General features: G+C 38.7%; 2 protein-coding genes and 1 long non-coding RNA gene across 7 annotated transcripts; 2 read left to right on the forward strand and 1 right to left on the reverse strand.

Moving 5' to 3' along the window:
- The first annotated feature begins 9,520 nt into the window (after positions 1 to 9,520).
- On the forward strand, positions 9,521 to 25,458 carry ALDH7A1 (aldehyde dehydrogenase 7 family member A1). The gene is given in 20 exon segments (XM_040091003.2): positions 9,521 to 9,699; positions 9,815 to 9,868; positions 10,768 to 10,833; positions 12,480 to 12,565; positions 14,069 to 14,130; positions 14,869 to 14,949; positions 14,952 to 14,990; positions 15,611 to 15,743; positions 16,358 to 16,402; positions 16,735 to 16,812; positions 17,677 to 17,774; positions 18,782 to 18,823; positions 20,389 to 20,483; positions 21,317 to 21,401; positions 21,673 to 21,779; positions 22,437 to 22,553; positions 22,999 to 23,096; positions 23,258 to 23,331; positions 24,079 to 24,154; positions 24,962 to 25,458. Coding segments are annotated over 20 exon segments (1,599 nt in total). The 5' UTR covers positions 9,521 to 9,591; the 3' UTR covers positions 25,017 to 25,458.
- A 14,793-nt stretch (positions 25,459 to 40,251) lies between these two features.
- GRAMD2B (GRAM domain containing 2B) lies at positions 40,252 to 82,727 on the reverse strand. Of its 5 annotated transcripts, none has more exons than XM_040090614.2 (14): positions 82,603 to 82,727; positions 57,500 to 57,622; positions 55,507 to 55,588; positions 55,126 to 55,192; positions 54,037 to 54,140; positions 50,499 to 50,594; positions 49,731 to 49,802; positions 49,528 to 49,608; positions 48,777 to 48,888; positions 47,057 to 47,167; positions 46,768 to 46,855; positions 46,163 to 46,264; positions 44,524 to 44,617; positions 40,252 to 41,445 (listed from the first exon to the last, which is right to left on the reverse strand). In XM_040090614.2, the coding sequence occupies exons 1-14, from the start codon at positions 82,725 to 82,727 to the stop codon at positions 41,404 to 41,406; spliced, it is 1,299 nt and encodes a 432-aa protein (XP_039946548.1). In that variant the 3' UTR covers positions 40,252 to 41,403. The 5 variants fall into 5 exon arrangements, with proteins under 5 accessions (XP_039946548.1, XP_039946543.1, XP_039946542.1 ...); XM_040090609.2 differs by lacking the exon at positions 82,603 to 82,727 and adding an exon at positions 70,986 to 71,115 and having other exon boundaries at positions 40,252 to 41,439; XM_040090608.2 differs by lacking the exon at positions 82,603 to 82,727 and adding an exon at positions 70,986 to 71,115.
- Positions 79,566 to 99,518, forward strand: LOC120765592 (uncharacterized). Its single transcript, XR_005704477.1, has 4 exons — positions 79,566 to 79,774; positions 82,634 to 82,753; positions 82,911 to 82,952; positions 98,225 to 99,518. It is a non-coding gene; the product is annotated as an uncharacterized LOC120765592 (long non-coding RNA).
- The last annotated feature ends 31,084 nt before the right edge of the window (positions 99,519 to 130,602 follow it).

Raw genomic sequence — 130,602 nt, forward strand, 5'->3', positions numbered from 1 at the left:
TAAGTTTGAGCCTGCTTTGCGTATTCTCCTAATCTTTCTCACACAAAAGGAGAATAAACTCTAAGACCACTACACTAAATTTGGCAACCAAAATTTAGTGAACGTGAAACCACTACAGTGCTACATTTGTCCATCTCTATATATGTGGGTTTGGTAGCTGTCTCCCTCCAAAACAAGACTGCCCTCCCCATGTGCCTTGTTCAAGTAATATGAATTGGAAAGTTTCAGGTTTTGCAGAGTGTTTTTAACTGCAAGTAACCATCACACGTGGATGTGTTGAGACTTAAGGCTCCAAATTAATTTCTGTATGAATACACTGTTCTTTTATTCAGTTGGGTATGCAACGCAGAATAGAACAGCAAGTGTTCTTAACCGTAAGCAAGCCAGAGCTAATGAGAAGGTATTTTTCTTGACAAAATTTGACCTGTTGAGGGTACATTCTGTGAAAAGCAATCGTTCCACACTTGCAGCTATTCTGCTTAAACCATCCAAGAACCACAAAACTGCAGTTGGTGTAGCGATGAGCCCAACATGAGAGCCCTCTTGAGAGGCAAGATATGTTTATATAGGCTCAAGAAACTATGATTTTTTGATCACCTCATCTTTCTGGCTGAGCAGTTTAATGTCTGCGCAGGCTTAAGTATATGGGAACTTTCTTCAAGAGACATCTTTATCAACTGATGGAACCAGTGAACTTAAGAACAGGTCACTGAAAAATAACAGAGGGGTTTGTTTTCATGTGTAAAGATTGGTACTTCCTGCAAAAATAGACTGAAGGATCCCAAAATTATTATAATTACAATTTCTTGCTGCTGTAGTAGATTTTACCTAATCCCCAGAAAATCTTTAATAATTTAGCAAAACACTACAAATAAGTTAGAGAATTCTAAACAACTACCTGCTTCTGAAGCACGTGTTCCCTGTTTCCCTTTGAAACCTCAGGCTTCTCTTAGTTCAATCCTTGAGCTATGCAGATATATAAGTTAATGTAAAGTAAACAGAGTTAATGTTCACTATATTCATGAAGACCTTGCTGTGATTTTTGCTACCTTTTTGGAAAGTCCTGGGATCTTTTTCAAATTGTATTTTTTAAGATTTGGGGGAGTAACCTCAGAAGATTTTTTTTTCAAGTTTCTATAATGAATCACATGTACTGCCCTGGGGCATGAGGCTGTTGAGAACACTGAGGATTTTGGGCTACGTTTACTAGAGCTACTTTGGTTCAGCCTTGTATCACCATCTTCTAGGCGTGATGCCATCTAAGCATCCACCAGGTCAGTTTTTTGATAGAGGTGGTAGGAAAAAGAAAACTTTTCATTCCTGTATTGAGATCAATTTTTAAAAATCACAGAGCTCAAAGACTCACCAGAGCTCAAACCTGTCTCCATACAATTTACAGTGGAAAACGGGAATAAATACACAGGCTGCAAAGCTTTATGTAGAGGACATTGGTTTCTGTTTGACAGAAACTGAATGTAGTTCAAAGTCAATGGCTGAACAACATAGCCTCCTTTTCAGCTCTTGATACAATTCAAATTACTTTCATTTCTAGGGACAAATTAATTTGTGAAAATCATTTTACTTTTTTTTTTATTTTCACATTTTCAAATCAGAGTTTTAATAATTCAGTAGCATTTATGCAGAGTGTAACTCATCCCTTTCACAGAATCACAGGATACACTGAGTTGGAGAGGACACACAGGCATCATCAGAATCCAGCTCCTGACCCTGCAAATCACCAGCCCCAAGAGTCATACCATGTGCCCAAGAGCAACGCCCAAATACTTCTTGAACTCTGTCAGGCTGGTGCTGTGACTACTTCCCTGGGGGTCCTGTTCCAATGCCCAACCAACATGTAGTTGGAGAGCCGCCTTTTGATATCCAACCTAAACCTCCCCTGACAAAACTTCAGACCACTCCCTTTTGTCCTGTCACTGTCACCACAGAGAAGAGATCAGTGTCTGCTACTCCCCTCCCCCTCACAGGGAAGTTGTACCTGCAGTGAGGTCTCCCCCCAGTCTCCTCTTCCCCAGGCTGAACAGACCCTGTGACCTCAGCCACTCCTCACACGGATTCCCCTGAAGGCCCTTCAGCATCCTCATGGCCCTCCTTTGGACACTCTCTAACAGCTCAATGTCTTCTTTGTATTGTGGCACCCAAAACTGCCCCCAGCACCCAAGGTGAGGCTGCCCCAGGTCAGAGCAGAGCGGGACAATCCCCGCCCTTGCCTAGCTGACCATGCTGTGCCTGATGCCTCCCAGGACATGGGGGCCCCTCTGGCTGGCAGGGCACTGAAGGCTCATTTTCACCTTGCCAGGACACCCACATCTGTTTCCTGCACTCATTTCTGCTTTCCAGCCTCTCCCTTCCCCATCTGTCTGTACATCCACGGTTACCCCATCCCTGGTACAGAATCCAGCACTTGCCCTTGCAGAACTTCATGTGGTTGGTGTTTCTCATTTGTCAAGGTCTCTGCAGGTCCTCCCCACCTCAAGAGTGTGTACAGTTCCTCCCAGTTTTGTATCATTTGCGAATTGCTTGGTATCCTGGCCAGTCCTCTGTCCAAACCATTTATGAAGACGTGGAAGAGCCGAGGGCTCAGCATGGAGCCCTGTGGAACCCCCTAGGTGTCACCAGTCTGATGTCACCTCATTCACTGTAATCCTTTGTGCCCGACCCCTGAGCCAGTTGTTCATCCATTACATGATGTATTTATCCAGCTGTGGGCTAGACATTTTGTCCATAATGATATCCTGGGGTGACTTGTGATGACTGTATCCCCAGCTCTCTGTTCTGTTTTGCTGGATATTAAGTTCTGCACCTTTAGGACTCGTTCCAAGAGCAAAGGGGGGAGAAGAAGTGCACAGTTTGTTTTCAGAAACTGCACTTGCTCCTGTACATCCTTCTCACGGACTGTGTTGTCTGCAGCACTGACAGCATGAGAGAGCTCTCCTTTGCTTTTAGTTAGTCTTTTTTAGCTAGCTGAGGCAGAGAAGTCCCCAGACTGTGGTTTTTCTCTTTCTTGGAACTGATCAGCTTGCTCTGGACTGCAAACCCAGAAGAACACTGGTAGCTCACACCTGTGTGCCACCAGGGACATGGTGCAGGAGGGACTGGTAAGAGACTGAGCGAGCCGAGCTACCTCACAACAGGGACTTTCTGAATTTGCCATCTCTTCAGAACAGAGAGAGGTTCCATTGTTTAATATTATTAATTTTCCCACATTTGTGAATACTTTGCTGTCAAACTTTTTTTTTCCACTTTTCTTGAAGGAAATTTATGTCTCTGAAACTCAGGGGTGGGTGGGGGGAGAAGAGCCCTGTTGAATTTGCTTTCTAGAGGGACCCTTTCAGAGGTTTCCTCCCAAATTTGCCCTTAACCAGGAGAGATGCTCAAAGGGACAGTATTGAAAGCTTTACTGAAATCCAGAAAGATTACAACCACTGGCTTCCCTTGATTAGCTAGGTGGATTATCTTGTTGTAGAAGGGACTCAAGTTTGACAAGTAGGATTTTCCCCTCATGTGACGAGTGATTGCATGCACCAGGTTCCCATTGGTTCAATCACTCTGGATTCCCAAGACGGCTCAAAAATCCTCCAAGAAAGATTTTGCAATGACATTAGCTAGCCCTTTAGGAATTCTTGGATGAATCCCATGAGGCCCCATAGATTTGTAAGTGGAGCTGAAGCAGCTTCATGAAAAGATGAAGCATTATCTTGATAATTTCCTCTGAAAATATACCTGGGTCTTCAAGGCAGCATGCCAAGTTTCCATGATTTGGATGCCCTAGATCCAGCCTCAACAATTTCAAACCCAAATTTTCAGGCCTGCAGAATTCCTGGAAGCCCACAGCTTCTCGCAGCTGCTGTCTCCAGCAGGAATGCTAGGAGCCAAATGGGCTCAGGGTATCACTCTTGCAGCCCTCCAAATCTCACCTGCATAGAAAGCCAGAAAAGTTTGGTTTGGCTGACTGTCCCAAAGCCAGATGCCTCCCTCTTCAGATCCAGAGTAAAACTACAAGATGGATTTTTACCAGGCTGGAAAAAGAAGCGAAACATCTGTCATGCATTTAGACATTTCTTTTCAGAAACTCCTTTTAGAGTTTGGAGAAAATCAACAGAGCACATTTCAAAAGAGACATTTTGTTGCATGAAATAATTGAAACTTTCTGATCAGATTAATTATAAGGAATAAAAGGTGTGGGAACATATAAACTGAAACAAATCTGATTGTGAAAGCATATGCTCTATTCTATTTCAAATATTAGTAACAATAAAGCAAACTTCTAGCACAACACAGAGTAAAGGGCAGAAGGGAATTTTAGAAGTGGTTTTCAAATTAAACTTACACAAGCACGATATAGGTTTTGTCAAATACAGCAATGCACTAAACTGAAACTCACATTCTGTATATATTTTTATCTTGAAGACCTGTTAATGGGAAGAAATGGTAGAAGTCAAGAGCTGAAGTGCTAGAAGGCAGTTACCTTAAAGCCAGCTATGAATGTTTCACAGCTGAGATTTTGCTTGTGTGCCATTTTCTTTCCAAGTTTGAGAAGATTTGTACTCTATCATGTTCCTGCAGAATTTCTTATTTGAGTTTTAGACTGCAGCCTGAAAATTACTACTTAGAACCTGAACACCTTCTTAGAGACACATAGTATTTCTCAGACCGAAATGACAGAAAAAGATGTGTAAAAAAAAAAAAAAAAAAAAAAAAGGCTGGATCTTGAAAGTCTTATTTACTTTTGTAGTCTTTATTTGCTTTTAAAACCTAAATCCTTTCCAAGCTTGAAGAAATCTGGAATTTGACCAAGCAGAGAGCAGCTGGAAAGATAAGAGAAAAAGTAGCAATAAAATAAATAAACTAAATGGGTATTTCTCAACAAAGGAAAGAGAAAACACTTGAAGAAAAACAAATCAGAACATTTATTAAATAATTTCTACATATGATGACCGTTTTTCTAACATTTTGCTATTTCCATGAATCCAGAAAAAATACAAACATCATGGGGACACAACATAAAGTAGTGATAAAATTTATTTGTTTGCTCATGTCTCTCTCTAGAAAGTCTTCCTGCAGAGCAAGTTGAGTTGCTACAAGTTTTCCTATAACATTTGTGTCTGTGAACAGCTGCAGAAACAAGGATGGTCTAGATGAATCTAAAAAACACTAGGGGAGTTAACAGTCAAAATAATCAGTGACAGGGAGAGCATATTTTGATGAGAATTCGTGAGAGAGAAAAAGGACCAAGGGATATGCACACTGTGTGGAGGGAAACATCACCAGAGCACTGAGCAGAGTGGGAGTTGGTGGTGGGAGATTTCACTTTCTGCAGATGCTGAGGTCAGTAGCTTATGGCTGGGACACTCTCTGTGTAAAAGCAAGACCTAGAAAATTTTGAAAAATTCTTGGAAAAAATAAGAAATGGGAGAGAGAGGTTTAAGAGTTGAATTTATGCCAGTTTGTGTTTATGTGACTGCCACACCTCTTCTGCATGAACTGACTGAGGCTACAATATGTCAGGATCTGGGACTGGAACCAGATCATGTTTGCTCAGTGGTGTACTGAGGGAGGATCCTTATGCTTGCACTGATGTGCCCATCCACTCTTCTAGGAGGTGTCTACAGGTTTGCTACCAGTCTTTGGAATGCAAAACAGAAGATTACTTCTAGTGCATAGCTTTGGTGACTGAATGGTTAAGCGTGGTGAATTAATATGTTTGCTCCCTCAACACTGCAAGTAACACTCCAAAAGACATTTCATGGCAGATATTGACAGGCTTTTAGCACAGCCAAAGGCCAAGCTATTGAAAGAATCTCAATCATAATATCAATAATACCCATCTAGAGGAAGACCTGGGCTTAATACGCCAAATATAGCATGTATTTCACTGTCTTCAACTGTGTGTTAGTAGATAAGGAACTATAAATATCTACAGGAGAGGTGGATTAGAAAATACAAACAAAACCAAACAAATAACAGCAAAACAAAACAGAATTAACTATTTAGAAGGAGCAAAGAATAAAAACTGCCAAAAAATCATATAAGCTGACCTGGATGTTTTGCATCTCAGCTTCTTTCTATATCTCACTATATTTGCTGATTTCTATACATACTGTCTGCTGCTTTTATTTTACTGTTCTTCACATGCTGCTGTCACATACTGACAGACTGAGACTGTCAGGCCATGGCTCACAGAACACTTTTCCCAGTGCATTTACTCTCCAGTTGCTTTGGGAAATGATGGTGCTCTTGTTCACAGACAGCCCGCTGTGACCCATTCTACCTTAGAGCTTCCCTCCAGCCTTCTCAAGGATATTTTCTCACCTGATACAAAGAGTTTTATAATGCTCTGGACCCATAGTGCTTAATTTGGGCAGGTCTTACTCAGACTTCATTAGGATGATGTGAAAAAAAGAGCTCAAATCTGCCTTTGAATCTTAAAGAAGTCTCCTCTTTTTTCTCTTTCTTTCAATCTCTCTTTCACTCTGCTGTCATAAGAAAGGAGCTGAGTATCAAACGGACATCAATGTGATTAGGTTTGATCTCTTTTATTGCTCTAAAAAGCCAATATTTATGTGATTAGAGGCTAAAGCAGGCACTGCTAAATGGTAGCTGATTGGTTAAAAACTTATATTCTGACACTATAAAGGACTGTCCATTGGTCCGTGTCTCTTGGCTGCATGGTCAGTTTTTTTTCTGTCTTGTGATCAGCATTTCTCTTCAGCATCCATGAGAAAGGACAGCAAGTTGTAACATGCCTTCCAGTATCCGTGAGAAAGCATCCATGAGAAAGACCTGTAAATTGTTACATTTGCTACTTTCTTGATAATTCACACAGTGCAAAAGCAGCATAAGAACAATACAAGGCCTTATACCATACCCTGATAGCAAGGATTGTTCAAACCTCCTATCACAAGATTGTAGCCTCGCTCTTCTAAAAATTCCTCTACACAGCAGGAAAGAAAAAAAAGCTTGGGCCCCCCCACTAATGCTGATTGCAGGTCTAAGCAAAACTTCACTGCAGTGGATGGTTAATAACAATGTGACTTGAACGGTTAGTCCTGCACCATGATCACTGGCTACTTGCAGACAAGCTGGCCCCAGGTCCCCCTAGAAACGACCTCTGCACCGCTTATGACAGTGATATTGTCATCTGCTTGGACGCTCTAGAGCAAAAAATATGAGCAGAGCCAAGTCAGGCACAGTGCCAGGGTTTCAGAATTTCTCTGTGGCTCAAGCAGTAGCTACTGCACCAATAGCTGTGTACAGTTGTTGCTAGAGGAACTGCCTGCTTATGGTGATGAGAAGAGACTGTGGAACTGAAACTCAGTTCCCAAGCCTCAGCTCCTGCCCTGAACATTTGAGAGTCCCACTTTTTTTGCTAGAATACAAGGTATGGGTTGCAGCTATGTGGTTATGAAACAACTGTTTGACCATGTAAAGATATATAAGGCTAAAAAAGGTGAAGGTCTGCAGAAAGAAAACATTGCTACCTTTTTGATACAAGTTTTATAATATCCAAATATATTTTCCAAGGAAAAGAGACAATTTGACCATGCACACAGCAAAGCCAAAGGTAAAACCAGCTCTTGAACCTCACCAAGGCTATTTTTTTACTGCTAATCTGTTTACATCATCCAAAAATTTTTTTCATTTGACAAAATTTTTTGAACAACCATTTCTTAAGCAGCAAATTATTATTTATAGTTAGTGTAATTCACATTAAGGAAAAGTGTGTATCTGTGGAAAACAAAAAAATAAATAATGGCATTCTTGAGACCAGTGGCAATTCTCTTCTATCCTGTACGTATGTGCTGAGACATTTAGATCTTAGTATCAGGGTTTTTTCATCATTGGTTTGGTCATTCAGAAAATATTGCATTCCTGAAAACAAACAATATTTCATTATCACAGTGAGTCATCTAAATTTCCAAAGCCACTGTAGTGTAACTACAGTAAAAAAATCACTTTCAATTTTGCAAGGTGAGTGCGTGTCACGTAAGTGCATTAGTCCTTGTGCTGGCTTGAAAGCAAAACCAGCGAGAGACTCCAAGTCAGAAAAAACAATTTAACAGGAAGAAAGACGAAGAAGGGGGAAAAAAAAAAAAAAAAGTAAAGTAAAATAAAATAAAAGCAATAGTAAAAAGATCACTGACAGAGTTCAGAATACAACCTGATACCCTGTGGTGGTGTGGCAGCAGTCCCGATGAAGTGGTCTTGTTGAAGCAGTGATAACATAAGAAGGGTCTGGTGGCTCTTATCCCCTGGGAATCCAGTGGGTAAGGCTGCCTGTGCTGTCCCAAATCCCAGATTATATCCAGGTGGGAATGCTTGGCTCCTCCCCCTGGGTGGAGCATCTCACAATGGGCTGTTATCATTCTATGAGTCTTGCAATGGGTCCCTGATTGCCCATTAAACAGAGATAGCTCCTGGAGGGAGTTATCTATGAGTCATGCAGCAGGGCATTGATGGGCCATTAACAGAAGATGGTCTGGAGGGAGGGGGCAAGGGAAACACTGCCCAACCTAGTTTCAACAGCTCATGGAGATGGTGATAGAATACATACTTTGGGCACATTTTACATTGTAACCTAGGACAGTCCTGCATATGAGAAAGAAAAATGTAACTTCACAAACACTGGGATGTAAATAAAGTGGCTGGCTCAGAAGCCAGACATTGAGATTTTTAAATGAGATCCAAGCATGTTATTGGAGAATGGAAAGAATTGTGCACATTCCTATGTGTTACTATTTGTTGCATAAGAATTGCTACGTGTTTTTTCCCTTGTTTTGATTCCTCCTGCTCTTGTTTCTGCAGCAGTTAGAAATATCTGACTTGGGAACTCCTCTGCCACTGCAGCTCTTGAAGAACATGTGGAATCACACAGAATCACAGAATGGATCGCGTTGGAAGGGAGCACAGTGGGTCATCTGGTCCAGCCAGACTGAGTGGGGTCATCCCAGGGCACATGGCACAGATTTGCATCCAGATGGTTGTTGAGTATCTCCAGTGAGGGAGACTCCACACTCTGTCTGGGCAATCTGTTCCAGTGTTTAGTCACCCGCACAGTAAATTCTTCCTGACGTTCAAGTGGAACGTGTCGTTCACGTGGAACGTGTCGTTCACCGGTTTCCACCTGTTGCCTCTCGTCGTGTTGCTTGGCACCTCTGACCAGAGCCCGGCTCTGTCCTCTTGCCACCCTCCATTCAGGTATTCATAAACAATGATGAGGTCCCATCTCAGTCGCCCCTCCTCGAAAAGAAGCAGAGCGGCGTGATTTCGGGCACCGCACGGGCTGGGCTGGCCTGGGCCGGGCTGCCAGTGCGGGGCGGGGGAGGCCCGATCAGGGGCCCCGGCGAGGCGGGGTCAGGGGGGCCCGGTCAGGGGCCCGGCCATACCAGGCGCGGCGGCGGCGGGGCGGGGCAGGGGGCGAGGGCACGGCGCCGCCAATGGCCGCGGCGGGCGGGGCGCGGCCGCCATTGCCCCGTCCCCTCGAGCCGGCCGCCGCGGGCTATGCTGGGGCTCCGCCGCGCCTTCGCCGCGCTGCTGCCGCTGCCGAGGGCAGGGTCGCCGCCGGCCGCCGCCATGTCCACGCTGCTGATCAGCCAGGAGCGCTACGCGTGGCTGCGGGAGCTGGGGCTGCAGGAGGAGAACCCGGGCGTGTACAACGGGCGCTGGGGCGGCCGCGGGCAGGTGCGGGAGGCGCGGGGGCAGGGGGAGCGGGGGGGCGGGCGGCGGGGCCTCGGGGGTCGCGCCCCTGGCGCCGGGTGAAGGGGCCCCGCCGCTCACCGCTCCCGTCCTGCTCTAGGTGGTGACCACGTACTGCCCCGCCAACAACGAGCCCATCGCCAGCGTCCGGCAGGTGAGCGCGGCCGGGGGCAGCACCGGCGCAGCGGGGACGGGGCGGGAGGAGCTCCGCGGGCCCTGTCACCGGTGCGAGGCGTCCTGGGGCGTTGGTTTGGGCGCTGCCCCGCCCGCGACCCGCGTGGCGAATGGGCACGGAGCTCGCGATTCCAGTTCAGGGTCCAGGGGATGTTGTGTCTAGGGCTGCCGCTGGAGCTGGTCGCAGTCAGGGCCTACTGCTGGCAATATGCCTGCGGCTTTCCTGGGAAGAAAAACAGTCTGCCTTCTTTTATTATTTTTACTTCTTGTCTCTAGTCCTCCGCCTTGCACTTTTGCAAGCATTGTTGGGAAGCGAGGGTTCTCCCCTTCCCTTTTTGTTTGTTCTTAGGGGAGTTGCAGAACAGGGACAGATTGTTCCTATTTACTAGGGATGTGTGATCTGGGAGGAAGTAGGAAGGAGAGCAGCGTGACATTCAAATAGTAAATTTGTGAAACTTTTTACTGTAAGAATAGCACTGTTGTGTTGACCTACTCCTTTTGTGTGTTAGGACTCAACTAACCCTTGATGCCCAGTGAGTAAGACATATTTATATATATGGATATATAGAAACATATATAAGACCGTTATTCAATCTGCAGCTTCCTCTAACACTCAAATGAAAATTTCTCCTCCTAGGGTGGTTTTGTTTTGTTTTGTTTTGTTTTGTTTGTTTTGTTTGGGGGGAGGGGTCTCCTCATTTAGTTCAGACAACTTGTCATATTGGGACCAGATTTTGTCAGGATACAAGCATCCTGTAAAAGTGTTACCCTGTTGTGCAAGTGCTCTATAAAAATGACTTGAGTCGGATAGAGAAGCTTTTTTGCAGCATTTCTTTTTGGCATTTGATTTTCCTAAATTTGATGTGCTTCTTTATGTAGGGTAATTTGGAGGATTATGAAGAAACAGTAAAGAAGGCTAAAGAGGCATGGAAGGTCTGGGCTGATGTAAGTTAATGGTGACTTCTCTTTTATTGCAGAGCTCTGGCAGAGACAGGGTGTTAAATTGCCCCATAAGGTGGAGGCGTAAACACGTGTTCGTACTGTGTGTGGTGCATTAAAGCAAAAATCTGCCATGGAGACCTCAAGAGACAAACCCAGATAGCCTGTGTGTGATACCGTTGGGGTACAAAGATGAGAACATTGACTTGTGGGATATGTTTATTTTGAAAACCCTGGCAGATTTACCAAGGCTTGTGCCTGTGAGCTGTTGCCAAGAGGTCTGGTGAAGTTCAGGCTTGTAGCAAGTAAACTATCCCTCTGCATGTTTCACTTCCTGTCACCCCCTGCTTTCTTGTGGGAGAAATCTGTGGAGTATTTTCATGTACTGATCTTCCGCTGATCATCTTGTTCTCATGGTGTGAGGAAGACTGCTGGTTATAAACATGGGGTGTTTTTGTTCACCCACTGTCTTGGTAGTTCACAGAACAACTGTGTTGTTCAAAATATTAGTGTTACGTTGTATATAATAGCTAAGCTATTTTTCCTTAACAAGCTATAAATCCTCATGCAGCTGTACCAGCTGTGTCCAGCCAGCACCCATTCTGTTGATGGCTGTGCCAGGCTTGGATTTTACAGCTACCTGTTGTTCTTTGGTGGAACCTGAAACCTGGATATCAAAAGGTTATGTGCACTCTGTGTTTTAGCTGACAAAGTAGTTTACCTTCTCTGAAGACCACAAAGTTTAGGATGAGCAAAACAGCTTTGTCAGCTTCCTCAGGATATGTTAGTACATGTTCTTTTGTTAGAATTTGTGAGTATAATGTTGTTGACTCATAACATATTTGGAAATAATCTGAAAGCAATCCAACAGATGAAGAATCAACACATCAAATGTTTCTTGAAGACTTTTTCTCGAAGCTATTTGTTATTAATTTTTAAATTTTGTTGTTCCTATGAGCTTTCTTGAAAGATATTGCCTGTAAAGAGGTATGCTTGCATGGTTTATGCATTTCCCCTCAGTCTCCTTTTACAAAGAACTGTTGTTTTAAACCTGTAAATCCTGTTGCATATGGTTTGCAAATTGATCTTGGCTATTGATTATTATTTACCATATTGATACCACATAAAAATATATTAAGAGTTAGTGTAATATTAATATTACATGGTGTAAATTAATACTTTCATGATTGAGGTTTCTGTGTGTCTTAATTTCTGCTATCAAAGTAAAATGTCATACTGAAAGAATGAAAGTGTGGTATTAAGTGCGCTTCAAGGCTCAGAAGCCAGTAAGTGTACTTTTATGAAAAATGCTTGTTTCCTGATGTGCAGCTGATTGTTTGGTTGCATTGTGGGTAATGTAGTTGAACAGAAGTAGCAGAATTAACAGTTTGAATGCTTTTGGCAATATTCAGTGGAACTGAAGTTTTGAACAGACAAAATGTTTCCAGTATTAGTCTCTGAGGCAGGAAACAGTTTCTTGTAAAGCAGTACACATGATAAAAATGAACGAGTAACGGTGTCTTGGGAAGATAAACTAAAAAGCACAGCAATCAGTGATTGTTTACCACAAGGACCGAAAACTAGCAGTATATATATAGCAGGAGTTACAGATTTTCAGTCTCACACAGATTCTTCTGTTTTGTTTTGACTAGATCCCTGCACCTAAACGTGGAGAAATAGTGCGACAGATTGGTGATGCCCTGAGACAAAAAATCAAAGTTTTAGGAAGCTTGGTAAGGTATTTTCAGAAGTAGCTTACACTTTTTTTGGGGGGGGGAGAGTGGGGAATTTGGATGGGGAGTGTGTCAAAACTTTTTTTTTTTGGGTAATACTAACAGTTTTCTCTGCAATACTAACCTTAGTAATTGTTAAATAATTGTTGTTACTTCTGTTAGCTTGCCTAATTAAGTTTTAATTTTAAAAAGAAGAAGAAGAAAGAAGTATTACAGCATAGAAAGATCATGAAGCTGTGTCAGCTGAGAGTTTGGCTTGTTAAGAAAAGGTTCTTCACCCAGAGGGTGGCTGGGCACTGAACAGGCTCCTTAGGGAAGTGGTCACAGCACCAACCCTGGCAGAGTTCAAGAGGTGTTTGGGCAATGCTGTCAGGCACATGGTGTGATTCCTGGGGATAGTGCTGACCCAGGAGCTGGACTTGATGATTCCTGTGGGTCCCTTTGAGCTCAGGATATTCTGTAATTCTGTGAAAGGACAATTTATAATAGGGAAAGAAAATTTGTTATGGGCCTCTCTGGGATGAGTGGTACAACTGTTGCCCTGTTATTTTCCCTCCTGCCTGTCTGATAGGACACTTCCTAATATTAAAAGTATCCTGAAAAAGACCTTCTAATACAGAGATTTTAACCTTGAGCTCCTTCTGGTGATCTGCAGGATTTTGCCAAGTGACATGTGAAAATAATGAGGCTTCAAAAGTTGGGATAGTCTTAATGAGATGATCTTGCAGTGCTGTGCAGGTTATAAAGGCTGAAGGACCACTCCTCTAAAACTCTTGCTAGTTGCTAGGGGAAACAAGGAGACAAGTGGGGAACTTCCACTTTCTTTCTACAGGCCTTGCCTGTCTGTGCTGCTGTTCAGAAACAGCTGCCAGTGAATAACTCCATGTGTAGTCAAGTCCATATTGTTAAGCTTCAAAACTTAGTTCTGCTGTTTCGCTTGATGTTATCTCCTCAGCACAGTTTCTGTGGTGGAACTGGAGTGCTAGTGTACTCCTGTATTCAAAAACAGTAGAGCTTCCCTGATGAATGTGGACAGACAGAAGTTTGTTCTATTCCTTGACCAAAACTCATGTCTTCTTGCCAAATTTTCTTAGTTTTCCCAAACAGATAATATGTCTGTTCAGCTCTGCTAGCATTGGGGATGAATTTCAGGGTGAAAGATGTGCAGTAGGTAATCAGGTTTTAAGACTTTGTCTGGCTTTAGGATATGTAAAAAGGAACCGTATAGGAAGTCATCATTCTCATATGCTGTAGGAAGTTTCCAGCCTTGCCTTGCTGTGCCCTGGTGAAATAGCCAGGTGTTTCTACTGTACTTACAGACCCACTGCTGTGTTTCTTAGTAAATATGTCTGATGCCACTCCGTTTTTGGTCACAGATAGGGGCTGTCTCTTCTGTCTTGAGATGACCACAGGAATCATAGAAATACATTTAGTCCTCTTTATATTAATTTTCACATGGAGAGAAAAATACCATGGAAATCCTTTGAACCCGATTCCTCGTTTAACAGCCTTTTTAAAGTACAGTCACAAAAAGTGGTAGATGATATCCACATGAAGATCACACCTAGCTGTCAGAGCATGACTACAAAACTGAGTGGAGATAAGTAGGTGACTTCTCATTTCCCGAATTTTCAAATTTTCTCACTTTTGGATGATGATATCTCCAAATACCAGCCTATTCTCACTGGTATATTTCAACTGAGTAAGTCTAGCATATTTTATAGAGAAGGATGTAGTTTAAGATCCAACTTCAGAAAAAAAAATTGATAAATTGACTCTTAACATCCCAGTTACTAAAATACTAAACATGTATAAGCGTTTTCCGCAGTGTCTGTAAATGGAACCTCTCAAATTTGCTTTGAGATATTGTAAAATGAGTAGTTTGCTTATGAAAAATGTAAGTGGCTGTTTTCTTTTGCTGAAGCAGAGTAATCCCTCCTTTCCAACTTGTTCCTTGCCTGGCACACAATGTAGGCAAGCCTGCTAGTGTAAATCCAAGGTTCTGTTGATCTAAATATATGAGCTCCCTAGTGTTGGATGCTCCTTTCAGTATTTTTTTTCTTATTTTTCCTCCATTAACTTACTTTTCTAATTTCTTCCTTTTGCATTGGGATATGACCTTTGTCCAGTTGTCTTGTGAGTTGTTTCTTTAAGTTCTGAATATCTGGGGATGCTTCTAATGAAGAAGTGTGTGTTAATATCTTACTTGGTGAGTAGGGTACTTCTGAGAGGTACATTAGAGGGAGACAAAATATTGGGGTCCAAGGAAATTTTGTAAAAAAGTTTGTCTTACTCTGAATTTTTTCAGGTCTCTTTGGAAATGGAAAGATTTTTGTCGAGGGTGTTGGGGAAGTGCAGGAGTATGTTGATGTCTGTGACTATGCTGTTGGTTGTCCCGAATGATTGGTGGACCTATTTTGCCTTCAGAAAGTAGTCTGTGTTATTTTTTTGTTTGGCTGTTGTTTTGGTTGTTTGTTTTGTTGTTTGTTGTTTGTTTTTCCTTTAAAGAAGTGAAGATATAGCAGTGTAACTTAAATATACTGTCTTGCAGTGCAGCAAAATCTCTGTTCTATGTGTTATTTTAGGGAGCTTAGGAATAAATGTGGTGGGCAGTAGTACCAGATGTTGAAGAATGTAAGGAAGTGACAGATAAGTAGGCCAGTCCATCCATTTCCTCTGTTCTTTGAAGCATTAGGTTCTCTATGATTTCTTAATTGATAAAAGGTGGTAGAGGAAAGTATGAAAAATGTTTGAAAGTGTAATTAAAAAGAAGACAATCAACTCTTTGTCAGTTCTTGATCTGACAACACAAAGTTTTATTATTTAAGCTATTTAGTTAACATAATGATGACTTGTTAGCTTTTTGCACAGTCTAGCTAGCCTTGATCCAGGTAGGCTGCAGAGCACAAATAATACAGCTCTTTGCAAGCTAGTGCTATGGTAGACTGAAGAATGATGCTAGGTTTCTTGCTTACGTTATTTTCCCATTTTAAAAAAACCACAAACATGAAATGGATGAAAACTGCATTATGTTGTGGCTTTCCTTTCAGGACCTGGCCATGCCCTTATAGAGCAATGGAATCCTGTTGGGCTAGTAGGAGTCATCACAGCCTTCAACTTCCCCGTGGCAGTTTATGGGTGGAACAGCGCAATTGCAATGATCTGTGGAAATGTTTGCCTCTGGTAAGACCCAGCTCTCCGCTTGGCTAACAGTATTTTTAAATTAGAAAGCTATTAACTCAGGCATGAAATTGCTATTTAGTGTCAGGTGTTTCTGGATATTTGATTCTATCTAATGTAGGCCTGAATTCTCTTTATTTTTAGGTCTGTTTGTAGTCAGCTTTGTAGTCAGCTTTTTTTGAGGTACTGTGGTACAGATGCCTCCAGGATTTAACCAAATGGCCTGTGAATAAAGAACCCAGGGTGAGGGCTTGCAACAGTGGTAGTTAGTATATTCAGAGTTGGTACAGCTAAGATTAAAAATCTAAGTAAGTAGCTTTACTTTCTCTCCTATCTCCTGCTTTGCTTTTATCTACCTCCTTCACTCTAAAGTCTGCCCTAGCCTCTGTTCACATGTGTTTTGGTAGAAGTTCTGAATGCTCACCTGCAGAAGGAAATGCTGGAGTTCCTATCTTAATTTGTACCTGAAAACCAGCCTAATCAAAGCATGCTTTAGATCAGAGACCCTAAAATTTATTTGAGTTATTTGCTTATTTGAGTTATTTCTTATTCTTAAAGAATTGAAAAGATAGGAAGATAATGTTTTTTTGTGGTTTTGGTTTTTTTTTCCTTTCTAGGAAGGGTGCTCCTACAACATCTCTTGTTAGTGTTGCTGTTACAAAGTGAGTTCTGGTTTCTTTGATCTTAATCTCAATAAAAAGGAGAACTTCTCCAAAGAATACATTTCATAGTGATACTTCCTTTAGGTTTACTGTTACTTTATATTAGCATTTTAAATACTTATTGTGCATTACCAATAACACTTGTTTTAAAATGCTAAATAAAAGTAGGCCCCTTAAAATAGGTAATTAGTAAGTCTTGTAGATCTAGTATTAACTCCTGAGAAAAATTACCTCAAACCACTACTACCCCAAAACCCCCACACAGTTGTAACGGTTCATTCTCTGTTTGCACCTGTCAGAAATCTGTAACATTTTTCAATCTTTGATTCCAGGATAGTTGCCAAAGTCTTGGAGGATAACAAGTTGCCTGGAGCAATCTGCTCTCTGGTTTGTGGTGGAGCTGACATTGGGTAGGTAACATTTCTTGTGTTTTGTGAATCTTTATAAAAGGTATAAACTATTCTTTGAGGTTCTTCGTGTTAAGTTATTCTAGTCTTTAGGAGTTCCCAGTACCTGCATATATTGCCATGATTTTTATCAGCTGCTCCGAAATTCTAGCCCTGCACTAAATACAATACATATGTCTACATGGGGATGTGAGATCAGCTGCAAAGAACTTGTTGGATATTTAATGAAGAGACATGGCTAAGTTTATATTCCACTTCTGCATATGCTTAAACCCAAAGAATACAGCTAATAGTCCCCTGACCATGTTCTTGAGAGTTTTCAATGTACGTTACATCAACCTTTGGGATTAATTGTGGAGGAGAATAATTCACTTTTTCCATGCTCATGCAGGACTCTACTTGCTCATAGATGTATACCTGTGCTTGGAAACTGTACAATCCAAATCACTTTGTTTGATTTTTACAATGAGGAAATCCCCAGTACAAATGTATATTCAAATACATCTTTTGAGTATTTTAAGAGAAGACAAAACATACGGCAAGCATTGAAAAAGCTCCATAGATTTGCATATTTTCTTATGGATCATAACAGTTGGACCTGATCTCACAATACACTTTAGACTGAATTTCAGTGTTACTACAGATGATGCTTTTTTTGCCTGAAAAGGTGGATGGAAACAGCCTTGTTCCTATTTCCTGGCTAGGAAGAAGCTTTCCTGCCGTTAGCTCAGTCACCTGATATTTCAAAGAAGTGTCTCTGGCTCTAAAGATCTTCCTGGTTGAAGCTGATGTATGTGGAAGGTGTAAGCTGCTTTTCTGTCTGCATGTCTTCTGTTGAACACAGTGCTTTTGTGTCCCATTGTGCAGGACAGCAATGGCAAAAGATGAGAGGATGGACCTCTTGTCCTTCACTGGCAGCACAAAAGTGGGCAAGCAAGTAGCACTTACCGTTCAGGAGAGATTTGGTGAGTGTGTGAGTTCTTCTCTATTTCTTTCCATATTTAGTGAAGGCAGTGGTGCCCTATAAGATTTTAAAATAAGTTTGTTTCAGCTGTGTTACCTCTTTTTCTTTTTAGGCTTGGATAAATGGGGGTAGATACATATGGCGTTTTTCAGTTATTTCTATTACAATTCAGACTTTTTTTTTTCCAGATTATCTGCAAATCCGCAGTCCTGCAATAAATTTGGGGAGAGATGTAGTGGTGTCCATTAATATTTAATTGTATGAAGATTGTTAGGGTGAACAACCAGGGCTTGTGATCTTTTGTGAATATGACTAGAATACATAAATACGTTCCCCTTCACCTTTTACGCCTGATAAATATGGTAGAAAACAGATTATTTTTGAGGTACTGTTTTTGTTGCAAATATTTAAAAGCATAGAGGCAAGAGTCTCAGCTGCTAGATTCTAACTTCTTTGTTTAAACAGCACTTTGCAAGCATTTTTTTGTTTTGTTTTATATATTTGAAGTTCATACAAGTGTAAAAAAAGCCCCCTGGAAAGCAGAACAGATAGTAAATATTCACCCCGATGTAGGTTGTGATTTTTTTTCTCAGACTGTAGATAAACAGTTGCCAGGGAAATTAATGAGCTTAGTTAAATTTCGTGTGCATTTTGATCTTTGTAGGACCTTATTCTTTATCTATGTCATACTATTTTGCTGCAAATTTTTCCTGTTTTCATCTTTTTCTTTCCAGAGCTATTTTTTGCTTATCTTTTTAAACTTCTTTGTGCCGTAACTGCTGTGTAGGTATCGTCACAACGTGTAATAGATGTCGTGTTTGGTGTAATTTTCTTTTCTAGCTTTGGCTAGAGTGATTAGTTGACTGTGTTCTCTAAAATGTTTTGTTTATCCATAAAAACATGTCCATATGTTTCATGAAGCTTAGCTGTAGTTGGAGGTGACCTCACTGACTGTGGTGCAGTGAATCCACGTGTGCATGACCTAACTTATTTTGTGTTTTCCATTAGGCCGAAGCTTGCTGGAATTGGGAGGAAACAATGCCATTATCGGTAATATGCACTGAAGAAATTTAGTCCCATAGATAATATTTGGAAGTATGCAAATATTCATAGCTAATTGGGCCTTTTTTCCTGTTTCTTTTGTTTGTTTGTTTTTTCCATGCACACCTGGGGAAAAAGGTACTCTCTGAACTTTTAAAAGTACATATAGTTCATATAGAATAATAGAATGTTGTGGGACTCTTCTGTCTTTGGTATTGTGGAGGGAACAGATAAAAACTGGGACTCCAAGGTCTTTTAAGTAATCAGTGTTGAAGAGAACAGAATGAGAGAACAGTAAACTTCAATGATGGGTTATGGACAGTGCTAAACTAGATAAGTTTTATTTTAAAATAGTTTTAGGTGTAGAATCATTAAGGTTGGAAAAGATCTTTAAGATTGGCTTCAACTCTTAACCCAACACCAGCATATTCGCCACTATACCATGTCCCCAAGTGCCACATCCTCATACTTTCTGAATACTTTTATGGATAGTGACCCCACCATTTCTGTGGGAAGCCAGTTCGAATACCTGACTGCACTTTTATATGTAATCTCATCTCTCTTAAGATACTTAAGATACTTGAAATTTGAAGGTATTTATTTCTGTAGCACATTTTTCAGGTTTAAGTACCTTAGGATATGATCCAGGTCCTAGATAAACAACATAAATACCATAAAGCTGGGCAACATGGCGGAAAGAATGTATAACTCAATAAATACCTAAATTGCTGTTCCTTGATGCTGTTGCCTTTTGTTTCACCTTTCTCATGTTCTGGACAAATGTACTTATTTACATAAAAATACTGTTTTGAAGTACAAACATGATGCTATATCATCTACTCTTTTGAAAATCACATTTGAGCAGGTCCTTTTTTTTTCCTATGGTACTTTGTAGCTAGTAGTATAAATCTGTTTAATGCTTTGAAAATGGTTTATTTTTTATGCTAAAGTCCTGCTTTTTCTGTTACTGACTTTGAATGATCATGTAATCACTGTTTGGTTGGACTTTGTCCCAAACTTAATAATAGTTTTGGATGCTGAAGAGACTTTTTTGGGACTGGTTAAGCTGAGTGATATTTTGGGGATCCTTTGAGCTTTATAAAACATCTCAATATCTCCTAGCCAGGTGAATCTGCTCATTGTACATTTTATATTACTGTACACCTGTGTGTTTTAGCTATGTTTTTTGCAAGGCCACCTGGATACAATTTACGATTGCTACTTTATGCTGATAAACTTCTCAGTGCGAGACAGATAAGGTGAAGAAATGGCAAAAAATTGCTTGTAGTTTCTTGAATTAAAAGGAAGCTGGAATTATTTGCAAACTTTATTGCAAAAGACTCTCTTCAGTAATTTAAACCTATAATAATGCCCAATTGCATGTGCCTAATTCCAGTTGCGGAGAAATAGTAGGAGTTTCAAGGTGTTTCTTTGTACCTTACCATGCTGTGCTAGTGCAACTGTTCCTAATGATTCTTGACCAGCCTGTCAGTTTCTAATATTGTTTAGCATCTGAAGCCTTGTGAACTGCCTGTTTACTTCAGTGACATTCTCATGTTTTAATTCTTTTTAAGTGTTTGAAGATGCAGATCTGAACCTAGTCATCCCATCTGCTCTGTTTGCTGCTGTGGGAACAGCAGGTCAGAGGTGCACAACTGCTAGAAGGCTGGTGAGTAAATTAGTATTGTCTGGTTTGGATAGCTCTGAATTCTAACTTCATTCCAAACTGGCTGAGAAAATGCCTAACAATTCCTAATATCGTGAAGAGCAAGAAATAATACTTGAAACATATTTTATTTTGTCAAAAAGAAATATGGTGGGACAATAAGAATATGGTTTCATTCTAGTGTAATTCTAGCTCTAAACAGTTTCTTTGTATGTATTTCTAAATGTGCTGTAAGTCAGGAAAATAGTACTTGGCAAAGTTCCGTATTTCTGTTTTCATTGCCAGAACGTTGCTTGTGACTGCTACAAACTCCGGTGCAGTGTTTATATTGAAGCAAAGCAAGGGGTTGTGTGTTACCTACTTCATTATTAATTCTTAGCTAATCATTTTCAACAAGTGCTACAGTTTCAGTCAGTGTCTGTATAGTCTTGTCAGCGTTGGGTTGATTCAGTAAATATTAGGCAAAATGGATGTATGTTAATTGATTTGGGTGTATTGGATGGGCAGTGATTCTTCAAACTGTAGCAGTAAAATTTCTTGGGTGTTTGTTCTAGAACACTAAACTGAAATGTTTACAGAACACATCGCTAACACTGATCTGAGATGGGGTAAAATTAAAACAGATTTTTGTTTCTTAGCTCGTTTTAAATCTTTTTGATGTTTTACATCTTCATTTTCTCGTGTTGGTGCCTTGGCCTCCATTGTTTTTTAATTTTGCGATTTGCTGAATATGAACACTATTTCCAGTCTTCATTCAGTCCCCTTGAAAGTGTGGTAGTACTTCAGGAATAGTTACATAGACTGTGCTGTCTTACAACTTTCTTTCCACATTTTAGTTTCTCCATGAAAGCATCCATGATGGGGTGGTGGCAAAGCTTGCCAAGGCCTATGCCCAGGTCCGCATCGGTGATCCATGGGATTGTAAGTAGCTATTTCCAACTCATGGGTTTAGGAAACAAGTTGCTGTTGGTTTCTTTTTGTTTAAATTCTGAAGCGATTATAGATCCAGAATATCTTTAGCAGTTTACTGGGGGTGGAAATAGCTGGTTTCATTTAGAATACAAACTCTGAAAGGAAGATGAAGAATCTGACTAATACTGCTCATTCTGGACAGATCTTGAGATGTCGTGATAAGACTATTTGCAAACATACATAGTTTTGATGAAATTATGCTTCTGAATCTTTTTTTTAGCTGACACTCTGTATGGGCCACTTCATACCAAAGAAGCAGTGAAAATGTTCCTTGATGCAGTAGAACAAGCAAAACAACAAGGTGGCTCTGTGGTCTGTGGCGGAAAGGTGACTTAACTTTTATTTTCCCTGCTACAGTTCATGCCCTAGGAAAAAACCACAGTAACATGATGGCTTAGGCCAAGCTTATACCTCAGCTTGTCCTGTCAGCCACTACAGGATGTTAGTTTAGTCAGATTGAGAACGTTTGAATTTCAATGCTGTCTTCAGGGTAAAGGCAATTCTACTTGGAAGCTACTCTTACACCATGAAAATAAAAACAGTAATGTAAATGGTGAATGTCGAACATGTAACAAAGGAAAATTGTAATTCTGTCCCTCACAATATCTAACTTGAGGAAATACTGGAGATTCAAGACAACCAGTTGTACATCATCATACAGTGTGTTTTTCATTCTTGTCTTTCTGGAAATTCTTGTCTTTCATTGGCAACTTCTTTATACCTTTAAAATTCAAAGTAGCATAAAAGTAGGAGAAAGGAAATTTCAGCTGCCAGACTTTACAATTTGATTACATCCTTAGTGGACATAAGTTATGCTTCTATATTTTAAATACTTTAATGAGTAAAATTTTAGTTACTCAGACTATCTGGCCTTCCATTTCTGATTTCTCAACTGTAGTAGTCAGACAATGAAGGATTCCTTTCCTACACTAATACTAAGCTCGGTGCTGATTGGAACTTGATTATTTTTTATTTATTTTGAAGGTTATAAATCGCCCTGGAAACTATGTTGAACCAACCATTGTGACTGGCCTTCCTCATGACGCGCCCATTGTCCACACTGAGACATTTGCCCCCATATTGTATGTGCTGAAATTTAAGGTAAAATAACAGTAGGGAAAGAGGTGTCAAGGATGATAACAGTAGAGTCACGTGAGATCTCAGATGTGTGTCGTATCCATGCAATTGTCCCAGCACTTCACGAAGTGGAAGCTCTTGCTCCTCCCTGTGAGATAGCCACTGTTCTTCTCACTGTGTGGCTGAATTTTATGTGAAGGGCACTGAAATTGCAGTGACAATCTGTACAGAAATAGATTTCTATTGCTAGTGTTAATTGTTGATACTGTTCATATCTGTTCAAAAGCAGACTGTGTTTTGTGCAGGAGTAGAGGTGTTGCTGATGTGGTACACGTGTATTTATTTGCCAGTGCCATTCTGTACATTTGCATTATGGCTGTAGTATGTTGGGCTTTTTCTCACAGAGCTTCCTTGTAACTGCTTTGCTTTGGATAGTCATGGCTTAACCATTGACACATGCTTCTTCTAGGAGGAAGAGGAGGTTTTTGCCTGGAATAACGAAGTAAAACAAGGTCTTTCCAGCAGTATCTTTACCAAGGATTTGGGAAGGATTTTTCGCTGGCTTGGGTATAATTTAAATTATTTTTATATTCTCCTGAGGCACATAAGATCAGTCTTTCATGTCTTTTATAAACCTATGCATAATGCTAGTTGAGCATTTTACAGCCCTCATTTTAGGGAGGGAGCCTTTCCTGATCCTAAGGGGGAATTGTGCCTTATCTTTGTAGGCCAAAGGGATCTGACTGTGGCATTGTGAATGTTAACATCCCAACCAGCGGAGCTGAGATTGGAGGTGCTTTTGGTATGTTACTTGTGCTTCTTCAAGGTTTTAATCAGTCCATTTAAATGACTTAATGTGGAGAAATCAATGAAGTTAATTTTGTATCATACTGCTTTAGCAGAAAACAGATGGTAGTGGTAGTTAGCTTTAAACTTCTAAAAATACCTGTATTTGTTTTTTAAAAATTCCATGTGTTATTTCCTTTTCCTCCCCTCCATCAAAGGAATGTAACTCAGAGATATATTTTGGAGGTGTTTAAAAATGTAGCCAGGTGGAAAACTGTGTAAAAGTTTTAATTAAAACAATCTTGAGCAATTTTGTGTATATTGGCAAGTTTATATAAAATGTAAGGTCTGTGGTATTTTTTGTGAGAAAATATTTTAATAAAACTTTTGCCTTTATTTCTCATTTTTGTATATACTTAAGGAAGTGAGGGGCTGGAAGAAGTACTGACCTTACCACTTAAACAGTGCAAGAACCAGCACATTCTTTTACTCTTGTTTTGTGTTAAGACAAAATGTTTTTAAAACAAGGTCCTCTGGTGCTACCACAATGCGACTTTGAACACCAGGCAGATATTTTTTTGCATCAAGCATGAGGAGAGAGCTAGCTGTGTGTGTTTTATGGGGTGGTAATTTAGTTCAGATGTAGGACAAAGGAAAGGAATAGTTTTTCCCATATATTTTTATAAAAATGTCTTACTTCCTGGAATTAGTCCAGATTCCCAGGTCCAGAAATAGGTTTAAATTTATAATGTTTTTGCTACAGGCGGTGAAAAGCACACTGGTGGGGGAAGAGAATCTGGAAGTGATTCATGGAAACTTTATATGAGACGGTCTACTTGGTAAGACAGAGCAAATAGATTTAAGATACTTTTAAGATGAACTTCCAAATGTTCAAAACATACAAATGTTTGACTACAAGGCTACTGTCTTTGCTGAATGTGAGATAACCATCTGTAAGTGTAATTGCCTTTTCTTCACATTCATAGTAGAAGTTTTGAAAGGTTTTTATAGAGACATTTTCTTATTTTCCAAAGGGAAGAAAAAAAAATAGAAAAAAAAAAGAAAAAAAAAAAAAAAAGGTGGTTTTGGGGTTCCCACCACCCTTTCCCAATTTGGATTGACTTTAAACTCATCTGAAAAATTGCTGAAACTTGTCAGGAAATTGTTGCAACCAGAGTGAGGGCACCACTATTGCCTCTGGTAGGTGATTCAGCTATATGTTGGTTATCTGTCCACAAATCTGACAGCCCATAGTGGATGACCATTAGTATCCTCTGCTGACTTCCATAGCCTTTACCTGTGCTATCTTATCTTTACTTTCCATGCAAGGACTTGTGAACATGAGAAATCCCATCTTGATTTTTCTGTCTGGACGTTCTCCTAGTAAGAGAATAAATAGCTAAAGAGAAGATTCTCCATAAAGGAAGAGATAATGGAAAATGTGGTCCTTTCCTGTACATGGTTACTGTATTGAAAACTGGAGTAAAAATTAGTTCATAATTTGAAGTATGCAAACTGCTTTAGAGAAGTCTTTTGTTTAGATGTGACAGGAATCAGAAGCTTGTACATAGGACTGCTTGTACATAGGACTGTGTAATCTATCTCAGTGATTAAGTCTGGCCTCTAAATTCTTGTTTCTCTTTCAGTACAATCAACTACAGCAAAGATTTGCCATTGGCTCAAGGAATCAAGTTTCAGTAACAACCTTATGAATGGCTGTACTACAAACCGTCCCAGCATTTCAGAATCAAGCAGCTCCTAAGCATCATGGGGATAAAAATTAATTATATGAAACCAATTCTGTCAGAAAATCAGCTACTCTTAATTTGCTTCACTTTTTATGTATGTATTTACTAATTTAGTCTTCAAATGAGAAGTCTGTGCCTTTTGGGAAGAAGGGAGGGTGACTAAAACTAACCGCCTTGGGTTCAGGTGGCCTGGATAACCTGTTGCCTTAACACTGTATTTCAGTACGAACACTGCCTCTGTCCCCTCCCCACTTTCTGCTGGTATTTCCAGCTGTGACATCTGTGTTTCAAACTGTGCCAAGTTTCCTGCACGCAGCTGGTGCTGTGGGGGATATTTGGGCTGCAGTAGAGGGCTTATATTTCAATGAGTAAATAAAGGTACATTTTGTGAAATATCTTGGGCTTCTCATTTGTTTTATTCACTGGTTTTGAGCAGGAATATTCAGTGGACTATCCATTTTCACACACTGAGCTGCTAGCTGGAAGAAGAATCATTGGGCTGAAAGCACTGCTTTAGTTTTCCTGTCCCTCCTTCAGAAAGGAGACTTTCAGCACACATTGGGAGATAGAGGTCTACTGTATTGTCTTGGAATCTCCTTTTAACACTTGAAGGGGCTACAGCCAATTCAGTTTGTCACAGCTCTTGTGATATCTACAACCAAACGGGCTGGAGATGAGAAGAAGATGCAGTCAGGAAATACTTTTCTAGGTGTCATGGATTGGCACAGTTTAGGTTTTAGTCAGGAAGGAATGTGTTTTTTCCCTGTCAGGACCTCGGAATTGTTTTAGAAAAGACAGGGACCTAACAGGAGGCTAGTTTGGGATATTGGCATCTGTTTTGACCACTGAGAATGTTAAATGTGACTTTGGGCAGTACCCATATAAACCCTGGCTTCCGGCAGTCAGCCCTTTTCCTCCTGGCCAGCTGAACAGGTGACACCGAGCTGGGGCCTGCCGCTCCCCCCAGCCCGCTGTGGAGGAGGAGCTGGCCCCGAGGCCTGGCTGGGCTCCAGCTGCTCCTGGCAGGGGAGGAGAGGGTACAGCTCAACAGCAACTATTTTTTCAAGTTCCCCGCATCCCCCGGAGCAGGGAGGGATCTCTGCCGGGCCCCTGATAACAGCTGTGGGCCCAGTTGGGCAGAGGCTGGCCCCCCACGCCTGCCACCTCCAGTGATTCCAGACAGAGAAAGAAGAGATGGAGGAAACCCGGGCTGAGCTGAGGCGAAGTAGGGGAGAGACTGCAGCCCAGGGCAGAAATCACATGGCCACTGCAGGCCTGGGCAGATTTAACCCTTTCCTGGCAACATAAAGCTTCCAAGGCCTAACTCTTCCCTGAGAGAGAGGAGAAAGACTGAGTGAATATAGAGAAGAAACAGCATGAAGACAGTGGAGCGAGAGTGAAAGGACTATTGGGACAAGGGATTGAGGAGTTTGCCATTCCGTTTTAGGCTGGACTTAATCTTACTGAGCCATAGAAATGAACTCTATATTTAGATTATCCCTTTAAATCATGGGAAAGATATGCATTTGGGGAGATGATTGTTTAGATTTGTGTGTGGATTTGAGCAAAGGTGTTTGTGATGGACTAAGTGATATTAATCCCATAAGATGCTTGAACAGAGATAGAGTTGAGAAGCTCTCTGTGCCACTGAAGAAGTGAGACGATATCTCTGTGCCTTGAGATGAAGAATCCTTTGCCTTTGAAGTTATTCGTCTTTAAAAGGTGACAACCCAGTATGCAAAAGTCTAAAACCCATGGCCCATAAGCAGCTTGGGAACCTGCTAATGGAAGGGGTCACAAAAGCAGGTTTCCCTGTGTGGCTGTTTTTGTGACAGTTAAAAAACCCACACGAGAACTGTTCTAGGTCGTCAGTGGGATCCATGACTCTAAAGAGAGAATCTTCTCCTAAACAATTGTTGAAAGACTGTATTCAAATGGTGAAATTGACTGAAAGTCACAGGTTTTGTCTCTTTATGTTTCTTTGGGGGAAAGTTAACAGTTTGTAGGGGGAGGGAAGAGTGTTTTGAAGTTTCATTCTGTTTTGTTTTAGGTTTCTTTTTTTAACTTTTCCATTCTTTTAGTGTGTGTTAATAAAACTATTTGTTTATTTTTAAGGTTAAGCCTGCTTTGCTTTCTCCTGACCTTCTCCTACAAAAAAGAGAATAAACACTAAAGTCACTACACTAAATTTGGCAACCAGAATTTATTGAACATGAAACCACTACATTAGTTGGTGTTTCCATCTGGGAATTGAATTAAAACCATTACAATAGGGAAAAGCATATAGTTTACGCATGTTTCACCTCAAGTGGGAGTATCCTCTCCTCTAGTGCTTTGTATCTGGCCATTTCATTAAAGAACGTTGTATGTTAGCACATGAATGAACTGACAGATAAGATAATAGACAGATAATCTCTAGCAGATAGGGCAAAGAAACAATTCAATTCCCAAATTTAATTATTCAGCAAATAGCACCAGTTTATAGAAATTGTACTCTTTAATGCTATTCTGTGGCACTGAATGTTACTATGAAACCCTTAACAATGAAAAAATAGTTAAAGAATTCTCTTTTCTTGCTGTTTATCAGGTTTTGGATAGCCTCGCATCACATCTGTTTGTTCTTGAAGACAGAAGCTCTTTTTAGGGTAAAATATTCTTTTAGGGTAAAATACTCTTTTAGGGTAAAATAATCTCACAAGTCCAGTTGTTTAATTTACAGGAATAAGGTTGATTTTGCCATCTGGCTTTAGATACGGGAATGTAGCTCATGAACTGAACAAAACTGGTATGGTGAGTCTGATGTATGACTGGTTTTCAAATCCATATCTGAAAACTATTATGAATGGAGTAAACGCATAAATGTGATCAAGAGGTGACTGTATAGCAAACATGCTGAACTTTTGAAGGTTAACTTGACACCTTGATACATAATTCCTTCTTTGATACAAGCTTTTGTAAGGGTAGCCTTACAGGATACTCAGCGTGAAGTACTTGTGTAGCTGTTTCTGTGTGTTATGGGTAAGTGGGTTAGATCCATGTTATGTAGGCAGAGAATGAGCTCTCTGTAAGTAGGTTACAAATTCAGCCTCACTTCTGCTAAGTATGGGAATTCTAAAGATCTGTTACATGCACTGTCGCTGGATTGCTAGTGTGGCATCAGAGCAGTTACTTATAGTGCTGCTTCTTTTTCCAGATAGTCTTGAATTCTTACATGTGGTGATGAACAATCCTACTAGAATTGACTTGCTGAATGGCTTCCTATGAAGTGGCTCTGGGAAGAGTGTCTTTTAAAGACTGCTGCAGATTGTAATATATTTTGGCAAGCATTTGGGTACCTTGGAGTCATTATGGTTATGATGAAGTATTAAACTAAGGAGGATTAAAGATACTATAAGCACTGGGTTTCTCAATTTCTGCTTTAATTTGGAAAGCACACTCAGGAGATGGTAAACTGCATTAACTGTCATTGGATTATCTCACTGAAGGAAAGCAATTTTGAGAATTCATAAAGTATGTCTTTGAGCTACTGGTATGTGCACCATAATGGACTTGCAGTTTTAATACAAATTCTATCAGCGTCTTCCACTGTTGCATAAACTTAATTACCACTGAGTGTGTAACATCAGTGAATAACAAGTGTTAAATGACACGTGATCAATAATTAATTTGTTAGCACAGTATTGCTTACTGTGAAATTACCTTGATGGGAACAGTCTTACAAGTAACTTTCTTTCTTTTTGCCTGAAGAAAAAATGAAAATACTACAAATATCTTTGCTGATAAACAGAGAAATTGCTTTTTAAATGAAATGTGAGAATGGGAGATGTAGGCTGCTTCTCTTCTATCCTATTGTATCCAATCACAGCTTCTTGCAGAGGTGATGATTTTTTTTGGAACCAACTACTTGCCAGTAGTAGGTCTCAGCTTGAGATTTTGCAAGAAGTGGTTCTGCAGTGCTGAATTTAAAGCAACTTGAAAAGTGTTCACCATTTTCTTTCAGCAGTAATACACCAGCCCATTCATGTTGTATCACGCTCTTTTCATGTGGTGGTTTCATCATTGTTTGTGTTGTTGCTGGATGAGTTCAAAACCACATGGCTGCCACAACTTTTAATTTGTGTCATCTATGTTTCTGTATGAGAAATTGTGTATAGGTGCCGCATTCAAGACTCATTAGATGTACTAACCCATTCATGTCTCTGCACTGATTTCACTAGTAACTATGTGAGAAAGTGTAAATTACAGGAGACTTCTGTGCCTGGATTGTATTTAGAATCGCTGTCTACTTTGGTCCTGCACTATGGTGTTGGTCATGAATTGCACAAGTGGTCATGAATTGCACTCTTATTTCCCTAGTGGAAGAAAACAACAACAACAACTACAAAAATATATATATATAGGGGTAAAATGATTTAATTACACAGAATCAAATTCTTGAGTAAAAATTGTAAGGATTTGTAAGGATTGTTTTTTAGTGTCTTCTCTTTTGTATTCCTTAATCAGCAAGCTTTGCTGTCATGTGGTACATGCTTGGTGTTTGAAAACTGATGGATTAATTGCATGCAGTGTGCAAATGTCTGTTGCCGCTGAAGTGCTGCTTGAAGTGAGAAGCTCACATTTTGAACATGGTTGGCCTATGGATAGTTGGTAGAAAGGCAAATACTGGTTAGCAGTCTTTCATTTCTGTTAAATTATTTGCACTGACTTTCCATACAGTTCATTACTTTCCTCCAAATAATAGGAAAATGCATGTGCATTTTGGACAGGGCTTCCCACAGCAGAGTATAGCAGAGCCTTTTGAAAAACCCTTGTGTTCCTCCCGGTGTCGCTGTCGGTCAGGCTAAAGCCTGCTCAAGGGCAGCCTTTGCATTTGCTAGCCAGCTGTGTAGAACACAGACCTCTTTGTCTGAACGTTTTTTTATGTTCCAGTACATCTGGGACTGCTGCCTCTGAGCTAGTAATTAAATACACTCGATTCTGCAAAAATTTCAGTTGATTCGTGCAGTTGTTAGATAAAACATTAACTCCAAAAGCCAAAGGTTAAAAATAAGTGTTTCAGTCAGAAAGAACAAATGGTTTAATGCTTACTTTACCCAGTATGCTGCTGTTCTCTGGCATTATAGCTCTTTTCCTGTAGCATGATTTCAAGGTGAACTTACGAGGAACAGACAGCTCAAGTTAGATCTCTGAATTTCAGAGGGAGACACATCCTTTCATTACTAAAGTCTGGAAAGCTGGCAGCATGTGGCAACTGTGTTTCATGCTTCCCTGACACTCTCCTTACAGGTGTCCCAAGCCTCCTTAGCTGTGATAGTGAAGTTAACATCACCTGCTTGCTTATTGAGCAGAGTGTTACAGAGGTAACGAATGGACAGTGTGCAAGTTTAAAAATGGGAGATTCAGGAGGAACAGGATAAATATAAGCTCTCTTGCTTGTAAGGATTTTTAGTTAATCCACATACTGTTACTAACTGATTATTGTCTCCCATCTTCTGTGGATTTTATAAGGCTACTCATTCACTGGCTTGATTTAGACTGACCTATAATATAAACTGCTCAGTCCAATGTGGCAGCTGTACTAGAAACGTCTAAAATGTGTATCACATACCTATTCTTTGAGTTGTATTTTGTCTAACTACATTTTTTTACCACAATTGTTGGTATTTTAATTAACACATTTATCACAAGAAGTGTGCAGGATTCCTGTAGAATCCCTGAATATAAACCTCCTAGCTCCTGTGTGACTGTATTCACTACAACTGTATGTGCTCATGATTATGTGTTGGAGAGATGGGGGCTATCTCTTTGCCACATTCCTCTTTGTGGTATTTCTTTAGAGAGACGACCGCCGATGACAAAAGGCAAGAGCCTGCTCTTTGTCCGGGGAGGGGGGTGGGACAGGGATTATAGCGTTATTTGGTCCAGAGCTATTTTAGCTCCTTTGCCCATCCCGGGGCTTTTTCCCCGGGGAGGACGGGCCCAGAGGCAGGGACAGGCCACTGCTCAATCAGGGATAAGGTGGGAGCGGAACAGAGCTGGGTTACATTCCAGTGTGATGGATGGGCATGGCAGAGCAGGGACAAACCTCGTGATACAGTTTCCAAGGGGAACAGGGGAGAAAACATTACAAATCCAATATAAAAATGAACACAATATAAACAAAATTAACACACTGTAACATCTCTTCTCAGTTTGACCTAGAGAGCAGTTGATTTATGGTCTTGGTTTAAAGTAGAACAAATAGCAGAATAAGGTTATGGCCATGTTTCATGAAACAGTGTAAGTAGAACTATTCTCTGAAGCTTCGCTGTTGTAGTAAATCCTTGTAGGTTAAAAACACAATATGAGGACTTTGGTTTGGCTTAACCAACACTGACTGCTGTGATTCTGTTTTGCCTACTTGTTTTCTTCCCGTATTTTTTAGTTAGCTGTGTTACTGATTTATTTATTTTTTCTCCTGCCAATTTAGTGCTGAAGTGACTCCCTGCAAAGTCTGAAAAGCACCTTAGTTTTGCTAAATGTTAGAAATTAGATAATGTGTTAGAAGACACCAACCCATTGCTGGCTGCAGAAAATGAAAGGGCCTTTAAAGTGAGGATGGGGAATTCAAAATCACCAGAAAAGATAATGAGATGCTGATGATGGGAAAGCCAACATGAAAGGCACAACCAGGATTGTAGACAGATAAGACCTAGTACCAGGGTTTTAACTACTGGATGTTGTATTTGGAATGCTGGGGAAGGTCAGACTATTGCAAGTGGGAGGTGGGGCAGAGTGCACAAAATAGGATAGATTGAAAGACCGTGGTTTAGGATATATGAAAGGATAAGATGCAGAGAAAGGACAAGCTGTAGTTTAGGCCAACATGTAAGTTTGCATTTATGGCAGATGAGACATAGATAGATATATTCACTAAGGTACAGTATCAAATATACCCACATCTGGGTACACCTCAAATCTCCAAACCTGTTCAGAGTTCATTGATTGGAGCATGAAGCTAATTGGCTGTCAAAACTATCTCTTGTGATTAAGGAAAAAACACCACCAAGAGCACAAAGGAAGGCATCTCATAACAGAAGAAACATTGTTTTGATGGTTGTGTTCCTCTTAATGTGTTCTTTGCTGTAAAAATTGTCCCAACGTCATGAAGCAAGTTTTGTGGAAAAAAAAGCCTCAAGCGAAAACACCACACCAGTCTCTTTGTTCTGTGTTTTTTAAAAATCATCTCTGATGTTGCAAACTGTGCATTTCAAATCTCTGTGAGATTTATGTCAGCCATTGTTTGTCTAAGTACTCTGGCTTCCATGCTGATCATATAATTTTCTCTTCCGGTTGTTCACTGCCCTCTTCTTTATGAACAAATACTGAAAGTTCACAGAAAGGGTAACTCTTCCTTGTACTTAGCCTGTGTTATTCCTGTGTTAGCCATGCTGTGTTATTCCTGTGGGAAAGAGTAAATTTGAATAATACCATGCACAATTCTTGAGTTTTCCACACCACAAATTTCCTAAGTAAATGAGAAGTTTTTAATTCCTCAGTCTTAGCTTTTTTTTTTTTTTTTTTTTTTTTTTTTTTTTTTTTTTTTTTTTTTTTTTTTTTTTGAAACTGGGATGAGACACTGGTATTTTGGAGTCTACAGAATACGCAAAAGATGAATTATTTGCTTGGTTTTCAATGCCTTTCAGCTACTCAGAAAACATAATTTGAATTCTGTATTTAAATTGCTAAGAAAACTTCTTCTGAAATGTGGGTTAAAATGTGGAAATCATGGTCTTTCATTATTTGCCTGCCAGAAATTGGACCAAGTTGTGTTGTTGAAATATAGCAGATATTATCCAAGTCAATACAATAATTTTTCCACTAAATACCTCTAGACTGACATAATAGTCTCTATAGCATCTTCACTTTCTCACTATTAAAAAAAAAAAAAAAAATCTGCTTCATCATTCTTTAGCTTCTCATTCCTTGGTACTTAGGGATTTGTCAACTTTTGTTACAGTTCAGTAAATCATAAGAGCAGAGCCAAAAATATTTGTGCTCTTGCTTTTTCAGAATTTGTACTGTTTCTGTTTGTATAATACTATCATTACTCTAGATATATATTTGGTGGGGATAGAGAATCTGGATCTACCAGGCCACTTAACTAAGACTCAAGATACTAATTTTTGCTCTCTTTCACCCAGGCAAGATTAATACAGTGAGTGTAGCCAACACACAAAAATCTGGTTCTTCCCAGACTGTTCTGATAATTTCCTTCACAGCTCTTTCTTGGGAGAGTGGGTGCAAAAAGCTGTATTTTCCTTCAGTATGCTTTCCTGCTGTCCTACTCATCCAAGAAAAAAGCTGTCTGTGCTTTCCTGTTGCCCTTCCTGCCCCGCTGTGGAAGCCTACACCCAGCTGGGGTGCCCTCCCAATTTCTCATCAGCAGGGCTGACTGCCAGGGATCAGAAGTACCAAATAAAGGCCTCACACTGCATGAGCCACAAATGTGATGGCTTGACTGCAGCATATCCTGACTGCCAGGTGAGAGCAATCCAGGAGTATCTTGGGCTGAGCGAGGTCTGCTCCAGTCTACAAGATTTCCAGAGGAATTATTATTGCTCCACAGCCAAAGAGTGCAGTGACAGATTTCAATATGAAGAGAGTTTTTGTACACAGACGTGTTCAGAGCATTACAAAGTAAGATTTTGGCTTGTGCATTGAGTCAGAGGCTGAACAGGATCTTGGTTAAACTGCTGCCTCATCCTGCTGTTTCCCCTCTGAAACAATTCTCTGTGGCACACCAAAAAGTCTGTATCAGTTGCTGTCCTGAAGCATTTGTCAGCCTGATTTAGTAAGTTTTCTTTGAGCTAGGACGGGGAATCTAACAAAACCTAGATGTAACTGTTTTCTTTTTGTCCAGGTATGTGTGTGATGGTTCTATCCAACCTTGGCTAAATGTAGGAAAGTGCTGCTAAAAGGGAAATAGATACCTAAAGCAGATGTTTCACATCTACCCATAAGATATGAATGTGTTATTACCCCAGACTCTTATCATTTCCAGTTCCACATTCCTGCACTAAACTGATTACTCGGGTGCTCTAATCTATTTAGCAAAGCTGATGCAGCAAAGGTGAAGCAACATACCTTTGCAATGTGGACTTTGCATAAAATAACTCCAGCTGATTTTCCTGGAAGAAAATAAGGGACACTGCACCACGGGTGTACTGGTAGGGATAGTAGCAGCAGCACATGACCAGGAAGGTAGTGATGGTAGGGTGACAGTAATACTGGTCTTGAAGGAAAGCAGCTGCTGGCAGGTTGGACAAGAGTCACAGCTGGCTTCACTTAAGTGCTTAATGGCAGAGGGGATGGACATGTACATGAAACTGAAGTGACTCAGGCAGATGAATGACCAAAACCTTAAGGATCAGGCAGTGCTGATTTCTTTACATTAATTTTTAATCTCAGGACAAGTACCAGAGTTGTGTAGAAGCCTAACTTACTGCTGCTGATAGGTCTGGTCTGTTGTCTGTGCCCGTGGCTCACTGGAGAAGCACAGAGGTACAGGACAGGTGTGCAGAGAACTTGCCTAAGAATATTCTTGCAGTTTCCAATATTGCTTCACTTTACATGAAATACAATTACGTAAACAATAAACGGAAAAAGTTGTAATGTCAGCAAAACTCCTAAAGCATTATTTTAGGCATTGCTCAACATGCCTGCATTTGATACTGGGCTCTTTTACAGATTCTTATTCATATCTCTGACGGAAGATTAACTGGTTTTGGATGGGGTTACTATTTAGAAGATCAGCTTTTGGATCCAGGCTACATCTGGTAGAACAAGATGGAAAATGGAGGCAGAGGGTGGTGTAGAAATTGCTTCACTGCTGTAGATTCCAGGATGGTGTGGATGAATGTAGACGAGAGATCTCTGAAGTTGGGTTTTAGAAGATGAGGTTTATTGTAAGGGATATGAGGCCTTGCTCTGAGCTGCCAGACTGCAGCTCGTGGCAAGGCCTAGGGAGGTGGAGGAAGGGAGAGGTAGGGAGAGGAAATTCCAAGAGAGGAAAGTCCTCGGGAAAGGGTGCAAGCAAAGAGAGAGCGTCCAGCCCCCCTGGGACCCCTTATCAGGGGTCTTCAAGGTGGACTGGAACAAGACTTGGGCCAATGGGGTTACAGATACCTGATACTTCAGGGGAGGGGTACAGGTGTGGGATGAACCATACATTGGGGGTGAGACAGAACATTCCATTTGACTTCTGGGTCTGGCTGCAGGTGACCTTCAGCTGGTCACATAACTGTTTTCCCAGACATCCAGTATCTAATACATCTCAAACATCAAAACTTACTTTCAATTCTATCTCACTTACAGGTTTCTCATTCTCAGAATATAGGCAATCATATTTATAGGGTTTTTTGGCTTCATCCTCCCCAACAGGTGGTCTATAAGCAGAAGGAGGGAGTGGCTAAATACTAGAGCTCTTAGTATCAGCTACAAGCAGTCTCATATCCTTAGACCTAAACCTAACATAAATGTTACATTTTCTAAGTTCACTTAGACCCTAACCCACAAACCATTTTTGTGGTAGCATTTACTGTGATGGTCAAAGAGTGTGCAGAATCAGAAATCCATGCAGAGACTCGGAAGAGCAGTGTTCATACAATCAAGAACTTTGTCTGTCACACAGCATTCTTCCTTACAGCCATTACTATTAATCAGAGTCTCTAGAAGTGTGACCATTTTCAAGTCAGCTAATACAGATTATATCACTTTATTCACGTGTGCTGTCAGCGGCATCACTTAAAACATTTTCTGGGAAAAACATAGAAGGATATCTGTTCATGTGAATTTCATAAGCCAGTGCTGAAGCATTTATGATTCATCTGTGAGAGAAGGCTTGTGGTTCATTACATACGTTGTGGAAACAGCTGTTAGTGCAAGCTGACTTTCTTCCCACCTTACCCTTGCTCTGGAATGAGCCCATGTGTGCACATTGCCATGATAGCAAGTATTGGAAGAATTCAGAGCTGTTTTTTGCCCGGCATGCCAGATCCAGCATGTAAGGTTATAATTAAGTTACTCATTGTCTTTTCTTCTTGGAGGGAACCTTTATCCATCTACCTATAGATAGTGCGAAGAGCTGATTTTTAATTTTGTACTTGACAGCACATTGGAATGATTTTCCTTTAATCTCCCGCTAAGCACTGCTAAAATACCTAGTCAGTGGAAAATTACCTTATCAATACCATTAAGTGAGAACAGGAGTTGAAGCAGTCTTTATTGTACAGTCCAAACTACCAAAGACTATCAAATCCTTGTTACGAAGCTTAATGTAGAATGTCACACGTCCAGAACACGATGCAGATACTATATCATCGTGACATGAGCTTGCTTATTTAAAGACAGGGAAAGGTATCTTTTCAAATTTAAGAACACAAGGAACATTTAAGCAGTTTTCAAATGAACTTAGTGTGGAAACTGGAAAGATAAGAAGGTCACATAGACAGTAAGATACATGAGCAGAAGCTCTACTCACAGTGGACCAATTTAAAGAAACAATCAGGAGGAAGAGCTATCCAGACTGAACTCACAGAGGCTGGCAGCTAGTGTGAGCCTAGTCAGTATGAAATGTATATGGAGGGCAATCTTTTCTCTTTTCTAGGGCAACTCTCTTCAATAACTAATTTCCAAATGTTTTGGCACAGGTGTTTACTTAGTGAACAGACATCCATCTCAGGGTGGACTTTTTGGCACAAATACTACCTATTGTGGGGAAAAAAGAAAGATAAAGTGATTCAAGCAAAGCATTGGTAACTTCAGTAGGGGATAGCTGGAATATTCTTGTCCATTTTGTCCATGAAACACAGCCTTAGGAAAGGCTTTACTGACATACCTTGAATTCCTGCTCAAAACGCGCTTGCTAAGGTGCTGCATGCTGACCCCTTGTTTGAAAATTTGAACAGATGTGAAACTAGGTGCAGGAGAAAAAAACTGCTTCTGATTATCATATTAACCCTGCTAATACCCTCTCATAGCACACTTCTAATCGGTTCCTTCTTGGGATCATCCCTTTTGAGAGGACTACCAACAGCAGCTGTAGTCAAGGTCCTATGGACACCAGATCTAAGCCTTGTCACCCAAACAATTCGAGATTTAATTCAAGATGTGTAGGCATAGTCTCGCTGGCCAGTTTGACTAAACAGAAACTTGAGGGTCACCAGGTGCCATCAGGAAAAAGACCAGAAGGTCTGAAATAACAACGGTATAAGTGAAATGCCTATATTTTCGACAGGAATAGTGACAGGCATCATAACATTCCATGAAGCTCAGGGAATAAACTCTCCCAAGTGCTGTGGATTTACTGCAGATTGTACATTGTTTTATTGTTCGTATTTGACTGTCTTTTTTTGTTAAAATGGCTTGTGATAAACAAGGAGCAACTTTAGACACAATTAAATGAATTTTACTGACATACATTTTTTTGTGGCTGTTCAGTGAACAACAGGATATTATGAGACTCTACATTCATAAATTGATATTACACTGATTTTAAAACCCAAGAAAGCAAAAACCCCATCCCTTTTGTAAAGTCTCATTACATGCGATCATATTTAGCAGAATGCTCCACTGGGTTCAAACCATAAACCCAGAAGTGTCAAACGAGATGAGTCAATTTTCCCTCTTGAGCAAATCTGCCTGTCAGACTCAGTCTCACCAGGCAAACTGAAAAGCAGGTGTTGGTAAAATCCTTTCAAATGACATTTTTCCTCTGCTGTTTATAGAATCATACATACAGGCACTGAACACAAGAACTGTTTGCTCTGTGTAACTGCTTAATTTTCTGTTTAAATAACCAGCTTTTTCTGATCATTACTACACATCACACCTGCTCAGTTGCAGCTGAACCACCTGAGCAATATTCTGCAAAGGCCTGGATAACACCAACCTGGAGATTTCTTTATCATTTGTCAACTGACTATGAGGTGGAAACATGAAAATGAAAATGCAGGTGTAGCAGGAAGCAGAAATCATTACCACACACCTGTACGAAGGTTCGTATGAAAGCAGTTTGCAGTATTAAATTCAGATATATACTCAGACAAAAACACATACAAAACTGCTTGTTTTCCTGAAAATGCTAAAAGGAGCTACTATCTTTGATGTTGAGAGAGAGGATTTGAGCAGATGCTTCCTGCCTAGAGTGCCAGCTGCACCCTTCACACCACCAGTACCATAAACTTATCTTGACAGAAAACTAATTCAACAACCCCTCAATCCAAACAGCCAGCACAAATCCCCATTACTTTATTCACTAACTACAACTAGAGAAAACAGAAGTCATATGCCCCTCTTGCCTTCCACCTACATCTTCCCAGAACCTGACATTACTAACTACTAGGTCCTGCATGGCTGGTAGAACTCAGCTGTTTTCCTAGCCTTTATGCTGTGAGGGACAACAGATAGACAAAACTGGGTGGGGGGGAAAAAAAAAAGAAAAAAAAAAACCAAAAACCCCACCCCAAAAACAACAACAACAACAACAAAACCCACAAAAACCCCCCACCCCCACAACCAACAACAAGAAGAAATTTTTAAATTGGCTTTTAAAAGCAGATTTCCATGCAGCCTATGCAGCAAATGATGAATGATTGTTACTAAGGGTGTGTGCTAAGAATTTGTGCACATTTCTGACTTCCCTAAGGCCACACATCTTTCCCACCTACTTCTGCAAACTTGAGCTTTTGCTGAAAGGCAAAACCCCTTCTCATAGCCTTTGTATGCACAACCTGCCAGAGATACTGGAAGTCTTCCAGCTCTTTAACAGGGTCCCAGCCATAGGGAAAAGCAGCTTTTCCTTGCTTATCCCTGCTGCTAGTACTTCCCTCCCAAACATGACTGGAGCAAAGCCCCCCCTCTCCAGTTGCAATCTTGAATCACAGGATTTAAATCACTCAGTTTTAAGCTTTCTCCACATGGGGCCTTGCAGTGCTCCCGTTGAAGTACCTCAGTACTGCACACTTCCCACCTGTGCCCTGATACTGGAAGACTGTGACATCCTTGAGACATCCTCCTCCTCCCTCTAGGAAAAGGGGGACTGAGGGTAGCACCTGAGAGGCAGGGAAGAGGTCACAATGAACTGTGCCAGTGCCTCACATGGTTGCTGCGTCACAAGCCAATCCTTTCCAACGAGTGTCATTTACTTCCCTGTGTTGGAGGAACACTGTTACACCTTTGTCCAGACTCGCCTCCCCAGCATGCTGCTGCAGCAGGCTAAAGGGCACACATCCACCTCTGCTCATTCCTTCCAGTAATTATTTTGTTCTGTATGGCTACTGATAAGGGCTTAGCCTGCCTGATTTACTTAAGGCACATATCAAATATTATCTCTCTCCCTGTTCTCCTGTATAAAGGCACAGACTTGACAATGTAAGGTAAATAAAAGGCTAACTCAGTTCAGCTGCTGGATATAACCAAGTTTTTTTGTAGTTCCTTGGATAAAAGTGACTCATGGCATCAATTTTTCAACCACAGAGCTAGAGACTGCTGATGCACAATTAAAGGGAGGGAAGAAGAGAAGGCAGAGGATGAGGTGATAGTCCAGAACATTACATAAGCTGTGCAACTGGGGAAGAAAGTAGGGAAAAGAATGGGAAAAACAAACAAACAAACAAACAAACAAAAAACCAAAACAAAAAAACAACCAAAAGTTATTTCAGCTGTTGTCTAGTAAAACTGAGTTTTCCTATACATAGTGAGGAAGCAAAGGAAGAGACTTTAATAGGGAGAACAGTCAAATCTCACAATTTTTTTACATACTGTGTTCAGGTGGAATCTTGAGCCAGACAGGCACGTTAGAGCACACAGGGCCGTCTAAGCTGCCTCAGCATTCCAATACTCATCCAATATCCTCCAAGGAGGAAACCTGAGAAACCTGGGGAACTTGAGAAAACTATTACGATGTCCTCAAAACTTTGGGGGCCAAATTTGCTCTTATTGTTGTCATGGAGATCCAGAAAGAAGTCACACACAATGGAGACAGAGGAAGGACTGCAGCAGGATGCAGCTCCTAACCCCTTGTGTTGGGTGCTGGGTTTTGCACAAACTTTCTACTGCGAGGTATAAGCCTCATGAGTATCACATTCAACCAAAACTGATGGATGGACTTGGGTTCATCCAAATTATAGTATTGAGTCACTTGTTTTAAAAAAGTTTATTTAAACAAAGCAGGTACATTTCACAGAAATGGTTATAAAATGCATAGCATATTATGAACAATACTGTTACTTCACAGATAGTAGTTATTATCCTAAATATTGCTTTTTAAAAACTAATGAGCCTGCTTGGTGAATGAGAAAGCTAAAATCCCCATCTTAGGCACTCTGGAAAAAAAACAGTATGTGATATAACAAAGCAGGTGTCCACTTTTTCATTCACTCTTCTGATTGTATTGCTGCACAATTAATTTGCCAGTTCTCATTACATGGAAATATCCAGTCCCCAGAGTCACATACCAAGACTAGATTTCCATTTACTGGACTACAAATTGCACTTGCTCAGCCAACCAAAACCCCATGCAACTGCAAGTAAAGCTGACTGAGGATCTTCACACTGATTAACTTTAAGGACAGAGACCATATGAATGGACAGAAAACTAGCAGTTTTTCTAAGCTGTTCAGGTGTGTCACACCCATATTGCTATTCATAAGCAATTTGATTGTAAATTGGCAAGTCCATACAGATTTCAAGCTTGACTTCAATGGAACCTGAATGCCCAGTAAAAACAGATCTTACCCTCAGTGGTGATACAGCGTCGCATACCCAAACAGAGGTGTCTTGTTTTCTGATCTTCGGGATGTCAGGGTGTAGAGAAGGAAGTAAAAATGAAGAGCACAGCACCAACCCATAATCATAGCTAAAACAGATATCTGTTCATTCACACAACACTTCAGTACCTGAATCATGACTGATGTTCTTCACATTTATATTTGTATGACAATAGGCATAAAGTAAATGTTGAGGTAAAAGGATACGCACCAGGTTTTCACTGGTGTAAGCAACTCTAAAATCAAGCAAGCTATAAAATCCACTAATTCACACACAATAGAGAAAGAAAAATCCCCACATTTTTAAAACGTAGATACATATAGATCAAACCATATATGTTTTCAAAATATATAGATACATTCTGAAGAATCAACTGATTTTCTGCATGATGACATGAGCTTTACAGTAGTTTAAACTTGGCTTGGACTGAAAATAAAGAATTAACTTGAACTCTGGCCAGCAGAGCTCCTTTGGAACAGTTTGTCAATACAGAAGAATGAGGTCTGAAGCAGTCCAAGAACACTGATGTTTCATTCACCATCTTCAAGTAGCTTTTGTAAGTTGTTCTGTATCTTAGAAAAAGAGGGGGAAAGAGTTGGGAGGCAAGAAGTGTTACACTGCAATTTAAATAAAAAAAAAATCAAGACATACTCTTCAATATACTTTGTGCATATTAATTCTGTCACACCTCTTCATTATCATTATTCATAATGATACTCCTGTTAAATGCTTCCCTTATAATAAGTGTAATATAAGTACATCAAATGGAACACCAAGACAATTAACTAGCAGGACATCTAAGTTTTCTATGACGAACATCCCCCGAAATTTTCTCCTTTGATTGTCTCCTCCGTTAGTCATAAGAAAATAAGATGGAAATAAGAATCAAAGCTAGAAGCAATGGGACAAGAAACTGAATTATTTTCACCTTGATCAAAATCCAGTAAAAGCCTCAAACTTCCAAGTCACAGCTCTGTGGCTAAATGGATAATTCAAATAGTTTTGGAAGAGCAGACATGACCCATTTACCAAATATAGTGAATTGATTGTGAGTTACCTTCTTTTTGCTGCAATGAAAATAATGTCAGCCAGTTGCATCCTTGAGAATAACTTGAACAGACCTACTTTTACTTAGCCTATTTTTCCACTTTTCATCTCCTTGTCCTTAAAAGCAGAGAGGAGGGAACAGAGTGGGTCACACCACCAGACACATATGTTCTCAATATTTCAGTATCTTAGTAACTCAATGGCAGTGGTTACAGATTTTGTTACAGCTACCTTCACACTTTAATTTGAGGAGCCATTGTACTTCCTGTTCAAGGATACCACTTTTTAGTCCTACCTCATGATTTCTATCTCAGATAGAAACCTTTCTCAAGAAGGGCATTTTGAGGAAAGGGAAACAGTAAAAAGCACCTAATTTTATAAGAGTTCTTTACACGTCAACAGGAATTTCCTTTTAGCTTGGGTAAGTTAGTGTAAGGGCATGAGTAATATCAGGCCACATTTTCCCTCACACAATTTAATGCTTTTATCCTTTGATAGACACAGTGCGTTTTAACAAGCTGCTAAATATAATTAAAAGCCAAATTAGCAGAATTTTGCTAAACAGTGGTAGTTCCTTGGCTCCAAGTATGAAGGAGAACTTGTAAAAATCACAAGGTCACACTGAAAAAGTCATTGCAACACATTCATGCACTAACCATTTTTTAACTGCAGAGTAATTTTTAGTTTTTAATCTAGATAATTCCAGTGCTCCAGTTTACAGTGCTGTGGTCACAGGGAAAGTAAGAGGAGACATGACAAGTTATACTAGAAACTGTAGGCTACCTTTGCTGCTGCAGCCAGTTACCAGCACTTTTCACTAAGGCATATGAAAATGTTAAGCAGCTGCAGTAACTTTTTTCAGAGAACAAAAGACTATTAGATTTCTAACCATCTAGAACCTGCTCATCTAGATTAGAACAGGATGTGACAATATGCAGCTACAGGCAATGCCAATTTAGCTTGTATGCAGAGCACTCCATCTCCCTGAATATTTGGTAGATAAAGGTAAGTCTTTAAGGCTCTAGTCCTGTTGACACTAAACAAAGAAAGCAAGACATTAAAGAAAAAAAAACCCCAAAACACCAAAAAACCAAAAAAAAGCACACCACTTAAGACTAATTCAGGACAGAAGGTCACTTCTCTGCGAACAACTGAATGATCTAACTATCCAGCTGTCTATTACTGCCTCCAAGCAGAGACTGTATAAGGGAGTGGGATAGTGCCTAGCTTTGCTGCAAGGGGCTGGCTGGCTTCCCACTGAAATGAGGCCTCCTATAAACCAACTTGCCAGCCTGTCCCAGACAGCCAGAAAACAGTAACCTCTCAAATGACCTAATTTGGCTGAAGATTGTGTCTGGTAACCATCTGGTAAGCATTTCCCCCTTCTATTCAGAGTTATTGGCCAGAAAATATAGAGGGGTTAAGCCAGCATTACTCTAGATTTCCACAGCCAAGAGGGTAAAGACGTGGAGAAAGAACCCTCTTTTTGGCAGTATTTCTAAAACCTATGCCACACATATAAACAGTGATATTATATAGTCTTAGCTTCATGCTTGCGGGGAAAAAAGGTGTTGAAAGACTTTGGCACAGACTCGGTTTTAGAAACAGAGGCAAAAACATCCCATGTGACTTAACCACATGGGAATTCCAGTAACTTTTGGTTTTTTTCCACTAGTGCTTTTGTCATGCTTGGCCTGTGTATGTGTACCCAACACAACATTTCACCCATCTGTATTTGTGGGTGCATTTGTCAAGATTTGGGGGCAGGTGGGGGCGAGGTCTGCAGGGGCAGCAGCTGTGGGCCAGGACCAAGGGCTGCCCTGTGCTGGACATAGCCATTCCAGCAGTATCCAGTGGACCCATGCAGGGCACAGCCGAGCCCCAGCCATGAGAGCAGTGGAGCCTCTGGTAAAGTGTTTTAGAAAGGGGAAAAACACCGAATAAGAATTAAGGTCTACACACCCACTCCTTTCACACAGGTTTCCAATTTAAGTCACCAAATTAAGCCACCAAATACATTTAGCTTTCCAGTTAGAGAATGGTAAAAAGCAAGGGTGAGGTATAGGGAAATGCAGAATTGGTGCAGCAGTATTTGTGTTACTGAAGTAAAACAAGCAGATTCCAGCAACTTTGTGTGAGGAAGCTGACTACAAATGTAAGCAAGGACCATTTTCTTAATTAAAAACTCCAACAAAAGCCCAAAACAGAAAAATTAATCAAATACCAATAAAGGTTAAGTTCAAAATTCTTAGCCCTGATGGATTTAAAAAAGAACAAAACAAAACAACAACAACAAAAACACCCAAAAAAACCCCCAAAAAGGCTGAGATCACTACATAATGCAATAATTACCCCTGAAGTGTCTGCCTCACGGATACTTTTCCTGGTTATAAGCATCAGCTCAAGGCAAAGCTTTTACAAATACCAACGTTTATACTAGGGTTAATTTACAGTCCAAAAACTAGTCCTTTGTCTAGGAGAACATGCCACTTTTTGGTATCCAATCTGAAGGTAACTCAACACTTTTCAAGATAAAAAATGGTAGAAATACAGCAAAAACCTGATTGGTCTATCAGCATGTGCATTATATCATATGCTGTTACCTTTTCCAATTTTCTGAGGTTAGCAGTTAACTCATCACAAAGGGCATCAGCATTAATTTGCAGGTGAGATCCCAAATCTTGGTTCACTTGACGTCTGTCAAACAGAATGAAAAAGTAAGTGTGTCAGACTCAGAAAAAGAGGAAAACAGAACTGGATACACATGCAGATGGCAACAGAATGGCAAAATTGTAAACTGTATTTGTTTATAGAAAAAAAGTGCTAAGTAGCTTCTAAATACATTTTTTATATGATCTCATTCTCCAGAAGTTTTGATGGAACACTTTATAGCTATTTCCACTGAAAAGTTCTGTAAGTTCCACATCCTGTGACTTGGAAGAAATCAGAAAGCCCAAGCCCTTGACACTGCAGAACTGCAGTACAGGTTTTCCTTCCTGTCTCTTGTACTGTTTGGGGTCAGAGCAACAGAAACAGGACTTTCTTGTGTTAGTGTTTCGGAAGAGGGACACAGTATCCTGCTAATAAAAATATGCCAGAAGTGAGAAAAAGACTTTTGACTGCCTACTATGTGAGGCAGGTTTATCCCACTTCTTGCATTATAAAATGGTAAAATATAAATGCAAGGCTGCATAGATAGAGCACCATTTCCTTCCTATACCTTTTTTTATGAAGAACCTGACTCAGTCTTCTGACACATGCATACAAGCCCTACTGCTTTCCAGAGATGACAGGTGAGACCAGTTGGATCATAAACAGTATAGCTGTTGTTTGATATGACCACAAGTGCAATGTCAGAGTGACCTGTTTTGTCATGGATGGGTAACCAAAGAAAGCAGAATTTAAAAGCACACTTAAATAAGAGATTGCTAAATTTGAACCACTTTGCAAATAGTTCTACTGTGCCTGAGTCAGATCTGTCCCGAATTTTATTTTTCCCCCTTGCTTTTTCATGTGCTTCTCCAGCTGTCAGCATTTCCACTCATGTTACATGTGGCTGCAGGTTTCGCACTGAGTTTACAAATGACTTTTGAAGCCATATTTTTCAGAGCAGCTCAGAGAAAAATCTGTTATAGGAAGGTGAGAAGAGCTAATGCAGAATTGAATGCTCAATAAACTGATAAGTATACTCAGGAGTATCCAGTTAAACTTTCTTCTGTCCTAAGGCAAGAGCAGAAAGTCAATACAACTTAGAAAGGTAAACTACTGTGGAAAATAGACATACCTCTGAACCGCCTCTCCATTTAACGTTTGCGTATTTTCTATCTATGCAACACGGAGTCAAAAAAAATCCAAAGAAACAAAAAAATTAACTTCAGGGGCAGATGGCAGCAATGAATCTAGCTATAGAAAGCAGTAATTTATGGAACTATGGTCCCTTTCCCTATTTCCTCTTCAAATACACAGACAACTGTCCCTTGGTGTGTTTGGATTTTGTTTTGGTTCTGTGGTGTAGGGTTTTTCATTTCAGAAAGACAGGATGTCAGTTTCTAAATGGTATATAGACAGCACAAAGCTTTATACAAGCAAGACAGATGCCTTAGCTCAAAGAGTATGAAGTATGTTTCTAACATACTAATCAAATTACACTAAGACTGAAGATAGAGGTTACATCTTTTTCATGGAATCATTGCTATGGAAAAAGATTTTATATCCCCAATATTTTTCCAGAGTTTATCTTACTCCTTAATATGTGAATCAAAGGCTGTCATGGACATAAGGCGTTCCTCCAGGACACTGATTTTATATCTCATGTAGAAGGTAGAAAGTATTAAAACACAAACACTGTAAGAGAGAAAAATAAAGTATATCAGTTAAGAAAACTTCAGCAGTACATGATAAATCTGTTGTTAAAAGCCATTTAAATTGTTACTTGTACATGTTCAGTAATAAGGATATTGTTCTTAGAAACATTTCAGGAATACCATCAATGGTATTCAGACAGTTATGAAAATCTCAGACCTGAGTATGTGTTTGCTGAGTGACATGAAAAAGGAACCTCTGCAAGTACTTAAACACTTCTAACATTTTCAGAATCAAAAGACCCTCTGCTTTTAAAAGTAAATGACCAGTTAAGCACCTGTCCCAGCAGGCTTCTACAGATATATGTATATACATATATATGTATGCATGTATATACACATTTCTGGAAAGTGTAAAGGCCGCAATTTCCAATAATTTCCTTTTTTAAAGTAAATCTTAGATTATATAAATCATGCTTACATTATATCAATCATGTGAACATAAGAAAACCCTAGTTTTTGACAATCTTGTTATTGCTAACTTACAGAATTGCATAAAATACAAGTACATGGTTCAGAGACAAGAGCTTCTGGGACTTCACTTTGTGGAGGAACCTAAAGGCCTCAGAATGACCTGCAAGGAAAAGAACCGAGTCTTACTTTGAGCAGAGCAGAATATAAGCACTGTTTTGAAAAACACAACAGATAATGCAAACAGAGGGAGAAAAAGAAGGAGTTTTTTCGTATTATGTGAACTGATATAATTAAGCAAATTTATTCCAAGTTATTCCAGCTGAAGATATGTCCTTGATTGCTTACCATTTCGAGGACTTACCATTTTGGGCTTTTCCATCAGGCCCACGTTTACTATGTGCATCTGAACGAACAGACTTGGCCTCAGGCTTGGAAACTTTCAAGTGAGTCTCTGCTTCAACAACGTGATAATCTGTCAAAAGAAAGACCTTTAATAGAGGTGAAATATGAAGTCAAAGGAAATCATTGATAGTTTATGTTGGTCAAGAAATAGAGGAAGAGGAGCATTTCAAAAGCTTCATTTCTGTACTTTTGGGTAAAAAGCAGCAGTTGGTTTAGTATACTTGAAACAGTTTACATACTAATTCCACATCAACAAAATAAAAAGAAGCACCTGGATTGAAAGAAGATTATGTGTGCTGCATTTATATTCCAGACTTTTTAAAAGATGGCAAACCATTAAAATGTTGAAAGCTACTACTGAATTTCCAGGTAGAAGATTACAGTCACAAAAGTAATGAAAAATGCCTGGATTTGCTAGAGTAATGATTCCAAATTACTTTAATAGCAACATCAAATGGGAATAGTGCATTGTTACTTTAAAAAGGACAATACAACTCCCTTCCTGTCTTCAGAAATGACAATGGTATCTTGAAAGAAATGGGACAGAAAAATCTAATCACACTCAGTTTTATGCTCCACTTGCTTACCCTGGACTTGCTCTAATGATGCACAAGAAACAACCATGAGTGACAGATGTGCTACCTTTCACCCCTGCTTTCAATTCCTTTTTCTAGGATGGTTCTCTGCCTGGATATTGGTTTTCTCTTGTGGAAAAAGAAAATGGAATGGTTTGAAGTAGTTACTAGCCATCAGGAAGTAAGATAGCAAGTTAAAACATTATTCAGAAGCACTTCTGTGGCATGTGATGACAACACAATGAACAACACCACACAATTAAAGACATATGCACAGTAAATATCAAATACCAATGAAAGCAAATAACTCCAAATCATCCTGCTGAACAAAAGACACAGAGTAAAAAGGAGAGTTAAAAAAAAAATAACATGACAGAAAACTGCTATTAAAAATGACAGTATCTTTCAGCAGTTTCTTCTAAAATTATAGTCAAGATGGAACCCAAGAACTGACAGTATAACCACACATTAATATCTTAATATATATTAATTGTCCAAGAGAATATTCTAGGTTTTCATAATAACATTCAGCATAAGCTACACAAAACAAGTATTGCTGTACTCATGAGGTATGAAGTATGAGTTATGAAGTGAGTTTCAATCAGAATGGCTGCTAGATGAAGAACTTGAGACAAGTGATCTCAAAGAATGTGGTAAAGAAAGAACAACTTTGGGCAGTACTTTCAAGTATCTTAACAGCTGCAAAGAATATAATGAGTGTTTAAAAAACCTCACAAAAACACATGTCAAAAATAACCCTGATGACCAAAATCCACTATGGTATAAAATGTTACTTGTATACATCAGAAGTTATACTGTGACTTGAACTACTTTAGAATGGGTTTTGATTGTTTTTCTTTTGTGTTTTAAAGCATGAACAGCTTCTACATTATATCTCTGCTCACATGGCTAGGTTAGTTCGGATTGCAGAGGGCTAGTAACAGAAAAATATGTACTAGGGCCTTGAGGAAGACCTCAAAATCCACGTAATTCTCCAGGATCATGGAGAATCTAGATTCCACATCAGAAGGGGATACAGAAACAAAACAGAGATGAACTAAGGAGTCCATTCTCCTTCTCTTCGGGCTCCATGATACCACTCACCCTGGAAGCATTCCAGCTCTGGTGTCTGTGAGCCAGTGCTGCTGGACTCTTCCATCTCTTGTCTTCGCTGCTGCACTATTCCATCCAGATCAGAATAATCTTCGTTAAAATCCTGATGGGGAGAATGAATCACATAAAAGGCTCAGCCCTGTTCTAAATCTAAACAATATAATTTCCTTTAGAATCTGAAACAAAGATCAAAGCTTCAGAACAGTTTAACCAGGAACAATCTGATATCAAGATGCTGAGATTAAAAAATAAGCTCCATAATATCACCAGAATTCAAGCTTCATCTCCTGCCTTGTCTGTAAGAAAGACCGTTAACTTAGACAAGCTGTGAAGTCCAGGACAAGCCCTAAAAGACTTAGACTCTGGTCATCACACGTGGCTTCACAGCTCTTTCAGATGAGTGAACTATTTTACAGAGGAAGGTTTGCTACTAGAAACACTTCAAAAACTGTTCATGGCAGACTTTATGTCAGTAGATTGAAATCTGACTGCTAAACAGAGATATGAAGAACGTGCAGACCTTGAATAAATCCAAAGCCTACGCATGTATATAAACTGCACGTCACCAGATAATTATGCTAATTATGCTAATTATTCCAACTGTTTTCTAGCGTTAAAGACTCATGGAAATTTTAGAAACAGATGTCATGATTTCCTTCAGTTTCCTTTCTTCAGGCATTATAAATAGTACTTGCAATGAAAGACGTCGTGCAACAAAAGAACAAACTTCTAAGCCATTTACCAGGGGCAGAGTTCTAGGGCGATCAGCCCTGAAACTGCTTTCTGCAGAAGAGGGATTTGGACTGTTGCCCATGCTTGTATCCTGAAAAAAAAGCAGCACCGTTAACAAGGAACACAGGCAGAAAGTACCTGGTATTTCACAGCAGGATAGCAGTAATAATGAACACAAAGCTACATACCACCTTCACTGCCACGAGTACTTACATCAAGATGTCTACAGATAGATTTTAATAGCTTGTAGGTGGTATCTCTGGAGAGTAGTGAGACAAACATGTACTGCAAAACAAAACTTCCATGACTGTTTGCAAAAGACATACAGTCTTCCTTTTAACTAAATAAAACTTGACAGGTGATTTTGCTGATCAAGTAACAATTTTCAAGAACTTTAGTACAGCAGGAAAAACCTGTGGTCCTTCTAGGCTTATAACTTGAGGTTTCTCATATGAACACAGAACAGGCACAAAGAAGTTACCATGTTCTGCTGCAGGAACAAGAGCATAATCCAGATCTGTTCTTTCTCTTAAAAATAGTTTTCATGCTATGTTTTACCTACCCCTTAAAAAAACTCAAAACAAACAAAACCCCAAGTTTGCTTTTATGCATTGTCTCCTGCACCCACAAAATACTTGTGCAATGAAAAGGCATTGTTTCTGAAGCTGCTCATAGGATAACCACATTTCCTACTGACTGATGCAATTACAATTCCTGAATATCACTATAAGCAATATTTTTTGTGTGTCTAAGGTATGACTCATTAGGTAAGAGATATAAGTAAATGGAAGAACACTGACAGAGCTGCCAACAAAGCAGGTAACCCTCTGTGCATGCACCTCCTGACTCAGCTGTTTCAGTTCCTCTGGTGCTATGAATTCTTGGAAAACAGGGAATAAAAGATTACAGAGAACAGGTGGCAAACAGCTTCTGTTTTTTTATTTTCTCACGGAAACACCAGTGTCCTCTACCAGTACTTACCCTATCTGTCACTGTTGCTATGATCAGAGCATTTGGCACAAGAAGGGCAGTTTTGGTTTTCTTCAGAAGTGTCACAGACAGCACAGGTATACTAATCTGAAACAAGATCAATGTAACAATCAAATCCCAATACTTGCATACAAATCTGCATCATGCTCTCTCCTGAGGGGCCAGCCCAGCTACTGGGATAAGCCAGACCTTAACATTTTCCGTTTAAAGATGTCTCCACTGCATCTCTGATTAGTATTATTTAATATGAAATAAGAAATAGCAATAACCTGAAACCATACCTAACTACTTTTACTTCTGCTTTTATAAAATGCTAATCCAGGCTTTTGTTTGTGTCTTCCTTTCCTGATCCCTTCTGGCCCTCCCAAGACTACAGGCTTTGGGCACTGCAGATCAGCAAAACGAACAAATCTTAAAGCTATTCTTCTTTGTCTAGAAACCAAATATTTCAGAACATATCAGACAAGACAAGCTTATTGAACAATGAACATGGAAGTGTTCTCACCACTTACAGATTTGCAACAAGCAGGTAAGTAAACAGCTTGTCCTTCAGCGAGGTTGGGAGACCCAATACTGACACACCTGTTGACTTCAACTGATTCCTGTGTGTGCCAGGAGGTACACAAGTCTATATTTACTTTGAAAAGTTCTCAATTTTCCTTCCTGCTTTGTGTTTACATCCAACACCATTAGCTTAATGTCTGCTAAATTTCAGAGTATTTCACTTCAGATATTCTGCATGGGGCCTTCCTGTGAATCCCAATTTACAAAGGTAAAAAAACCTGGTTGGAGACAGTGAGTTGAAAAGCCTAGAGGTTTAGTGAGTTAGGCAAATACAATAATCCTGGATATGTATATAATAATCATGGATAATAACATCCATGATTAAGAAACAGATCATGCTAAAAATACCTTTGGCACAGGCTCTCAACTACCTGAGAAATTTGGAAGCAAGGTTAAAAATTAACTATAAATTTTTCAGTAAGCGATCACAGGACTGAATTAAAACTTGTAATTGGAGGAAGATGAAGTTACTCTGTGCAGTTTCTTGTTAAATTTTGTTCAGAACAGTAACACAAAATCATGAACTGAAAAATTACACCAGGTTAAAACCAAAAAAATCTTTGTGTACAACTGTTTGGTTGCAAGACTACCAAATACAGTTTGAAGAGAAATCCTGCCACAAGCTACAAGAAAGCAGCTTACAATTTTTCTAGTTGGTTCAGTTCACAATTCACCTTAAGGAACTTTAAATTAGAGATGTTAAGGCATTCTACAGTGTGTAGTTTGATGGATAGTATTACTGTAATCAAAACTAACATGTCCATTCAGCACTTGCTTACTGTGCTGTTCCCACAGCATTAGATTGAAAAGGTGGAATCACTATTTGATAACAACTACTTTTATCTGGAACAATAATTATTTCAGGATAAAAAGCTTACCTGCAGGCAACATAGAAAGTAATTTAAAAGGGTAAAACGATATCTAAATCCAAGGAAGACTCAAGGCCAACATACATAGCCAAATTAGAGCTACAAGGAAATGCCTTTCAATGCCTGTTCAATCCTGCAGAAGCAATCTTTTACTTTTGAATGTACACAGTGTCTTTACTGCATAATCAAAATCCTGCATTGCATAGCTGTTCCTTGCATGAAATACAGCTGAATTGCATATTTGTTCCTTGCATTTTACTTTTTTCAATTAAAAAAAAAAAAAAAAAAAAGGCAGGTAGAATTCTTGTCAAAATTAACTGGAATGTGCCTGTCTGCTGTTTCTCACAATAAAACACTTCATCCCTAAGCTTAAATTGTTTTACAAGTCTTAAGCAATAGAAGCTCTGCATCTTGAAAACTCTGTCAGTGTATCTGACTGCTAAGAATGTTCCTCTTCCTGTCCAGCTTGATTTCCTTTTTCCCCTCCCATGACATCATTTTTCACTGTATCCCAGATTTTGCAGCTTTTTTCTGGATTGTATTCCTAAAAGCTGAACAAAGATGTAAATAAATGATAAGGACTATCCCTTTTCTCTTAATTTTCCTCACAATGTTTTCCAAAAATAAGACTCAGAACTGAATAATTTCCAATATTGCTATAATTACAATTACAGTGTTTATTCTACCCTATCTTATAAAATATTTTAATTTTTCAGTATATATGTAAGTATCTATGTATTCCTAAATTTAAAACCCTGTTGACAAAGATGATTTCCTAGAACAATCACCGTCATTCTGCAACTTTTTTTCCAGGTCTTTCTTCTTAGTAAAATTCTACCATATTCTTGTATACATTTAGCTTAGTTGACATTAGAAAGGTGTTCCACAGTTTGAACTAGTTACATTTGCTCATGGTGATCGGAATATTGCTAGTACAGCAGCTTAAATTTTAATACACTGCCAAAATAGCTGTTACTAATATTGAATAACAGTATTCAACCAGTTGTTTTTTCCTTTGTGCCACACAGCTTTTGCCAACATATACACCATCCACATTAATGTACTGTCTATGACTAATAGAATCCATTAACTAGAAATCAACAATAGTCCTGGGCCAAGTGGTGAAACACAACAGATCACTATGGACAATGTGCTATCAATAATTTGAAGCATTCTTTAAACCTATTACACTTTATAAAAAGCCCTTTAACAACAGATGGTATTCCATCAAAATAGCTGACTGCAAAGAAATGAGATAATCTTAACCCCTAAACTGATTTCGGCATTCAATTCACTGGATCTAAACAGGAGCTTTGCTCAAGGATGCACCTGAAAGGAAGAAGTCAAAGGAATCCCTGAAGCAAACTGATCCGTTTCCCCAGAAGAGGTCAAAACTAAAGCAGTTTGTGTAAACAAAGTGCACTTCAAAAGTCTTTGTTTTTTTCTGTATGCATATCATTCACCACAGGGGTATTAACCTTTATGTGGATCACCAAGAAAAACTAATTTATGATCTTCCCAACAGTTCACATCTTGTATCTGATCTGCATACTGGGCTCACAAGTGAAAACCTTGCCAACTTGTTTTTCTTATCCTGTTCTCTGCTTATGCAAAATAACGAATTTTTCAGAGAGCTTTGCTACTGAAGTCAGAAGCCAGTTTTAGTTCTTCCTCTTTAACTGCCTTAAATATGCTTGATCCTCCTCTCCAGTGCCCCAACTATTGTCTTGGAGCCCTTAATACCTTTCAGCCTTCATTCCTCCAGCTCCTTCTCCTGCTCTTTGAAGTGCTTACCCCAAGAGAAACATTTTTGCCATTTGTATCACATGGGTTTGACAAAGCCCTCACTGCTGCTTGTCAGATTCTTTCATCATCTGTTTCTTTCAGACATGAAGTCCTTAAACAAGAGATTCAATCTCCATTAATAATAGTGCTTAGTTCTAGACTGCATTTCAAACAAGACTTACAAACAGTGATGGTTTTCAATAAAACTTGGAACCACTACTATTCTAGCCTTGCACAATAAATTGAACTTCTGGTAATGAACAAATCATTAAGAACAGCATTACCATTCTATACATAAAAAATTTACTAACCTTGGTGTCCTTACCAAAAACCTTAGAATGGAAGCAAATCCAGTTTTCAGAAAGGAATAACTTTCCTTGGTACAGAATTTCTTTCTGCAGAGCACAGGTAAAGCCTGAAACAAATAGATATTCTATAATCTTGAAGCTATCCACAACTCAAGCCAAGCCAATTTGGCATCCGTTTTGTTCTTTTTACAAAGCTATGATATGTTTAGGTTTATACCTCTTGATTAATGTTGTCAAACCTCAAAATTTTCAGTAAGTTTAACTAATACTGACAAGCACAGATGTCAAAGGCCATACTTTAAACTCAAAGTATTTGAAGGACAATAACTGAAATGAATAAAATTAATAGTACCATGCAACTGGCCTCCAAAGGTCAAAAATATTTTCTGAGACAATACAATCTAGCTTTCTATAAACTTTTTACTAACTTCTAGGTAATGGTATTACTTAAATGTGAAGAGTTTAATGAAAGGTTTTATCTTTAAACTTCCAGCTCCATGGCTGTTGTCTAAATTAGATGTCCAATAGAGATACAACATATGTAAAGTAATACTGCTTTAACTTCACAGACATTAAGCAAAGCATTTCTCACTCATAAACCACCTTCTCGGCACTACTTTCAAGAAACATTTGCTATACATGTCTGTGTAGAATTCCCTTCTTATAGGTACTACAGATAATAGTACAACATTTCAACATTTAAACATTGCTTTTCTTACTAATGTTTTTAAATATTAAAACATCATCAAAAGCAAAAACTCAAGTTAACCACTTGACCAATGCTGTCTCAAGTTCTCACTTTATTAAGAAAGATTCAGGACCAAAAAATACAGCCTTAGGATACTCTTCTGGATTGGCAAAGTGGGCTACAATTTCCAAATATACCAAACAAGCAGAGATTTAAATCTTCCAAGATTACAATACAATGCCCATTGCACTTAAGAGCTACAGGATCAAGGCCCTGTAGCTCTAAGCAGCTGCAGTTAAAAGTTTTTAAAATTTAGATAGTTCCTCTTGTACATCACCACATTTGTTGGGTAGCAACATTATCTAGGACCCATAGCCACAAACAACATGGGGATTAATACTTACTTTGTTTCAGTGGCTCATCAATGGGAACATCTAGAAACAGCTTATGAAAGTGTGTGTTTGCCTTCAGCTGAAAAACAAAAAGCCCCACAACAAAAATACAAACACTCTATTAGACAGTCTGACAACCAAGTGACCTGCTCCACTTCTGTCCTCCACACACCTTCTCATTCTGCCCACTTGTTTTACAAGAAATCCTCATTTTTTTCTGTGTGGCTATTAACCCTATACTGTGCTTTACCCAGACCCTAACACACTGATGAAAAAGGAACTTGTGTCCTTATATAACAATGAACTATAGTGTTGCTAAACAAAAGCCTTGTCATGGTAGTTATGTGTTTACTTTTATTCTACATAAGCAAACAAGTAGAATCTCTGCCTTACCTGATTTGAGGCACGTTTTTTCCTTTCAATCTTGGAGTCACTCTTGATTGTAAGGACTGGACTATCTGTGCTACTCTTGGTCCTGAAGATTTAAAGCATTTAATGTAAGCCTGGCCTTTGGTCCTGGTAAATTACCAACAGGAGGTGCTTTTCCATGGAACATATTAATCCTTTAGATAACTTATCTAATTCATCAAGAATTATGCAGAGATAAAGAGGAGTGTATCTTTTCTTAAACTGTGTCAGTCTGCTGACTATGACAGTATGATGAAGGTCTCCTTTTAATTTAGAAGGGCTATTCTAAATAACTGACTAGTTGGTAAGGAAATAGAAAAAGTTCAAAACACCTTTACAGCTCAATGAATTATCACATTGCTTAGCTTCACCTTCATTTCTGGGCAACATGTTAAATAGTAATACTAAGCAAGCACATTCCTTACTAATGCAAGACAAAATGATATAAAACTTAGTAGCTGAGGTGGAAGGCAGTGTACAGAAAGCTATGAACCTGTAACACAAGCTGCGAGCTCATTTGAGAAGAACAACAAAGAATAGGTGCACAAGTCAGAGGATGGTTATGAACTGTGTGGTGTAGTGTAATGAAATCACTAAGACAATCAGCAATCCTACAGGAAATTAAATGGAATTCTGAGTGCCAGTTGCATACAAATCCTCAAACAACTCAAAAAAAAAAAAAATTACAGATCAAATTCTCTGTTCTCTGTGGATTGCTGGAAAAATCAGTTTTGCCTGTTTTACACAGAAGGAATCAACGGCATGGATTTTTCAGGAAAACAGAGAAGTGGAATAACCGTGTCATAAATCAGAAACAGAACACTCTCTGAGAGCTATGCAGCACAGAATAAATGCATATTAACATACTATAAAAATCAGGTAGCTCTTTTTCAGAGGCCCTCATATGCAAATTGAACAGCAGAAGAAAAAAGCGTATTACAGGACTCATACCAATGGCCTGAAAAACATATTGTGCTAAAGATACAGTGGGGAAATAAAGGTGCTACAAAAGTTTCTATTACTGCACTGTATGAGTGAGAAGAAGAGAAACCCTGAGTGTTACGGAGGCACAGCTGGAAAGCGATTGTATAGCAATCTGACTTGGCAGAGAAACTGGCTGCATATCTCAGGAGGTCTCTCATAGAAGAAAACTCTAAAATATGTGAGTACATGTATCTGTGTGCTTATGTAAAGTACAGGCCAAACTGAAACAAATAGTAAGCCTGACAAAAGTAGTCAATTACAGCATATGAGAGGTAAGACTGTAATGTTTGGGAAAAAAGAAGTGATAACGTATTCCTTCATATACCTTTTCCTCAAAGATGCTTCATGAAATTAAGTGATTTTTTTAAAATATTTGCCTTGTGACCAAGACAACAGTGTCAGGCTGACCACTGACTTTTGCACTGACTGTTCAGTTGACAAAGGGAAAGGGATGCAAAAGTTCAAGCCATCCATGTGAGAATTTAGTTTCTTTTAGAAGTACTTAAAATGTATTCCAGTTCTCCAACAAAAGAAGAATGAGTGTCTTTGTGGGGACATTACAAAAATCTGATGCAATACATGGCACAGAGTCCAAAATTAAAACTTATGTCATAGTTTTACAGCAGACAATCAATATTCTAGCATGAAAGTGTTCTAGAAACGAGGCAGGACTAAAACTGCAGCTCAGTTTCACTGCCTGTCAAATTGATTATAAAAGGAACGTGACTAGCAGCGGCACCAAACAGTGCAACTTATTATTCCCTAGAACAGGAGAACTAAGCCAGCTCAGAGTCTAAATTCTATTGTGACTGCTTGCAGTGGGCAACAGAGCAACCAAGGAAGGTGACTGGATTCCAATTCTCTTGCATAGCATGCAAGCTAACCCTCAGTTAGGATATCTGATAAATATTGCTACCCAGTCTAGCTTTGGAACTGGGTTGCAACCATTCTGATCATCTTACTAGAAGAAAACTGACAGTGTTTCTGACATTACCTAGCAACATCAACTTTTTTCCGGTCATCAAAACACTCCATTTCATTGGTAGGGGTCTGCAGTGACAAAGTGGGTGATTTCCCAGCCTTTCTTTTTTCATCAGTTCCATTTTCTCCATCTGAACTGCAGGAGGGAAAACAAACAAACAAACAAACAAACAAAGTGTGTATTACAGGATTCACAGTAATGTTGAATGCCACTGTAACGTTGACAATACAGCACATATTAAAGAACAAAATTGTAACATATATTTTTGTTGAGATTCTGAAAACAATCTTTGTCTACTGACTTGACAGTACTATACATTTGAGCTCCAGTACTGGAATTTCAGCAATGAAGAGCAGAAAACTGAAATACCACCATGGATATTTCAGTACTCATAAAACTTGTAGTTCTAGCTTCTATTCTGAAGAGAATGTCTAGTTTAGGAAAAATGCATTCCATGTTCAGTACTCATACAACTAATTGTAATGAATTTGATTGGCAAGCCAGGAGAAAAACATCTTGCATGACAGCACTCATTGCTTAGCAGATTATTTGTGGCTAAATACTGCAAGAGGAAGATGGGTCCTCCTCTGCCTCTCACTTCCCTCTTCTGTGAGAGTCCACATGCAGAATTTTCACAATAAAGTTTCTCCTTAAGTACAAAAAGCATTTTTATTTTATTTTACAAAAGCAGCACTGCCACCACAGTGCATTGTCTTTTCACAGCATGTGCCACTGCTTCAGAAATGTTTGTTATGGACCCAGACTCTGAAGGCTAAGCAATGTGTCATTAGAGCCTCCCCCTGGCTTCCCTTTCTATAATTTTCTGACAAAATGACAACTCAGAAAACTCTGAGAAAAAAGAGCTCTTATTAATAATAGGGTGTGAAGAATGATGGTACTTTAAAATGACATGACAAATACACACACATACTTGCCTGCATGAACCTGAAGCCTCAGAAAAACTATAGGGTGCTCTTAGGATTAAAAAAGAAAACCAAACCATGTCACCCATTAATTTAATGCCATGCCTAAATGACCCCATTTACAGAAGCTTTCCATTATAATGTTTAATATCTGCAATTTTACGGAGATACAACAGCCATCATGTGACACTGTCTTTACTATGAAGAGGTTTTTTTCTTACTAACACAAAAGTTTTGCTAACAGAGGTCCTCAAACTAATTTAATCTTCTTTTAGGAAGGGCACAAAAAGATATTTTCCTTTTACTACAGTCTGATGAGTAAGATCAGAAGATATGCCTCACGACACCTTAGCTCAGGTCTAATGAGCTGTTATCCTACCTCACAGCTATATGTCACAGTTTATGTCACAGGACAAATGCCAGGATTCTCAAGGCATCTTAAACTTACATAGGGCAGCTATTTCCATATCTAAGCCTTCCTCAGCACCCTTAGCACTCCCCACCACAGGGGCACTGAAATCCTACTCCCTAAGTCTCACTTTATTAGTGCTGTAATCCTTTCAATTATACACGAAGCCAATAAGGAAAAAACCCCTATTATTTCCCCATGACTTCACTCTTGGATCAGCTCCCCCTTGACCACACATCATCAGCTTTTATTTTTCGTTGACATAAATAACAATTAAATAGGCAATTCATGAGATTCAAGTGGAACCCAATCTGCCTGAAAACCCAAATAAGCAGCTTTATGCTGTTTGAGATTTTAAACAGAGAAACAAACTACCAACTCAAGGTGCTCCCTGCAAACACAGGGGAGTATGTATTCCAAAAGTCTGCAAATCCTGAAGACGTCTTATTCCCAGCCTTGATATATTTCTATTACTCAAATCCTTGGGCTTCAAGATTGGCCAGAGAACACCAGAAATGACTGGGATAAGGGACAGGGTGAAACAAAATTGCCCGGTTCAAAAAAAGCAGCGAGGTATGGAAACTCCCAAGTGAACAGGACTACATAACACAGCATTGTTTTTAAGATTTAAGATTGCTTGACCCTGAAGCCTGACTAGTGTCCATCATTGCTTTAGTCACCCTGCAATTCTCACATGGCAATACTACCAACTGATCAAGGAGGCCTGTCTCATGCCTCAATGGTACAAATATCTTAAAAAAACCTGTAACACAGGTTCTACCGCTCACTTACACCTGTCAACATGGTTAGACGCTTTGCTACTTTTTTTTTACTTAAAATTCATACTCCTTTTCTCTCATTCATTCTGTCTTCCCACTAAATCCTACTACACCTGAATCTCTAGTGTCTGAACCCATTCCATCTAGCTTCTTTCAGATGGTGGAGAGCTCAGGGGTCCCAATATGCTAATCCTGCTGACAGCTGTGTGTAGGAACACTGAGCAAACTTGTGCCAGCCTGCTCACCTCTCCGGGATGCCTTCTGCAGCTGAGAACAGCAGCACAGCCCTGAGGAGACTCACCCATGTAACACATGACACTGATAGTAGCAATAGGGTGTATTCCTAGTAGCTGATAAAGTTTCACCATGTCTGTCCTTCACCCTATGTCCTTATGCCTCCTTCACGTAATGAAAAACTGAAAACAGATGGGTTTGTCCTAATATTTCTGATAATTATAGCTCCACACAGCAACTAAGACACTAGTAGGTGTTTTCTATATATCAGAACCTTCCCTTCCCTTCCCTTCCCTTCCCTTCCCTTCCCTTCCCTTCCCTTCCCTTCCCTTCCCTTCCCTTCCCGTCCCGCACCTTCCCGCACCTTCCCGCACCTTCCCGCACCTTCCCGCACCTTCCCTTCCCGCACCTTCCCTTCCCGCACCTTCCCTTCCCGCACCTTCCCTTCCCGCACCTTCCCGCACCTTCCCTCCATCAAGTCACAAGTAAATTAAAGCACTCCTCACATTCTCTTGAGGGAGTCAGTACTCATAAATGCTTTGTAAAAAGAGCACAAAAGTCAGGAACAACAACAACAAAATAGATTAAGAGCACTTTAAAAATGAGTGATTCTCACTACAACTATTCAGAGTAGATGCACATAAAAGAACTTTGCAAACGTCAGGAGCAAAGCAAAAGAACTTTGTGACATTCGGACCATTGAAACGAAAACAAAAAAAATCTCATGTATTTGTTACTACCAACAAGCTTATTAAAATAATAGCAAAAGAAAAGAAATTGTCTCTAGTTTCCAAATAAAGAACAGTTGTCATAAGGGAGCATTTTCAAAGCCAAGTACTGCACTTACAGTGGGATCATACATTGCCTCTAAGCTAGTTAAAATAAACATTGGTTGTGCTTAAGAGAAAGTGCTATGAAATACATAAACCAAGGCAGTGGACTAAGATCTATTCTAATGTAGCTCAGAAACACATTATTCAACAATAAATTTTAGAAGTCAGAAGAATTTCACCTCTTCTTTCACCATTCTTCTGAATGGTTTCTGGGAAAACAAAGGTTTGTGGCAGTTGCATGTCAAGTTCCTTGTGTTGCATAAAATTCTCTGAACTTCAAACTTTCTTGCTTGGCACTAACCTTCACCAGGACCTGGAAAATTCAGATTCCTTGTGAAAGTCATACTGTACCACTTTAATGGGAATTTTTCAAGACAAAAAAAATTAAATACATTAATCTAAAATAACTTTTCCTCTGTTCTCTTTAAACATAGTTTGAGTAAGAAGTACTAAACAAAAATAACATGAGAGAGAACTCCTAATAGGCCACAGTTTGGAAAGCAAACCTCAAGGAAAAACTGCTGCCTTGACAACCCCAGTACTGAATCAGACACAAACACTTCTCAGGCATACACAAGAGAGACTAAAATTTCAGAACTATATGGTGGTTACTGTGTTCAATTCCCTGCAACCATATGAATCATTCTACAAAGCTTCCTCAGGACACCCATGCTATTTGGTCCACCTGATAACTGCTCTAGAAGTTCAGAAGACACAATAAGTCATGGCAAACCAGTCCCCCAGTCCACAAATTGCAAATTAGTTATACAGGAGGAAAAAAGACCTGTTGAATAATCAGTGATGTTAGGTACATCTTTAATTGTTTGCAAAACTAGAGTCAAAGCATATTTCCCGAAGGCTTAATGTGATTCAGGACTGGTGCAACTTTCCTTCTCTGAATGGAGCACACATCTCAGATCATGATGTTACCTTAGAAGCCCTGTTGGTCCAGTTTCACTTGTGTTATACAAATAGGACTAATTTTGCAATAGCAGTTAGACTGCTATATTACGCAAATGATCAACCAAAGTAGTTGGAAAATACTTTCTCCCACAATGTCCACAACTATGCTTGGTACAACCCATGAGAAAATACCCATCACAAATACAATGACATTCTGTATTTTTTGGTTCTGTTGGATTTATTGTGTAGCTGTAGGCAGACTAACAGAATTTGTAAAGTAATCAAAGTAGTGTGAACAGTCCTAGTGCTAAGAGATAGTGTAATTTAATTGAGTCATTACATGAGTCTTTGCAGGTAAAGTACTGGGTTACTTTTACAGAATCTTAAAGTCAAAGGGAGAGACTCTAAACATTTAAGGAACCCAAATAAATCTGACTTTATCAGATTTTTAAAAACAGAGAAGACGGAGCAGGATGAAGAGATTTATCTAGGTGTCATCCAAAAGACATACCAGCAACATGCTTCAAGCAGAGATGACTACAACAGAGTAAGATAGAACCTACCAGTGCTTGGAAGAACTGCTCAGCATGCTTCAAGTCACAGGTCTCCTCCTAAGCACTTACATTCCTTGACCTATCATGTGCTAGTGAAGCAATCATCTTAAACTATCTTTTGCTAGGACTAAAGTCTTAGAGTTTTCTTTCAGAAGACATGTCCCATCATTCTACTAGAGATCTTTTCTATGCCACACCAGTCTGAACAAACCTTTTTTCCATGTGTAATCAGATTCTGGAGTGCTTTATCTGATGAGCTTGCATTCATACTGCACAGAGTTCGATTACTTCACACCTGGACTGAAGAAAAACCCCTTCCACTGTAAACTCTCTTGTCATCCTCTTCATAGAAGATTAGAATGGTCCTCATACTAGAAAAACTAGTAATTGTGCTCAAATTGAGGATTTAGGTGTTGTTTGTACAGTCCAGTCACACAGAAACAAAAGGCCTCCTGTAGCTCTACAGTCATGCTATAGTGTTATGTGGCACACAGAACTGTTTATGTGGGATAACACATACCCCAGAAACAATTTCTCAAAATCATGTTGTGATTTAATCTACATCAAAGACCACATACCATTCTTTCCATGCAAATGGACAGCCAACCATTGACTATCACTAAGACTCCCAAACTAACAAAATAGGCAGAAATTGAGTTACAGCTACTCTAATCACAAATGGGCAGAAAGCTGCTTAACAACTGCTATAACAGACGTTAGATTGACATTATCTATACATTTGGTATTTGTATAATTCCATATACTTAGTACACAGCTTGTACTTAATGCTAAAATCTGAAGGAAATAAAATAGCTGATTCTGAAGTGCAGGATTTTCTGTGCTTTTTGTATAATTAATCTACAGCCAGCAGATGTATTTATACCAAATACAGAGAGCAGAAAAGCATCAATGATGGTGCGGAGATGTGAAACCCTGCACAACAGAGAAGGTCAGTTTGTTAATATGAATAGGTATGAACCAGTCTGAGATTTGACTTCCTCAGGTTGTTTAAGAAACAGGCTAATTCTCTTCCCATTGAGATCAAATACAGCCTAATGGAGGCAGAGTTACACAGCTGCACATCAACTGTGTTAAACATGCATATGGATGGGCAACTTGCACATACACCCTGTGCTTCTCTAGTCATTTCTAGGATGAAACACACCTGTAGGCACAGCTGGAACCTTGGTGTCAGATGACACCAAAAGAGAAATACACCAATTGTTTCGGATTTCTTAAAAATCTGAAACTAATTTTATATATCAAGCTAATTAATTGCAGAAATGCTTACTGTGCTTTATTCCGCATCTATCTCTTGGAATATAATCACTGATCCGTGAATAGTTTCATATGTTTGTGTTGCAATTTCTGTATTAGAAACTCAAATGAAATTTTGGAGTTAATACTGAACAGAACCCCCTCCAACACTGTTAAGGAGAGAAAGTCAAGTTTTTTCTCCTCAACTGAATAGACATTTCACATAATAACTAGATCAAATTTCACACTGCCTCACCACTCGGACATTAGCAAGATCACTATGACACCGCACACGTCATTAGCAAGTATGTAAATTCTCTGCTCTAAATACCATCTATTATTAACTGTCTCTATTCCCTGTCTAATCAAAACCAGACTGCTATCAAGTTCCATAGAAAAAACAAACAACAACAACAAAAAAACCCCAGAAGAATTCCCCGTGCTCTGAAACAAGAGACACTACAACAAGATATTTTACTGAGTTAACACTAGAACAGGAACAGAAGCCATTTAGCTCGTCTTCTCAAGAGTTTCCGTTTCATATATCCACTTCAAAAAGCAAAAGCCCTCTCATATGTATCTTCACTCAACTCCATAAGATTCCCATCATGCAGTTTCCATGGGAGTTTCAGTAGGATGACCAACAACTATTTACCTGAACACAGACATAGTCAAATTTAGCACACAGCAGAAAACTTTGACAGACGTATTTTTGGGAGAGAAAAAAAGAAAATTTAGCAAAACACACTCATTCACCTTACTTTGGAAGGAAGCATGTGTTTTTCTCATTCTTCAACCTCCTTGAATCCTTTAGGAAAAAATGTTTTCATATCTCCTGGTTGTAGCCTACCTAATCTTCTAACCCAAAGCAAGACAAAAATAGAATCACAATTCATACTGAAAAGGGAGCATACAGTCTTAATTCATTTTTTTATCTTTAGCTTCCAGAGGCGACAGGAGAAAGGGAAGAGAAAAAAATTCCTTATTTATGACTTGTTCAGGGTGTAAAAAAGAGAGAAAAGGCACTTAAGTGACAGGTTTACCAACTGTACAATACCAAATTCAATTAAAAAGATAAATACTGCATCTATATACAATTAGTATGTTCAATACCACCACAAAGACATCTGTCAATCAGAGGTGTTCCTTAATGCAGGCAGAAACAACACATATTAATCTGAAAAAAGGCATCTTTACAAATCAGGCCTGATCACCATAGAACAAGCATACAAATTTGGCCTCATTGCCTGAAGCTGCATCTCTGGTTTCTGGAAGAAAAACTCCAGAGAAACACACCTCAACATACTGCAAGACTTGGATGCTAGTTTTTCAGCATTAATTGTGCTTTTGAAAAAAACTAAGTAGTTACATCAGACTCAAATACTTAAAAAAATAAAACAAAACAACCCCCCCCCCCCCCCAACTGCAAAACACCCAAACAAACAAAAAACCAAAAAAACACCCCAACCACCCCGCAAAAAACACCAAAGAAACCACCCCCAAAACCCCCCAAACCAAAACAGCAACAAAAAAATCCACAAAAAACAAAACAAAACAAAAATCAGACTCACACAATTACATTAACAATGGTTATTAAGAACGCAGTCAAAGATGAAAGCAAAGGTTTAGGAACAATCTTATCAACACTTTTATTCCATTTTCTGCTGTTAAAAAGTGAAGCTGTCACAAAACTCTTGACCATCAGCTTCTGTTCTATGGTACATTTAGAAATAATGACTCATTATGCTGCACAAAAAGTGTTTTAATAAATGTACATGAGAAAAATAATTTTGACTCTCCTGACAGGTTATATACAAAGAGAAGGAAGGCTGGATTTTCTCATAAAGTAGTGTCTTTGAAAACTGGCATTGATAAAAAAATACTCAAAAATAAGGTAAGTTTTCCCTGTTTAAAGTGTGTTTGATTCCGCTTCTACATATCTTACTTACATTTTTTGTGAGGTTCCCCAGTAAAAACAGTGCACAACAAAGCCAAATTAAAAACAAGGATATGAAAATGAACTTCTCATTGTGCCTATCTACTGTGCTTTATCATGTTTTCCTTGTTTAAAACTCAACACTAATCACACAGACAAAATTCGAAGTTTCAAGGAATACCCAAGTACATTTTTGACATTTCATCACACATTTCACCAAGGGCAGAAGTGAACCATTCACCAAGTACCTGAGAATGCAGACTTTCCCATTATTATCTTTTCAACCTATGACTACTCTTACAGACTTGCTCATGTGTTAATGGAAGACCAGAACAATGTAGATAACTGAATACAAAAGCTACTATTTCACACTAGGAAATACTAGCTCCCAACAATGGGTCTAACCAACACCAGTCACAACACGGCCTTTGACTATGATGCTGAATATAGGAAACATTTTCCTTCCAGAGTCTTGGAAAAAGGTAGTCTTATTAGAACCAGATGTGACACATGGCAGTCAGACACCTGCTAAGGTAAAGATAACTGGATTTCCTTTTTTTTTTTTTTTTTTTTCCCTGTCACCATGACACTGAGTCTGAATGCTCTCAAAGCCTGCTTCTTCAATCTGAGTTTTTCCACCGGCCTCAAGCTGTCCTCCACGGCAAAACACACTTGAATGCTGGCCATAGCACATTTACATGTATTTTAAAATTTCTCAAAACCAAGTAAGAATATTTATAATTCTGTTATTTACTGGTCTTTTGTAATACAAACAACCTTCTTGTTGAGAAAAAGGCAGAACAAATCTAAACGGCTCTTCCTGAACTAGTACAGCATAGATGGTAGCTACAAAAGTACACCAAGATTCTTTCGCATAGGTGGTCTGTCTTTCACAGAAGGATTGAAACTACAGCCAGAGGGCTAAACTGAGGGCATGCCAAGGTATGGCTGGTTTTATAGGGGATGTACAGAACCACTATTTCATAGTCAGATAACTACTTTCCCTTTTCTATCCACAGAGGGTGAAGGCTGCAGTCTGCCTCTACCTTCCCTGTTCTGATGAAATTGTCTGCTGCCTAGCTGCAGCCTACATAGTTATTTCCTGCCACTCTTTTTGGAGCTTATTAACCTCCCTAATCTTAGTGTGATATTTTCTCAAGGACAGAGGCAAAGACAGTCAGTGCCAGGTAGAAGTTTAGTTCAAGTAACACAGATCTGAAAAGATTCATTGGCAAGGATATATGTGGACTTGGCAACAGCTGTGTACAGAGCATAAAGATCACTAGTCTCAGCAGTGGCCTCATTAGATAAGCACATAATTTCTAACAACATGACTGCAACATTTATGGAGATGGAAATAAGAAGACAATACTGTGATGGGATGTTTACGCATCACCTGTCAAATACCAGCAACAAATCCTGCTGCCAAAAGCTGTAGTTATTATGTTGCCTAACAAACATTTCTCACATATTGCATATAACTAGTAAATACATTAGCCACATGAGGCACCAGGATGGAAAGAAAAACTCTTCAGCTCCATACCCTGCATTTACACATGGAAAAATTATTTTTAAAAAGCTGCTTTAATAACTTAAGCATACATATAAAAGGAACAAAGTAGGCATGGCAGGGAGACAAAAGGGAAAAAACAGAAGTGATCAAAACCCATAATCATGAACAAATGAAGGTTCAAACCTAGACTGGAAAACTCCTGTCACACTGTAAATTTAAATGTTTCATTTGCAAGCCTCTCCTCCTTAACAGATTATGTATTACAACTTTTGCTATAAAACCAAGAAAGAAATACTAGCGAAGAATTAAATAAATATGATACTTAGTATTTGTTAGTATCTTCATCCCCTGAAGGTACCTACTTACAATTATTCCCTTTTGCAAAAACAAAACAAAACCAAACCCCAATAAAACAAAACACAGCAGAAGTTTGGCTGCTGAAATAAAACTTTAAATCAGTAATAAATAACTTCCCCTTTTTTATCTGCATTTTGTGTCTTTCTCAAGTAAGAGACTTAAAAAAGAAAAGAGTGAATTTTGAGTAAGTCAGTCAATTATTTTTTTTTTTAATGTATCAACTGATAAACAGTTATTAAGAAACATCTGCTATGGTAGAATAATATGCCAGACAAACAACCTAAAAAATCACATTCTCCCTGCCCAGAAATATCCAATTTGCTTTCAAGCATTTTCCACTGCTTGCAGTAGCATATTTCCCCCACTACCTGCAATGCATTTTTGTTTTAAAAAAATTAAAATTAAAAAACAAACAAACAAACAAAAAAACAACACAAACCTTCCACATATTTCAGACTCTTAAGTCCCTAGTCTCTTAATTCCTTTAAGTTACACTCAATAACTGGACATTACGTGATTCTGTAAACTATAAGGGGACAGAATGTGCCACCTAATGTTAGCAGAACCTTGCCATACTGTAACCCATCCCATCACACTTATACAGACAGACTGAATACCAGGATTGCCAGTGGTACCAGAAAATGCTACATGGACTTCGTCAGAAGCAAGTATAGGTAAAAGCAGAGAGATGCTGACAAGGCATATGAAGTGCTTGCTATTACTCCTCTGCCGTTTCTCCCTAATGTGCCACACTCTTATTTTCAATGCTCAAACATTTGTTCCACCAGTGGTCCCTGAAGCAGGGCTGACAACTTCTACAGGAGGTCCAGTGCCACCACAAATAAAACACAACCCACTTCCTAGTCAAAAAAATAAATATTCTCTAAATACAGTGCAAGGGTTAACTCCCCTGTGGTCCAAGGCCACATCAGGACGTAATGGTTAGGGAACTCCACTTGGAAGGCTTTTTCTGTCCACAATTTTTTTATTGTCTTGGAATGAACTCCACATAATGACAAACTTTTGACACGTCACTATTTTGGGTCTGCATAATAAGAGTGCCCATTTTCTACACAGTGTTATCTCTGGGGTAACAATCACAAGAGATCTACTGGAAAGTTTTCAAATATATAAGTATCACTAAACATGCCAGAGTGGCTCATTTTCTGAATCAGTATGAAAGTACTTAACTCTTCTGAATCACTGTTGGATAAATACAAACTTCCAAGTTTCTAATCTTCAGACACTTAGAAAAACTAACCCAAAAAAACCCTGAAAAACAACACAAAATACTTTTACAGCTTCAATCCTTCAGATACACCTATCCCCCAGGGAGCCTTTATGGTAGCAGCAGCAGCATATTAAGCTATAAAGATCATCTCTAAATTGAACAACATTTTACGCATACCTCCAGGAAGTACAGGTTAGTATATACACATAAATCTCTTTACACACATGAATCTCTCTTGCCCTGAGCTTTGAAAAACACTAAGATTCCATAAACCTCTACAACCCTGCCAGCATTTTTTTCAAACAGAGGTCATCATGAGCTCTGTTGGTTGCTTATTGTTCCCTGGAAATACATGAGGGGAATGAAACTCCACCAAATCCAAATACACTTACTTCTAAAACCAAATCTTCATCAATTCTGCTTGTAGCAATCTCATTTCTAGATGAATTAAATCCACATTTGTGTTCTTGAGCTGAATAACCTCCCCTGCAACTTCACATTAGCCAAACCAAAGATACCTGGCCTGTGATGTTAACTCCCAAACAAGTGAATACAAGAGTTTCTCAGGCAAGTTTCTCAGTAAATTTGGGCTAGAAAATAAATTCCAACTTTGTTTCCAAAGAGCAAATACTTAATAATTTTCAAGTTTAAGAAAAAGCTTTTCAAGTTTTTTTGTTGGTGTTGTTTGTTTGTTTGTTTGTTGTATTTTTCTCTCCCAGTCTTTTCACCCTCCTGCTGTCAGGCTACTATTGCTGAACACTGTATCTTAAAGTCTAACAGACTGCCTAGCTCTTCCCTGCATGACACCTACTGAACAGCAAAAACTGATAGCTAAAAAAACCCCTAGAGAGTCATAGCGAGTAAGACGTCTCTGTTTATCACACCAGCTAAGACTGACCTTGCTTCTAAAACTGTTAACTGATGAAGAATTGAAAGACTCAACACCTAGGGGAAAAACAGATGGTCAGTTACCTGTGCACATATAATGCCTCTGAGATCAAGCTCTCCATATACTATCTTGGACTCAAGAGAAAAATCAGATACAGATCTTGCATACCTGAACAACTTCATTAGGTTCACTGGCATAATTCTGTGCAGGGATCAGTATCCAAGGCTTGAAGTCAGAAGACTCTAGAGAAGGTCTGGGAATTATGTTTCATTTGTAGTGTGAAGTCACTGATGTGATTACACCATACAGGATAAAGGACACTTAGAAGACACTTTGATTCCCAGTGCTCGCTAACAAGCAAGTTATTTCTGGCAGCAGATTTCACTGTGATACATACTTTAGGAATACACCTGCTTAGAGATCACGCATACAGCTGGGGGAAAAAACCCAAAAACCAACACAGACTTTCTCAAAATTTCTTTCAAGAGAAAGAGCTAGTTGCTGGTAACCTGTTCACCTTTCTCCTGGAAGCTGTATAAGATTAAATATTTGTGAAGAAAAGTTCTTTGGGAAGAGGAATCACCCCAGATTAGGAGAAAGTTAACTCTTTTTAATTTCTTTTGAGGAGAAAATCCCACATGTTTTAGTTTCTTGTTTTATAGATGCTCAACTTCTCAAACACTGTTCTCAGGACTGCCAAGACCCACGTGAATTGGGAGCCTGGTATGGAAACAGACAACTGCTTGATTCCAGCAATGTTTTCACGTGATGGTCATTGCCATGGTGCATAAACACCTAAATAACTTGAGATCTCTGCAGGAAGCAAGAGACCAATGCAGGAGATGAACCTTTAACTCTTGATGTTCCCAGTCATCTTCAGAGGCTGGGAAGGTCAGCAGCCTCAGGGGAGTCTGCCCACCCTTCTGAGTACTGTGACCTCCCTAACTTCCATCAGTAAATCCAAGCAGACAGCCTTTATCAGCCAGCAGGACCTCCCCACCCTCATGAGGAATATTTTCGACGTCTTCACCTGCTCAATTTTTACAGTACTCCTCAGGTTAAAAAGCAGAAGTGTGAGTATGAGTATGGCCACGCTGGGCGAGGGGCCCAGCGGGGAGCCGTGCCAGGATGGGCAAGTGACCACCATCCTTCCCGAAAAGGGAAATCCTCTGCCTTCTGGGACATTAGAATGAACTCCCGTTTTGACATCTCTTGTCTATATCAGATTTTGTGAACTTCTCACAAAGTTCTAGGTTTCCCTGGCACCCAGAAGAAAGGATCACAGCTTCCCACAGGAAACCGTGCACTTTACCATAAGCGATAAAGCACAAATACTGTATTTGTGTGCCACGGCTCAGAAAGACTTTCAGGCTGTTAGGTGAAATTACTAGAAGTAGTATTTATATGTCTTTCTCCTAAAACTATAACTTTGGAGTCGAACGCTGAACTCGAGCGCGGGTCTTAGCTGGGCGGAGGTGTTCGCGCTCGATCTAAGCCTGGAAGCGGAGGGCCCTTGGCGACTCTTTCCCGGGAATTTCCAGACCGGCGCCCCCAACAGCGCGGCCCCACCGCTCCGGGCCCCCCCCCCGCCCGCAGCTCCCCGCGGCCTCAGCGCTGCCCCGCGGGTGGCCCGGGCACAGCCCCGCGCAGGGCCCCTCTCCCGGCGCTGGCACTACTCACAGCCGCGGAGCGCCCCTGTTCTCCCGCCGGCCGGCGGCCCGCGCTGCCCTCGGCTCGTCCGCATCGCACCGCGGCTCGGTCATGAGCACCATCGGCACAGGCAGCACGGTCCACCCCCGCCGCCCCAAGGCACTCCGCCGCCGGCGGGCCGGGCTGGGCCGGGCCGAGCCGCCCGCTCCGCCCTCGCCGCCCCGCCCCGGGGCGGACCCGCCGCCGCTGCCTCCCGGGGCCGCCACAAACCGGTTGAACCCGCCCGGCCGGGCCCGGCGCCGCCCGCGCCGCGGGGGCTGTGGCCGGTACGGCTCTTCGCTCCTCATGAGGCCGATCCCTTACGAGCTTTAAATTATTCACTTGGGACGCTGTCGCGTGAGACGCCGGTTCCCGCCGGCTCCAACAAAAGCCATCTTAATGTTTTATGCGGGAGTACAGGAGATACGCGGTTTGACACACACACAGTCCCGGGGGGAAGGTGGCGGTGGCCGGGGCCCTTTATTCTGTCAACGCCCTTCGCCGGTGACTCGTGGAAGCACGCAGTAGTCCAAATACTGATACTGGCCTCTGGACTGCACTACTAATGAGAACTTCTGAATTGATTAGCTGGTACATCTTAAGCAGACAGGTAGCCGTTTATGATTCCTTTCTCAACAGCAGCACCCCCACGCTGCTTTGTCTGCATAGAAAAATCACAAAACCACAGAATGAATAATGCTGGAAAGGGCCAGTGGGTCCACCATTCTGGCTCAGGCGGGACTATGGCACAGGATTGTGTCTGGATGGTTCTTGAATCCAGCAAAGGAGACTCCACAATTTCTTTGGGCAACCTGTTCCAGTGTGTGGTCACATGCACAGTGAAAAGTCTTCCTCATGTTCAGGTGGTACTTCCTGTGCCCATTTCCTCTCCTATTGCTGGGTACCACTGAAAAGAGCCTGGCTCTGTACTCTTAGCACTCTCGCTTCAGATACCTACTGACATTGATGTGGTCATCCCTCAGTTGTCTCTTCTTGAAACTGAAGATACCTAGCTCCCTCAGCCTTTCCTAAGAAGAGAGATGCTCCAGACTGATCAACCTGCAGGACATCTCCTAGTCTTGTACTGAGCAGCCCAGAACTGGACACAGCACTCCAGGTGACACCTCACCTGGGCCAAAGAGAGGGGAAGGATCGCATCCTCCTCTTGCTGACAGTGCTCTTCTGAATGCAGCCCAGGATACCATCCGTCTGCTCAGCTGCAAGGACACGCTGCTGGCTTATGGAGAGCTTGTTTTCCCCCGGGACTCCCAGGTCCTTCTCCACAGAGCTGCTTCCCAGCAGGTTTGGTCTCCAGCCTGTGCTGCTGCATGGGATTATTTTTCTCCAGGTACAGGATCTTGCATTTGCCTGAATTTCAGAAGGTTCCTCTTTGCCCATCTCTCCAGCCTGTTGAGGTCCTTCTGAAGGGCTGCACAGCTCTCTGGGGTATCTGCCACTCCTCCCAGCTTTGTGTCATCAGTGACATTGCTGAGGAGGCCTCTGCCTCTTATACAAGCCATTGATGGAAAAGTTAAACAAGACTGGGCCCACCATTGAACCTTCAGGGACACCACCATGGACAGGCCTCCAACTGGGCCCTGTGCCACTGATTTATGACTGTGGGATCTGCAGTTCAGCCAGTTCTCAACCCACCTCCCTGTCTACTCATCCAGTCCACTCTTCCTGAGTTTGCCTGTGAAAAAAGACATTGTTGGGGCAGTGTTGAAAGCCTTAAAGTTGAGGTAGACAAGATCTGCTGCTTTCCCCTCATCCACCCAGGTAGTGTTTTATTGTGGAAGGTAGTCAGGTTTGTCAGGCATGATTTGCCTTTAGTGAATCCATGCTGACTGCTCCTGATCCTGCTTCTTGTCTACCCTGTGGATAGAGGTGGCCTCCCGAATGCGGTGCTCCATCACCTTCCCAGGGGCTGAAGTGAGGCTGACTGGCTGGCAGTTCCCTGCATCCTCCTTCTTGCCCTGTTTGAAGACTGGAGTGACACTTGCTTTCTTCAGTCCTCAGGCGCTAGTCTCGATCTCTGTGACCTTTCAAATATAATTGTAAGGAGCAAAGCTACGATGTCCTTCAGCTGTCTCATCACTCGTGTGTGCATCCTGCCAAGGCCCATGGACTTGTGTATGTTGAATTTGCCTAGGTGTTCTCTAACCCAATCCTCCCTGACCAACAATTTTGCTTCTGACATTCCTTTACCCTGGTCTCCTGGGTCAGAAGTTCCTGAGGGCTGGTCTTGCCAGTGAAGACAAATAGAAAGGTGGTGTTCAGTAACTGTTTTCTCTGTGTCTTCTTAGTTTTCCTTTTGTTACTGATGTATTTAAAGACATTCTTCTTCATGTTTTTGACATCCTTGTCCAGATTTAATTCCAAATAGGCTTTGCCCTTGACTCATTTCTTCTAACTCTGACAGAATGACCTAATACTGTGCAAAAAACCAGCAAGCTGGCTTACCCCTGGCCTTCCTTGTGCCTGTGCTGGCAGAGCTGTAAGGCAAGTTGAGTGCCTTCAGGAAGGTTAGATTTAAGGTGGCATTTGCCACGTTGTCTTACATGGCAGGCACAAACTGTCAACATACCTGTGAAAAATGTTTTGACTACCTGGTTAATACCCCAGTTAGGTTTCAGTTTGGTAAACTAATATTTTCATAAAGCTAAAACGGACTCTGTGGTTGTAAGTACACAATCAAAGGATAAAATCCTGGGATGAGAGTTCAAAGTAACATGTCTAGACAAAGGTCTATTTTCATGTTTTAATAAAATAAATAATAGACTAACTTCCTAACGGCTGAATATTCACATGAGCTAAAGGGTGAATATGCACAGTAGAGTGGTATCTTTTAGTGAATATCTGTGTAGGAGATAGATACTAATGTACATTTCAGATACAGTGAAACACATTGAAAAGTGCATGAAGCAAATTAATCACCTTTGAATACTCGGTATTTAGGAGGTGCAAGAAATATGTTTTAGGTACTGCTGCAATACTTTCAGGAAATCAGTGATTAGAAAGAGGTGTTAATGGTAAAATGGCTCAAGACTGCTATACTTGCTTGGGCACACAGATCCTGCAAAAAAAGTGAGATTGCTGTATGATTTTTGCTAGACTGTGTGGGTTTAATTTGCTACAGTAAATTTAAAGAGTATGTGCTTAGAGGCATAGAAAGGAAGACATTTAAAATGGTTGGATTTCTGGAAGACACCATTAACTAATGTTCATGTAGTATTTAACATAAAAGTCATAAAAAACATGTGGAAAAGAAATGAGATTTAATTTGTAAGAGAGATTATTCAGCCTGTTAGGCCCTGTACCTCTGAAACACTGCTTGCTGCTATTCTTCCCTGTCGAGCACCTGAGTGCACTTGGCACCGCTTTGCAGAGCCTCTCTCACCCCCTTACACCAGACACAACCTGTGACAATATTGCAGCATTTAATTTTTCCAGCCATAACAGAATAGGAGCCATTTCAGCTGGCTGGACTATGAGTAGAACTGAGAGGGCTAGGGAAGGCATCATGTGTCTATTCAGGCCCTTTTCTTGGGTGCAGCAACCTTTGTGAGGTTTCAGGTACCCTGGGGGTTTGTTCTTGTGTAAGTATGCACTAACAAAGCATGCACAGGAGCATTGGAATCAGTAGGAAAAGTGACTGCCCACCCCTCCTCTTGTTTTGGGAGGCTTTTCATTGCACTAAAAATGTATTTGCTAATTTAGTCCTAATTTTGAGGCAGACTTGTGAATAATTGAATAATGCATGTGTAACTATATGCAGTTCAGCAGAAGTGCTGGTTTTAGTAGGTGAGAATCTGACTTTTAGATATTTGAATAAATAAAATCTGCTTTCTTTTGAGTGCTTAGATTTTCAGTCTGTCAGGTTTAACCACCTGTTTAGGGAACAAATGCTACTGCTGACTGTTTATTCATTGCCAAAGGTTCCTGACTTTACCTCAGTGGTGCAAGAACTAGAAAGGACTTGCTTGGTCCTGGAGTTCAGTCTCTCTTGTAGTTTAATCTGGCTCCATTCCCAAGGTGTGCACAGCTCTCTGATTTAAATAAATCTGTCTAGTCACTTAGTGCAGAAGCAACTTGTATTCAAATAAATTGACGCCTAAAGCCTCTGCACTAAAAAGATGAACCCTTGCTTAGTAATTGCTTCCATATCACAATATCTTAACTCTTATCAGAGACTTGCTTCTGGCATATTGCCAATACACACATGATTAGTCCAGTTTGCTGTTATCTGATAATGGCAGTGGAAGTAATAAGCAATGAACCAGAACTATAGCTTGTGAGGGTTTTTTTTTGAGGATTTGAGAAAGAAACTCTGTGACCAAGCTCTGTCAAACTACATGGTGCAGCAACTTCAGAGTGAGAGGGGACACTCCTGAGTGATAAAATACCAGGATTCTCAGTAATATTCAGGGAGGAGTGCCTTATACTAAACAAGCAAATGTGAGTGGGATATACTTGAAAACCATATGCTTTTATTATGATCAAATCTTACATAAAAAGAAAAACCACAATGGACCTTTTACTGTACTGTGATAATTGCTCATCTATACGGATACAGTAAATCAAGTATTTGAAGATCAAGCTGTCTCTAACAGACTTGTGAGAAAATCTGGGCTGTGTTTTTCTCTAACTGCTGAAGGGCAGAGTGAAGAGTACATTAAACCTTAGAGGCGATTCAGGGTTTTCAGTAATTAGGACCTTCAGCATTATGTATAACCCAGCAAAGGATAAACAATTAGAGATGGAAGAGTAGGAAAAACTTCCATTGCTAAATAAAAAGATTTAAGATACATAGGAAGTCACCGAAAAATGGAATAGGGAGAGACTCACTGAGTCATTGAGTTTACCCCTTGTCCCAAATTAAGGCCTGCTATTCCTGTGTCACTCTGGGAAAGGCTCCTGTCTCAGTTTCTTAAACTATCCTTAGTGTGTCCAGGACACCAATTCCAATGTTTGCTGTCATCCAGAGGATGTCCTTAATCTGCAACATGGTTTTGAATCCTTGTTACTGAAATCTAAAGCCATTACTTCTGAATTTATTCAGTGTGAAGAACAATGAAAACCTATTTCTTGTTTCTTCTAATTTTCATCTTATCTTTAGTCTCAGATAAAACATATAAATTGAGGGTTTGATTATTTTTTTTTTTTTTTCAAATGAACTGCCTCTGGCAGGTTCAGGTATTTTCTGAAGTGTGATCCCCCAGACTAGACACCAATAGTCATATGAAGGCTGTATATAGAAGAATTTAAAAGATTACTTCATCTGTCCTATACGCAGTACCACTAGTCATATTTTGTGGTAGAGTGTTTGTGTTTCTCAAGAAGGGGAGGCTGGCTCAAGTTTAGTATTGAAGCACTATCACCTATATGAAGCTTTGATAAACATTAGCTGAGAGATTGTTCTCTACTACATCAGCAGCAATTTGTAAGACTTGGCTAAATATGATGGTCTACATATCCTTTGTGCTTTTTTTTTTTTTTTTTTTTTGTGTGTGTGTGTGTGTGTGTGTGTGTGTGTGTGTGTGTGTGTGTTTCTTTCCAATCAGTTTCCTCAATTTATCAGAATATTTATGAATCATATCTTGAGGGTCATGAAGAAAGAAAGAGTAGAAGAGCTTAATGAGACACATTGGAAAGGTCAGTATAAAAAGCAGTGTAACTGCTACCCATGCCTGGAGATTCATGACTAGGATATTGCTGTTGAATTATGAAAAAGACAATTTAGCTGAAAATAGACAGCATTAGAGATTGTCTTAATCAACAAGATTAATTTCAGCCATTGTGGCTGTTCATAAAGTATTTTTCAGTTTATCTAGCAAGTATCAACATGCCTGAATATGAAGAAACTTCCTTGGACAGGAACAAAGCAAAAAATGAGGAGAGTGGTTATAAGCATTCTGTGTATTTTGAGCACATTTCAGTGGCGAATTCTTCTGTATTTCTTTGCAGGTGTAAAAATGTATCAAGAAATACAGCCTAAATTGTGCCTGAATACTTTTGCCTAATAGATCATTATATATGTCTTGTCTTCAGTTTTCTTTATGGTATTCTGCATTGGTAGGATTCTGTGAAAGCTATGCAAATGTCTTGAAGGTCATTAAGTTTTGAAAGACCTGCTAAGTCCTTACAGTTGAAATGTGATAGTGAAGAAGTCTTATGTTAGATACTGTGGAAATAGGAGCTCTGATAGTATGAGACACAAATAGACATTTGGAAGGATGTTGACACAGGGAAAACCCCTCAAATTTCTAGAATACACAAGTCATCCAAAAATCAGGGTGAAGCCAGCTTGCAAGATGCACGCTAGAAGAAAAACAAAACAACTGGACTAAAAAGTTGGTGCAGCATTGGAAATAGTTGCCTGAGGAGGCTACGGACTCTTCTTTGGGGGTACAAGACCCAGTTAGACAAAGCCATACCTGATCTGAGCTGGTGTTGATGATACTCCTGACTCAAGCAGGAATGTTCAAAAACAGTGTTTGAGTTACTCAGCATACCTGAAGTATGCTCAGAATAGATGGAGCCAAGGTCCAAAATACTCCATGGACGATAACTAGGGCCAGAACACAGCAAATGGTGCAATTTTGTAAGGAGTGAAAAGCAGTTTTGGCCAGTTGAATCTTATTCCTTGCCTGGATTAAGAATTTAGTAATTTATTTGTTTTTAAAAGCTTGAGATTACTTTATGGATACCCATATCAGGTAATATTTTTCTTCCAACCTGTTTACTGGAAATCTTATCTGACTAACAATTCCTGTTTTTTGTTTAAAGTAACCTGGATTACTCTATTGGTTGACCTCCCCTTTGGACAGGGCAGTGCATGGGGCAAAGAAGTAAGCTGGGCTGAAAGCTAGTTGGGGCACTTATCACAAATGATGAAGCATACCAGGGCTGTTCCTTGCGGTCCCATGCTGAAACAGTAGGGTGAACAAGACCGTGCTACACTCATACTGTAATACCCATACCCAGCAGAACAAAAGAGAGAGAGTGCCACACAAACTTGTGGGGTGTCAGTAATATGATGTGAGCCCACCTGTCAGTGAGCATGTAACACATTGCACAGGTACTTGTCAGCACATTTACTGCCATTTTAGAACCAATGATCTTCAAAGTGACCTTTGTAGAGATGCAGAAGGCACACTGCATACTGTGAGCCTCACCACTGTGTATTACTGTGCCATGGTGATCAAAAGAACAGTATGGGATGGAGGGTTAATGGCAGAACACAGTAGAACCATTGAAATAAAGGAATGTTCATCTCGCTCCAAATTATTTATGGCAACTTTCTTACATTCTGGAAAAGGCCACCTTGTGACATTAAGAGTTCAGTTTTGCTAGCTGTGAGAAATGCCATTTGGCATTTTGCTGAAAAACACATGAGAGTGTCTCCTCTTAGTTCATGCTAAAAAAAATAAAGAGCAGTTATGGCATATTTTCATGCAGTATATTAGCCTGGATGCCTCATAAATGGCAATGCAAACATATTAGAATACTGTGCTACCTAGATCTTGTAATTTAAAATGATTGTATGAAATCTCATGGCAGCAAAATCTGCTTACTCCATTTATAATTTAAAAAAGATATTTCCATTTTTAATAAAAGAAATACATGTTCTCATTTAATATATTCTGCTATGTTGAAATAGTTAAATATAAGTATTGCTTGTTCTGCTCTCGTGGGTTAAATTTTGCTTGGTTTGTCATCCTCTGATTATAAATGTCCAAGGAAATCCTGGTCAATATCCAAGTTTGACATCTCTGTATATAGATGACTTGGACAAAAATTTCAATCCAGCTAGAGCTGTATGTTTAGGGTATCTAATAGATGATGTGTATCTCATGAATAAGGTGCATGCACATATATAATTACTCAATCTGTATCCTAAAGGAACACATGTGGGTCCTTTTTGGAACCACATATTCCTGAGTGCATGCAAGCACTCATATGTGTAAATATGGTGATAATTTTGTTGAAAAAAAAACTTTAGTCATCTGTCAGTCTCTGAAGTGCAGCAGTACGGTACATTAAGTATGTAAGAAAATGAAAACAGTCTTTTCTGAGGATAAATTAAATATTCCTCAAGAAAATATAGTGCCTAGACTTTCCAGAAGCTCAGGAAAAGTTGATTCTTACCTTTAGAAGAGGAAAGTTAAAGTAAGGAACACAAGATAATGTGAAAGAATTAATCATGCCATCAGTTTTCTCACAGTCTTTACATCAGATGGAGTTGTGAATAATAAGCTATTTGACTGCTTATAGAGTTACTATTCTGTCTCATTTAGAACTAGGAGTTATATTACTCTGGGGGAAAAAATAAACCAAAACAAGTGTAAAAGTGTCTTCATAGTCAGGCCCCAAATGGTGAATGCCAAATTCCAGATGCAGGCCATTGAGCAGTAAGGTGGTTGCCAGTGTTTCAGGTGTTCATAATTGAGCTATAAAAACAGCACACCTTTTAGAAGGTGGTATGTGGCTATCTTTTTAGCATGACTTCTTAAATTAGTTAGAGCTAAGCCTCAATCTTACAACAGTATGTTGGAAGATTCTGAGGGGTATAATTTCAGTGCAGAATTCCTTTAAAAAAGCTTTGTCAAAAAATCTTCAAAGAAATCTGGATGTAGCGTTCTGTTTTGTGTCCAAACAAAAACCCATCTGTAACCAAACCATCTTTAAAGTTTATGTTACTAGTTGTTACAGAGTCTTCCTGTTATTTTGTTGTAACCAAAAGATAGATAAATAATGCCACGTCACAGGTGCAAAATGTGAGTACTGTATTTACTTTATTTGTGTGTTGTAGTGTACCAAATAAGCTGTGGGACAGGACTAGGGTCAAGAACCATTTTGACTTCCATTTTCATGAGATATTTAGAAAATGAACCTCTCTATGCTGTACATTTTTCTGTAACTTTAAAAACTTGTTTATAATTTTTACCTAATATCAAACTTACTGACAAATGCTGAATATTTTTTTACAAGCCTTTAATATGTAACCTGCAATGTGATTATTGCCAGGATTGGCATAAACATACATAGCATTATGCCATTCACAGAACTGGTGGTCTAAATTGATGAAATTTTTTTTTCTTGTGTTTAATACTTATGTTTGTTCATTTGTTTGTTTTCTAAAGTCATTCTGAGGATTATTCACAGTCAAAAGTTTTGGCATTTTTCTAAATTTTAGGAGAGCTGGATGCAGGGTATTGACCCGTATTATAGGGATTGGCTCCAAATGGGAGCTTGAGATTCCTATGTTAGCCCATATTTTGTTCTGGCCTACTGGAAAATGTTTTGTTCTGATGTCAGAACAACTCTATACATTTATGGTGATAAAATGCTGCCAAGACATGTGGTACTTTTATCAATACAAATTTCTGGTTGATAATCCATGGCTGTCAGGTCAGCTTTAGCTCCAGAGTCTTAATTTGCTTCTGAAATCAGTTTTTTCTCTCTGTCAGGAATGACATGCTGCCATGTTGATAAAGTGTGAGCTCCTTTTATGAAATGTTAATAACTCCCTGGTTTCTGCCAAATTCATGCTCATTCACATGGTGCCAATTACAGTGAGGTGAAAACAAATGTATATAAAAACTTAAGCATATAGTCAGTTTTTGTCCTCAGGCATGAATAATTAGAATGAATAAGAACAATCATTAATATAGTAAGTCTTTGTGGGTGCATCTTCATATATAGAAAATATGGTCCAAATAAATAGGACTGTAAGAAAACAGTACATAAAAATGAAGAGCCTGCATTTACTTTTCCCCAAAGCCTTTTCCATGATTTTTCATGTGACTTATTTTCAATAAATTTATCATGACTGTGACAAACACATGAAGAGCAAGTTTGATGAGAGCTCAGTCCATCTAGCCCATTGTGTGCTATCATGCATCCTTCTTATTACATTGTCTAGTATTTTCAGCCTGCTAGTCTATCTTCGCTATTGATAGAGGTATGGTTTCACAGCAGGGTTTTATGATCATATTATCCTTACTGAACCAGCACTGAGTAAACTGGTTTTCTAGAAGGCCTGTCCCTATCACTCAATACTTGGCAGGCATGTTGATTATTGAGAAATCAGGGGTAAAGGACTATGTTCTTTGTAAGGCCTGGTCACTTTGTCCCCAGAGCATATATGGCAGTTTTTGTGTGCTGGTTGTTTAGTGGTAAATAAAAAAGTAGGTAGATCTGTCTGCCCAGTGTTCTGGACAGAACACAGAAAAGAGGACGAAAGTTATATTATCCAAATGAGGAAGTGGTTAAAAATGACCAACTTGTGTTGCCACTCTCTGAATATCTCTTATGGCCTATGCCTAAATGGAAAATGAGATTAAGAGGCATAGGAAAAGTCATTTGAATTTTTATTTTTAAAAACAATCTCTAAGTGATTAATTCTAGATTAGAGCTTTTGAAATCTTGAATTTAAACTTAAAATTTCTGATTCTCTATTGTCTGTTCAAATTGTTAGATATTATCTCTCTGACATTTGAGTTGGAAGAAAGGATGATATGCAGATATAATATAAAAAAAAACCCCCGCTAATAATATTTCAAAAGAGAAAAAGGCCAACAGACTCTTTTATAGCAATTAGTTCCTCAATTAATGATAAGATCGGTCACCCCATATAAAGAATTTGTGCACAGCCACAGAGAAATGTAATTCAGCCGCACAAATCATTAGAGGTTCCAAATCATTCTTCAGGGTTGTTTGGCACCATGCAACAATTAAGGAGCCCTTGGGAAAGAATTTTCAAGTGGGTTAAGAACCAGTAGATATCTAATGATATTTTGAATAGCTTTTTAAGCAATTTTATTCATGATGGGTTGACATAAGCACTATGGGTGTTTACTTGTCTTGCTCCTGCAGCAGATGAGGAAGGATAAGCAGTAAGTGCCAGCAGCCCTCTAACGTCATCTTCCCTCATTTTTCTGTGATATCTAAAATGTGCATGATTTATCCAGAACTCTGCATTGCAATGTATTCCACCATAGAGGGAATTTGCAATTCAACAACTGTATCCTTGCAAAGTAAGAAAACAGATTTATTTTTGCAATGTTCTATCAGGAAACCCTTTACCAGTATTCATTTAGCAAGTTTTCTACTTCCATGAATATTTCTTGTGAATAGGGTGGCACTTATCTTGAAAGTGAGTTTAATAAACATTATGAAGTCCTTTAGGCCAAAACATATATGAAAATATTTTGTTAAACTCTCCGATTGAACAAAGTTTACATTTGTTTTGTACAGAGATCAAATATTATAGGTGTTAGGGTGATCCCCATAGAGCTCACTTTAAAACTTGAGTTTTATTAGTGTATATAGTGTTATACATATTCAAAGCCCTATTTCAGCGTCAATAGAAAAGGAAGGAGAAAACAACACCCTTCTGTCCTCCATCACAAGTTTCTCCTTTACAGTAGTGCACCCCTTCCCAGTGCAATCAGTAGCATACTCTTTGTGCATTTCCTTCTCATATTAAGCTTCCTTATCTGGTTATTTTCTTTAGTACGCTTGTCCTAGTGCTCTCGTGTGTTGCTCCCCTGTTACCCCATCATCAAGCACATGCAAAACACTCAATCATATTGGGATTTACCTTATAAATACTGATCCAACACTCTCCGTAGGACTGGCTGGAGTGTCATTACTTGATTTTCGGAAGCTGTTCTGACTTTCAAAATGAAAAACGGAGTCCTCCAAGGAGCTTCCTTTTTTCAGCATTTTAATGAAGCTAACTGCAGACTTAGGTAAGTTCAATTCGAGAGCGATCCTTGAAACCACAGCCTTTCACTGCTGTAGGAAGTGCTATGTTGGTGTGACTGCAGCCCAAACTAGGTTTAAAAATCAGTTAATGAGTAACGCAGTGTTGTGACATCATAAGGGAGTTTTCTTTTTTATCTGCAGCACTTCAGAAGTTTACTTGAAAACAAAAATCATCAAATCCAGGTAAACTATGTCTTTGAAATTTCATTATAAATAACAATAACTTGTTTGGATGAATTGAGGAGTGTAAAACAAGAACTCTTTTACAAATTATGTTATGTTTTCAGGTTTGTACCTAAAACTGATACATGGTCTGTCGTAAGTTCTACTTTGTGAATTTTCTACCTATTTTTAAGTATCCAAGTTTGAATAACATGTTTGTGTATGTTTTTAGAAGTGACTACATCCACTAGTTGTGAACATACCAGAATTATATTGCATTTTTCTGCTGACAAATTGGTCCACATGTGTGCATGTAGCTGCTGTAAAAGTCAAATCATTGCAGTTCTGTTTAAATACATGTAGTCTTTTAATTCTCAATGCACAGGAACGCAGCCGGACAAAACCAGTTTGTCTAACCAGTTTTTCCATAGGAACTGGCAAACATTAACTACAAACTTTCATGGTTTTCTGATTGAAGATTACTATAATGATTAGGTTAGTGAATGAAATTATCAAAATCTTTCTTTATATTGAAAATCCTCTTATAGTACTGATTTATCACTCAAAGCATTTAGAAATTCTGTTAAACTTCATCTCAGGCCTGCACGGTAATGAAGATTTGTCTATGAAACTGACCAAAGATGTTTAATGTAATATACTCTTTCTGTTCTCAGCATCTATAAACAGCTTGTGAAACAGTACAAATTCATTTGGACTGTTTACATGTTTTATTTGTAAATGCGAAGATATCTAAGCAAACTGATGTCTTTTTCTCTTTTTAAATTTCATATGATTCTGGTTTCTTTACATCACTAAATACCCAATGGTTTTTTTTTAAATATAAAATTTGTTTGTGATCAGTAACAAACAAATTGTAATAAAATCTATAAATGTATGAAAGAGTAACTGTTGAAATACAGGATTAGCATAATAGCTAAGAAAGGTAAAGATGGAACAGCTACTTCCTTGGAAGCAAAAATTCCAAATAAATGTTAGTAGACTTCTAAGAAAAAAAGCAGAAAAGGAATAAAATACATACTTTTCATCATCTTTAAGTATTCCGCATGAAACCTTTTCTTAAAGAGCTGTATTTAAGCTACTTAGATTCTGAATTAATGCCTCCTTGAGTCAATGTGCTGTACATATTTGGTTTCCTGCTATCTAGGCCTTTTTGTTACTCTGTACTTGATCCTGTGTAATCAACGGCTCAAAAAACAGGGCTGCCTAACCAGGCAAAGTCTCTGTGCTTTATTACTCTTCCATAAAACAAGTGATATAATCTTCAACAAATACAAAAGCTTTTTCCTTCTCTAGTCACAAGAAGAATTTGCCTTGGCTCTCTTGTGTGGTTCATATCTATTAACTTAGGATTGGAAGTCTTTATTCTTTTCAAAGAAAGGAACATTCTTAAAACTATTTAGAAAACTTAAGTGACATTGTGAGCTTGTAAATCATTAGTATGATGTACTTATCTTTGAAAACAATCTATTTGTACAGTAAAATGTAATGAAAACCCTTCATTTAAAGTCAGAATGGCAACTGTGTTCTTTCTTTATGTTAAAGAGCAAGTAGAGTGAGAGGGCAATTGAATTTTTCCCTGAATGAGTAATTGCAGGAACATTCTTAGCAAGGAAAAACTATGACATAATTCCTTTCTTCAATTTTATGCATCTTTGCTGTTCTACAAAACAGTCAAGTTTTGCAGTTTTGTATAGGGTACTGTGCCTGCTTCTAAACTACTGTTTTCCATCCTATACCACGATAGTAAGTGGTAAGTGTATGCTTTCCAGCCTGCAATTATATGGCTACTTGGCTATGCCTGTGCTGAAGGGCTTCTACGTTTGCCATGCTACTGCAAAGTTAACCAGGTCAAGTACTAGGCTGGGGCATTAAATGCTCCTGCCTACACAGCTGATGTTAAACATTACTGAGCTAGCTTAGGTCAGCTCAGGGCTGACTGTGTAGTCACAGAATCCTTTAAATCAAGTCCATGCATAAACCTAACACTGCCAATTCTACCTCAGGAGCTTTGTTGCAGTGACAGTTGGTGTTATGTGTAGCCATGTGAAGAAAAACAGGTTTGTGTGACTGCCTTCAGACTCTCACTGGTCTTGCCTTTTGAGCAGTTTTATCTGTATTATTTGTCTTACCTGTTTTGAATGATGCAGCAGTAACTCCCTGGATTGATGAAGAGGAGCAGGCCTAAAAGGTGAATTCCTACTGGGAACAGAAAGGTACAGCGGTGGTAATGCTGTCATCTATGATCAAGACATGACTTTCTCTCCTTATTTTCAGGCCCACACAAGATTTCTAGTGCCTCTGCACAACTGTGATCTTGAGCTGTTTTGAAGATCATTTTAGGGCTGGAAAATAGGAGATGGTTGGTTGTAGTTAGGAGGCCAGAAGGGCTGACTTGATGGTGCCTGTATAAATGATAAGACTTGAATTCATGCAATTTTTATTCCAAGTGGATACAAGCTGTATTATTGTCTTTGGACTTGCCCTATTTTGATGCAAGGATATGAAAACCGTGTAGTTTATAATTGCTAGGCAAATTTAAAAGCAGTTGATCACTCCGTGTCTTTCTGATTCCTGGTATCCATAAATATTTTCAGAGGAGGTTTAGATACCTACAGAAATGTCACCAATAGAGATGTGGGGCAGATACAGAACTTTTTGTAACTTCTCACTTCAGACCTCTTAGCAGTAGTTAACAGACACCAGTATCTTTTCTCTTTCTAATGCAATGGATCAGGTGTGGGAAGAAGTTGATACTCCTGATGGTGTGGCTATCTGCTGTGCATGGACTTCTCCCCAGAGAATTGTTCTTCACGTTCTGAAGAAACTGGCAGCTCAGTGCCTTGTGAGCTTGAGTAAATTTTATTTTGCTTTAACTCCTGCTGTCTAATACAATGAAAACAACTTTTCCTTTTTATTTCTTGAGTTCCTCTTCCTTTAATCGACTTTTCTTGAAGTCCATATTCATATTTGGCCAAGTGTATCCTTATTTTTCTCAATTACTGAACTATGCCCTTTAATTCTGACCTTTGTTACTGACACTCTGTTATCGCTTATCTGCTAGACAGTATCTTGTGGAGCCTAGGACTGTTGCAATTATTTCTGATAGGCAGGCAGAGAGGGAAAAATGTGGCTGGTGTCCTTGAACCTCAAACAATTTTATTTTCAATCTGCAGCAGTTGTCACTAGAAGGTTAGAACTTGTCTGCAAAAATGTACACTTTTTGTAGTTGTTGTTCTCATGACTACTGTGGTTTTTTTTTTTTTTTAATATTATTATTTTTTGTTTTTGTTTGTTTTTTTTTGTTTTTGTTTGGTTTTTTTTTTTTGTTTTCATTTAAAAAAAGTGAATTACTCCAGGAAAAGAAATGGTAGATTATTCTTGCTTTCTCAGTCCCTGGGGTATTTCTTCTGAAGACAGAGGTGCTCAGAAATATGTTAACAATGCCAGTTGTGTTACACACATTTTAATTCCTTATGTCTTTATTAATGGTCGCATGTTATGAAGAAAAAATTGGAAGAAAAAATCTGAGTATCCAGCGTAAGAGATTTCATTTATGCTAGGAAGGCCTTTGTGCCTTGTGATAGGTGATTGCTAAGAAACTGCCTAAATATTACAAGTTGAAGTGATGATACAGGCAGATGCTGTTAGACAGAGTATGTAAAGAGATGTCAGGAAGTAGAGTTTGAATAAAACATGCAATTTTATTACCATCCAGGAATGAGCCAAATGAGCAATAAACCAGCTGCTGAACTTGTGGCTGAAGGTCCTACTAGTGATTTGAGATGGTAGTGAATGTTATTATATACAATAAACTAAGAGTTTACATCTTGTCTGGAGTGTGGCCACAAAAGCTTATAGATTTTTTAGTAAGGAGAAGGGGAATCAATGAGTGGTCATTTTATCAGTTTGTTCTGAGTCTCAGAGTTTACTGGCCTGTAAACTGGACTGCCTAATTAGTCTGTTATGATCCCTAGAATAATGGGGAGATGAGTTCTTGCTTTATGGGTTTAGCTCTCATAATTTTTGTTTTCTGAGGTATATACAGAAGCGGCTGCTCTGATTCGGAACTGACATTATCTTTCTTGGTTAGGATTGTCTCATTTATTTTTCCTGCTTAGACCGAGTCTATTTAAAAACTAATGGTTTTTTTGCTCGGAACTGAACATGTGAAAAGTTCACCTTTCTACAAATAATTCCAGAAATATGGGTCACATGTTGGTCACTCCAAAATCAGTTTGGATATTTTTAGGTAAATTTTATATGTAGTTTCTGATATTCTGTTCCTTTTTTCTGATCTTAAATGTCTTGGTTTTCCTCTTGACCTCGTGTTTGATCTGTTCTGCTCTGTGCTTGATTTGCAGTAGTGAGATACACTCAATTTGTATGTAGTGAGTTTTCAGTTGTGCCTGTTCCTGCTTGAACTTACACAAATATTGAGTATGTGGGATGCTGTGGGCAGATACGTAGAGTTGCTGTGCCTCCTCCTGTGCTACTCTGAATGCTGCATGGGACCAGAACTCGTGTAGAATCACAGACAAATCTGTGGAGCATGGGGACAGAAAACTGGTCAGGTGGAGTGAGAGCGATAAATGAATATTTAGCATAGACAGATTATTCCTAGAGGTACACAGGAGTGAAATGAATGGTCTGGTGTCCATATTTGTGGAAGCCAATGACTGTTTTATTCTTCAGTAATCTTGTTGTTAGAACATGGTCTTAAAACTGTGTCTTTTCTGCTCCCTTGCACAGTGGTCACCTTAGTAGGTACGGTTTTGGCTACTTCACTGTATGAACATCTAGTTCCCTTCCTCATCCTGGAACTCCCATATGCTCAACTTTTGGAGATCCATATTTGTGTTTGGAAGTCTCTGCTTCCAGGCGGGAAAAGCTTTTTTAAGGAACAAACCCTCACCCAATGAATTTAGAAGAAAGCCATTGGGGTGGAGAAGATAGTGTGATGTGGCTGGGTTATGAAAGGCAACTTTACCTTAAGAAATGAGACTTTGCAAAATTTTCTTTTAACAGAAAGAAGCACTGAAGTCTAAAAATTCAAGCCTTAATTCTTGAGCACCTGAGGCTGATAAGGAAATGTAAGACAAAAAATGTCTGAGACAAAAGACCTGGGTTTGTTGCCCTGTGTGAGAGATTTGGGGTTGTTATTACGAAGCAAAAAAACACTTCATGGTTGACTGAAAGACTATTACTATTAATAAAGACTAGATCTTTGTAGGATATGCTTTAAAAAGTTAAATAAAATCAGTTTTGTAAATGGCTGTGTTTCCCATTCTCTGAATGTTATCTAGACTCTTGCTGTATTATCAGTCCACTAAAAAATGTGAATTGATCTATTCTCTTGAGTACTGTAGTACTAATATTAATATCTTAATTTACAAAGCTGAATCTGGTAAGTTTGTCCAGGTTATGTTTTTCAAACTTCCTATATTAATGATGAAGATTAGTGACAGACCCAGAGTAAAAAGTTGCTAGGAGTGAGAAGTAACAATATTTTACCAAGCTGGTGGCTACTAATATGAAAGGAAGAAATAAATTTGGTGAATAGCATTGTGAAATTTTGGAAATTTCTGCTTATCCATACTCTTGTAATCTTTGCGATGAGCTAGCTGCCTCCTGGCTAGACCTCTGCTGTATTAAACATTTCATTTGGTACATGAGATATTGGTATGTACCATGTAAAATATCATTGCTGACTGTATAGTGACACCCCCCTCTCAAGAGGTGCATGGGCAAAGCCATTAGTGAATAAAATAGGAAATTACAGCAATGTTCATCTAGAGTAGCAGCACCATGAAGATGCATGAGACCATAACAACATTAAAGAGATAGCAGCTAGTAATACAGTTGTCAGCAAAGCAACAACAACAGGGTAACGGGAAGCCAGCAAGGACAGCTTTATTAATATGTCCATATAGCAAATAATTAAAACAAGAATGACATTTGAGGTATTATACAAAACTCCACCTAGGTGAGTGGAAGCTTCATCAGAATTCTGACCCAATGGCTGTCAGACAGCCCTGTGCTGCAACAGTGAACTTAATTTGCAGGTAGGAAGCATGGAAAACCCTCACTGGATAGAAAGTTGGTTACAGTAATCATAAAGATGGTCTGAACAACTCATGAATTTGGTTGCTTTGATTTTCTCAGGAAGTGGATTAGATAGCCCAGGGGGAAAGTAAACAGAGCCATGAAATTTAGGCACTTCAAACCTGTTTTTGTGTTCTTTATAAGAAAAGTAGTGGTTTACTGCCTTCATGTAGTCTCAAGCAGAAATTGCCCCCACTTGTTTGTATGGTCCCTTCCTACCTCTTGCCTTATATTTTTATTTAACACAAACAATAGGAGGGAGGGTTAGAGATACAAGGTTAATCCTATGTGATTGTGCAGTAGAATGCTTCCTGGAAGTAAAATAAAAAAGACATGTTTTGTTTTAAAAGATTTTTTTTCCTTTTGAATGCCTTTTCAGAGGTAAATTTCTATCTCTGTATACACAGGCATGGTTTTATCTATTGTCTTTCTCTGTACAACTGTGTTAAAAGCAAAAGACTTTTTGCCTAGGAATGATAATTAGAAGGAGCCTTGCCAATGCCAAAGAAGAACTAAAACTTAGGTGCATTTTTTTTTCCTTGAAGGTTTTGTATTAACATGATTTAAATGTACATAGGCTTCACATCCTTCCTGCATGAAGAGCACAGTAGAGCACAGAACTGACATTGTTCAGGAACAAAATTCTTACTTGCAGCCTGGATATTGCTTTATTTGGTTTTACTTTTGTTTGTGCCTTGTTTTGTTTAATTTCTTTAATTCCAAGGGATTTGTTGTGTATACTTGTCCTGTGTAAAGCATTTTTTGAGGCATTTCATCTGGCAAGTTGAGGGATTTCTTCTGTCCCTTTTATCATCACAAGTACTGTTCCAATACCACAATTTAGCTGTTATGACTGTGCTCTTGTGTGAGAAGACTGTCTTTCCTGACCTCTGGGTCTGCTTTTCTTCTAATATGAGAGAAGGCAGTGAATTACCTGAACTGAGGGTGATGATGAAGGCTGCTGCTGAAAAATACAAATGAGGTGAGCTGAAATCCGTCATTCCTGGAGGTATTTAAAAGACCCATAGATGTGGCATTTGAGGACGTGATTTAGTGGTGGACCTGGCAGTGCTGGCCTCAGTGATCTTAGAGGTCTTTTCCAGTCTAAATGATTCCATGATTCTATCTCACTAGTAGCTGTAGGGCACATCTGGTTGTGCTGTGTAGGGAAGCAGAGAAGGAAGGATCCTGCAGCACCCTTCTGCAAATGTGTGAGGTCCATGATTGGACACGCATATTTTTTCAATTTTATTTAAAAAACTTTTTTTTATTCTCTGAGGCTAGTAGGCATACAGTGTGCAGCCTAATGGGAAGATTTATTTTAATGTACACATCAATTAAAACTGATTGTTGTACCAGTATTTGCCATTTAAGAGAGTTTGTACCACGTCAGCTACTTATAAAGAAATTGCAATTAAGCAGGGATAGGTTATAACAATAGAGCCTCATTAGCCTAAAATACCTCTGTGCATGTTCTAATGAGGAGCTTAACACATTGTACAAACAGCACCTAATGAAGTTAATGCCACCCTTGAGAGTTGAGTAACAGTAGACCTGTTTTTACAATTACATTAAGTGAAACTTGAAGATGTGAGGGTATTGTGGGAAGGTTAAAAGAACTCAACTGATTTTAATCTACTCTCTGTTACCAATTAGTGCTGAGTGTTAAAAAAGCCTATTCAAGCAGCCCATGTCATTCAAATAAGTGAGGTAGGGAGAACCTTAAAAACTTCAGCTCTTCAATTTGACCAGCAGTACAGGACTGTGTCCTTGAAAACCATTCTACTTTAGATGACTTACATAAAGCTATAGTTTGGATAATTTTGCAGTAGATAGTTTCGCTTAAAGAAGCTGAACCATGGTAAATTTAGTCTGTCAATGTCTGCACGCATTCGTCAGATAATGGTAACAGGTTTTAGGGTTTTAGCAACATTTTTTACAAATCTGTTTTAATATTCTTACGACAATTTTTTCTATCCCTCGAATGAAGGTGAACAAATTTAAAACACATTAGTCCAGCAAAGTTGACAACTTTGTATCAGTATTAGTATATCTAGAAATTTGTATCAGTAATTAGTATATCTAGAAACATGTTTGAAAATATAAGGAAGCACTTCTGAAATCTTTACTAGCATTACATAGCAATCCTTTTTTAATTTTCAGTGCTAACATAGTTTATTATTAAAAAAAAAAAGAGGAATTGAAATATTAATCAGATCATTAATCTCTAGTATGCTGTATTCTACAATCTACAATAAAATATGTGGTAAGCTACCTGGTAAACTAATAGCATAAGAAGTTGTTCTATGCAAAACAATCTTTTATGTTGAAACCTGTGTTTTGTAGGTCAGTTTGCTATATGGCAAGGTATGAATTTGTTATTGGTAGTATAGTAATGCCCTACGTGAACAAAGGCTGTTTATGGTTAAACAGAAGACATAGTCCAGTGTTCCAGTAAAACAGGAAACAATGCTTCAAGGCTTTTAACATCTTTAATTTCACTAGTGTTGTTTTCAATTACTAACATACTAACAATTAAAATTATAATAAATATTGCTTATTATTTTTCTGAATAATCTAATCTGATAGTGAGTTATTTGTGCTAATGAAAGACAGAAAATATCAGAAATATTTTATTTTCTCAGTTGCTAGTTTTCTTGGTAACTTTTAACATTTTTGTCAGTATTATATTTGAAATATTAAATTAAACCTCTGCTGTCATACTTTGAATCAATTTTGGTTCATAATCAGAATTGTTGCACCGATTAAGAAGTTTTTGTTTTATGCCCACCATTCTAAGGCCATGTCAATCCTATGTGATAGAATCATAGAATCATGACAGCTGGAAAAAACCTCTAAGATCATCAGGTCCTACCTGTGCTTGAACACCTCCATGACAAATAAACAATGGCACTAAGTGCCACGTCCAATCTCTTCTTGAACACCTCCAGGGACAGTGACTCCACCTCCACCCTGGTCAGTCCATTCCAATGCTTAACAACCCTTTCAGCGAAAAACTTCTTCCTGATGTCCATCCTGAACCTCCCCTGGCATAGCTTCAGGCTACACCCTCTTGTCTTGTCTCTAAAACAATGCCTTTTAAAAATGCTCTTAAAAGTCACTGTTTTAAACTAGGTTCTAGCGGCATGATGATGACTTTGCATATATAAGCATATATAACCAGCAGATTTGCTTCCTTTGTATTGTTACTCAGGCAAGCACTGGATTTGTTATTTACCTAGGATATTAAAGCTAACTTTTGGGTTCAGCCTTGTTTCTGAGCTTTTCATAAGAAACCAGAAGAAGAAGATTGTAGTGTGATTTTTCTGCGACCATCTGCAATTGCTGTCTTGAATGCTTCTCTGTGAACTTTATTTAGGCCCCGGCAATAAGAAACCTATTTTTAAAATTCTATTGAATCTGCTGATGATTACACCTTCACTGTCTCTCATTATCACTCTGATTCTTCTGATACAGTCTGCTGTATGTTAATGGCTTAGTGCTTTACACTCTTTGTCCCTGCCACTTCAGTAAAATTTCCTTTTGACTCAATGCATTATTCTTTGCCTCCTGATCCTACATGTCTAACTTTTGTGTGTATGTGTGTGTGTGTAGAACTTTCTTTTTCCAGGAGAAAATTACCATCTTTTGTGGGTTAGCTAACATTTTTACACCAAAACTGTCCTGAAAATACTGTATATATACTCCCTGCCCCTCCCTGGTATGCCTTCAAGGTTTATAGAGGTTAGACTGTTATAGACTGTTATTTTGAAATGAAGACAAAATGGAATAAGCCATTTGGAAAAACTAAACTTTCTCTTTGTGTGCGGTGAACTTATGATATTTATCAGTGAGTAAACTGGAAAAGGTTCAGGAAACAAGAAGACTTGTTCTGTTTCCCACAATCTAAGTTTTGCTTTTTATTTAATCTGCAATGTAAATGATTTTCAAACCCAACTGTTTATTTCAATTAATAAAATGAGAGGTCTCTTCCAGGCTGTAAGTTAATATATAGTTGAATAATACACATTATCACTAGAGCAGCCTAAGACTTGGATTATTTTAGACAACAACGTTTAAAAAGCGAGAGCATATATCTAAGCCCACTAGGCCACAGTTTAGTTTTCTGATCAAATGTTGCCTCAAGAAAGAGATTTGATGGAGACCAGTACCATTCACACAAATGATGAGGAGAAAGCTGATAAAAAAAAATTCTTCTGAAAATTTATGCTATTTTTTTTTTGAACAAAAATTGCTGCCCTCTGTGGTTATCTTCCTGTCCTGTTGGTTTATTATTTTTCCAAGACAAATATGCTAAATATGTGTGCAAACAGCACCATCTAGCGGGTCCTGCCACCCCGGTGTCCTGTGTTGGGGGGCATTTTCTCATTTCTTCCCGCGGATCCGAAGTCATGGACTCACACCCGCGCCTCTCTTGCTGGTGCTGCTGCTACCGGTTCCCATTTGCTTGGGATGGGGCCTAATGCAAATGACAGACTGCAGATCCTGCAGTCAATTTGGAAAGCATTACACAGAATTTCAGTGCACAACTTTTCTTCTGCTTGGGGTGAGTTCAGGATCTTTGAGAATTCATTGATTTCTTTAATTGCTCTAAAACTATTCTGATAACATATCAGTTAAAAGCATCCTTTTCAAAATTCCCCATTTGAGAAAGCTCTTGATTATCTCTGCAGTGCATTTATGAATATTAACAGAGCTCTTCAGCAACGGTCTTTCAAAGAAAACTTTTTTCCTGTGAGCCATTCACCTTTCTGACTCTCATAAAGTGCCTTAAATGTAGGTTATTTTTGGAAGAATTTAAGTTAAAGCTACTTTAAGTGATTGAACTAAGAATGATGGAACAAACAAGAAAGTTGATATCTGAAGGCAGCCAGATGTCAAAAGAGTTGCTTAATAATTTACTTTTTGTGACTTATTTGTTAGTTTTAGTGCAAAATCAAGAAATTTATAAACAGAAGGAAGTTTAATAGATTTTTCTTAATTTTTTTGTGTGTGGCCTTTTACTCAATGTTGTCAATGTTATGTGTCAATATTGCATTTTCTACATTTGAGATTGCTGGATAACAGACTTGTCCACCAAGTATGAGTATTTGGGAGATCTTGATACATAATCTTTATCTCATTTTGTGATTGGAATGTTTGTCATTTGTTATTTATGAAGGAGGATATAAAAGTTAAGGTGAAGAATTTGTAGAAACAGAATAATAGAAAAGTTGGAAGGGGCCTTAAAGACCATCTTTTTCCAACCCTCACTTCACAGTCAGGGGCATCTTCCACTAGATCATGTTGCTCAGGGCCCAATTCCAACCTGGTCTTGAACACTTCCACAGATGGGGCATCCCCATCTTCTCTAGGCAACCTGTTCCAGTGCCTTGCCACCCTCAGAGTAAAGAATTTCTTACTTTAGCACAGACATACTTAATAGTGTGAAGCTCTTAACCTGTTTCCTATTAAATGTCTGTCTCATTTCTTCATATGTGCAGATGCACTTAGTTTTGATACTGCTTTCCTTTGTAGCTCCTCTGAGTACTAAAGATGAAGGAGTATGGTAATGGCAGAACATGCTGAAAGGCTAGACTGCTGGATATAAACCTACATAAAAATATTATAGCAATATTCAGCTGGAAACATAGAGCTTGCACAGCTGAGTAAAACTTCACTTGAAGCTGGAGAAAGAGAAGTGACTCAGTGTTGTGTTTCACCCCAGCCAGCCACAAACCCCAGGCAGCCACTTGCTCACCCCCTGCCAGTGGAGTGAGAATTAGAAAGGTAAAGGTGAGAAAACTTGTGAGTTGAGATAAAGATGGTTTAATAGGGAAAACAAATTCCATGTACACAAGCAAAAAAAAAAAAAAAAAAAAAAAAAAAAAAAAAAAAAAAAAAAAAAAAATTATTTCACTGCTTCCCATGGCAGGCAGGTTTTCAGCCATCTCTGGGAGAGAAGGGTCCCGTCATGTGAAACACTTGCTTGGGAAAACAAATGCCACCACTCCAAATGTTCCTCCCTTTCTGTTTCTTCCCTCCAGCTTTATGTACTGACCATGATGTCACATGGTCTGGAATATCCCCTTGGTCAGTTGGGGGTCACCTGTCCCAGCTGTGTCTCCTTCCAATCTCCTATGCACCCGCAATTTCCTTGTCAGTGTGGAAGTACAAACAGCAGAAAAGGCCTTGGCTCTGTGTAAGCCCTGCTCAGCAACAACAAAAATATTTCTATATTATCAATCCTATTTTCAGACCAAATTCAAAACACCGCCCCACAGCAACCACTGTGAAAGAAAGGAAATTAACTCTATCCCAGCTGAAACAGCACACACAGTCCTAAATCTGATACAGAAATACATACAGTGCTGGTTGATATTAGCAAGAAGTGCTACTCATTGTGTACTTGAAATCAGATGTGGAAGTGACTACATCTTAAAATTATGAAAATTCAGTGCAAGCTCTTCATTAGAATTCTTTATGTGGTGGAAAAATATTTGTGTGATTTTCTTGTTTGGCTTTTGCATTTTCAAAAGAACTCCACTCTCCTTGGCTAAAAAGGACCCCAAACTCACTTTTAGATTCTTTAGGACCAAAAGTATCTAAAGAATGTTTAATGAATTCCACTTTCTTGAAGGAGATGAATAGAAGAGAGGTCAGAAATATCAATTTTTGCTATAAGATGTGCTGAAGTGTTCTACTTCACCATCTTTTCACCTACATCTATCTGTTGCTGAACTCATGACTTTTGAAGGCTTCTGCAGTGTTTGACTTTATTTTCTAATCTGGAGACTGAATTTTTCTGCCCTGTTTCTCTACACAGTAAGTAGTTTTGCCTCTTGCCTTCAGATAGTCACAAAATCCATAGTCAGGGTTCTGGATAGCTAGAATAGCTGATTGCCCAATTTGCATCATATTTAAACTAGGCATTTTATGCTTTTGGTTATGAGAACAAGCTTGTAGTCTTGAGAAACAGCACTGCAGAAATTAAAACAAAGATTGAGTGTGCTTAAGCTCTGTTTCCTCATAAGCACTAAATTTCATTATTTAGTTACATAGATACAGGACCAAGTATCTTTTTAGTGGACGTTATGTGTCCCGTCATGACTCCTTTGACTTTGACAGAATGGGTGTTGAGGCTGGAAGGAACTTTTCTTCAAATTTTCCAAGTGCGTCAGTATATTCTTTTCCTCCATTAAATTGCATCCTTATTCTTGTAGGTTTCCTTCTTCGAGCAGCTTTTCAGCTTGTAAGAGGTTGCAGTCTTTTTTGCCACTAAAGAAGAGAAGAACTAGTATCCTCTTGATTTTTTTTTTTTCTGAGGAAAGTAGTTCTTCAGATATTTCAGTGTTAAAAGTAAAGTCTCGTCCACTGTATCTTTTGTTGCTGTTGTTATGGTAACAACTGGATGAGCTAGTGCATGCTAGGAAAGACTTGGAGATGCTTTGATTTCCTATTATGATTGATTTTATTTTATGAAGCCTTTGTGTGCAGGAAGACAGAAGGGTGTCAGCACACTTCTTTCAGCAAGAACACTATTTGCAAGAAGGAACTATTAATTTTGGTAACACTACCAATGTTACTTATTGAATGGACTTCATTGTATTAAATACAAAACTCTTCCCTCATCTGCCAGTCAATCAAAATGCAGGCAATTGTGTGCTGTTAGCAAATTGGCCTTTCAGCTCATCCCAAACCATGGAAATTAAATCCAAAGTGTGCAGATGGTGATATGTAATATCCAAGGCCTGTTACAAAGCTATATAAAACTGCTAGCTGAACATGCCTGTGTTCACTTATCCTCAGAGGAGCTTCAGCTGGTATATGAAATTCATAATGCTTTGCTTTTATTCTAGGGCTCAGAATACCTAATCTTTAAAAGGTTAAAGAGTATGTTGGTGAAATGTGCAAGGAGTGTAGTGAAGAAAGCAAAGCTGTCCTGGCCTGTGTTATATTGAGAGTACATAGCAAAGTCTGCACTGAGTCCTGTGTTGCTTTTTGATTTTGAGCTATGCAGTATCAAAAATGCATGCCTACTCTGTGAGGCTTTAGATTTTATTCTTGATATCTCATTCAGTCTCTGTATAGTTGTTTTGGTTCTTTGGATACAAAAATGTGCTCTTGCTGTACTTAACAGAGCAATAATCTCTTCAATTTCATATACAGAGACAAGAATACTATTCTAAACTGAACTAGTAGGTGGCTACACCTGTAAAATATTTCTGTATCTGAAAATACAACTCATACTGACAGAGAAAAGGTAAAGTATTTTAAAGAAGTTTTTTTAATAGTCTACACAAATATATGGTTTCTGTAATTGAAATACATGTTTTTTTCCCAATCAAATAATTCTATACCTTGGATGATCAGGAATGAGATTTCATTTTATTATAAATTAGGGTGCAAACAGCTGAGGCTTGCTAGCAAAGTACATGTTCTCATTCTTGAATCTTCGTATTTCTAGGATATGATTTCAACAAAATAAAAGACAGAAGGAGAACACATATATAGCTGCACACCCAAAAACACAGGAATAATCTGCAAATTTCGAGGTTGACTTAATCAGATGCCTAAGTGCTGTAATTTTGAGTGTGTCACTTTAGCTAAGTTCACAGGGTGGAGGGCTGTCCTTGTAAATGTGCAGAGGAAATAACTGTTACAAAATGATGTTGAGAGCCTAAAAGTCCCATTAGGTCCTATGCCTTGGTGCGCTGTTGGGAAATTGTGGGGGCAAGAGGTTGGGCCACCTTGTGCACCTGTTACAGGGCTGCACTTGTGCCACATCAGAACTGCAACTTCCAGACACTTCAGCTTGTACCTCAGGTGATGCAGGACTGAGAGAAGGCTGACATCCATGAAGGGGTACTGAGAGGAGATTAGCTCATTTGGTCAGAACATGGTGTTAATAACATCGAGGTTTGTGGGTGCAATCTCTGTATGGGCCATTTACTTACAAGCTGGACTTGGTGATCCTTGCAGGATCCCTTTCAACTAAGATTATTCTGTGAGTCTGTGAGAGAAGAGGGTATTTCCTGGGGTATCTACAAATACATGTGTGCATATGAATCAAGGAAGGCAGGGGGGAGAGGGGGGGTTGTGTGTGTCTGTGTATGTCTGTTTGGAAAGACAAAGTCTGGAGATGGCTCCTGTTCATATTGTCTTTCCAGGGGTCGAGCAGAGTGATTCCTAGCCACCGGCATTTTCCTGGGCAGCTGGGCTTGGTCCTGCCAGAGAGCAAATGCCAAGGAACTGACACTGGCTGGCTGCAGGTTCCAGGGGAAGTTCTCAAAAGTCACCGTGATGCTTCATGGTGGTGACATTGCAGCCTGGAGCTTGTGTCCTAGCATGCTGCAGCAGCAAGAGGGGAAGATGACAAATAGCTGTTATCACTTTTTATTTCCAGAGCTGCAGGTGTTTGGACTCAGGAGTCGAGCAGTAAATCCAATTGCTGTGAAGTGCTGTAGGCAATGTCAGGGCAGTGCAGAGTCCTGCTCTCTGTAAGAGATGTTGGCCAGGGATGAAGAGGGAAGATTGCAGCATTAGATGTCAAGTACCCCACTGTGAAACTTAGCCAGTCGGGCACCTTTCCCCATGCAGAAGTGTCCTTGTCATTTTTGCTGCAGTGCTGGCTTTGAAGCTCCAGCTTGGGAGCCTCTTTAGCCAGAGTTTTGGTGGACATGTCTTCAGCCAGTGCCCAGCCTGCTGGGATTGTGGGGTGGCTCCTAGCCTGGACTTTGGAATTTATGCTGCATGGGCAAGTCAGGCTAGGAGGAGCATCTGGGGTTTAGGCATGCAGTGGCCACAGCATGGGCAGAGCAGGGCCTGCTGCCAGAATGGACAGCCATGGGAAACAATGTGCTCAAAGGGAGATAGGACAGCCCCAGAAGCTTGCAGAGCTGCTGTGCTTGACCACAGGCACGGAAAAGTATGAAGACTCAGCTATGATGTGCAACATCTCCAGTTCCTTCTTCTTGAGCCTTACAAAAGTTCTGCAATTTCAGTAGCGTTCCTTTAGTCCTGTGATGCTCCCAGATTTCAGCAGCCTCCCCATGTCCGTTCTGTAGGAGCAACTGGATTTAAACCATTTGGTGCATTTTGCAAACAATCCAAATGGGAGAAATGCAATGTTCACCTCCAATTTCTTTGCATGGGATCCTATGTTTTCATTTTATATTTAAAATTCAGAAAGCAAGTTGACAAAATCTGTTATGTCTTTAAATTATGCACTCCCTTCTGAAGAACTGAATTTGTGAATGTTATCGTTTGGACCATTCACACACAGAGAAACATACGCACATCTGTACACTCTTTGCCACAATCTTGAAGTTTTTTCTGACAGTCTATGTTTTTTTTCTGACAGCTGCTACTTCATGAACAAGTCCTAATGCTGTATTGAAACTTACTACTTTGTAACCACAATGTAATTTTAATAATGATGTTAACTCTCAGTAGCTCTCATCTGATCTGCCAATGACTTACATTTGAAAGATATTATTTCATTATTCTGTGCAGTGTCTGCTTTACTACATAGTATTTTCAAATGCTTTTCCCAAATTAGTACTGTGACAACAGACTTTTAATTCAATAAAGTGACTTTAAGACTTAATTTTTGTGTTTGTTTTTTGGAATGGAGACTAAAGATATCACAAGAAAGTGAAAATGTAAAGTCCGGTTCTGAAACAGGAGAGCTACAGTTTGTTGCAAAAATATGAAGGAGTCATTCCCTTGCATTTATGAAGCACCAGTTCAATTATTCTTGATTATGATATTCAAGTGCTTTTAAAACTGCAGGTGCCACAGAACCTGAGACAGCCAAATATCTGTCAGTGTTCACAGCATGTGTGGTATCTCTGTCGAGTAGCACAATACTCAATTAGCTGGTACTGAAAGATGAAGGACATTGAGTAGTAGTAGCTCGACTGTCTTGCTTTTTGGGGCGGGAGTGCTCTCCTCAGGAGGGGTTTATGTCCCTTCTTGAGGACAGGCTGATTCCTTGACTGCTGCTGCAGTAGAGCTGCGGATCACAGGCAACTGTGGTGTGAAAACTTACTTTTTTATCTTAGAAGTGTCTGGAATTGAAATAGCATAGACCATCTTATTTCTGCATATCTTCAATTACTGCATATCACACATGGTAGTGTGCTAAGACATGTGATGATAATTATAATAATAAAAAGAAAAAAGTTTAGAAAAATTAAATCTTGTTTGACCCTGCAAATAAAAATAGTAAGTGATATTGCAGGTTTTCAGGAAGCATTCGTTGTAGTGACATTATATCTGAGGGGCTTCCTATTCTGCAATGTCTGCAATGTCTGCAATGTCTTTCAGTTACGTGAAAGGATCTGTTCTGTAGAGTCAGCTTTATATGTAAACATAGGAACTTAAAGAATTTCATGTTCTTTGCAAATATTAAACTTGGAGGATATGATTTCACTGATCAGATGGAGCCGCAGCAAAACTTAATCTGCTGATTTAATTTGCAACTTGTATTCAAGAAAAGAAAAGATACTGAATGAAAACTCTGAAAAACCGTGTATGCTTCATGAAACAGCTGCTACCTGGCAGATAGTGGCTTTGGTCCATTTCTGAAGGTAGATAGATGACACTGTACAGATGATTTGAGAATCTGGAATACTACAGTCAAAGAAACTGTAGTGTATGACATGTGGAGATCTAAGCTGTTTTCTGGAGAAAAATTGCATTGGCCCTTACAATTAGCCAAAGAGAGACATATCATAGGGTGGAAAAAGCTTACAGCAGTACTTAAATTTGCAAACCTTAGCAGAGTTTGCCTAGTATGGAAAAAAATCAGGAACTACAATACAGAGGTCATAAGGTTACTCTTTAAGAGGAATTCCTCAGGCTTAATGTAGTGTGTAATGTACTGTGTTTTAAAAACATGTTTAAAAACATGTTTGTTTGTTTGTTTGTTTATTTGTTCATTTGTTTGTATGGAGTTTTAGTTGGTTGCTTTTGCTTTTAATACTAGCTGTGCATTTTCTAGTGTCCTAACAGAACAGTAGTATTACTAAAACTACTACAGTGGGAATCTACTGACACAGAAGAAAAGTTTATTTGTTTCTAGAGACCAATTTTATATCCTGTGAGGCAAGCAGGACTTAACTCTTATGATCAAGCAGGGAATTGGGACAGATGTTACATGAAAAAACTCTAGGCAAGATAACACCTGTTACTAGATAAATATGTAAATGTACCTGGCGACTTTCAGAGAACACTTGTAAGATGTTCTCACACCCTGAGAACATCTGCTTGTGGTAAAGAACTCAGCCAGGGCAGTTACAGAAATAAAAGTACCAAAGCTAAAAGCTAGGTGGCTTTAGTTCTTAAAAAACCAAAAATCAAACCAAACCAAATCCCCCCAAAATCCAGCAGAAAATCCCAGTAACTGGAACGGATTCTCCAAGTGAGAATACTGCAAGAGTGTGGAAGGAGGAAGCCATAGATTCCTCATCATGTGTGGAAGTTTTCCAGTTTCCATTTCCTGCAAAAGAGAAATAATTGTGAGAAGTGAGCTAAATTAAGAATTTTTTATTTTTTTTTTAAATTTAGGAACTTCTTTCAACTTCCAGGATATTGTAGGGGTAGAGGACAAAGAACAGAAACACTCACACCATACATTTCTGTTGTGAAACATTTTTTCTAAGACAGGTTTTGTTGAAAAAAAAAAAATTAAATCTTTGTAATGTTCCACTTGATTTGACTATATCATAAGAATAGAATCTGCAAGGTCTGGAGTCCTTTGCAATCATGCCACATTGAAATATTTTCCTCTGGCAGCAGTAGTACTGTTCACTCTGATCATGCCCTCAATTGTTCAAATATAATTGATGAATTTAGTCTGTTTGGTTATATGCATTTGAAATAGTTTGAGGCTGGGAGAAAAATGCAGGGGAGCTGTTCATTTCATACATGCAACACAGAGGCTTATACAATAAAGTAGAATAAGGGAGTAAGAATAAGGGAATTATTCCCAAGCACAGTTAAAAGATGCTTTGGGAATACTAATTTCCAGCACGATATAGCATGGTAAGTAAAATGGACAGTCTTTCAGAGGGTGCTTTTCCTACTGCATTTTTAACAGTCAATATGCTTGCACAGTATACTGAACAGTAGTGATGTTAACAAGAAAATAGCAATAAACATATGGAATATGAGATCAAACCTTTCAAAGGTTTGTGGAGATTGAGTGCTATGTAGACAGGAGTATTTGATGACTGATGTAGAGAAGAGAGGTCTTAAAACTAAGACAGATGAAACTTGTCCTTGAGAATTTAATTTTCGTTGCACAAAGTCTTACTGAAATTTTTATAGGTCACTCAAGCCAAACTCTTGCAAAGGAACCAAACAGAATGACCCCAGAATGAGAGATCAAAGTCAAAACCCTCATTAATTATTTGCATGTTACTTCTAACCCTGAGCATCCCAGTGCAAGCACATGTTGAGATTTTACAATTAAACTTTAGTAAATGGAAATTCTGTCCCAAAAACTTGAAAAATCACATTGTACTGACTTGAAAAAGTTTGTCATCATAATGTTAACTTTGACTTCCAAGCTTTCATTTATCATCAGTAAAAGCAAAGGAATCATAATGCTCCTTTACCTTGTGGAGTGTTCAGAGAAGCATCAAAGACAACGTGATGGGTGACAAACACTTGACTTTCACACAGAGATTACTAAGTCACAGCATCACAGAATATTGTGTTGGAAGGGATCTGTGAGGATTATCAAGTTCCACTCTTGTCCCATATGGGGACTGTACCTACAAATTTGATGTTTTGAGCACTAGGGTCTAACAAGCTGAGCTGATCTCAGGGTCAATATTCGGAATAAAATGTGAGGCATATAATAAAATATGAGTCTGTGCTGAGTAGTAAGAGCAACCTTATAGTGCTGACTACTTTCTATTCAATGAGCGTCAGCATCCCAAGCCACTCAGCTGACTGTCTCGTAGAAAGAAATTTGACTGTGTTATTTAGGCTACTGCTGTGCACAAGGTAGAAAAAACTTGTGCATCTGAGCCTCTTTGCTTCTATCACGACTGATATAAACAAAAATCTGAACAGGTTTGGGGAAATGGAAGAGTATTTTCTTTTGCCAAGTCTTAAATCCTCTCTAGCAAAACTTTAGATAAGGGGGTCCAACTCTTTTGTTGTTGTGGGTATTTTTGTCTAAAGGTATTTTAAAAGGCTCTTCTAGAACACAGAGGAACCCCTTGAAGACCGCAGCAGTCTTTTCTGGGGTAGGAAAAATGTGTGTACCCAGCATGCCACAAGGAAGATAACCCTAATTCTGAGTGCAATTATTCTTGCTTGAAAGAGATAGGAGAGATAATGAAAAAGGGAGGAGGTGCTGATATTTCTCTCTGCCTATCCTGCCTGTAAGAATGTCATATTGGCCCACAGTCTTCAAAACTTATGCATGAATTGTAGAAAAGTTTCTAGACAATATGTCCTTCTGTGTTATTTCTCTAAATGAGGAAAGGCAGCAGTAGAGATAGCTGAAGAAAGGGGACACATGGATTGGTGCTGTCTCTGGAGCACTCCAGAGAGTTACACTGATGCTACAACTTTTTGAGGGTATTTTCTTTACATGTTTTGATTCCTCCTGAGATTGCAGTTCAGTGAATGAGAATCATATATGAGCAAGATAATGCTGATATCTACTTGGCAGTTTGTTCTGCACTCTAGAAAAATCAAAGTATTTTGCAAGAACAGCAAGCACCTTGAAATATTCTTAAGGATGAAGGGAACAGGCACCATGCAATTCAGTAATTTTTAAGGTACTGCTAACCCTTACAGGTAGTAAAAATTTAGTTTTACTGTTGCCTGTGGCACAGAAGCTGTTGTATTAGGTTGTTTGTGCTGTCATTTTTCACATGCTTTAATATCTACTTATCACTTTGAAATCATAGCCTGAAATGCAGTGAGGGATTTTACTGTAACTTGATGTAACTTCACATGAAATTTTTGAAAACTTATGATAGCTGTGAGGTTTAAGGGGGGAAAAAATGATATATAGTTAATTCAAAATGGATTTATGATTCCTTAAAAAACACCAAAGCTGTAATATCCAACCAATCTTTCCTTAAAATCTATATGGAAGAAAATAGTCTTAAACCAAAAGTAAGTAATGTTAACCGCATTATCTGCATAATTACGTAAGAACTCAATAGAGTTCCTTTCTGAAACTTTTATTGCTTTCAGTTTAAACAAAGGAATAGAAAAACTGAATTCCAGCTCTATTCTGACCACTATTACTGGAATTTGAGCCTAGAGCTCAACTTTCTTACAAGAAAACACAGTTCCAGTTTCCTCTGTGTTGTTTCTGCTCTTACAGTTCATCAGCCACCTGCATAATTCTCAGTTGGAGAACAAAATGTTTTGGGTATAGAGCAGTTTTTTTTTTTTTTTAATATTTGGTCTGCTTGATTTAGGCAAAGAGAAGAAGGAACCTGAAATTTCCCCCAGATCACAGTGTAATTATGCCATCTACTGCTGCATTTCTGGTATCACATTTGAGTTGTCTGCCTAAGTGAGAAATATCACCATGAGCAATACATAATATTCTAGCAAAGATAATGGCTTGGCATGAGAAAGCATTGTTGTGCTTCAAGCGATGTACAGCTTTAAGTGAGACACTGAACACTGATCAGGTGTCTTCTGTTTCTTTAATCTTGTCTTCCAGTGGCAAAGTTCACAAATACTAACAGGGAATATGATTCAGTTCCAGAAAACAGAGGTAATATCCAATTTGCAAAGAATATATGCCATAAATTGGCAATCTACTGAGATTTAAAGGTTAGTGAAACACGGTTTGGATGGAGAAGTCACGGAGAATCAGAAAGGATAAGAGGGCTCCCTGCAGTATGAGACATTTTTACTGTTGTGGTGCTTTTGACCCTGACTGGATACCACATTCCCACCAAGCAGCTCTTATCACTCCTCTACTCAGCGGAACAAGGCAGAGTAAAAGTAAAAAAGGCTCACAAGTTCAGATAAGAAAAAGGAGATATCACTCAGGAATTACTGCCACAGGAAAAAGAAAGTTAAATTGAGGAAATTAATAAAAATTCTTGCCAGGCAAATCAGTAGAGTAATGAGAAATAATAAAAAAAAAAAACCATAAAACACCTCCCCCACAATACTCCCTTCTTCCTGGACTTAATTTTAATTTCAATTCTCTCTACCTTTTCCCCTCCGCCTCGTGCAGAGGTAGAGGAAATGGAGACTGCAGTTCATCACAGCTGTCCCTGCTGCTCCTTCCTCTGCAGGGGGAGAACCCCTCAAACTTTTCCCCTCTGGTGTGGGGTCCCTCCCACAGGAGGATCTGTGAACCTCCATGAACTTTTCCGGTGTGGGTCCTTCCCATAGGCTGCAGTTCTTCATTAACTGCTCCATTGTGGGTCACTTTCCACATGGTGTAGTCCTTCAGGAACAGACTGCTCTACTGGGTCACAAGTCATGCCAGCAAACCTGCTCCAGCATGGGCTTCTCTCCCCATGGGACCACAGATGCTGCCCCGACCCCACTCCAGTGCAGGTTTCCCATGGGTTCACAGCCTCTTTAGACATCTAATTGCTCTGACTTGGGCTCCTCCAGGGGCTGCAGATGGATCTCTGTTCCCCCTTGAACTTCCATGGGCTGCAGGGGCACAGCCTGACTCACCAGTCTTGGGGAATATGTGCTCTGTCACCTGGCGCATTTCCTCCCACTCCTTCGCTGACCTCAGTGCCTGCAAGGTTGTTTCTCTCATGTATTCTCAGTCACCTTTCCCAACTGCTATTGAGGAGCAGTTTTTACCTATTTTTCACTACTTCATTACAGTGGTGCTACCACTTTAGGTGTTGGTCTTGGCCTTGGCCAGTGGTGCAGCCACAGTGGTTGTCTTATAGCAAGCTGGAACCAGTTCTGCTGGACCTGTGTGGAGCTCCTAGCACCCTCGCACAGAAACCACCCTGCACAGTCCTTCTACCAAAACCTTGCCATGCCAACCAGACCAAACATAAATAAAATAATAAATTTAACACTTTCTATAGGACAGCTACTCACTTCTATTCCTAATTCCAACTCTTTTTACTTGATTGTTTTATTTTGTATTTAATTAGAAGATCGATATGATCCTCAGTTACTGCCTGCCTGCCACAGAGAAGTGCCTAGTCTACTGTCAGATTGGAATGGTTCTAGGTACTGTCTTACATTTCTAAAAGTCTTTGATGTTAAGATTTTGTTGTTGTTGTTGGCATGCAAGTAGAGCTTTAAATGTCTAGGTTCACTATTTTCTGTTGACAACAGCATCCCTTTCTTCTGGTGTACATTCAGGGTTTTTTTTGGCCACTTTCTTCTTCATACTTCTAGACTGAGTATGCCAAGCCTTTGATTATTCTTATTGCCTTTTCCAGCTGGTTCACATCTTTCTTGAATGAGTGCCCAGAGCTGGGCATGACTCTCTAGCTGAGGGCAACTCAGTCACTTAAAGGAGTGAAGAAGTTCATATGGTTGACAAAACCTATTCCAATCATGCATTTCCTCTTGGATCACAAAATACACTGGTTAACTACCAGATCTCTCTCTGCAGTGCAGCTATGCATAGAGTAATCTGTTTTCCTGTGTCTGTGGATGGATTACCTCTAAATTTAGAGCTTTGAATTTGCATTTGCATTTGAGCAGTGCCTAATTTCTGTTGCAGTCTGTAAGGATTCAGTTAACTATCATTTGGAATTCTATCTCTGATCCTTAGTGATATTCCCTGTAATAAATTTGATAACCATACCTATTGTTTCTTTCATCCAGGTTGGTAAAGAAGTATGGCATAGTTTTGGGCTTGGGATAGACTCTTGAAAAACCTCACTCCATACCCTGATTCAGCTTGTCTCAAACCTGCTGATATTTCTGCTATTTAGCTTGTCCTACATGCTGCTTTCTCTTAACTTGCTTTCTTAGTTCTTACAAGAAAATAAACTGGAATGGCTTTATAATCAAAGCTTAAAGTCAAGGTATTAGCCCTTACTTTATTCCCCATTCAGGAGGATCTATGCCCTGAAAGGAAGAGAAGTGTACATAATTTGGTGCTATTTGCACCTCTGTGTTGCTTGAGCTTTCTTGTTCTTTTTTTCTAGAAATCAGAGGTAAGCTCATAGGGCTCAGACTTCTAAATCCTACCCTTTCTTTTCCTCTGTTTAAAAGTTGTCACCAAGTGTTTTTTCTGTCCTCTTGTCAGTTTTGAGAGCTTGTCCAGGTCTTTTATGAAATCTGAAGTATAACTGCTGATGTGACAGTTCTTGAACTATTCTTCAAACTGCTCTTGAATTAATTCCTGTGGCCTTTTGCAAACACCTGTTTTTAGGACTGTAAGGTGGGCCGATAAACTGCCTATTGCTGGCAAGGAGGCAGGTTCCCCTCCTCTGCCCTGAGCTTGAGTGTGCTGTTAGGTTGGCTCCACCATTCACAGCCACAGACTGGCCTCAGTCTGTGCAAGAGTGTATTTTAGCAGCACTTCCAGCTTCAAAACATTCAACATGCTCTTTGCCCTGCTGGAGTTTTTACCTTTCGCACTTGGATTGGTCATGTTAAACACCGATTGCAAACTGGTATTGAATATGTCAGTAACTGAGAGCTGCAAAGCAATGTTTCCTCTTCACTGCGTATAAAGCCAGCTCTTTCAGTGCTTGTCTTTGTATCTAATTACTTACCAAGTAAGTTTAATTTCTCCCTAACTCTTCAAAGATTGGCTCTTCTATATTTTCTTCCCATCTTTTTTTAAATGACTAGTGGTAATGAATAATATAAGCTAATTTCTGCTCTGGGTTCACATTTTAAAATCACTGAAAAACTGAAATAAGCAACTCAGTGTGGCCTAAGCCTTGCTTATCTTTCCACTGAACTGTGATAACTTGCACTCATGCCCTTTAAAGGTCACCAGTTCTTCTCATTCCCTTCTCTTATCGAGACATCCATCCCACTAGACCTCAGCAAGTATGGCTGTAAGGTTATAGAAGTCTGCTTACCTGAAGGCTATTGATTTTTTCCCATGCTTTCCTTCCTAAGAACCAGAAATGTTTTTTTTTTTATTTTTATCCTCATCTAAGTCGCTTTCCACCTTCATTCTCTGTCACTTCCAAACAGAGTTTGTCTCATTTGTATTTAAATGATCCCCTTTTATTTGGGGAGCCTATCTCCTGCTCTGTTCTACTGTTAAACACGGAAATTGCATGTTATCATCATATTTGTGCCTGAGTGACACTGTTAGCACTCACAGAAAGCGCTGTGAATTCTGACCTTGCCAGCCAAATTGATATTAAATTTCTTCTATGTCACCTTTCTTGTTTTCTGCTTGTATTATTTAGCACTTTTCAGTTACTTGGCCTGTTCCATAACTTGGATGTAAAGCAAATATGTACATTTGTGATACTATAAAGCTGGTGTCACTAGAGGACACGAAAAGAAATGATACTCACACTCAAGTCATCATGGCAATAAGAGGACAAGTTTATTTTCATGACCTCGCTTATACAGATTCTGGACAATGACTGGGGATTGGAGAACGTGATTGCCACCTCTCCACTCCTACTGGCTAGACTAAAAGTCAATCAATTGTCCCTCATCAAAGAGGAATGTGAAAACAACTACTTTGTTTATGTTACAAGCATGAGAAGACTCCACTACAGAAATGTAAACTTCAGAAGGCTAAAACTCAGGGCAACAAGCTACACTTTTCATTGGTTTTTCTGATAAAAAGATATATTATTCTAGATTTCACCAAATCATAACCTATGTAGCAGTGTTCTATACCATTGTGTTTATTCTCCACACAATATGAATAGAGTTATCCTTTCATTCTTTCAGGGCCCCATGCCAGATCTGTTTGTAACAGAGTACAAAAGTGTATTGCACTGGAAAAGGGAAAATATATGACTGAATTATTTCCTTGTTTCTGTGAAAAGTGTTTAAAGGATGTCTTTGTTTTTATTACTGTGCAGGTAAGAAAGGCAGAAAAATGTGTCAAATTCCACACAAACAATGAAAAATAAATAATGGAATATTCAGCTCTTCACTTCATGATTTTGAATTCAGCTGCTGGTATCAAGTACAAGAGTATAATTTGCAGAATTTGGAAAGCCCAGTGCTCTGCCAGACCAAGATGTAGTAAACCTGTCCTTACAGCTATGAAAGTCACAGTGAAGATACAGGGCTGGCAAAAAGGGTATTAAAACATTGGTCACACAAGTCTGCTGATCTTAGTATCTACTATATGGCAAACTAATTTATATAAATTAAAGACAGCACTATCTTTTAATAAAATCAGGATATATACAGATAGAAATATATTTTCATGTATATTAAAATATACATTTATCTTGACTACATTGAAACATGGTCCTTCCTTTGGTTTATATCAGCCACTTTGCCCTTTATACACAGGATCTGGATACAAAGCCATCTTAGAATACCTGCAGGTGTTAGAATTCAGAGAGAATGATTATTTCATAGAAACATGTCCTTCTAATAATTTCCTGTTTTGGAAATGTTTTAATTTCTTGTGAAATCTTAAGAATATCTTTACATGAAGATGTTGTAAGCAAAATCATATTGAAATCTAATGTTATTCACTTGTGCAGGGAAGCAAGGTGGGAAGGGTAGAATCAAGGAATGGACATTGGAGTATTATGTATATTATGCATGGATATATTTGTTCGTTACGTTCATGTTTGTGTCAAGGAGTGCTTCTGTGGCTTCTGGGAACTGTAATCTCAAACCCCCATAAAATACAGGAAGAAATCTGTAAATTGCTAGAGCAGTGAGGTGTGTACATATCTTAATATGTTTAATTCATATTAATTTGGGCGATAGCTTTCGTAAAGAGATAACTAGAAAAATATCACACATTGAGGAAAATGCAAAAGCACAGAAAAAAGGTTGAACAAAGTGCTGATGTATGTTTTTCTTTAGCAGTGTATTGGCTTTTCCCCTACCTTCTCTAATACTGTGTTTTGTCACTCATCTGCTTACAAGTATCTGCTTACTGCCAAGATATATATTAAGCAAAGTAGGGAAAACATGGAAGTGGCTCAGTTGAACCTATTGATAAGCTGTTAGTGGCTTCAGCAGATGTAGGGAATATTCTTTTCCCATTCATCTAGATCAAATAAAATTCTAATATATTTTCAAGTAGTCATGAAGCATGCCTAGAAAATCACTGGGGTTTGAGACATGAACAGATTTTTTCTAGCTTACTAGAAACATTTTTTTTTAGTTAAAAGATCTTTGAGTTGCTGTTACCAAGGGTTACCTATGAGAGTTTATTTCAGTTCTTGTTTGTTTCTCTAGTTGTTCATTTTGCTTCATTTTAGCAAGCAAGTAGTAGTTGAAAGTGTTATGGTGGTGCAGTTGGGATAACATGAGCTTGCGTTCTTTTAACACTTAGCCTACATCACAGTTGTCTCTCAATCTGTTCTCTCCTAATCACCTGCTTCATACAGAGAAACAGCAGAGAATTACATACTGCATTGAACATAAGCATGCATGGGTGTGAGACCCACATTCTCACTTCTAACATGCTGCCACTTTTTGTCTTTGAGCAAAAGCAACCTGTTGAACATCTATGATTCTTTCTTCATTTATTTGCCTATTGCTCTCTGTAATTGAATGAGGATATGAATATATGCATTGAGTTTTTCTGGTTATTCAGATTGTTCATTTCAAATTAGCTAGGGATATACATTTTTCTCTCCCTCATATTTTTAAAATAGATGTTGAGGATGTTTGCATGTGGATATGTTTTTCTGCATCTGTCAGTGAGAATTGAATTACACAGCAAGTTGCTCACTTCAAAAGACAATAGATACAGTAAGGTTTATTGAACTTTTGCCTAGGAAGTGGTTTCTTACACCATTACACTAGTGCTAGAAGTATAGAAAATGAGAAATGTTTGGCTTGATCTTTTAATCAAAATGCTGTCCAGTTTAATGGAAACTAATGCAATGATTCTGTGTGCTGAAAACAATTTACAAGTCCACAAGCTGGTGAAACTGTGAGTCAAACCTTAAACAACTTAAAGAGAAGATTGTTGCTTTTTCTTTTGAGCTTCATACGGTGAACCTTTCGGCTCCAGCTTGTCACATAAATAGAAATACATCCTTTCTTCTGCCCTAAAGTTAAGGTTGGGTGTTTCTGTATTGACACAATAGGGTTCACGGCAGTGTGAGCCAGCCCTGGCTTAGTAGAACCTCTTAGAACTAGTGACCAGTGAGTTACTCTGGGCTCTGGTTCCTAAGAGGGATTTACCTTGAAGGAAAAGGCACTTCCAAAGCAATCAGATGAAATTGTTCCACTTTTTATTGTGCTTGAATCTTGAAAAGTAAAATGGCCAGCCTTTCTAGATGTATAGGCCACATGTCAAAACTGCCCATTTGCCATGGGCAAGTGCAGTAATAACAGGCTGCTCACAGCTGTTTTAGGTGCTGGGGCGCCTCACAACAGGAAGACAGTAATTTCTTGCTTCCTTTCCTGGTGGGCTTCCTTTTGCGTATACTACCCTGGTGTCAGAGTTGGGTGTGTTGGTGCTGGTCCTGGGAGCCTGGTTTTCTTGCTTCTGAGGCCAAGTTTGCCCACCTGGGGTTGCCCTTTGTTTCTGTTAAGTAGCCCTTGCCCTTCTTCATATCTTTTCTGGTGTTTTGGAGGAGGGAGAGTAAAATGGGGAAATTAGTGATGATATAGACTGGAGTTACACACTGTTTAAGTATTGATGTTAGTGGACGTTAATGGAGAAAATATAAGTAAAGCCTACTCCAGTAGAGGTCTAGGTGTTTTTAAAATTTATTTTGTTGTTTATTATAATGGGTTGTATTAAGACTCCTCTTTTGACCTGCTTTTGCAAGCATTCCGGTCTGTAACTCAGTTTACTACTTTGTTATCAAGAAAGATGGAAAACCTGCTACTGTGTAGGAAAGCATTAGCATGAATTCAAGGCCTAGGTGAGATGTTGCAGCTGGGCAATTGCACACTTGTGTGCTGTGCTGATGAGCTACAGTGTACCTCCTGTGTGACAGCATGGAGTTACAATGTTAGTGCTTAATTTCTCTCCCTGTTACTTAAGGAGAGAGTATGACTTGTTCAGGACATGCAGTTACCCTTATTGCATCTTCCTTCTGAAAGCTGCCACTAAAAAAAACATGGACAGCTTGGGACAGCAGTGCTTGTAAGCCTGTGGTCCATAGATGTTGAAGGTGGCCCTGTGTGACTTCTCAGCTTGCAAGTGGGCGGCTTTGATCAATGAAAAATACACATGGAAACAAATTCATTAAGTGAAATGTCCTGAACTTTGGCCCTCTTCATTCTTTATGCAGCACATTAGTTTTTGGTGTAAAGGGGACTTTGTTGATGTCCAGGGCCACAGAGGAGATGACAAAGCGCATAGAGTGATTGCCCCATCATGAGCTAACTTTAAGTTAGTTGTTTATGATAATCAAGCTTTCTTTCTCACTTTGATGAAATTAAAGTGTTGTTGTTGTTGTTGTTTGTGCCTGCCATGGGAAAACTGGAAATGGAAAACAAAGCTTAGATTTTCCCTGTTTTCTGGATGGATATTGATTATTTTTTCTCCGATGTTGATGATTTTAACTATCTGAATCGGTCTTTGATGCTGACAGTCAACTAGTGACAGGATTAAAACCTGAGAAGTCAAATATCCTGGAAAATCTGGTAGCCCTTAGACCTTTAAATAGAGGGTGCCTGGTGTCCCCATACACCATGTCCCCATACAAAGTTTTCACTTGTCTGTTCTGCCTTTATTATTATAATAAAACACCTTATTGTTATTTGTTGTTATTAATACATTTTTAATAATTATTATTTATTGGTATTATTGTTAATTATTGTTATTAAAAAGCAGCTTACCTGAACACCTGCATATCAGGAAGTCATTCACAGAATACCTCATCTGATCATACCTAGAGACAAAACCACCCTGCTTCTTGCTGGCATGATAGAAGTGAAGAGAGTAATGTATAGTAAGTGCACTGAAAGGGCTAATGAACATTGTCTGATCTTGGAAGAAAGTATTCTTTTAATTAAGATAAATCTATTGGATTTTTAGAGAACCGGTTTAAATAAAATTGCTCTTTTGTCTCATGAATGGGCAAAAAATTGGAGTAAACAACCTTCGTGTCTCCTTTCCCCAAAGAGCAGATATTGTTTTTATAACTGGAGAGAAACAAAGTGAAATTTAAGCAGTAGGAAAGTGACATGCTGCAATACATGCTCAGTCTTCTTTGTGTTGTTCTCTCTTGTGACAAAAGGGTCCAGATCATATGAAAAATTGAGTAAGCACTAAGGAAGAAAATTAGGCCATGCAAATGAACTGCTACATTTTTCTAAATTTATTTGAGCTGTGTGGACTGTAGACAATTTGTCCTTCCCCTAAAACAGCCTCATGACCTGTTATGACTAGGATTTGAATATAATAATCTGGATTTACTTAACAAGATAATTAAATATTTAAAGTCAGTTCATTTAGAGGATGGAATGGATTATCTCTCAACTTTTGCAGATTTCTGCCCTTCTATTTGTATGCATGGCTAAACATTCTTAAATTTTTTGCTACAGCTCACATTCAGATTTCATACCTTAGCTTTTGCCATAGCAATTAGAACTGTGAAGAGCTTTTTTGTTGTCCTATAACTGAGGGAAAAGAAATTATGAAATGCTGAATAGGATGAAATGGGTTTAGTACTCATTACACTGTAGAAAAGTACTCATAAAAGTTAATTAAGCTCAGGAAACAGACAGCAAGATAATTAAGATTAGGCCTAATTTTACACGACAGGAATTCTGTGATGTTTTCCAAGGGACATCATGTAGAGAAACTCCAGGCTTTCAGTCAGATTCTCAAAAGATCATTACAGATGATGTTAAACAGCAAGACAGACTAATGCGAGGAGGCATATGCTTTCTTTTACATTGCTTTAAAAGTAAAATTCTGCCATAAACATAATGAAGGACTAAATACACCATTTATTATTAGTGGCAGTGAGGTATCTAAGGAGATCTGTTGCTGGAAACCAATAATTATTAACACAAAAAACCTGGATTCATTTGATGCTTCCTCTCCCAAACTAAAGTCCACCATGATGTACTGCAGTTTATTATGTTCTAGAAAACTATGAGAAGGATCTTTTTTTTTTTTTTTTTAATCAGGCATACAGTGCTTGTTTTCCTCGCATTGTGCCCCTTAGACATAATCTGTAGTTTTTCATGTGCTGGCAGTGTAGCTTCCTAATATTGTTAGATAAAGAAAAACTGTACAAAACCTAATTACCATCTTATCCACTTCAAATTTTTATTACTAGGTACACTAGAAATCTTAGAAATTAAAATGAGGAATAAATTATATGGAACTGTGGAGTCTGTCTTTTTGGTAAAGCTTCTACTAATTGAGTATGGAGCAAATCAGTCTCTTTTCTTATTAAGCTCAAACCAATAGTTTAGACACCAGCGCTGTATTCTGTATGCCTAGGCTCATGCACCAGAGCTGTAAAAACTTTCTATATTCTGGGTTACTGATTGTCAGAAATATTTTATAATTTCTTTAATCTTTTCCGCCCAGTAACATTTAATTATATTAATTCTGTGTTTTCTTGTGTAATTGAAGGCCTTGGGGTTTTTTATGTACCCTTCCTAGGGAAAGAAGTAAGCCTCAGGCAGATTAAATCCTCCCTGTGATGCCAGTATTGTGTCATGGATGTGGATTACAAACAAATAATGTAACACATCTGCATGTCCTTCTCACATCTCAAATACGGCAGTTTCATAATACTGCTTTGACTGACAGCTTATGTTCCTGGATTCATGGTTACATCTAACATTTACCTGTCATCCTAAAAACATTTTTAGTCAATCTCTAGGGAAAATCTTTAAAACATGATTGAAATGATTTATTGAAAAAAGCAAGTGGGTTTTTTGGCCAAAAGCATCCACATGGCCTTTCTGTAAAGGGGACTAATAATAAAGATGGGAAGAGACTTTTAAATAGGGCCTGTAGCAATAAGACGTAGGGGAGTGGTTTTTAACTGAAAGAATTTGAAGTTCAGACTCTATATTAGAAAAACATTTTTTTCAATAAGACAAAGCATTTCCTAAAGAACCGAAGCTTTAATTCATTTTAACTTGTAAAATAAAAAGCTCTACCAGCAAAATCTTTAAATTAATTTGCTATTTCAGATGTCAGGGCCATCATTTTTATAAAATTAACGATATACTTCAGCTAAAACAAAAAAAAGTGAATTTAAGTATTGAAAACGGAACAAACTGTTTCTGGATGATCTGCTCCACAAAATAAAGTCTTCATATGCTGATGTCTATATAAAGAACAAGAGAAGCCTCTGTGCTCACTCAGTGCTTTGAAATCCTGCTAAAAGCATTGGATCCTTTGTTTCACTAATTTCTGCCATTTTTAAAGTTCACTTTTTAAAATGTCCCTCTTTGCTTTGGACTGGTTACAAGTAGACTAGTTTGGAAGGTGCAGTGCAGTTTTTTCTAGCAGCTGTGTTGAGAGCCAAAACATGTTTGCCTTCAAATAGGAGTTGGATTTGCTGATCCTTAGGAGTCTCTTCAACTCAGGTTATGAGTTGAAGATGCTTTTTCTGGTTTGCTGATTCTCTGTGTATTTCATGCATGCATGTGTTCATAATGAGTGGATATATGTGGCGGTGAGGGAATTGTTTTGTTGGGTTTTTATAAGAAGTTTTATATTATAGTTCATTTCACTGTATCTCCAGTTCTGGAGACCCATCCTTTTCTGCTGCTGCTGCTGTCACGACACTACTTAGTCCAACTTCTGCTGAGAAGCCGAGCCAGCAGGTAAAGATAACCTGCGTGCCTATCCGAACTGGGAACATCTTGTAGCTGTGCAAAATCTGAGCCAGCCAGAGGCCGGCGCCTGCCCGGTGCGAGGCAGACACAGCAACAGATATATTTATGGTTTTGGAATAATATGTACGTGTACACTTAACCTGAAACCTAAACAAGTCAAACTCCATGAAGTTTTCTGTCTCACATATACAGCTCTTTTCCAGAACATGACTGATCTTCAGAAAAGTAGTGGGTTTTGTTTGTTTGTTTGTTTGTTTTTCCTTCACAGGATCTCTGGGAGATTTTCTGTCACCATTTCACTCCGCACCGTATCACAGAAGCACAGAGTCATGCGGTCCAACCTCCTCCTCAAGTAGGGCCACCACAGAACACATGGCACAGGGCTATGTCCAGACAGTTCTATATTTCTCTGGTAATGGGGAGTTCACAACCTCTTTGGACAGTATGTCTGGCTCTGATTTGTGTCCTGCTGCACACATCCAAGCTTGTGTCTTGGCACTGAGTGTTTTATTAAGACTTTGTAAATCAGACTTCATGTGTAGTTATTTTTTTCAAGGCTGGCTTGACACATTTATTTACTTCATGCAGCTGTTAAAAGGTTAAAATTCTAGCTGCTGCCTCAAAAGCTTTGGCTTTTGGCTGGCTGTGGTGCTGTGATAAAGTGATATAACTGAATTTGTGGCTATGGCATGTAAACATGCTGCTAGCAAACAGCCATCTGTTATAAAAAACACCCAGTATCTAAAGTGTAGCAAACACTTGTCTTGGGTTTATGCAGAACATCTGCAGGTCACCGTCTTCCTCAAAATCTGAATGAATCCTCTGTTGTGGTGTCTGGAGTACTTTTGCTGTGGTGGTGATAAAGGTGGTCATGATCAACCATGCTCTCAGGCAGAGGCTGTTACATTCCCAGCAGAAACAATAAGGGAACATACATGTTCATCTCAGTTAAGTCTTTGCCTCTAAGGTCGTGGCATATGATTAATATGATTTGTTTTTGTCAAAGGCTGGAACCACATCACTTGTTGTTGCCCTGCTCCTGCCCCAGGACTGAGTAAATATGAATCAGTTTCTGAATACTCTGGGTGCCAACACTCTTTCAAATCACACTGAAATCAGATCAGCAGTATTTTATCACAGCATTCTGGGTAGATCCCTACTGGCTTCATATTTTGACTTAATGGGTTGCAAGTTCAAACATGGGTTTATGTGTTTAGTGGCTGAGAAGCAGATTTGTATTTCTGCTTTACTCATTTGCTGTTGCTATTCTGGAGTGCAGAGCTTTGACAAGTCTGTCAGTCAATGAAATACTCCCTTTCCCTCTCCCTGAAACCGGGCATGTTCTCAGTTTCCAAAAGACATTTGGCTTTTGCTGTTTTTGCTGTGTTTCTTTGAATGTGCCACAACTGTATGCTGAATATCTGTGGTCATGTTTGGCAAATGTCTGTAGTAGGCTTGACTTGAAAGTCAAATCCAGCTAGAGCTCGTTGTCTATCCCTAATCAGTTTAAAACTATTTCACAAAGGATTCTGTATCTCAAGAATTTCAATGCTTTATTGTGCAGTGACAGTTTTTGCACTTGATGATCTTGGATAGTTCAGAACATTCAGTAGTTGATCCTTCTTAGAACATTAGGTGCAAATAGTCATAGAATATTAGTTTGTGTTTAATCTTCCTTATTTTTGTTTTGCTGTGTTTTTGTTCTCTTTGAAGTTATGGAACTAGTTCAGTTCATTTGCTTTATCTCTGTTTTCTGTTTTCCCAGGTGGTGCAGATCTTCTTGGCCTGCTGTAGAACCACTTCACATCCAAAATGATAGTTTTAGGTAAAAACCAGAGTGTTTATCTCTGGCACTGATAACTGTGCAAACCTAGGGAAGTGAGAACATTACATTTTTAGGCCATTACCAGAAGATTTCTTTGGAGCACTCTTTTGCAATTAGAATCTATCTTAAAAATGTGTGTTCTTAACCTTTCAAACACTGAAGGGTATCCATGACTCTCATTCCCCTTTTTTTGAATATTGCTTTGGCACGCCTTACTTTAACAGAAATTACCCGTAATTCCTTCTTTTCTGTTAGGTCTTTCCATTACTCTCATATTGTAAAAGGAATCAGTGATCTGGATGCTATATTGCATAGTGTTTTTATCTGGTTTAGTGAGCTTAGGGGCAGGAAGCTGTGGTCCTGTAAATCTGTCTTAATAATCTGTACCACCTTTGCAGAAATCCCCTTGGATACTATGCACCCTGGCAGAATGTGCTTAGTGCTGGTGGCTTTGCCTAAATGTCTGTTCATGTATTGTATGGTTTATGTCCTTGTCATGCCTAAAATTTTAGCATTTTTTCCCTCACCGGAATTTTGCATAGGATTTGCATTATCCTAAAGTTGTCTATGTAAGACTGAATAAATTTATATTTCTCCCCCTCTTCCTTAGCACTTTCTTTGGTTTCATGGTTTTACTTGTGCCCCGCTGATTGCTTGGCATTCAGCTGACTCTTTGCCTACTGTTGCCTTGTATTTGCATCTGATACTAGTCTGAATTCGAGAAACCATTTCTTTATGCAATTTTACATTGCATTGCAGTCATAAAGTGCAGAAAGTTTCCTTTCAGTTGTTGTTTTGCTTTCAGAGTGGGTGATTTTTTTCCTTTACTGCAGGCTTTAGCACACTGACACCACTGCCATGTGTCCCAGTAGGCAGGGCACTTTTCATGTTCACCAGCTCAAGGTATTAAATTTGTTCATCTCTCTAGTTTTGCATTTATACATTTCTTTTTACATAGTTTCTACTTTATTTTTGCTTTTTCTCTGTGATTAATGCATATCCTCTGCTCATGTGTTTCATGCTATAAAGAAATAGCTTTCAGCTTGTTTTGAAATAAAAGGTGTTCTTGATACTCTTAATAGTCTATGTATTTCTCCCATGTCTGAGACAGATCTTGTACTTATGAATGTATTTGGTTTGCTTTCAGGTTTTTTTCCCCCAGTTCAATGGAGTATTCACACTGTTTTCATCTGCAGTATTTTGGACTGTTTAATCCAAAGGATCTTTAAATTAGTTTTCTTGGTGAAAAGACTCTGCAACCCACCCAGTTGTGTTCTCCTCTTGCTTTTTGTCTCAGTACTCTCCTAGTTTTAAAAATATGCAGGGTCATCTCTAATGTGTAAAATCTTGCTCAGCCTTCAAACATAAATGAAAAACCATCAAAGGTGTTCTAACAATTGAGACCTTATTGTTTTTCTCACTTTTCTTTTTTTTTTTTTTTCTGTAAAATCTTAACTTAATGCTTCCTATTGCTAAACTCTTAATCTTAACACATGGAACTTATGCTACCAGAAAATTGCAGTACTGGATTTTTTTTCCTTTCCTATCACAGGCACTAAAATTATTCTTAGGATTGTTTTTGTGGGTCAAACTAGAGACCTCAGGTGTCACAAACTTCCTCCAAAACTGGAAACATTTCTGTTTTACTTGCATGTTTAGCAAAGAAACAATACATCTTAATGATGTTCTTATGGGCTACTTTTAGGTAGAAAAACAAGTCTTATGGAGAAAGATACAGGTTTCAATTCCTGTATTAAATTCCTGAAATGAGAGGACTGTTACACTAAAAGTATGCACTCTCCTGAGAATTTATTTATTTGTGGTTAAAAAGCAGTTTACTTGAAAGTTTTCTGATGTATAATTAAAATAAAAATGAGGAAGTACGTAAAGATCAGGAAGAAGTGTAAATTCAAACAGTGTCAATATCTTTTTGTCTGGAGTTCAATAATCATTTTATAGCATATTACATAGTATCATCAACTAATTGTTTGTTTTCCAGCCTGGAATTAAAAGTTTGAGCATCACTCTATCAAGGTTATTTTCTCCTCTGTGTCTATATTTTCTAATCTTGAGGCAAAAATATAGAAATGTAAGTAATTTTTTTATGAGTAAAGATGTACAAAGATGTACTTTTCTCTAAGTCATTGACAAAATGTGGTTCGTTCATGTGGCCCACGTATTATGCAGGATTTTAAGTCTGGTTAGTTAGAGTTGTAATTTTTCTGTTATTTTGTTATGGATGCCTCGCATTAGTGTTAGTAAAATGATGACTTCAATGAGTTTTTTTAAGAAAACGAGTTTTTTTTTAAGAAAAAAAGGTGCTATTGCCGATATATATAACAGAAAACATTTAAGATCATAAGTTTCAGTAAGAGCTTATTCTCCTTCTGAACTGTGTAAGATCACATTATTATCATGAGTTTTCCATGTTTAAATATTGACAGTGTGACTTTTTTTTAAAAATAAATCTGTCCCTGCTACATCTCTTTAGCTTTTGCAGTGACTTCCATGATGTGAAAATGTAACCAGGAGTGTATTTTCTCTGAGATGTTGTCTTCTATGCAAATGGGCAGCAGAAATTTCAGACTGAAGCATGAATGTCTGCTGATTTATCTCCCACTGTGATGATTTATTAAATTGCAAAATGAAATGTGTAATTGCAAATGAAAGTGTCTCTATTAGAATAATAATTAAAACCTAAAATCTGTATTTGCATCCGAGTTGGACGATTTCTTCTCCTGAAGTCTCATAAAACAAATCCACGTTTTCTTAACTGCACTTTGTTTGCATATGAAGAATGGGAAATATTTGCTCTGCACATATGTGTGTATTTTACCACCCCACATGTACATTAAGGCAGTTGCATGTGTTAGTAATTTAGAGAAGACATGGATCCTGGAAAGAGTTGCACTTTTACTCAACATGGCATCCATATCTGAACCAAACAGGGTTATATGTGTTTATACTTGGAGAATTTTTGCCTAAATGTTTTTTGTAACTCAGTTTTAGTTGAGCAGAACTCAGCTGTGTGTAAAAGAAAGCACAATTGAGCACAGTGTGAGCTCAAAGTAATGTGTCTGACATGCTCAGAAAGTATAACGAGTTTCTGGAAAAATTGTTCAGTAGAAATAGACCTTTTTTATAATTTTTTTTTTTTTTTTTAAATACCTGTTTCAATTTTTTTTTTTTTTTTTTTTCTTTCCTTCAATAAGGACTTTTCTGATATTTGCCTTCTGGCTGGACTTGGTAGACTCCTCAGGAACTTAGTGATATGGGATCCTGTTTTATGCAGAGTGATACTTGACTGCAGGATCCCAGGTATCCAGAGTATAAAGACAAAGGCAACTCAAGTACGTAGGCTGATGCTGCCAAGATTGCAGTGACTCACAGTGCTTTGGTGGTTACAGTATCACAGAATCACAAAATTACAGAATCACAGAATGAACTAGGTTGGGTCATCTAGTCCAACCTATGAACTTACACCTCCTTCATGGTATTGAATGCCACATCCAGTATTTTTTTAAACACATCCAGGGATGGTGATTCCACCGCCTCCCTGGGCAGATGATTCCAGTACTCACTCATTCAGTGAAGAAGTTTTTTCTAATGTCTAACCTGAACTTCCCTTGGCACAGCTTAAAACTGTGTCCTCTCATTCCATCAGTTGTCGCCTGGGTGAAGAGACAGAACTTCACTTGTCCACAACCACCTTTCAGGGAGTTGTAGAGAGTGATAAGGTCACCTCTGAGTCTCCTTTTCTCCAGGCTAAACAACCCCAGCTCCCTCAGTCATTCTTCATACGGCTTGTGCTCCAAGCCCCTCACCAGCCTTGTTGCCCTCCTCTGGACACGCTCAAGCATCTCAACGTCCTTCCTAAACTGAGGGGCCCAGAACTGGACACAGCACTCAAGGTGAGGCCTGACCAGTGCCGAGTACAGGGGAAGAATGACCTCCCTGCTCCTGCTGGTCACACTATTCCTGATCCAGGCCAGGATGCCATTGGCCCTCTTGGCCACCTGGGCACACTGCTGGCTCATGTTCAGCTGCTGTCACCAGTGACCCCAGGTCCCTTTCCTCCTGGTCACTGTACAGCTACACCTTCCCCAGCCTATAATGCTGCAGGGGGTTATTGTGGCTAAAGTGCAGGACTTGGCACTTGGACTTGTTAAGACTTCATGTTGTTAACGTCGGCACATCTATCCAGCCTGTCCAGGTTCCGTGTAGAGTCCATGAGATAAAGCCCTGGAGGGCAGAGGGCCCCAATAATGCTGGCTGAATTTCCAGGATCACCTCCTCCAAGCTCAAGATTTATAAAGCCCAAGAAGGAGGAAATCTGGAAAAAGTGCCAAGAGATCTTCATGGACAGATAAGGAGCTGCTGAGCAAATGGAGTAAAACCAATAAGTGTTCAGGAAGTGGAAACAAGGACAGGTGACCTGGGAGAAATACAGGGAAATTTTACAGGAAAATAGGGACAATGTTAGTAGTCACAGGACAAGGAGTAATGGGTACAAACTGCAAAGGGGAAAATTTAGCATCAGTATGAGGAAGAAATTTGCTACTGTGAGTGAGTGAGGTGATGCACTGGAACCGGTTGTCTAGGGAAGTTGCAGATGCTCCATCCCTGGCAGTGTTCAAAGCCAGGTTGGACAAGGGTTTAAGAAATCTGATCTAGTGGGAGTTGTCCCTGCCCTTGGCAGGGGGGTTGAAATTATCTGGACTTTAATGTCCATTCCAACTGCTTACCATTCTGTGATTCTATAGTTTCGATCATAATTTCATACATTTACCAAGGTCCTGTGCACCTCAGAAGTAATTACTAGTTCCAGTGAAGAGTCCTTTAGAAATGGAATATCAGTTGCAGACATTTATTGCAGGCTGAAGAACAAATTGTACCTAGAATTCTTCTGCTAGAAAGATAAGATGTTAGGAGACATCTGGAGACCCATGAGTATTATAGATATGGTTTCATGTATGTTTTTAAAATGAAGTATACTAACAAGTCCAGTAATAAGAAGTCTTCCAATAATAAGAAGTCTAAGGAAGATCTTAGAAGAAATACAGGCAGAAATATAATCTTTGTGTGCTATGATGAAGCTATGCTGATTTAGCATGGATACATGACCATATACTAAATATAACCAGGTTTTATGCAAATCAAAACCTTGGTGCACCACTCCAATGACAATTGAGAACTAATTCTCCTCTAAATAACACTTACTTCTATGTGCAGTTCTCTTATCAAACCAGCTGAGGTTTAAATTGTATCCAGAAAAGCTGTCATACAAGAACAGTACATTTTACTTCCAGCTACTTTTTTCTACTACTTTCTGCTATTAAATTTAGTTGAACAAAGTCACTGTGATTTATATAACTCCATTTGAATGGATGAAACCTTTGTGTTGGGAAATAAGAGACAATGAAAAGACAAATACAAGTCACTTGTGAGTATATTCAGTATGGTATGCAGCTGAGGAATCGTAAAATTGACAGGAAGTATTAATTGTTGCATGCTACTAAGAAACTTTAAACAATATTGCCTTAAACTCATTCTTTGCTGTGACATGAGTACTGCAGTAAAGGAGCTGTACAACCGATGTTAGATGAAAGTCAGAATGTGTCATGTGTAGGACATTTTGGGGAATGCATCAGGTTGGTTTGAAATTTTTTGACAATTATAAATAGGAATTTGCCTTCAATAACAGAATAAAAAATTCAGTGTTCTTTCAGCAAAGAGTAGCCTATTTTCCTGATGTTATTTAAACATATTCTTTGACTAGAAGATGTTCTTTTGGCAGTGAAATTTATTAATTAAGAAAATAAAAGGGAAGTGAATATTTGATGTCTAAAATCCAGTTATCAAAAGAGAAGTAACACCTGAACAAATTCACCTAAGTAATGAATACACTAAGTCTATATCTCCTATGTGTTTTACCGCAAATAATAATTCAAGTGTAGTCACTATGGATATGCCTGCACCACTGCAGCTTTAGTAATGACAAAATGTCATCTGTTTTAAACAGAAAGGTGCATTAAAGGAAAAGCACTGTTCGAAAATATATCCTGGATGACATTCATGGCACCAGTGAACTGCATTAAGGCAGAGCAGTAATTAAAAATTCACTTCAGAGGAGCTTATTATTCCTTAATTCACAGTTAGTCCATCCATCAAGGGTCTCCTGGACCTAGGCATTATAAAGACATGATGCCTCCATCACGTGCTACATTTCTGACTTAAATCTTCAAAGGAGATGTAAAACTTTACCAAACCATGCAGATAAAAATAATGAATGAAAAAGACTTAGGAAGCATTTAGAGCATTTAGAATTAAAATAATTAGGCCACAGTGGATACTTTCAAAATATTTGCAGCTATGCAGTATAAAAGAAAATTCCTCATTAACTTGTGGTGCCAGGTCTTACAAGTCTAGTATTTAGTTAACCAGTCACTTCTAAAATTTTATTAATAGTAGTGTGACTTAAGTGAAATGTGTTAAGAAAATCTGCATACAATAACACTTTTAATTCAGGAATTATGTGAACTAGAAGAAATATATATGTAAATTTAAATATTTCCTGGTGCATGGATATTACACACTTTTATTTTATTATTTCACCCCCGTCGTGTTTCTTTGGGTTGCCTTTTTTGTTGTTGTTGTGGGTGGGTTTTTTGTTTTTTTTTTTTTTTCCACTCTTCTCTTTTGAATTATAGACTTCCAGCATAGAAAGTGTCCTGTGACAGGGAACTGGGTGTTGGACTGAAATTTTCAATAACCCACCTAATTTAATCACATAGTCTTTTGTGACTAGAAACAGTCAGCTTAGGAACTATCACTCTTTATGCTTTTTTTAAAGTGTATTACCTTTTGTTTGCATTGCATTGAGCATGGTAAGGAGAAAGGCTGCTTGTAAAAGATTTCACAGGAACCTTGTGGTACTGAGTCACTAGGCAGTAAAAAGGCAGATGGTCATGGCCTTTCGTAGCTCATTCAGAAGGTCTGATCTCCTCCTCTCCTCAGTCAAAAAAATAATGGAAATGGTGAAGATGATTTTCTTAAATAACTGTAGTGGATAATATTACATGAAGTGTTACAAAGCTGTTCAGGCTTCAGTCTGTGAGGTCCCAGAATCATGAAGGCTTTTATGCTTAGTGAGTTTTTTAGTCTCCCTTTGAATGGGCTAAATTGTATTCATGGTTATGAAATATCTGGTTTCAAGGAACCACAATTGGTTTTAATAATACTAAAATACTATCTCTATTTTAGTATTATTAATATTCTGTTAGATAGGCAGAATTGAGTATAAGTCAAGATAGCTGATGTACTTTGCTAGCAGTGAAAAATGCCTATGAAAAAGGAAGGATTTGAATGAAGATCTCCAGTGATCTTAGGGATCTAAGTTATTAGGCAGGGAAAAGGATTTGCTTTATTAATGATTTGAAGTTGCAAGGATTAATATGTTTCTGATGAATTTGATTTATTAATCATTAATCCAATGCTGTTAATCTGTTAATGACACCACATTTCTTGTAATCATCTGTCATATACTATGATCTGGTATCCTAGTTGCATAGGGGATGCCTTAAGAATCTCACTTGACAAGTCAGCAGCAGCTTAAATATGTCCTGGGAACCTGTTATTGGGAGATTCAAGTGCAGTGACCTAAATCTGCTTTTTGTTTGTTTTGCCACGCTGTGTTTTTTTAGTGCTAGCTTGACAAAAACCCACAAACAACAACAAAAAAACCCACAAAAAAACCAAAACAAACACCCCCCCCAACAACAACAACTTTTTTTTTTTTTTTTTTTTTTTTTTCCTTAGCAGAATCATCCCACAGAAGGAACCCCTGAGGCTCAGATCAGGATGTAACCCACTTATCTGAGAGAGGAATGCCCTGTATGTTAAAACAAGCTGGCCAGTGGCCTGCTCCTGCCTTAATGTTGTTACCCTTTGTTTTTATTTTTCTTCTCAAGGTCCACAAATATATGACAAAAGTTGTGTGGCAGTGAAATATTAGGATTTTTCTCGATGGTTATCTGACCGTTTAACAAGAAATGTAACACAACACATCGACAGGAGACTTTTACTTGCAACAAGAAACAAAGCACCTACAAGGAATATCTACACTTACATGGAAATGTCTACATTTGTAAATGTACATTTGCCCTTAAAACACACATTTCACACTAATTCAGATTCCTATTTTGCCTCTGACTCCTGCAATTCTAGTTCACTTTTGTTTTATTAAAGGTGTGTTGAAGGTCAACTGCCACTAACTGTACTGTTAAATATTGATTTAACAATTTGAATTGATGTAATTTTCTGTTGTTCTCCCTACTAAATGTACAGCAGCACTTCAGTGCCCCAGTCAATAAGATCAATAGCACTCATGTGAAATTCAGGCTATGGCTGTCGCTGGTTTGTTCTCCCTTTCTCCCTTCTCTCTTATCACAGGGTCAGACAGGTTTTAATAAATGCAAAATCTATGTTCCTGATAATGGGCTGTGGGACTTCTCTAGCTGGATGCATTCTGTACACACAAGTTACTCTGAAGCAGAGTATTTCATGCCTTATACTGATTTTTTTTTTAAATCATGCTACTATTTCTCCTTTAATGAGAGGAAAAAAAAATCAAACAACAAAGGTGCTTTTTTTGTGCTTTCTCCTAAGGTTTTCTGCAAGCCCTTGTTGAAAACTATTTATACAAGTAAAAGTACAAATTTGACAATTTTTAAATAGCAAGTCATTACTCAATAGCTCTTTCTAATTGTGATGTCAGAGCTAAAAGACCAATCTCCAAAAAGATAAATGTGACAAAGTTAAGCATGTATTTAAACATTTCATTAAATGGTTCAGAATTGGTGTACTAGCAATCTTGAAAGCTATGCCTTAGTGAGACTGAAAATATCTGGACAGTTAAATGTTAAGTATTTGTACAAAATAATGCTTAAAATACAATATGCCTTGGTGTTGCATGGAAATGTGTTTTTTTCCATTGATGGAATTGTTCCTATTCCATGGATGGAACAAACCTGTCACAAGGGGAAGTCATAACTGGTATTCAGATTGCAAGTTTAGAATTGAGCATGTATGCTCTGAGTCAGTTTCTGTTTAAATAATTTTCATGAAATGTCAGTGGTCTTATTTTCTTGATGTCTGTCTCTCTTAAGCCAGGAATATACATGTGTGCATAAGTGGATGGAAAGTATCTGTGAAAAAGAAAGAAACATGAGAGCTAATGTCCTTTGACTAATTTTGAGAATAGAAGAGGATATGTATTAAATATGAAACTGAAGATTTTTGCTTCCATTTAACAGAAGAATGGCAGTAGCTGCAATAATTAAAAAAAAAAAAAAAGAAGAAAAAAAAGAAAAAAAAAGAAAAAAAGTGTTGGCAAAAGAACCTTGCCTCTGGTTTCCTTCCTTAATTCACAGTGAGGTCTGGATTTGCATTGTGATCTTGCGCTGCCAGACTTTTCTTTGTATTCTTTTCCACATTCAGTGTTCTTCACAGGTGTTCACTCACATCTAAAGGAGGTGTTACAGCATGCCCTGCGCTTCTTGAAGCATCAGTGGCTGGGTATGATAAAGATAAGGTTATAGACAGCCAACAGGCATTGATGCAGCTGCTGAAGCCATGTGCTTTATATGCACAACAAGAAATGCAATATACTCCATGACCCCTGCGCTGTAAAGCTTAGAGAATGTAATCAGAGAACAATAGTTTAACCCGAAAAGGTATTAAATTAACCCAGACAAGCATGACAACAGAATCAAGTTTTTTTGTTCTGTCTCCAGATAACAGAATGAAGTGTATGGATCAAAGGTAAAAGCTGCATGTCTTTCTGCACTGGCTAATCATCACTGAGGATATATTTTGAGACTTTGACTGTTCATGGATTTCCTTATATATTTCCATGTGGTTCTGCTTTATGAAAACAGGTGACATGAAATAAGATGGACAGGAAAAATAGGAGATGAGTGCCAACAGTTAAGGAATGTCTATGAACTTGAGAAAGCTAAAGGATGATACCTTTATATTCTGATTTCTGGTGCCAGCAATTTACAAGTGTCTTCTGTAAATATCAGACTCTGAAGCTACCTTTCTCTCAGAATGAAGACTAGTGTCTTTGTCAAAAAAAAAAAAAAAAAAAAAAAAAAAAAAAAAAAAAAAAGATTGCCTTTGTGCTTTCTGGCCATTCTCTCTGTCCATTTTGCTACCTTTCAAAAACCATTTTACCTATATGCAATATAACAGATTTTAAATGCCTCAGAGGATCTTTGTGCTGAATTGTTCTTTCCTTATTTGTATTTTTTTAATTATTCTTAATAAAAAGAAAACCCATCTTGTTTTTACAAATAAGTTTCTTCTATTCTATGTCTCTCCCCTGCTAATCCACACTTTGTAAAATGACTGAGAAACATAGTGATTAAAAATTTGCATCATGCCGATCTGCCTTTGTGCCCTGCACTTTGTCATTTGGCAGTTTGGTATCAAAGTAGCCTCATCAATGTTCTTTGAAAACTAAGCAGATTGGACACGCAATTTAGATGTAAAACAATTACACTGTGTTAGCTGGCTAACATTAGGGTATTAAGGCATATCTTGGAGACAGGAAACAAATGCAGCACTTCATCTTCAAAAATTTTAAATAAGGGGAGGTGTATATGTATGAGAGAGCTGTCTGACAGGGGCTTTTCATACAATCTTTCTCTAACTAGTTCCTTCCTTTCTAGAATGTGTTCTTGTGTGGGCTACTGACATTGTCTGGAATAATATGTATTTTCATATAATACAGGTAGTGCTAATGATTTTCTCACTAAAGTTTCTTGCAAACAATTTCTTTGATATTCATTTAAAACAGCAGGATGTGCCTTGGTGACAAGCTTCACAACAAAAATGAAAGAGGATTAAATTAGTTAATTTATGCTGCATAGACTCATTTTCTGCCAGACAAGTTTATTTTGTCATATTATCTGTGCAGAGTCTATTGTGGTATGTTTTAAAACACTTCTAAGTGCTTATCCTTAGATCTTTATAAGCAGCATTCATGAAAGTCTGTCTTTTAAGAACAATAAACTGAATGCTGTATTTTTTTTTCAAAACATCTATGCAAAACCCATCATACACTGCTATTTTCTAAAGTCCCTCAGGGTGTTTGAGAACAAGTGTGTGATGGAATATACTGATTTTGGAGAAATTCCTTTTTAGGGAGTATCTAAGAGCAAATTCAATGGTAATTGCATTTTAGTGTGGTGGGCATTTTTTGGCTGAATGAGAACCATAATCTGTCCTGTAGCACTTGTAATGAGGTTCTGAACAATGTCAACAAGAAATTTACAATGTGTTTGTCCTCAAGAAAGACTTTTACTCTGAACTAACCATGAGCATCAAGAAATAGCATAAGTGCTAACCATAAGCATCAAGAAATTCTGAGTGATACTAACCATGTGGCTGAAACACTGAAAGTCTGAGTTGCAGCTTACCAGTATTGTGCAGCTTTGTACTTGAAGTTTGGCAAATTTTTTTTGTTTAATGAGGGCAATATGTCTGCCTTAAAATTAAATACACAACATTTCTCTACTTTCTTCCTTAATTTTTTTACTTCAGTAAATAAAATCCTTAATTTAATGTCACAATTATGAGATTTTTTTTGTGTTTGTTTCAGAGATTTAGAGGAATCTGATTGTAGAAAATTCTTTAAAATGAATTTTTTATGAATTCTAGTGTAATCTAGACAGTTTTTGTTGTAGGTTCTATCAGTGTTTTAAAAGATTTTTTTTTCAAATTTGAACCAGATATCTTGTTCATGCAAAATTCTACTCCTTGACCAGGACTTTCATGGAACTAGGTTATATTTTAATGAGTAGAACAGAGATTTTCAGCTGCTGAGTCAGCTCTGGATTCCTGCACATATTTTTCACAAGAAAGGGAAAAAAAAAAAAGAAAAAAAAAAAAAGTGGCATGGGATGGAAAAGTTTTACATTTTTTGTTTGTTTTTTTTTTATTTTTTTTTTCCTAAGTCTGCCTATTTGAAATAATATTGCAGTATCATATATGGAGAAGGATGTGAAGTTTATATTTAACATTGAGATCTGAATTCAGCCAGTAAATTTTTAGGGGCTGGTAGAGTGGCCCCTGAAATGAACAATAAACAGTAAAACTTCATTGTACCTAAGTATAAATGTTTGCATAGTTTCCACAGTCAGCCCCCCTTGAGGAAGGCAGCAACCTCCTGCCAGAGGTGTAGTTTTATGTTGCTCAGAATGTTTGGGTAACTTTGGGGATAGATTCATTACAATTATTTTCTCTCTGATATATTCTTTGAGGGAGACAGTATTAAAAATCAGTAGCATTCTGACCAGAGATGTGAAATTTGATCCTCTCTGCCTGAAAGAATGGTAAGGGTTGCCCATCTTACCACTTATAGTAGGTGTTGATAGTGCCTGGGATGAGTTCTGACTTCAAGCTGTTGATCCTCTCCCAGCTTGCTTAATGGTATCAAAATAGCTCTGGTGTAACTCGTGTACTGTTTACTATCTGGAAAATCTACTATGGTGTATTTTGGGGTAAAGTGAAGGGTTTCTGTTGTGTGTAAAATTCCTAAACAGCCATTGAAAAGCTTGTGATACTTTGCTGAGTGTTGAGAACTTTTATCTGGATGATCAGCTTGTCCGCTTCTCTCTAGTGAGTTATTACATGATTAACGTGAAGAAGAAAAGAAGCAGCCAAAGCAATTTTCAGAGTGCCAGTTAGAGTGCTCTAGAGTGTTGTCCTTAGGAAGATACAGCCTTGACTCCACTCTGGAGGAATTTACCACTTTGCTATTTCTTTTAG

This window comes from Hirundo rustica, chromosome Z (assembly GCF_015227805.2).
Source record: "Hirundo rustica isolate bHirRus1 chromosome Z, bHirRus1.pri.v3, whole genome shotgun sequence".
NCBI lineage: Eukaryota > Metazoa > Chordata > Aves > Passeriformes > Hirundinidae > Hirundo > Hirundo rustica.

Excerpts from the sequence above, each read along its gene's own strand:
- GRAMD2B (XM_040090614.2), bottom strand. The coding sequence starts at position 82,727 with ATGCTGAAAAAAGGAAGCTCCTTGGAGGACTCCGTTTTTCATTTTGAA. Across the intron at positions 55,589-57,499 it reads AAAAAAGTTGATGTTGCTAG|GACCAAGAGTAGCACAGATA; the intron begins GTAATGTCAGAA and ends TTAAATCTTCAG. Across the intron at positions 46,265-46,767 it reads CTTGTATTTTATGCAATTCT|TGTTTGTGTTTTAATACTTT; the intron begins GTAAGTTAGCAA and ends TCTCTCTTACAG.